This window comes from Rattus rattus, chromosome 1 (assembly GCF_011064425.1).
Source record: "Rattus rattus isolate New Zealand chromosome 1, Rrattus_CSIRO_v1, whole genome shotgun sequence".
In the NCBI taxonomy this organism is placed as follows: domain Eukaryota; kingdom Metazoa; phylum Chordata; class Mammalia; order Rodentia; family Muridae; genus Rattus; species Rattus rattus.
Genome location: NC_046154.1, coordinates 79617635 through 79761813, shown reverse-complemented (window position 1 = coordinate 79761813; position 144179 = coordinate 79617635). Strand labels below are relative to the sequence as shown.

The following is a 144179-nucleotide window of genomic DNA, read 5'->3' as shown; positions in this document are numbered from 1 at the left end:
GCACACCATGTAAAGAATGATTTCACCAAGATTGTCAGTGCTAATATTGTAAATATATAAGTAAATAAACAAATGAATGAATAAAGAAAACAAGTAAAGAAATAAAATTTTGAAGACATAATAGGTGTTTCCAAAATACCAAAAGATGGAGATAGAAAACCATCTTCCAAAAAACAAACAAAAATCTGTACCAGAAATACATAGTCAAAGCAAGGGGAGACAAGAAGTGGAAATTCACCAGAACAAAGAACTATAGTTTGGTAAGATAGAGCGGAAAAGCAAAGAGTTACTATTTCCCCATTTAATTAGGTGAAGAAAAATGCTTCTAAAATCCTAAAGGACTTGTCAGATCTCTATGTGTAATTAGAGGCTTTAGATTAATAAATCAGATTAAGCTCCATTCCCCAGAGACTACTCTGAACCTTGATGTGGATGCATATTTCCTCCTTCCTACTTTCTCATGCATCCCTTCCAGCCCATCCTTATTATTTGCTCTCAGCCCCAATACTTAGAAATACTTCTATTTTGAAATAGCCTCTTGCAACAGGAACTCAGTAGCTGATTCATACTATCCTTCCTGTGCTACATTAGGATCTCTCCATTCTCTCCATCAGCCAGGTAACAATCTATGTATACCCTTCACTTCCTGAACTGCTTCACTGGAGACTCCAAAACTTGGTATAGTACCATGATCCACCTAACCCATTTTTCCCTCCCTCTGCAGGTTATTCTTTACCTTACTACAACCAACTTTCAGGCTATCTTTTTCCCACACCTTCAACTCTGTGAGGAATCAGCCTTATTGTGTAGACATTATCACTTTATTTCTTTCCTGAAATCCTATTAGTCTTTTTTCCCAGGAAAATTGTACTTCTCTCTGCAATCCTCTGTCTTTCACAAGCACTCTTACCAGGCAACCCATTTCCTATGATCCAGAGGCAGCATAGAAACCAAAGAATGGGACATTGTCCTACTTAAAAAAATTTTTTGTTGCATAAATCACTTCTGTCATGCCAATTCCAGATTCCTAGACATCAGACAAAAAAAACTACAAATATTAACAGTCAAGATATTATGCTTCACCAGAACCCAGTAATCCTATTAGAGTAGACACTGAGAAAAGCAACACAGCTAAAGCACAAAACAAAGAATTTAAGTTTGTTAATATGAATATGCTCAAGGATCATACAGATATGAACAAATCCCTTAATGTAGCCTGTGAAAACACAAACATACAGTGGAATGAAATAATGAAAATAGTTCAAGACTAAAAAGTAGAAATATAATTAATAAAGAAAACCCAAACTGTGATAAAACTGGAAATGAAAATGTTAGGGATATAACACAGAAACCACAGAGAGAAGATGTATCATAAAGTACAAAATATGCAAGGAAAATTTTCAGCTCCTAAGACAAGGTATAAGAAATGAATACTTCATTAAAAAATATTAAATTTAAAAAATACAGATGCATAACAATAACACCCAGACATTATGAAAAGACAAAAATTTACAAATAAAGGAGTACAGGGAAGAAACCCAGGTCACTGGCAGCAAAAATATTTTCAACAAAATCATGGAAGAGAAATCTCCTAATCTGAAGAAGGAATTACCTATCAAAGTACAAACCATAGAGAAGAGAAATAAGACCAGAAAATAAATTTCTAATCATACGTAATAATCAAAGCACTAAATGTAAAGAACAAAAATAGAATATTAAAAGCTGAAAAGGAAAAAGGACATGCAACATATAAAAGCAGATGGGTTATATTATCACTAGACTATGCAATGAAGACTTTAAAAACCAGAAACATCTGGACAGATTTCTACAAACTCTAAGGAAACATAGAAGTCAGCCTAGATTACAGTATTTCACAAAACTATTAATCACAATAAATGAAGAAAGAAAACCATTCAATGGCAAAACCAAATTTAAGTACTAGAAAGAAACTCTTAGTTTGAAGAATTTAACCACACCTAAAATATACTCAGGCCAGTAAATGAAAGGAAGAATGAAAATTCAAGCCACAAGAAAAATAACACTAGTCAATAAATATTGTTCATTGATATTTATCAATATTAATGGTCCCAACTTCCCAACAAAAAGAGATAGACTAAGAGATTAGATAAGACAACCGATCTATCTTTCTACTGCAATTAATAAACATACTTTATTAACAAGGATAGACATCATCTCAGAGCAAAAGTTATGCTGATAAAATGTACCCAATATGCAAGCAGGTGTAGTCAATTTACTATCTGACAAAATGAACTTCAAGCCAAAACTAAACAGAAGAAATAGAAAAGGAAAATCTACCTAGAAGATATTGCAATTCTAACTATTTGTATCAAACACTAAGACATCTAAGTTTGCAACACGTAAAGAAAGAAACAAACCCTACTACCAACTGCACTTATTAACATTCACATAGCAGTAGTGGGTAACTTCAAAACCCCATTCCTGTCAAAAGGTAGTTCATCGAAAATGAAACAAAAATTAAACACAGAAGTTCTAGATTTAAACAATGCCTTTCATTTATTTATTTTTTGTTATCTTATATATAAGATCCTACCAAGTTTTCTCTCCCTCTTCCAAGTCCTTAATTTCTCCTCTCCAGATCCAGATCTCCATTTCCTCAGAACAAGTCAACTAAATTCTCCAGTTGCCTAGCCATCTCACCCTCATACTAAAGCAATTTCCCAAAAGCAGGCAAAAGGGTCCAGGCCAAACCTCCCCAGATCCTGTAACATGTCTGATCCTCCATTTTTTCAGTTTCTTCTCAAACAAATTAGGATGGCAGGTGTTCTCGAACCTTCTGGGTCCCACAATCTTCCTGCCCTTTTGATTTTCCCCATCAACTGTGCCTCTCAATTCATTCTCATGGCATACCAGGTTGCAGTAAGACTAGGCATTAGTATCATCACTTCAAAGGATTCCTCTACTATTAAATATTTTAGAATAACAACTGATTCTCCCAGGCAGTGTCAGGGTGAAAGATGTCCCAAAAGCACATCTCATAGCAGGCCAAAGAATTATGTGTCAAAGAGGAAATACAGTTCAGCTCCCATTAGCTCACCTTCATAATTCTTAAATCAAACAGACCAGTTATTTATAGAATATTTCACCTGAACACAAAAGAATTTATCTTCTTCACATCTCATGGAACTTTCCGTACATTTATCCATATACTTGAACATAAAGCAAGTCCCGTCAGATTAAAAAAAAATTAAATAGCATCCTGCTTTCTGACCACCACATGTTAAAACTGGGTATCAACAAAAGCAGAAAGTGTACTTTGGAACTGAATCTAAAAAGAGAGAAAGTGAAAACTCTTTCATTGGCAAGGAAAAGCATTATGAACAAGGCATGGATACTACAGACCAATAAATAAATGACTTTGTAAAACTGGGAAGGCTTTCACAGAGCAAAGGACCCCATCATTTAGGCATAGTGCCAAGCTACAGAATAAGAAAAGATCTTTACCAATTAGATATTCAAATAGAAAATAAATATCTAAAATTACAGAGACCTTAAGACGTGGAGACATGTATTAAAAGGGGTTGGGGTTCACTTGTCTTAAGCGCAAGGCCCTGGGTTTGGCCTTGAAAAAAAAAAGAAAAAAAGGTGTTAAAGAGTACAACTAAACAGAGAAGTTTTCAAATAGTGAAACAATGGTGGCAAAAACCAAATACCATTGTTCTGCCAAAAAGAACATAAAGTAAAATAATTCCAAAGATATTTACCCATAGATTAATGTTCTATCATCCGTTCAAAGCATCTGCTTGTAGTCTTCACAAGTGGACAATGCCACATAGAGTGAGCATTTGGCATTCTCAGTACTAAATGGGATGTCTTCATCAAAACCCTCCCTTCAGAGCTCAGGGACCTTTTCAGGAAATAGAAAGACTATTAGAGGCAGAGTGTATAGATGATACCAAGTAAGCAGTATCATTAAGAGACCATAGGACTGAATTATATATATAAGCACACAGAGACTGTTTCAGCATGCACTGGGCCTACATAGGTTCAAGCCAAATGGAGAGCAATTAATCAGAGGGGCAAGTGGGAAAGGGCTACCATCCTTAACCAAGAACCCATTTCTGATAGACAACTGCTTGCAAAAGAAGGATGAGCTTTCTCCAATAGAATATCACTGGTAGCTAAGCCAAACTTAAAGGTCTATTCCATATCCAGCAATAGACAGACAACAGGAAATAGACTAACTGGAATTTTTGTCTCAGATTGCTGTGTTTGGAAATATTTTTATATTACTAATTGCTTGCTTATATATTATGTTTTCCAATTTTGTGATTTTATGAAGTTTGTGTTTGATTGTGTGTGTCTACATAGTTCTTGTGTGTGTGTTTTTTTCATTCTGGTTTCTTGTTTTAATTGTTTTTTTTTCTGAAGATAGATGGGAAGAAAGCATGGGGTTAGAGGGGTAAAGAAATAGAAGGGTCTGGAGGTAATGCGGGAAGGAAACCATAGTGAGAATATCTTGTATAAAAATATTTTTGATAAAAAATAAAGTTTCTCTCAAGCACAAATTATAAAATAAATCACTGGATAGAAACTTAAAAACAGATGTAGGAACCACTTTTTTTAAATTAAAGATATAGTTCCTAGTTTCAGTCATCTTCCCCATAAGAGCAGCTATTTTCGCATAATAGAAAAATAAAATTATTGTGTATTGTGGAGCACAGAGCAGAGTACTACTTAGCAGGAGCATATACATAACTCAAGAGCTTTATTATCTGAATACAAGGTTAAATGCATCCTATACATTTGTATGGTTATTCCTGTTTGTCAACTTGACTATATCTGGAATGAACTACAATCCAGAATTAGAAGGCTCAAGTATGATCCACATCATGAGGCTGGGAGATACAAGTTTCTGACCTAAATCTTGGTAGGGAGATCTTGAGGCATAGTGGCTATGAATCCCAGGAGCCTAAGGCAAGGAGATCTCTGAGATCAAGGTCATTAAGGACAAACCAACTCACAGATCCAGGCATAGTCGTGCACACCTTTAATCTGGACCACACATTTTTCTTCAGACCTACATAAGGACATTGGAACAAGGAAGATTTGCTCTTCTTTGACCACTTGCCTTGTGGGACTGAGCAACTACTAGATCCTTGGACTTACATCCACAGCTGACCATTGTTTTGGAGCTGAACTACAGATTGTAAGTTATCATAACAAATTCCTTTACTGTACAGAGACAGACCATAAGTTATGTGACTCTAAAGAAGCCTGAATAATACAATATTTAAAATCTTTTATAGAATGCCGTACTAAACACCAACACAGGCAGAATAAAAGCAAGAGTATCTCTTTGATATATTTCCTCATAGTTTCAAAAACCAGGCTTCACTTCAGAAAGCAACTGACTAACCAGCAAGCTAAAAAAAAAATATTAGTAGTTGCTCTTTTTACCATGACTGAGGAGTGACCTTCAGATTTTAAACAATAAAGAGGTTTATAAATTTAAACAAAAATCTAAATATGTCTTCTGTCCTAATATCTATAAACAAACACCCTAAGCTGAACCAGTAACAGAGCTCTGAACCTACAAAACAACCTCACCAAACAAACTGTCCAAGATCTAAAGTTTTGTAAGAAAGTTTTGAGAAAACTTGAAAATGTAAAATTGTCAGTTCCCTGCACCCAAATCCCATGGGGAAGAGAGCTAATCACCCAGGAGTGCAGACATTCAGATATCAAAGGACAGACTGCCACTTCTGCACACCTCTGCCCACATCCCTGGTCCAAGAGGAAACTGCACAGTGCCTCTGGACACAGGGATATAGGAACAGACAGTCACAGGTACCCACAGTTCTGGTCTGCACCCAGGACCTAAATGAACTTGCCAAACAGCTCCCTGCACCCAAGTCCCATGGGGGAGACAGCTGAACCCACAGAAGTGTGGACATTCCTGAGAAGTCAGACGAGACTACACTCAGCCCACAGTCCAGACCCAAGAGGGAGTGCATAGTGCCAACTGTGTCCACTGGGTGAAAGGACCTAAGAGCAATCAGGGACAGGACCCTTGGATTCCTTCCCATGTCTAGAGCTGGAAGCAAGTCTCCTGGCTACACACCTGAAATCAGAGCACCTGTTCTCAGGAAAGGCTGAAAGAAAACCAGAAAACAGTCCAAATGAGTGCTGATACAGAGACCTACAGCAGGGCCAAGACACTCCCAGAAACAGCAAGGCAAGCAAACACCAGAGAAAATCAAATGGCTAGAGGCAAGCACAGGAACCTAAGCAACAGAAACCAAGACTACTTGGCATCATCAGAGCCTATTTCTCCCACCAAAGAAAATACTGGATATCCAAACATACCAGAAAAGTAAGATTTAGATTTGAAATCACATTTTTTGATGTAATGGAGGACTTCAAGAAAGACATAAAGACCTCCCTTAGAGAAATGCAGGAAAGCACAAGTAAACAAGTAGAAGCCATTAGAGAGGAAACACAAAAATCACTGAAAGAATTACAGGAAAACACAACCGAACAGGTAAAGGAATTGAAAATGGAAATAGAAACAATAAAGAAAGCACAAAGGGAGACAACCCTGGATATAGAAAACCAAAGGAAGAGAAAAGGGGTCATAAACACAAGCATTACCAACAGAATACAAGAGATAGAAGAGAGAATCTCAGGAGCAGACGATACCATAGAAAACATTGACACAACTGTCAGAGATAAAGTAAAATGCAAAAAGCTTCTAGCTCAAAGCATACAGGAAATCCAGGACACAATGAGAAGATCAAAGCTAAGGATAATAGGTATAGAAGAGAGTGAAGACTCCCTATTTAAAGGGCCAGTAAATATATTCAACAAAATTATAGAAGAAAACTTCCCTAACCTAAAGAAAGAGATGCCCATAAACATACAAGAAGCCTACAGAACTCCAAATAGTTTGGAGCAGAAGAGAATTTCCTCCCATCACATAAAAATTAAAACATCAAATGCACAAAACAAAGAAACAATATTAAAAGCAGTAAGGAAAAAAGGTCAAGCAACATATAAAGGCAGACCTATAAGAATTACACCAGACTTCTCACCAGAGACTATGAAAGCCAGAAGATCCTGGACAGATGTCATACAGACCCTAAGAGAACACAAATGCCAGCCCAAGTTACTGTATCCAGCAAAACTCTCAACATAGAATGAAAAACCAAGAGATTCCATGACAAAATATTTAGACAATTATCCTTCTACAAACCTAGCCTTACAATGGGTAATAGATGAAAAACCCCAACACAAGGAGAGAAACTACACCATACAGAAAGCAAGAATATAATTTCCTTGCAATGAAATCAAGAGAGAGACAAAGAGACATAATTCCACCTCGAACAATGAAAATAACAGGAAGCAACAATCACGATGCCTTAATATCTCTCAACATCAACGGACTCAGTTCCCCAATAAAAAAACGTAGACTAACACACTGGATATGTAAAGAGGATCCAGCATTTTTTTGAATACAAGAAACACAGCTAAGAGACAAAGGAAGTCACTACCTCAGAGAAAATAGCTGGAAAACAACTTTCGAAGCAAATGGCCTGAAGAAACAAGCTGGAGTTGCCATTCAAATATCAAATAAAATTGACTTTCAACCAAAAGTCATTTAAAAAGATAAGGAAGGACACTTATACATCAAAGGAAAAATCCACCAAGATAAACTCTCAACCCTAAATAGCTATGCTCCAAATGCAAGGGCAACTACATTCATAAAACAAACCTTACTATAGCTCAAAGCACACATTGCACCTCAGACGATAATAGAAGGAGATTTCAACACCCCAATGAACAAAGCCTGGAAACAGAAACTAAACAACCGTAGAGAAACTAACAGAAGTCATGAACCAAATGGATTTAACAGATATTGTACAGCATTCCACCCTAAAACAAAAGGATATACCTTCTTCTCAGCACCTCATGGTGCCTTTTCCAAAATTGACCATATAATCGGTCACAAAACAGGCCTCAACAGATACAGGAAGATAGAAATAATCCCATGTGTCCAATCAGATCACAACGCACTAAGACTGGTCTTCAATAACAACAATAATGGCAGAAAGCCACATTTACATGGAAGTTGAACAATGCTCTACTCAATGAAAACTTGGTCAAGGAAGAAATAAGGAAAGAAATTAAAGACTTCTTAGAATTTAATGAAAATGAAGATACAACATTCCGAAACTTATGAGACAAAATGAAAGAGGTACTAAGATGAAAACTCATAGCTCTGAGTGCCTACAAAATGAAACAGGAGAGAGCATATGTCAGCAACTTGACAGCACACTTAAAGTTCTAGAACAAAAAGAAATAAATAAACCCAAGAGGAGTAGAAGGCAGGAAATAATCAAACTCAGGGCAGAAATCAACCAAGTAGAAACGAAAAGAATTATACAAAGAGTCGACAAAATGGGGACCTGGTTCTTTGAGAAAATCAACAAGATAGATAAACCCTTAGCCAGACTAATCAGAGGTCACAGAGGGTGTATCCAAACTAACAAAATCAGAAAGGGAAAATGGGAAAGGGACATAACAACAGAATCTGAAGAAATTTTTAAAAAAATCATCAGATCCTACTAAAAAAGCCTACATTAAACAAAACTGGAAAATCTGAGGGAAATGGACAATTTTCTAGAAAGATACCAGGTACCAAAGCTAAGTCAGGAACAAATAAATCATCTGAACAACCCCGTAACTCCTAAAGAAATAGAAGCAGTTACTAAAAGTCTGCCAATAAAAAAGAGCCCAGGACCAGATAGGTTTAGTGCAGAATTCTATCAGAACTTCATAGAAGACGTCATACCAATACTGTCCAAACTATTCCACAAAATAGAAACAGATGGAGCACTACCAAATTCCTTCTAAGAAGCCACATTTACTCTTATACCAAAACCCACACAAAGACCCAACAAAGAAAGAGAACTTCAGACCAATTTCCTTTATGGATATTGATGCAAAAATATACAGTAAAATTCTTGCAAACTGAATCCAAAAACACATCAAAAGAATCATCCACCATGATCAAGTAGGCTTCGTCCCAGGCATGCAGGGACGGTTTAATGTATGGAAAACCATCAAAGTGATCCATTATATAAACAAACTGTATAAACAAAACTACATGATCATTTCATTAGATGGTGAGAAAGCATTTGACAAAATCCAAGACCTCCTCATGATAAAAGTCCTGGAAAGATCAGGAATTCAAGGCCCATATCTAAACATAGTAAACTCAATATACAGTAAACCAGTAACGAACATCAAACTAAATGGAGAGAAACTTGAAGCAATACCACTAAAATCAGGGACTAGACAAGGCTAGTACTCAAAGTCCTAGCCAGAACATAGAGACAGCAAAAGGAGGTCAAAGGGATACAAATTGGAAGGGAAGAAATCAAAATATCACTATTTGCAGATGATATGATAGTGTACTTAAGTGACCCTAAAAGATCAACCAGAGAACTACTTAACCTTTTAAACAACTTCAGCAAACTGTCGGGCTATAAAATTAACTCAAACAAATCAGAAGCTTTCCTCTACTCAAAGGATAAACAGGCTGAGAAAGAAATTAAGGAAATGACACCTTTCACAGTAGACCCAAATCATATAAATTATCTTGGTGTGACTTTAACCAAACAAATGAAAGATCTGTATGGCAAGAACTTCAAGTTTCTGAAGAAAGAAATTTAGGAAGGTTTCAGAAGATAGAAAGATCTTCCATGCTCATAGATTAGCAGGATTAATATAGCAAAGATGACCATTTTGCCAAAAGCAATCTACAGATTCAATGCAATCCCCATCAAAATTCCTACTCAATTCTTTATAGACATAGAAAGAGCAATTTTCAAATTCATTTGGAATATCCAAACCCCAGGATAGCAAAAACTGTACTCAACAATAAAAGGACTTCTGGGGGTATCACCATCCCTGACTTTAAGCAGTATTACAGAGCAATAGTCATAAAAACTGTATGATATTGGTACAGAGACAGGCAGATAGACCAGTGGAACAGAATTGAAGACCCAGAATTGAACCCACACACCTATGGTCATTTGATCTTTGACAAAGGAGCTAAAAACATCCAATGGAAGAAAGATAGTATTTTCAACAAATGGTGCTGATTAAACTGGAGGTCAGCATGTAGAAGAATGCAAATTGATCCATTCTTCTCACCATGTACAAAGCTTAAGTCCAAGTGGATCAAGGACCTACTCATCAAATCAGATACTAGATAATAGAAGAAAACCAGATAATAGAAGAAAAAGTGGGGAAGAGTCTTGAACACATGGGCACTGGGGAAAATTTCCTGAACAAAACACCAATGGCTTATACTCTAAAATTAAGAATCGACAAATGGGACCTCATAAAACTGCAAAGCTTATGTAAGGCAAAAGATGCTGTCATTAGGACAAAAGGGCAAACAACAGATTGGGGAAAATATCTTTACAAATCCTACATCTGATAGAGGGCTAATATCTAAAAATATAAAAAGAGGTCAAGAAGTTACTACAGAGAGACAAATAACCCTATTTAAAAATGGAGTACAGAGCTAAACAAAATATGCTCAGCTGAGGATTATCAAATGTCCAAAAAGTACCTAAAGAACTGTTCAACATCCTTAGTCATCAGGGAAATGCAAATCAAAACAACCCTGAGATTCCACCTCACAACAGTCAGAATGACTAAGATCAAAAACTCAGGTTACAGCAGATGCTGATGAGGATGTGGAGAAAGAGGAACACTCCTCCATTGCTGGTGGGATTGCAAACTGATACAACCACTCTGGAAATCAGTCTGGAGGTTCCTCAGAAAATTGGACTTTACACTACCTGAGGACCCAGCTATACCTCTCTTGGGCATATAACCAAAAGATGCTCCATATACAACAAAGAGACATGGTCCACTATCTTCATAGCAGCTGTATCTATAATAGCCAGAAGCTGGAAAGAACCCAGATGCCCTTCAACAGAGGAATGGATTAAAAAATGTGGTACATCTACACAATGGAGTACTACTCAGCTATCAAAAACAATGACTTCATTAAATTCATAGGCAAATAGAATGAACTAGAAAATATCATCCTGAGTGAGGTAACCCAATTACAGAAAAACACACTTGATATGTACTCGTTGATAAGTAGATATTAGCCCAAATGCTGGAACTACCCATGATGCAATCCACAGACCACAGGAAGCTCAAGAAGAAGGATGACCAAAATGCGGATTCTCCTACTCCTTATTAAAAGGGGGGAAAATATCCACTGGAGAGGATTTGGAAGCAAAGTTTAGAGTAGCGACTGAAGGAATGACCATTCATAGCCTGCCCCACATGAGGTATATAAACACATACATATATAGCCACCAAAACTAGGTAAGGTTGATGAAGCTAAAAAATGTATGCTGAAAGGGACCTTATATAGATCTCCCGAGAGACACACCCAGAGTATGTCCAATTCAGAGGTCAATGGTAGCAGCAAACCACTGAACTGAGAGCAGGACCCCCTTGTTGGGAATTACAAGAAGTATTGAAAGAGTTGAAGGAGCTTGCAATCCCATAACATCAACAATCTCAACAATCAGAGCTTCCAGGGAATAAACCACAACCCAAAAGCTATACATGGACTGACTCAGGGCTCAAAATGCATATGTAGCAGAGAGTAGCCTTGTTGGAGCACCAGTGGAAGGGGAAGCCCCTGGTCCTGCCAAGGTTGGACCCCCACTGCAGGGGAATATGAGGGTCAGTAAGGGGGATGGATCGGGGAATACCCGTATGGGGAAGGAGGAGGGGAAGGGTGCTTCTGGACAGGAAACCAGGAAAGGTAATAACATTTGAAATGTAAGTAAATAGATATATCTAATAAAAAAATTTTTTTAAATGTGAAATTGTTAGAGATATTCTAAGCACCATATACTAGGCTAACACTCACTTATGTATACACATTTAGTCCTTTGCCCTAAATAACTAAAGTCATTAAAATCGACTAATTACCTAGACACACGTATCTCTGCATTTATGTTGCAGTGGTCTGCACCTGACTACTCTAATTCTACAGCAGAAAGTTGCAGATCTTACAGAAATTTACTATAGGGTTACCGATTTATTTCTACCTTATACAAGTATGCACATTCTCTTATTTTCATTAAACCAGGAATCATTATATGAGATCACTTAGCACATACATTCTTCAAAGGGAGAAACTGATTGCCTGGAAAACTTTCAACACTATTATTATGAAATGAATACAGTAGGCAGAAAATCCCCAACTAAAAGTGTATAAACACACTTATGCTTACAATTCCTTAATTATAGCATCATGTTTAGTAGTGTTAAGGCTTCATGAGCCTTTACTAGAATCTGAAAACAAAATGAAATTTCACTATAGTGTTTTTATTTAAAATAACAAATTATCTTAAAGGAGAGAAATACAGAAGAGCAAGCTACCTCCATCATTACCCATCTCTAGAATCTGCACTTTTATCTCACCCCATAGAGCTCCTTGCCAATCACCACATTCAAATACAAAGCAGCTGGTTTGACAACACTGATAACTTCATAAAGTAATAACAATTCTCCCTTCTCTCCCCCACTGCCGCACAACATATAAAATTAAAGGATCAAGCTCAATGTTTCTAGACAGTGTCTAATGTTTTCTTAAGTCTCAGGTAAGTTGTATTAGATGATTTTGTCTAGTGTGAGCTAAACATGACAAACTTTTCTCTACATTTAAAAACAACCTACTTCTCAGAAACAGAAAGTCAATGTCATCTAGAATGTTTACAATATTACATTATTAAGCTGTCATCAATAGTTGTCTTTGTTAGGGCTTCTATTGCTGTAATAAAATACTATACCTACTACCAACTTGCAGAGTTCATCTAAGGAAGTAAGGACAGAAACTCAAGGCTGGAACCTGGAAGCTGGAACTTGAGGCAGGCGTTGAAGCAGAAGCCATGGAGAAGTGCATTTTACCAGCTTGCTCCTCGTGGTTTGCTTGGCCTTATATCTTATATCATCCAGGACCACTTGCCCAGGGCTAGGCCAGTCCCCAGAGTGAGTTGAGCCCTGCCCAATCAAACACCAATCAAGAAATTCCCTGTAGACTTGCTTATGGAGGCAGTTTTTCACTCGAGTTTCCCTCATCCCAAAATTTGTGTCAAGGTGACAAAAAACAAACAAAAGAAAAACGAGGCAGCCTAGTAATATTCGGTAAATGTGCAAACTATAACCAGCTTAATCCATAAGGCTAGTAGTAGTGAAAAGGGGAGAGACAAAAATTTATTCTAAGAATAAAGATGGAGAAATTATCCAAAATAGCTTTTCTTACTATTTTGTGACATCATTCAACTGATTTGTATTTCAAACATCTGTGTTTGGCAAAAGTGAAAAAAGAAAGGAACATTTCTAAGTGAAAGAATGACTAAAATATTATTATTAATGGATGCTATTTGACAGCAAATGGATAGCAGCCAGGTACTGTGGAGTCTAGGTTTTCCTCTGGCTTCTACTGAGACTTTGGAAATGAGAATTCTCTGAGTTTCCATTGTGTCATTGTTAAAACTGCTTTTATCTCAACTGCACAGGTAATAGTTCTAAAAGGGACTGTATACCATGCTATGCAAACAACCATATCCTATTAAGTGATGTTCACTAAAAGAAACTGCTTACTTCTCTATTTATAGCTATGTTTTGGTCATGCATTTACTAAGAATGTGGTAGATAATTCTAACCAAAGGACAAATGAACCACTCTGTTTTTCATTTGTGCTTATTAGACTGCTTTTATGGCGAGACACTAAAATTTGCAATGTGTCTATTTATTTTTATGGAGGCATTTCCACAAACTGCTCACCATGTTTCTAGTCAATGCATGTTTCAAGTCAAATACAATTTCTGTCTAGACCACTTCTCCATTACAACACTTGAAAGAAAGCATGATGAAAGACCTTTGCAGAATATAGCTGTTATACCCACCCACATTCCTGGATGCTCCCTAGTCTTTCTTTCCCTTCACTCTTCAAATCCATTCCTTTCCTGGAACAGCTTCACCCACCCTTTCTTTGGGACACACAAACTCAAATGCTACCTTCTCACCTTCCCACAGATGAGGAGAAATTCAGACCAGCTTCTTGCAGTTTCTCTGCAGGTGACTACTGGTGGTTCCAGGTACTGGGAAGGACTATCTGAAAGGACTATCACTGACTGGAAGGAACGTGAATTAATCTTTAGGGAAGGGGGAATTTAACTCTGCATCTCTGTCTCCAACAAGATAAGAGGAATGGTTTTTCCTAGGATATCTAGAGGGAACACAGCATTTTGGTTTTTATCTTTTGTATGCTTGTTTTTCTTTGTTTACAAATTACTTATTGAAAGCACCTGGTCTGTCCTAACCACAGCCTTCATCTTTACCCACACCAAGACGACACAGATGCTCACAGAAATCCCTCACATGCTAAATGCTATCTGAGTCCTGCAATGGCAACTTCCTTGGCTCAGTTTCTTCCAGCTACAAATGTGCACACAATCATTTAGAACTACTAAGATCCCGATGTACAGAGTGCACATCATCAGACTGCCACATCTCTAAACAGGAAGAGAAAGGCAACACTTCATGGCCCATTAGAAAAGCCTGCTTTCTGTATAAATATGTATGTTTCTCAGGGTGTGTATGTTTCAGGATACCTGGATAATGTGCTGCTCAAATTTTTGCCCAATTAATGACCAACATAATTTAGCTTTTGATACAATTCAAATGCTACATCTTACAAATACGGATGCTTTTAATGGAAAGGAGTCCTATAGAAAAGCTTTTACACATTTTTCCTATAGAATATGAGCTAGTGCTTTACACATAGCCTTTCAGCTCTATGTTCTCTGTAGATAACGCTTACTGATGTCATGTGGTAGGAGATGCTCCTACTCAAATTGTTTTCTACTCCTCAAAATTTTCTCTTTTCCATCTCTAAGAAGATTATGTAGAGTCACCAAACACCAAGATCAATAATGAGGATAATCTGGAGTGCTGGGACTTAATCTAAAGACAGAGTTAGGTTACTTATCTGTTCTACACTCCTCAGTGCTGACTGAATGTTAACAGCTCGTCCTGCTCTCACATGTGACCATATGCCTATTATGGGCCCCTTAGGTTCTTGTTTCTTTATTAACAATGAAGGTACATAGCAAAGAATTCTTGATTCACAGAGAGGATTAGGAAATCCTGATAGTTAATTTCTCACACTATACACTTGGCCTATGCTGCCCAGTACACGCACACTTGGATCTCATTGTAGTTACGGTAGGACTGCAGTGTATAGCCGAATATTCGTTCTCATTGTAACTCATTCTCAAAAACTCTTAAATCAAGAAAAACAAAAAAGTCATATTTCGTAAGTCTCTGAGATTTTTGAATACCATTTATTTATAGCATACCTGAACAAACAAGTGTTGTTTTTATCTAGCTATTTATAATCTATTTAACATAAGATGTATTTTTCTGTGATAATCTAGCATATCACATAACCATGTGTTTGACTGTGTGACTATTCACTTTATTTCTTAAATATCCTAAGAAGGATTGCAATATTAGTTTTAAAAGAACTTGAACTAAAAATTCACTGTCAAATGAATTGCAAAAATCTAATACCTTATACAAATATTAAAAACTTTTATACCTAGTACGTTTTGACAAAAATAACCTTAAATTTTCTATCAATATGCAAAGATTTGTAGTAATGCAAAACTTAAACTTGTATCAATATACAAAAGTCCAGGTAAATTTAAACAAAATAACCTTATTTGAGGATAACAGCTTTCAATTAAAGAATAGATTCAATAATCTATCCTTTTATTCCATCATTTCTATGATATTCCCTCATCCCTCTTCTTAACCCTTTTCCCCTTACCTAAGAAAGAAAAAAAAATAGAGAAAATGAAAGGAAAGAAAAATATCTTTGGGTCTGAGTTCCTAAACTTTGCTTTATGCCTAAGACCATAACTGTTTGTAGCCAGCCCCTTTATAACAACCAATATTCATAATCCATTGAAAGACCTAAGAACCATCTACCCCATCAATTGGGAATGGGGCAACATATTATTTTTAAATTGCTTCTTACCACTTTGTGGCAATGACATTTTTTGGGAACCCTAAGAAAATTAGGATATTGGCCAAATCATGGGAGTATCATTTGTTATCCAGATTCTGTATGCTGAGAAAATTAAGGCTTAAGTGAAGCCCTGACTGGATCAGTTTGTAAGGCTGGAAAAACTGAGGTCATCTGAGACCATCAGCCTTCCTAGTTGTTTTAATAGAGGGTTTAGAATTATACACTACCTGTCTGTTTGGTTCTGATTTTTCTCCTTTATGTAGCCACGATCTTCAGGGGGCCGTCTGCAGTCAAGTCTGATCCTTATTATTTTTGATAGACTTCATTTTTTTTTCTCTTTCCTGTTGACACAAACACAAAACCTCTCTTCCAACACAATATACCTTTTGTCCAGAATTTTGAAGTCATTGTAACTCTAGATTGATCTGATATAGAAGTCTCTTTTCTATCCAAGTCTGCTCCTTTTTGACGTCTTTTAAAGAGGATGTTCAATATCACCATTACAATTGATCCTATAACTCTTTACATATTGATAAATCAAAGCATGACTGTATGGAATCCAAATATCCTCCTCTACAGTGATACACACACACACACACACACACACACGCAAACGCACACGCACACGTACGCACACACATATATATGAATATATATATTTATTATCATTTATTGTGACAGTGTTTCTCTGTATAGTTCATGCTATCTTATATTTGTTTTGTAGACCAGGCTGTCCTTGAGCTCAAGAAGAAACTATCTGTCTCTGTCTTTGTCTCACAAGTACAGGGATCAAAGGCCTGAGTTTATTTAGCACCTATGTAACTTTTAAAAAATTTGTATTAAATTTTCTCTCCTTTTCCTTACTTTGCAGATTACTCTTTATGCATATATCTTTTTCCCTTTTCCTCTTTTAACATTATGCCCTACTTTCAACTTTATTTAAACCCTTTTCCATCTTAATGCCAAAGCATACTCCATTGTCTCCTGGCGAAAAGGTGTTCTTCCTTTTTCCAACAGTTCCTTTCTCCTTCCTAGGAAGCCCCACCTTCTATTTCCTGTCCAGATAATTGGACATCAGATTTTTTAAAAGCCAATCAGAAAATGCTTTGGATATGTGGGGAATGACAGAGACATAATTTCACACAATGTGTAAATATTCATCTGGTGAATTATGACATTGGCAAGGGTCATTTGAGACATAGTCTTGACACCCTAGATTTCAGTGGCACCTGACTTGTGTTTATCTCAGGCTAGTTCCCTGTCTGAGTTCCATGGCTAGGTGAGTTTGGTGACTCTCTTGGATTCTGTCCTCACCTTGGATTCTGTCTGAGTGGTACTATATGAGGGTTATCAGTCTTGGACTAACTTTCACCCAGGGCCACAGCCCCAGACAGATGGTGGTCATCTCAGGCGAACTCCCTTTCTAGCCCATGGTACAGACCAGTAGTCTTCTCAGGCCTCTTTTTTTCCCCATGGAGGGTTAAGCTACTAATCATTCAGATATTCACAGGTCAGAACCCTGAGCATTGACATAGTCTCTCTCCTCTCGACCACCTACTGACACACGTGACACAGCAGCTATACACGCAGGGACAGGAATATGGACAGGAATGCCTCTATGGGCAGGTATTGTCTTTAAGAAAAAAGTCTATTGCTTTGTAAAGTGCAGTCAATAGCCTTGGATGACACATGATTAGTTGTTACCCATTCCTGGAATTCAAAGTTTCATTTGGTGATGAAAAATGTCCAGTTGGGGTTCTGTTCCCCCTGTTAGTTAATGCTTTTATTTAGATTGCCTTCATATGTATATATTTTAGGAAGCTCCCATTGTATTAGGTTTCCTGTGCCAATACAACTCTAACCATTTTGAATTCAAGTCCACTAAGAAAAAGTTACTGTGTCTCTAATTTCCAGAAAAACATTTGGTTGTATTTTTCTAGATTTCAATTCCTAATGTTCCTTGAACCAATTGTTGTAGTAAGATAATTCAAGCATTGATACTTCCAACTTGCTTGTGGGATTTAAGGGTAGATGGAATTTCTAGAGAAATTCTTCAGGAATTGATGGATAATAGAGGAAAATATTGGGGCAAATGATGATATAGCACTATACATAGGTAACAAGATTATTTTATTTTTTATTTTGTTTATTTAAATTAAATACTTTAAGATGTTTAAAATATAAAATGAGATAATAGAAATTCTCAATAATCATGTAGATTCTAGCAATGTAAAATGTACTTGATGGATCATTCTCAAAATATTACCAGGAAAGTCACTGGACAGAACTATCTGGTACTGTTTGGACCAAATGAGTTAGCTGTATTTCAACAAGATGCCCAGTACACAATATAAAGTTTAAAAAAAGCAATGATCAGGCTCTACTTATAGATCTTAGATTTGAGGCTCATGTACATGATGAGTCTTATTCAAACTTGTACAATTTGTACGAATAGAATGCAAATTTCCTATCATCTATAGATATCTTCATTCCAAGTTGATAATATTTTATAGAGCAAATGTTTCTTTTTTCATATTTTACTTTTATGTGTAGAGGTATTTTGAATTTATGTCTGTATGTCACTTTGTGCAGTGCAAAATGAGGCCAGAGGAGGGCATCAGATCCCTAAAAACTAGGATTAAAGACACTCAGGAGCTGCCACGTGGGGTTTTGGAATCAACCCTGGGTCTTCTAGGGGAGCAGCCAGTGCTCTTAAACTCAGAAAATTCCAGCTCCATGCTTTAATTTTAAATTAAGTTTTTCTAATCAAAGTCTACAAATCAGAATATAGGACACTATAAGATATTGGTTCACTGTATTGGTGCAGAAGACAGGTTCCTGAAGACATTCATCAATGTCTCAGGCTCTAAGATCAACAATTAACAAATGGGACCTCATGAAACTCCAAAGCTTCTGTAAGGCAAACTATGGTGTCAATAGGAAAAATCAACAGCCTACAGGTTGGGAAAGGATCTTCACTAACCCTACGTCTGACTGAAGGCTAATATCTAAGATTTACAAAGAACTCAGAAAGGCCCCAAGGACCCAAATAACCTAATTTTAAAAATGTGCTACAGAACTAAACAGAATTATCAACAGAGGAATTTCAAATGTCAGAGATGCATTTAAGGAAATGTTCACAATCCTTATTCATCAGCAAAATGAAAATCAAAATTACTCTCAGGTTCCATCTTGTACCCATGTGGTGGTTTAAATATGGTTGCCACTATTACGACGTGACCTTGTTGAAGTAGGTCTGACTTTGATGGAGGAAGTGTGTTCCTGTGGGAGTGGGCGTTTGACACCCTCCTCCTAGGCGTGTGGGAGACATGTCTGCTCCTGGATTCCTTTGGGTGAAGATGTAGAACTATCAGCCCCTCCATGCCATGTCTACCTGGAAACTGCTATGCTTCCTGTGATGATGATAATGGACTGATCCTCTAAACCTGTAAGTCAGTCTCAATTAAATGTTGTCCTTTAGTTGCCTTGGTCATGGTATCTGTTTACAGCAGTAAAACTCAAACTAAGAGAACCTATCAGAAGGGCTAAAATCAAAAGCTCAAGTGATAGCACATGCCAGTGAAGATGTGGATCAAGGGGAACTTTTCTTTATTGCTTGTGGGAGTGCAAAATTGTGCCACCTCTTTAGAAACCATTTTGGCAGTTTCTCAGAAAACTGGAAATAGTTCTATGTCAAGATAGCACTATGAAAGATACTCTGTTATGTTTGCAGACAGGAGCATGTTGTCCTTTGAAAGGCTCCATACAGCAGCCAACTCAAAAAGACACAGACACCCTCAGCCAAGCAGTGGATGAAGCTTGGGGACTCTCAGAAAAGAACAGGAGACAGGATTTCAAGTTCTGAAGGGGATAAGAACTCCACAGGAAGACTAAAAGAGTCAGTTAACCTAGACCCTTGTGAATCTCAGAGTCTGAACCACCAACCAAAGAACATACAGGAGCTGGACTCTAGGAACATATGTACCACATGTGCAGGTTGATCTTCACGTGGGGCACGGACAACTGGAGTGGGGACTATCCAAAAAGCCTCCATGCAGGATATGTTCTTTTATCTGGGCTGCCTTATCTGACCTCAGTGGGAGAGAAGAGCTTAGCCTCCCAGAGACTTGAAGTACCAGGGCGGGGGAGATAGCTAGGGAGACTCCCACTAGTGCAGAGAAGGGAATAAGAGAAGGATTGTGGGAGTGGGTGACCTGGAGGGGGTCAGTGATGTAAAGTGAATAAGTAAAAAAAATCAATAAATTAATTAAATTTTTAAAAGATACTGGTTCATATGAATAACTTATCAAAGAACTGAATAGGAAGCTCAAGCATTTTAAAAGATAATGATCACAGTTCTGGTGATACTAATGAAAAAGAACCATGAGTTCATGTCCAGGATCAGCTAAATAGGGATACACTAACTTAAAAATAAATTAAAATAATGGCAAAAACAAAACAAGACAAACAAAAACCTAGTTATTTGATTCCTATTCAACACAGCCTTCATTTACCTACTTCACAGATTTCACAGGAATTGAAATTCCCAAGATGTCTGATTATCTTATATATGATAAAAAAAACTTTATTTTTATATCATTATTAGTTTGGAATGAGAATAGAATCAAGTTCTATCCTCAATAATACTTCTATCATTGTTAGAATTTATAGATTAATTTTTCTATCCATTTATTATTTTACTTTATATGTACTGACAGTGGCAGGAGGTTGAGAGACTCAGCTCCATGGTGTTAATACCAGCAGCCTAGATAGTTCTCTCTTTTTTCAGGTAGGTACACTCAGGCAAAACTTTGTTACCACAGAAAAGAATGTCATTATCAGTTGAGATGAAGCATAGTTCAAGTTTATTAAAAGACATTTTTAAGGGTTGGGGATTTAGCTCAGTGGTAGAGCGCTTGCCTAGCAAGCGCAAGGCCCTGGGTTCGGTCCCCAGCTCCAGAAAAAAAAGAAAAAAGAAAAAAAAAAGACATTTTTAACACATGTCTTAAGCACAGGGCTTAATACAAAAAGATGCTCAAGGAGAGAATAAAACACATCCAAGTGTGACTGTAGGCTTCTCAAGGGAGAGTTGTCCATAGTTGCCTTTACAATAGGCATATATAGGATTTTCTTAGGTCTCTAGTTGCATCTCTAATAGTAGCTAAGAGCCCCTTGTCCTTTTCAACAGTGCTCAAAGAGTGTGCTTTTTAAGGGTAAAGTGTTCTGAAGAGGTTGTCAAAATTGATATAAAGGTAGAGAAGTGTCAAAATGGATAGTTGCAAGTCATTCTGGGGATAGGTCAGTACAAATGGCTTTAGGAATCTGAGGAGAATGTTAGAACTCAATATTTCGGGTCATTCTGGCCTCAAGTGGGCACAAATGGCTTTAGGTGTGGTATAGTGTCCCTGTAGACACTTTTCCTATCAGTCATCTTTGAGATTTCCTGGCTATGTGACTGTCCACATGAAAATCAAGCCAAAGTCTCACGTTCCCTTGGTTTTCTGTTTTATCCTGCCTCATATACTATTTTAGACATCATCAAAAATATAAAAGTGGATAAAATAAGCTTGTTATCAGGAAGGTCATTCTGTACCAGAGGAGGTGAGGAAGCAACAAAGCTGTCTATGATCCACACAAAACCACCAGTGTGAGTACAGCTCACCTAAAGCAGAGATGAGGAGCAATTGATTTTACCCACAATAAAAGAGAAATGATTCATAGAAAAAAATGTGCAAGGTTCTGTTTTGATGAAAGATTGGAAGTTATGAATATACCCGATCAGTTCAGTTTCTGAGAAGCTAAAATGCATTTTATGTTGCCAGTGAGGACATTCAAAAAGGAGAAAAGAACTATAACCACCTCCAACCACAGAGTCTTATAATGCAGAGTTAAGATCACTTAGAGAGAGTTTCTCATGTCTGCCTGAAATTCTTCTACTTCTTTGCAGAGAGGTGGGAACTTGTAATTGTCTCTGAGCAATGGAGTTATAGTCAAGGTTGTTGGGTAGAGATAGTTGTAGGAGGTAGAGGAGGAAGCAAAATTAATAACTCGTAGCCTCTGGTTCAGATGGAACATATGACAAAAGGCCAGAGAACGCATACTACAGGTACAGTTTTACCTAGTAGGTTTTCAATTATATCATAGAGCACTGTCATTGTGGACCAGTTACAAGTATTATATGACATACAACTGGTAAGGTGAATCGGTTGTTTCACTCCAAACTCAGACTATCTGCCTTGATACCTGGATATTCATGTCCTCAGAGAATGACTTCTTACTGACTGGGGACACATCATGGATGATGTAGGGAGTCAGGATAACCTTGGCCTCTTAAAATAAATTGCACAATGTGCATTCTGTTTCTACTTTATAGAATAATATGAGGAGGATTCTTATAAAGTCCTTTGAAAGTCTGGTAGAATTCTGCATTAAAATCATTTAGCCCGGAGGGGTCTTTGTTCTGCTGGTTTGGTTTGGTTTGGTTTGTTTGTTTGTTTGTTGTTTGTTTGTTTTTTGCTTTGTTTTTTAGTTGTGAGACTTTTTATGTCTGCTTTTGTTTCACTAAGGGTTATAAGTCTATTTAAATTGTTTTCTCTGACCTTGACTTAACATTGGTGTTATCGATCAAAAGAAAATTACCCATTTCATTTAGGTTTTCTAATTTGGGAGAATATAGTATTTTCAAATATGTTCTTATGGGTCTCTGGATTGCTTTGGTGTCAATTGTTATGTTCGCAATATTCTTTTTGGTTTTGTTAATTTGAATATTCCCTCTTTGCCTTTTAGTTAGGTTAGATAAGGGCTTGTCTATGTGGTTGGTTTTCTCAAAGAAACAAATATTTGTTTCATTGATTATTTGTATCTTTTTGTTCTTATTTTATTGATTTGAGCTTTCAGTTTGATCATTTAGTTCCATCTTTTGGGGGAGGGTGCATGGGTGAAAATTCAATGCAGTGGAAACTTCCTAGAATCTATACAGGGTGATTGTAATGAAGATTCCTAGTAATTGGGGATTACTGAGTCTCAACTGACCATCTCTTATAGCCAGTCAAGGCTTCCAGTGGAGGGACTGGATTGTATTCAGATGAATTGTTGGCCGAAGAGGAGCCATGTAAATCTGAAACAATAAAGGCTAAGAAAAAGTCTTGCTCTCCACAAACTGACAGTGGGGTCCCATTGCTGAAGACAATGTCTACCAAACTGATTAAACATGGAGAAGTCAAACTGGTGCCTACATGGCATCTTTATCACTAACTTCTAGTCTTTTTGGCAGGCTGTGGAAAGAAAAATGTGGACACCAACGAAGCCACAAAATCTCAGACACACAGTCTTCCCTGACTGCAGAATACTCTGTGATAATGGTGACACAGAAGTTAGAGGAGTAGCCAACCAATGTCTGATTTGACTTAAGGCCCACTCCACATGAAGGAACATATACCTGACACTGCCTGGGAAACAAAGAACCAGAGATTAGATAGCCAAGAGGTCTAGATTTAAACCAAACATGACTGGTCTAAAATAACAAAAAAATCAATAAATAATTCCTAAAAATCTTCTACTATATTAGTAGTAGAATGGAGTAGTAGCTTTATCTACCCATCAGAGAGTATTTCTCTGGCAGGAGATACAAACACATGCAGAAACCCACAGCCAGATATTATCCAGAATTGGAGGTCTCCATCAAATCTCTCCCATCAAAGCTCAGAGAATCCCACAGAAGATGAGGCAGAAAGATTGCAAGAGTCATAGAGCATGAAGAACACCAGGATGAAATGGCCGTCTGAGTCAACTAAGCAAGGCACATACGAACTGTCAAAAACTGAAACAGCAAGCACAAGGCCTACATATGTCTACAATCAGGTCCTCTGCACATGTTATAACTATTAGCTTAGTATTTTTAAGGGACTCCTGACTAGCAGAAGGAATGGATCTCTGACTGTATTGCTTGTTCTTGTGAGTTTTCCTTCATTGATATGAACATTTTTGCTTCATCTCATCCTATTTTAATTTGTCATGTTTGGTTATTATCTCTTAGAAACCGGTTCTTTTCCAATGAGAGGCAGAAAGGGAATACATCCAGGGGAGAAGGGAGGTGGGATGAATTGCAAAAAGATGGAGGGAAGTAAACTATAATCAGGATATGTTGTAGGAGAAAAGAATCTATTTTTAGTTTTAAAAAGAAAAGGATGTAGGGGAGACACTGGCCTCAGGTAAAGTTGAGATGGAGGTTGGTGCTAAAAATAACTGGATTTTAATTTCTTTTTTTACTGTGCAGTAGTTTTAAATCATTCCTCTTACACATCCCCAATCATTTTTCAGAATTTCAATTTGAAGTCCTAATAAAGCCATACACTCTGGTATGGCCAATGGGGTTGCAGCATGTCATTGGGTCACAGTATATATACTTCAGTGTGGCAAAAACAATTATGAATCACCTGAAGCAAAACAAATCCATCCGTCTTTACATGCTTCCTCAAAGATATGCAATATCTAAAATCAAACTTAAGAGGAAAAAAAAAACATGCTTAAGGCTGGGTGCCAGCATCACCTCTAACGAATTTTTGTCATCTAACAGCAAACTCTGCCCAATCAACATTTCTAATGGGAAATTGATATACTTCTAACTAAAGCAGTTCCAGTGTACCACTATAATAACCTACTCCTTTTTATTGAATTTCTTTTTAATGATTATTTTCCCCATGCCAATCTAGTCCCTGCTGCCAACAGTGAGAGGGAAGGAAAACCCAGAGGCCCAGGAAACATCATGTTTATGCTGTACTGCCACCTAGCGATGCTAGTGAAGACCTCGTCTGTTGCTTTCATGGGAAATACAGCCCAGGATTCTTCCTTCTAGAATGGAAACTCTTCACTCCGTGTTAACTACACACAAAGGCAGAGGGTTTTAGTAAATACAGAAGATTTTAGTAAACACTAGGAACATGTATTTCATGATGGATTCTTCTTTTCAAAACGAACACTGGTCTGGGAAAGACTGTCAACTGTGACTGAAATAAGAAATGAAGAAAATTGTAAGACCAAGTTTTACTATGACTATTTACAGTACAGAAACTTTGTCACATTTTAAGCCAAATGATGATGGGCCCCTGTTTCAATTCAAGAACACATAAAATCTCAGTGTAGACAACCATGCATATTGAAATTCCTTTTTTTAATACCTTCTTTGAGATAAAAAGATGGAAATTTTGAAGGTGAGTTGGTGTTCCCGTACGTCCCCTGAGGGCCCTGTCTAACTACTAGAGATAGGCTCTTCGGGTTCCATCTTCCCATTATTGGGCACTTTCTCCTAAGATCACCCCATTAAGTCCTGGGAGCCTCTCACATTCCAGGTCTCCGGGACTTTCTAGAGGTTCTTCCCACCTCTAAATCCCCATCCCTGGCAGCTGCATATTTCCATCTATTCTCTTGGCCCTCTGGGCTTCTCTCCTGGCTCCCCCCAATACTTGCCTCTGCCCCATCCTGTCACCTCTCTCACCCAGGTCCCTCCCTCCCTCTGCCTCCATGATTACTTTGTTCCTCCTTCTAAGTGAGATTGAAGCATCCTCACTTGGGCCCTCCTTTTTGTTAAACTTCTTATGGTTTCATGGGTATTCTGTATATTTTGGATAATATCTACTTATCAGTGAGGAGTACATAATATTCCTGCCCTTTTTTTAGCTCCATCTGTTTGCCTGCAAAATTCATGATGTCCTCATTTTTCAAAGCTTGATAATCTACAATAAATGCAGAAATAAAAATGGAGCAGGACAAAAATGAAAGAATGACCTATCAGTGACGGGCCTAACTTGAGATCCATTCTATGGATGGGCACCAAACTCTGACACTATTCCTGATGTTATGTTATACCTTCAGACAGGAGCCCAATATGACTGTCCTCAGAGAGGCTCTACCAATGCTGCCTGAAACAGATGCAGACACTTACAGCCAAGCACTGGACTGATGTCAAGGGCCCCGATGGAAGAGTTAGAGGAAGGATTGATGGAGCTAAAGGGGATAACAATCCCATAGGAAGACCAAGAGTGTCAAATAGCATGGACCTATGGAAGCTCCCAGAGACAAAGCCACCAACCAAAGAGCATACATGGACTTGTCTGAGGCCCCTGGCACATATATAGCAAAGGACAATCCTGTCTGACCTCAGTGGGACAGGATAAGGCTAAATATGTAGAGATGTTTTGGCCCAAGGAAGGGGGAAGCCCAGGGATGTGGAGCACCCTCTCAGGGGGAAAGAAAGGGGTGTGGAGGGAAGACTTCTGGGAGGGGAGACAGGGAGGGGGACAAAAAATAAAGCATATAGTGATCAAAAAAATAAAAAGTATGTGGAAAAGTAAAGGCACAAAGCCACAAAGTTTTGAAGTATTCTGTAAAGTAAAATCTTACTGCCTATGCAAGTGCAGAACTCAAAATTAAGTAAGTTAACAGTCCTATTTCTGAAAAATGTGGACATTTGAGGATAAGCTAAGATAACTGCTTCCATTTGAAAATATTTACTATGGTTCTACCACTATTTTAGGACTTAGACTCAATTTCGACCTAGTTCATATGGAAGATACTGCTATGTCACCATTTTACAGATGGGATTGTGAAGCACAGAGGGAAACAACATGGGTCCAAACTTAGATTGTCTTTCTCTTATAAACTCCAAGTTTAATAGAGTTAAATAGAGACATTCCAAGTAACAAATACGTAGTTCTGTGTCCTGTTCAATATGGTATCACTGTTGCCTTTGGATGCCCTTTCTTTATTTCTTGGGAGACCATTCCAATGAGATTGTATAGCTTTTGACAATGGTCATAAACCTTTATTAGTGTTCTGGAATCCAGCATCTTTTTCTTCTGGATTGCTCTTGTTTGGAACTGAAACCACTCATTTGTCAGTTCTTACTATAAATTACACATAAGTAAGTTTTCTTAGGTCAATTAATATCTCATGTCTGATGTGTGTATTCAATACATATTTGAATAGGATAATTTGATTCATTTCTGAGATATCAAACCAAAATCTCTTTCATATTGATGAGATTCTGGACAAAATTTCTTACCTTTATCAAGACACCTGGTGGGTGTTACTGATGTGTGAGGCATTTTTTTCTCTATATATTTCAATAATGAGAATCTTACTAATGAAAAAGAAAAACACCTCAGCCAGCAGAAACAAAGCTCATCTGCAATGGTCACTGAACTAAGTATCTGTTTGTTGTACCTGGAAAAATGATCATTAAAGCTCAGACTACAATAATAAGCAGAACCATCCAGAAATGTGGAAAAAATGAAGGGACATAAAACTTCTAGGTCCATTTCTAATATTAAAGTCTATTGAAATATGGGTACTGCTTCTCTTGTTCAGAAGAACTGAATGAATAAATGAACAAAGAATCAACAAATCAATGAAGGTAGAAACACATGGATAAACAATATCAACCAACCAGACCTCCTAGGGACTAAACCACCAACTGAAGAGTACAAAGGGGGTACCCATGGCTCCAGTTGGATATGTAGCAGAGGATTGCCTTATCTGGCATCACTGGGAGGGGAGCCCCTTAGTTCTGTGGAGGCTTGATGACCCAGGATAGGGAAACACTAGGCTGCTGAGGCAGGAGTGGGTAGGTGGGTGGGGTAGCACCCTCATAGAGGTAGGTGGAAGGTGGAGGGGATAGGGGGCTTGTGGAGGGTAAACTGAGAGGAGGGATAACATTTGAAATGTAAATAAATAAAATAACCAATAAAAAGAGAAAACAGGTTCTCCAATAAAGATTTGAAAAGTTGCCATTGACATTCTTGTTTATGTATCTGTGCTACGACCAATCATATAGATCATTTCTCCTAGTATCCAGGTAGTTTCTGAGACTGTGAGGTACATGATTCTGTTAACAGGACAAACCTGGCCTCAAGATGGTAGGCTCTAGCCAGGTACATTTCAGAGAGACAGGGCACTTTGCATTATCTCAAGCAATGGATGCCAGAGAAGTAAATTTGAAGAGTTGTCAGAACAAAGGAGACTAGTGGAGATAAAGAGAGGGAGAACTTCCAGGACCAACAGGATTTCATATCAGCAAGAGAGAAGTCAAGTAAATTGGAGTAAACAGACAGGAGTTAAGTCAGGCAGTTTTAGGAACCACTATACTTTACTTGGCTGTGCTTTCTTTTGTTTTGGTCTTGTTTTTTTTGTTGTTGTTGTTTTTGTTTTTAGTTAATATCTAACTCTAAAGAAAATAAAGATTTGAGAGCATACCCCAAGCACCACAAAATCTGAAAATGGCAAAAATGCAGGTCACAGTAAGACTGAGCGAGCCAGTAATCTCTGTTATAACTCAAGGATTCCTGCGTTCACTTCTCATTTAGACTATGAATTATCAACAGGGTCCCCCAAGAGGCAGAAAGTTTTTGTGGCAGATGGAGGAGGACAGGAAGTCTTCTTTAGTGTATAAAGCATGTGTATATTCAGTATTCAGGAGACATGAAGTGTAGCTGTGGCATTAAATTATTATGGGGATGAAATGATTGAAAATTATGTCTAAAAATGATCCCTATTGGAATAGTATGTGTGTATGTTGGGTATGGAAATTTTCAAAAACACTGATGCAATATGTCCTTAATGGGGATGGCTTCTGCTTTGTTCCTTTTATTCCTCCCTCTTCTTTCTGACAAAGGAGCACCTTAAACACTAAGGTTTTATTAATATCAAATAGTCCATTAATGGGCTGATAACTTTAAAATTAAAATCCTAATAAATGTTTTGTGATGTTCAGGTTGGAAAGCATTCACATAACAGTTTGTTGAGGTACTACCCTAACTCCAGGTTACCCCAGGACTAAAGCAAGATAACTATCTCCATTTGATTGAGCCCAAGCCATCTCCCTATCCTCTCCCTGTTGCTCTTTACTGATTCCCCACCTTTTATTTCATCTTTCTATGAGGCTATAAAGGAAATGGATATGATTTGCCATAGAAATGAATTTTGCAAGAACTTTCATTTTATTTAATTGTATTTTGTATTTAATTTCTTCAGACCTAATCATCTTGGATAAAGATTCCAATAAAAGTCAAAACAGAAATCTAAGGAACACTATCATTCATTTGGTAATTCAAATGTTGACCTTCAGTTCTCTGAGACCAAATTCAATTACTATTTGAGTCTTAAGATTATTAATGTCTATGGGTATAGAAGACCGTCATTAAGAATCATTTTATTGTTATGTTCCTTTGGCATAATAATAGTAGGTTTTCCCCTAGGTTAATGTACTATCTAGTGTCAGGTTGTAGGACACTGTGGCAAGGTCAGACATGGATTCCATCTTATTTAGTGAGCTGTAAATCTAATCATACAGTGCTTACTTACAGATGACATTATTGCACCTGTATATATTGCAGACTAGTCACTATTGTAGCTGGAAGATGCTGATGATTTTCTCCTCCAGTAAGGTGCAGTACCTTTTAATATAACAAACAGCAGTCAGTAGGGATGAAGTTTCTAGGTAAGTACCAGCTTGACCTTTCCATGTTCCATGAAAATATATATATATTTCACAAAAAAATCAGTACCTTGCTCAGCCCTCCTCATCAGAGAGGTTTCTTGCAGTATATGGGAGCTAATGCACAGACATACAAGTGAAAAATATGCAGAAAGTGAAAGATTTTGAAACACTCAATCCTAAATAGAAAGTCTTTATCAAATACCTACCCTCAGAGCTCAGTCAATTGTACAGAAGAGGATACAGAAAGGCTGTAGAAACATCCAGATGTAATGGATGACTTTAAGGAAACAGTGCCTTGCAGAAACAATAGGATTGATGCTCAGATGAACTTACAGATACTCTCAAAGCATGTACAATACCTGAACAGGTACAAGTCAGATGAAATTGCAGTACTGAGATGGGGAAGAAGACATAGGCTCCTATCATTACCAGTAAGTTATCTGAAATTGATATCTGGTATCAAAGAAAGCTCAATATCCTCCAATGGATTCTCACTGGATATGTTAACTAAACTTCAGTGTAGGCTTTGTATCCAGTAGTTGTTTGTCAACACAAAACTAACTTGTTGGTGGTTTTGGAAACTTTTGTCTCTTCTTGCTTTGTTTAGACATTCTTTTTGTATAATTAGTCTTTTGCTTATTTATGTTAATTTCTGGTTTTGTGGATTTTTTGCACGCCTGTCTGTTTTTATTTTATTCTTTCTTCTAAAACAGAGACAGAAAAAAAAAAGAAGAACATAAAGTTGCCTGGGTAGGAAGGTGAGAAAAACCTGAGAGATATTGTTGGAGAGAAAAATATATTAAAAATATATTGTATCTCAATTGACAATTTTTAATAAAATAACCTTAAAAGGCAATTAATCAACAAACATGTCAAAAGAGTATTAACGTCTCCCTTCTTCATCATTTGTCCTTAAAGCAATCCCTGTTTTAAAAACGTAACACAGATATCATTGTAGATATCATCTGTTCTTACTTGCTGTCCTGAAAAGGATTATACCTATTCACAATTTGATGATTGAAAGAGAAATGTCCCCAGTGCTCACTTGAATATTTGTTTCCTCATCGGTAGCACTGTTTGGAAAAAATTATAAAATTTTGAGGAAGTGGACCCCTGCAGGACATAGTACATTATAGGAGGCTGACTTTAAGGATTTATACCCAATGAACCTGGTACCTGCATTTGTCTTAGGTAAAGTTTCCATTCTGTACAAAGTATAGTGACTAAATTCAACCTGTAAGAAAAGGGTTTATTTCATTTTATATCTTGGGAGTCCATCAGCCAAAGAGGACAAGGAGAAACTCAAGGCAGGAATGTGGAGGCAGGAACTGGAACAACATGGAGGAATGTTTACTGGTTTGATATGCATGGTTTTCTTGCCGTGCTTTGTCATAGCACCCAAAAATACCATGATATGTGTGGAACTCCAACAATGGACTGGGCCCTCCCATATTAGTTTTCTATTATGAAAGCAATGCTCCACAGGTTTGCACAAAGGCAAGTCTAGCAAGGGCATTTTCTAAGTTTAGGTCCCTACTTCTTCATAATGACTCTAGCGTGGGTTAAGATAGCATACAACAGCCAGCATGAGAGGTAGGTTATTTATCCCTTTATTTACTACGGTGTGTGTGCGCTGGACTGTTTAATGTCCACCAAAGTGCAGCTTCATTCTTTATTATCAAGGCAAAGTCAAAAGCTGCTTGTAAAATGGAATCTCTTGGAGCAACTACTGTTTTATACAATATAGACTAACTTAAGACTAGGTAATATGACATCAGTTTCTCTGGTCTTTTTCTTAAAGATACTGAAAAAATGTTTCCTGTTGTAATTGCTAGAAATATGCTGCATCGTATAAAATTATCATTGTTGTTCAAGGTCAAGACTCTTCCTGGATACGCAATGAGGACCCTGCATTCTGCTGCCTACAGGAAACACACCTCAGAGAAAAAGACAGGCACTACCTCAGAATGAAAGGCTGGAAAACAACTTTCCAAGCAAATGGTCAGAGAAACAAGCTGGAGTAGCCATTCTAATATCAAATAAAATCAATTTTCAACTAAAAAGTCATCAAAAAAGATAAGGAAGGACACTTCATATTCATCAAAGGAAAAATCCACCAAGATGAACTCTTAATCCTAAATATTTATGCCCCAAATACAAGGGGCATACGTAAAAGAAACCTTACTAAAGCTCAAAACTCACATTGCACCTCACACAATAATAGTAGGAGATTTCAATACCCCACTCTCATCAATGGACAGATCATGGAAACAGAAATTAAACAGAGATGTAGACAGACTAAGAGAAGTCATGAGCCAAATGGACTTAACAGATATTTATAGAACATTCTATCCTAAAGCAAAAGGATATACATTCTTCTCAGCTCCTCATGGTACTTTCTCCAAAATTGACCATATAATTGGTCAAAAAACGGGCCTCAATATGGAAAAAAAGATAGAAATAATACCATGCGTGCTATCAGACCACCAAGGCTTAAAGCTGGTCTTCAATAACAATAGGGGAAGAACACCCACATATATGTGGAAGTTGAACAATGCTCTACTCAATGATAACCTGGTCAAGGAAGAAATAAAGAAAGAAATTAAAGACTTTTTAGAATTTAATGAAAATAAAGATACAACATACCCAAACTTATGGGACACAATGAAAGCTGTACTAAGAGGAAAACTCATAGCTCTGAGTGCCTGCAGAAAGAAACATGAAAGAGCATATGTCACCAGCTTGACAGCACACCTAAAAGCCCTAGAACAAAAAGAAGCAAATACACCCAGGAGGAGTAGAAGGCAGGAAATAATCAAACTCAGAGCTGAAATCAACCAAGTAGAAACAAAAAGGACCATAGAAAGAATCAACAGAACCAAAAGTTGGTTCTTTGAGAAAATCAACAAGATAGATAAACCCTTAGCCAGACTAACGAGAGGACACAGAGAGTGTGTCCAAATTAACAAAATCAGAAATGAAAAGGGAGACATAACTACAGATTCAGAGGAAATTCAAAAAAATCATTAGATCTTACTACAAAAGCCTATATTCAACAAAACTTGAAAATCTGCAGGAAATGGACAATTTCCTAGACAGATTACATATACCGAAGTTAAATCAGGAACAGATAAACCATTTAAACAATCCCATAACTCCTAAGGAAGTAGAAGCAGTCATTAAAGGTCTCCCAACCAAAAAGAGCCTAGGTTCAGACAGGATTAGTGCAGAATTCTATCAGACCTTCACAGAAGACCTCATACCAATATTATCCAAACTATTCCACAAAATTGAAAGAGATGGAGCACTACCGAATTCCTTCTATGAAGCCACAATTACTCTTATACCCAAACCACACAAAGACCCAACAAAGAAAGAGAACTTCAGAACAATTTCCCTTATGAATACTGATGCAAAAATACTCAATAAAATTCTGGCAAACTGAATCCAAGAGCACATCAAAACAATCATCCACCTTGACCAAGTAGGCTTCATCCCAGGCACGCAGGGATGGTTTAATATACGGAAAACCATCAACGTGATCCATTATATAAACAAACTGAAAGAACAAAATCACATGATCATTTCATTAGATGCTGACAAAATTCAACACCCCTTCATGACAAAAGTCTTGGACAGAATAGGAATTCAAGGCCCATACCTAAACATAGTAAAAGCCATATACAGCAAACCAGTTGCTAACATTAAACTAAATGGAGAGAAACTTGAAGCAATCCCACAAAAATCAGGGAGAATAGACAAGGGTGCCCACTCTCTTCCTACTTATTCATTATAGTTCTTGAAGTTCTAGCCAGAGCAATCAGACAAAAAAAGGAGATCAAAGGGATACAGATTGGAAAACAAGAAGTCAAAATATCACTATTTGCAGATGATATGATAGTATATTTAAGTGATCCCAAAAGTTCCACCAGAGAACTACTAAACCTGATAAAAAAAGTTCAGCAAAGTGGCTGAGTATAAAATTAACTCAAATAAGTCACTAGCCTTCCTCTACACAAAAGAGAAGCAAGCCGAGAAAGAAATTAGGGAAACGACACCCTTCATAATAGTCCCAAACAATATAAAGTACTTCAGTGTGACTTTAACCAAGCAAGTAAAAGATCTGTACAATAAGAACTTCAAGACTCTGAAGAAAGAAGTTGAAGAAGACCTCAGAAGATGGAAAGATCTCCCATGCTTATGGATTGGCAGGATTAATATAGTAAAAATGTCCATTTTACCAAAAGCGATCTACAGATTCAATGCAATCCCCATCAAAATACCAATCCAATTCTTCAAAGAGTTAGACAGAACAATTTGCAAATTCATCTGGAATAACAAAAAACCCAGGATAGCTAAAACTATCCTCAACAATAAAAAGGACTCAGGGGAATCATATCCCTGAACTCAAGCAGTATTACAGTGTAATAGTAATAAAAACTGCATGATATTGGTACAGAGACAGACAGATAGACCAATGGAATAGAATTGAAGACCCAGAAATGAACCCACCCACCTATGGTCACTTGATTTTTGACAAAGGGCCAAAAACCATGCAATGGAAAAAAGATAGCATTTTCAACAAATGGTGCAGGTTCAACTGGAGGTCAACATGTAGAAGAATGCAGATCGATCTATGCTTATCACCCTGTACAAAGCTTAAGTCCAAGTGGATCAAGGACCTCCATATCAAACCAGATACACTCAAATTACTAGAAGAAAAAGTGGGGAAGCATCTCGAACACCTGAGCACTGGAAAAAATTTCCTGAACAAAACACCAATGGCTTATGCTCTAAGATCAAGAATTGACAAATGGGATCTCATAAAACTGCAAAGCTTCTGTAAGGGAAAGGACACTGCGGTTAGGACAAAACGACAACCAACAGATTGGGAAAAGATCTTTACCAATCCTACAACAGATAGAGGCCTTATATCCAAAATATACAAAGAACTCAAGAAGTTAAACTGCAAGGAGACAAATAACCCTATTAAAAAATAGGGTTCAGAGCTAAAGAAAAAATTCACAGCTGAGGAATGCCGAATGGCTGAGAAACACCTAAAGAAATGTTCAACATCTTTAGTAATAAGGGAAATGCAAATCAAAACAACCCTGAGATTTCACCTCACACCAGTGAGAATGGCTAAGATCAAAAACTCAGGTGACAACAAATGCTGGCGAGGATGTGGAGAAAGAGGAACACTCCTCCATTGTTGGTGGGATTGCAGACTGGTACAACCATTCTGGAAATCAGTCTGGAAGTTCCTCAGAAAATTGGACATTGAACTACCTGAGGACCCAGCAATACCTCTCTTGGGCATATACCCAAGTGATGCCCCAATATATAACAAAGACACGTGCTCCACTATGTTCATAGCAGCCTTATTTATAATAGCCAGAAGCTGGAAAGAACCCCGATGGCCTTCAACAGAGGAATGGATACAGAAAATATGGTGCATCTACACAATGGAATGTTACTCAGCTATCAAAAACAATGACTATGAAATTCATAGGCAAATGGATGGAACTGGAAAATATCATCCTGAGTGAGGTAACCCAATCGCAGAGAAATACACATGGTATGCACTCATTGATAAGTGGCTATTAGCCCAAATGCTTGAATTGCCCTAGATGCGTAGAACACATGAAACTCAAGAGGGATGACCAAAATGTGAATGCTTCACTCCTTCTTTAAAAGGGGAACAAGAATACCTTGGCAGGGAATAGGGAGGCAAAGTTTAAAACAGAGGCAGAAGGAACACCCATTCAGAGCTTGCCCCACATGTGGCCCATATTTATACAACCACCCAATTAGATAAGATGGACGAAGCACAGAAGTTCAGACCGACAGGAACGGGATGTAGATCTCTCCTGAGAGACACAACCAGAATACTGCAAATACATAGGCAAATGCCAGCAGCAAACCACTGAACTGAGAATGGGACCCCCCGTTGAAGGAATCAGAGAAAGGACTGGAAGACCTTAAAGGCACCCCATATGAACAACAATGCCAACCAACCAGAGCTTCCAGGGACTAAGCCTCTACCTAAAGACTATACATGGACTGTCCCTAGGCTCCAATCTCATAGGTAGCAATGAACAGCCTAGTAAGAGCACCAGTGGAAGGGGAAGCTCTTGGTCCTGCCAGGACTGAACCCCCAGTGATCTTTGGGGGAAGGGCGGAAATGGGGGAAGGGTGGGGAGGGGAACACCAATATAGAAGGGAGGTGGAGGGGTTAGGGGATGTTGGCCAGAAATGGGGAAAGGAATAACAATCGAAATGTAAATAAGAAATACTCAAGTTAATAAAGATAAAACTATCAGAACAGAAAAAAAGTATAAAAGATATAGTAATAAACATAATGAGGTATTTGCACTTGAACTGACATTTAGAACAATGAAATAAAATTTTGAATTCATAAAAAAAAAGAGTTATAAACTAAAGGAAGGTGAGCTCATGGTCTATCCCCTTAATTTTTGATAAATTTTACAATGATCAAAGGCATGCAAGGAATACAATTTGATATCTTTCCCAATTTATTTTAAATAAATTATAAAGATTTTTATTTTCTTCCCCAAACTTCTTCCTGATTTCTTTGAAATGTGAGGAAACTAATGTGGCAGCCATTTAGATCCAAATGATATTGCAACTGTTTATAAGATTACTCAGGAAACATTAGTGTTCAACAAATGTTCACTGATTCAATTATCAGTCAATGGTCAGGCAGAAACTAAGTCATAAACCATGCTATTTTCTGAATTTTACTGAGTTAAGTAACTGTTTCTTTAATAATTAGCAAGAGGTACCTATGGCAAATTTAATAATATTTTGTCACTAAATTCACATTGAAACCATCCATGAGATTCTCCCTAGAAGGTTCTTTATTCCTATCATGGTTGTTGCATAAAGATAGGAACTGTGCAGGTAAAAAAGTTGATGGGAAGGTATTAAGAAGTCCAACACTAAAAGTGATAAAGAACTCTATGAACTACAACAACAACAACAAAAAAAAAAGCAAAATTGGTCACAGGTTCCCTGGGGTCCAGCCCAAAACTTTTGCATCTGAGACTCAGAAAATATCATACAAGAGGGAGGAGAACTAGAGGAGCAGGAAGTCTTCTAAGATTGAGTGTCCTAGAAATGGCTGCCTGTATGCCTGGGCAATGACAATATCAATAGGTATAATAACACTGAAGGGGATAATTTTACAGAATCCCACCCTCAGACAAATAACTATACATAAATAATGACTGCCCAGAAAGGTAGAATTAGCCTCTCCCAGGGATAAGGTTGCTAGTTGGCTGACAAATACAAAATGGTCAGCCCTGAAATTATATACACAAAAATAAAAAGAATAAGCCCTTGTATTTACATATTTGTGTATTTATCTATCATATATATATCTATATATATGACACAGTAATAAAGAAAAAGAGGTTGTTGAGCTCAGACAAACATGGAGAGATGGAAAGAATTGGAGGGAGAAGAAAAGAGAGGCGTTGGATAAAAAAGAGGAAGAGGAGAAAGGATATCTACTATCTCCACTACTTTTCGAAATTGTGCTGTAGCAATAATACAAGAGAAGGAAATTAAAGAGATATAGATTTGAAAGGAATAAGTCAAACAATCCCAATTGGCAGATGACATGATACTATACACTAGAGATCTTTAAAAAACACTATCAAAAAATTCAAAAAATGATAATCAAATTTATCAATGTGTATATACAAGCAACTAGCACAAAATAATAGCTTGTCTATTCAGCAAGAATAAACTTAAAAAGAAGTAAATCATGAACACATGGCCTTTCAAAAGCTGAAAATAACCCAGATGTCCCCCAGCTGGAAGAATGGATACAGAAAATGTGTATCCATTTGTGTGGTACACAAAACCCAGACACTATTACTGAGGCCAAGAATGTGTACTGACAGGAGCCACATATGTGGTAGAGAATGACATTGTCAATCATCAATTGGAGGAAAATCCCTTGGTCTTATGAAGACTTGTTTCCCCAAGGGTAATGTCAGGGCATTGAAGTTGGAGTGGGGGGGTGGGAATGAGAGCATCCTCATAGAAAGAGGAGGAGGGGGAAGGGGGTATTGGAAAGGGGGAAAGGGGAGAACATTTGAAGTGTAAATATGTAAAATATCCAAGAGATAAAATTATTTTTAAAATGTGGTACATTTACACAGCTGAGAACACCACAAATTTTGCAGGCAAATGAATGCAACTAGAAAATATCATCATTAATGAGATAACCCAGACCCAAAAGAACATTCAGGGTATATACTCATTGATAAGCAGATATTAGCCCAAAAGTTCAAAATACCCATGGTACAACTCATATGAAGAGCATATGAAGACCATACAGACGATGTGAAGCTTAACAAGAAGGAAGCTAAATGTGATGCTTCAATCTCACTTAGAAGGGGGAACAAAATAATCATAGGAATCAGAGGAAGGAAGGGACCTGGATGGGAAAGGGTAGAGGTAGGGAAAAGTGGGGCAGGATCAAGTATGGGGAGAGATAGAAAAGAAGCTCTGAGGGCCAGGAGAATGAATAGAAGTATGCAGCAGTGTGCTGTGGGGGATGGATGGAACCACTAGAAGTTCCCAGACACCAGGGATGTGGGATGCTCCGAGGACCGAATGGGGATAAAATTAGCCGAAACGCTGAACAGTAGTGAGATAGAATCTGAAGAGATGCCCGCACTAGATAAACATGGCTCCAGTTGAGGGATGGGGTGACCCAACTTCACAATTTTGACCCAGAATAGTTCCTTTCTAAAGGAAATGGAGGGGAAAAAATGGAACAGAGACTGACAGAAAGACCCCCTCACCCAGAGATCCTCAGACACTAAATTTCTACACTATTGCTGATACCATGATGTATTTGCAGGCAGGAGCCTGGCATGGCTGTCCTCTAAGAGGCTCTGCCAACACCTGACTGAGGCTGATGCAAATACTTACAGTCAGCAATTGGGCTATACCTGGGGATCCCTATGGAAAAGTTAGGGGAAGACCATCAGTATCAAATAAGGAGACTCCTCAGAGTTCCCAGGAACAAAGTGATGACCCAAAGAGCATACATGGGCTGGTTCGTGGCCCCCACTACATATGTAACAAAGGACTGTCTTGTCTGGCCCCAATGGATGTAGAAGTGTTTGGTCCTACAGAGGCTTGATGTCCCAGAGAAGGGGGATGCTAGAAGGGTGAGGCAGGAGCAGGTTGGTGGGTGGGGGAGCACTCTCCTAGAGGCAAAGGGAAAGGGGGATGTAGAAACTTGTAAAGGGGAGGTGGGAAGGGAGACAGTATTTGAAATAAAAATAAAATATTTTATGAAATAATAATAATAAATAATAATAATATCCTAAAATTCATATGGAACCAGGAGAGGCTACATAATGTGATAACAATCAAGAGTGAAAGGAAGAGAAAAATGATGGAGAGATTACTATTCAAGGTGTTAAGATATATTACAGGGCTATAGTAATTAAAACAATATAATCTTGATACAAAACAAAATATGGACACCAATGGAACAAAATTGAATACCCAAGTATGATTAAATATAACTCATTCTATTTAATATTTGACGAAGATACCAAAAACATAAGATGAAGTAAATAAAAATAAAAAATAAAAAAAAAACTTCAGCAAACAAATGTTGCTGGGAAAGAAAACTGTATGTCCATATGCAGAGGAAACTTAGCCATTCAGCTTGCACAAAATATAACTCCAAATGGATCCAAGACCTAAACATGAACTCTGAAATAGTGAATTTGTTAATATAAATTATAAGAAGTACCATACATGTTAGAAGTGTCAAAAAGAGTTTTGAAATAGGACTCCATGTGCTGCACAATTAAGACCAACAATTGACAAGCAGAACTTCATAAAATACTTCTGCTGAGCTAAAGAAACAACTAGGTTAAGTTGAAATGGAATACAATCTTTGCTAGCCATACATCTGCTAGAAGATTAATATCTGGAATATATAAATAATTCAAAAACCAGAGCTAAAAAAATTACCATTCAATGAATATACCTTGGACCTAAACAGAGACTTCTCAAAAGAAGGAAAAAGAAATACTACAATATGATAAATCTCCAAATGTCTTCATTGTTTTTAGCAATTAACAAAATGCAAATCAAAACAACTTTGAGACTTCATCTTACCCAGTAAGAATAACAAAGATAGACAAAGCAACAGACAACAAATGCTGGAGTGGATATAGGAAAATGGGATCTTCATTCATTGTTGGAGGAATTGTAAACTGGTGCAGAGAGTATGAAAATCAGTGTGGAAATTTTTCAAATAGATCAAAATAAATTTTCAGTATGACCCAGCTATACTATTCCTTGACATATGCTCAAAGCACTTGATGTCCTACTCCACAAATACTTATTCAGCCATGTCCATCGCTGCTCTTTGCACAATTGCTAGTAAATGGTAACCATCAAAATGTTCTTCAACCTACAAATATATAATGAAAATGTGGTACATATATACTCTGGAACACTATTTGGCTATTTTAAAAAAACTCATGAGTTTTGCAGATAAATGGATAGAACTGGAAATGATCATATTGAGTGAGGTAAGCTAGTCCCCAAAAGACAAACGTTACATTTTCTCTCTCACTTGAAGCTCCTAGCTCCATATGCTCAGATGTGAATACATTAAACTGGATGAACTGAAGTATCCAGCAAGTAAACCAGGACCATGGGCAGGAAAGGAAGATTGAGGAGCAATAGTAAGAGGAAGAGTAATATACAAGTGACCTGATCAGGGAAATGGGGAGGGGTGCTCTTAAAAGAGGGGGAAGAGAGAAAATACAAAAAAGGGGGGAATGTAAAAGTGAAGAGATATGAAAAGAAACATGGGAGCTGGAGATCCTCAGACCTTCCAGTTTCCACCAATAATGGGAGCAGAGCCCCATATCCCAGTTGCAGCTGCACTCCCCAAGTATTCTGACACATCCAGGAGCACAGGATTGCAGGATCACAGGTTTTCAGGAAGGACAAGCTCCAGTCAGAGACAGGGAAGACAGATAACACCAGAGATAACCAGATGGTGAGAGGCAAGCATAAGAACATAGGCAACAGAAACCAATTTGACTCGGCAACATCAGAACCCAGTTCTCCCACCACAGCAAGTCCTGGATACCCCACCACATCTATAAAGCAAGATTCAGACCTAAACTCTCATTTCATGATTATAATAGAGAACTTTAGGAAGAACATAAATAACTCACTTAAAGAAATATAGGAGAATACATGTAAACAAGTAGAAGCCCTTGAGAAGGACATACATAAATGGCTTAAAGAAATACATGAAAACACAAAAAAAAAATGTGAAGGAAGTGAACAAAAGCATCCAGGAGATAAAAATGAAAATAGATTCATTAAAGAAATCTCATAGGGAGACAGCCTTGGAGATGAAAAACCTAGGAAAGAGAACAGGAGTCACAGATGCAAACATCATCTACAGAATACAAGAAATAGAAGAGAGAATCTCAGGTATAGATGATAGAAAAAAAGATACTGACACAATAGTCAAAGAAAATACAAAAGACAAAAAGCTCCTCTCTAAAAAACATTCAAGAAACCCAGGACACAATGGAAAGACTGAATCTGAGAATAATAGGTATAGAAGAGAGTGAAGATTCCCAACTCAAAGGGCCAGCAAACACCATTAACGAAACTATAGACAAACAAAACAAAACAAAACTTTCCTAACCTAAAAAATGCCCATAAATATATAAGAAGTCTACAAAACACATAACAGACGGGACCAGAATAGAAATTACTCTCATCACATAATAATTAAAACACCAAATGCACAGAAAAAATAAAGAATATTGAAAGCAGTAAGGGAAAAAAGTCAAGTAACATATAAAGGCAGACCTATCAGAATTACACAAGACTTCTCAACAGAGACTCTAAAAGCCAGAAGATCCTGGGCAGATGTCTTACAGACCCTAAGAGAACACAAATGCCAGCCCAGACTACTATACCCAGCAAAACTCATACTTACCATACATGGAGAAACCAAGGTATTCACAGACAAAACCAAATTTCTTGGGGAATCACCATCACTGACCTCAAGTTGTAATACAAAGCAATCATGATAAAAACTGTTTTTAGTACAGAGACAGGCAGGTAGGTCAATGGAAGAGAACTAAAGATCCAGAAATGAACCCACACATCTATGGTGGATTTTTTACAAAGGAGCTAAAACCATCCCAGGGATAAAAGATAGCCTTTTCAACAAATGGTGCTGGTTCAACTGGAGGTCAGTATGTAGAAGACTGCAAATCAACTCATGCTTATCACCCTGTACAAAGCACAAGTCCAAGTGAATCAAGGACCTCCACATCAAACCAGATACAAAAAAAAAAAGAAATAGAAGAAAAAGGGGGAAGAGCCTGAAAAACATGGGCACTGGGAAAATTTTCCTGAACAGAACACAGATCAGTGGCTTATGCTCTAAGATCAAGAATTATAAGGCAAAGGACATTGTCACTAGGATAAAACAGCAACCAACGTATTGGGAGAAGATCTTTACCAATCCTACTTCTGATAGAGGGCCAATATCCAATATATACAAATACTCAAGAAGTTAGACTCTAGAGGATCAAATAACCCTAGTTAAAAAATGGGGTACAGAGATAAAGAATTCTCAGCTGAGGAATATCGAATGGTTCAGAATTATCTAATGAAATGTTCAACATCTTTAATCATTAGGGAAATAAAAATCAAAACAACACTGAGATTCCATCTCGCACCAGTCAGAATGGCTAAAATCAAAAACTCAGGTGACAACAGATGCTGGCAAGGATGTGGAGAAAGAATAACACAATAACACTCATTCATTGTTGGTGGGATTGCAAGCTGATTCAACCACTCTGGAAATCAGTCTGGGGGTTCCTCAGAATCATAGACATAGTACTACCTGAGGACCCAGCTATACCATTCCTGGGCATATACCCAAAAGATACTCCAACATGTAACAAGGACATATGCTCTACTATGTTCATAGCAGTCTTATAATTGCCAGAAGCTGTAAGAAAAAAAACCCAGATGTCCCTCAACAGAGGAATTGATACAGAAAATGTAGTACATTTACACAACGGAGTACTACTCAGCTATTAAAAACAATGACTTCATGAAAATCACAGGCAAATGGATGGAACTAGAAAATATCATCCTGAGTAAGGTTACCCAATCTCAAAACACACACACACACACACACACACACACACACACACACACACACACACACACACACACACACACGGTATGCACTCATTGATAAGTGGATATTAGCACATGAGGAGATATGGAGACAAAGTTTGGAACAGAGTCCAAAGGAAAGGCCATTCAGAGACTGCCCCAACTGGGAATCCAGTCCATACACATACACCCACCAAACCCAGAAAATATTGCTGATGTCAAAAAGTGAATGCCGACAGGAGCCTGATATTGCTGTCTCTTGAGGGGCTCTACCAGAGCGTGGCAAATATACAGGTGGATGTTCACAGCCAACGAATGAACAGAGAGTGGAGTCCCCATTGGAGGAATTAGAGAAAGAATTGAAGGAACTAAAGACCCCATAAGAACAACAATACCAATCAGTCAGAGCTCGCAGGGACTAAACTACCACCCAACATGGACACATGGACAGACCCACAGCTCCACTTGCATTTGAAGCAGAGGATGACCTTGTTGGGCACCAATTGGAGAAACCCTTGGTCCTGCCAAGGCTTGATCCCCCAGTGTAAGGCAATATCAGGGCAGGTTGGTGGGAAGGGTGGGTGGATAGAAAGGAGAACACCCTCATAGAAGAAGGGGGAGAGGGAATAGGATAAGGGGTTTGTGGACAGAAACCAGAAAAGGGGATAACATTTGAAATGTAAATAAAAAGTACCCACGCCCCCAAAAAACACTCAGGAGATACCAGAACATTGCATTAATCACATATATTCTATCGGACCACCACAGACTAAATAGCAACAAAAACAACAGACAGCCTACACAAACATGGAAGCTGAAAAACTATCTACTCAATGATAACTTGGTCAGGGAAGAAATAAATAAATTAAAGACTTTTTAGAATTTAATGAAAATGAAAGAACAACATACCCAAACTCATAGGATACAATGAAAGCAGTGCTAAAAGGAAAACTCATATCTAAGTGCCTCCATAAAGAAACTGGAGTTATCATACACTAGCAGCTTAACAGCTCATCTGAAACATCTAGAGCAAAAAGAAGCAAATACACCTAAGAAGAGTAGACAGCAGGAAATAATCAAACTCAAGGCTGAAATCAACCAAGTAGAAACAAAAAGAACTATACAAAGAATTAACAAAACTAGGAGTTTGTTCTTTGAGAAAATAAACAAGATACATAAACCATTAGTCATACTCATCAAAGGGCACAGAAACAATATCTAAATAAGCAAAATAAGGAATGAAAAGAGAGATGCAACAACAGAAACTGAGGAAATTCAGAAAATGTCATATTCTACTACAAAAGTCTATATTCAACAAAACTGGAAAACTTGAATAAAATGGATGATTTCCTAGAGAGATACCAGGTATTAAGGTTAAATTAGGATCAGATAAACCATCCAAACAGACCCATGACTCCCAAGGATAAAGAAGCAGTCTTTAGAAATCTCTCAACCAAAAAAAAAAAATATATGATTTTAGTGCCGAATTCTGTGAGAACTGCAAAGAAGATCTAATACCAATACTCTGCAAATTATTCCATAAAGTAGAAACAGAAGGAACACTACCTAATTCTTTCCATCAATCCGCAGATGCACTGATACCTGGACCACAAAAAGATCCAACAAAAAAAAGAGAACTACAGAACAATTTCCCTTATAAATATCAATGCAAAAATACACAATAAAATTCTTGCAAACCAAATCCAAGAACACATCAAATGATCATCCACCTGACCAAATACATTTCATCCCAGGAGTGCAGGGATGTTTCAGTATATGGAAATGTATCTAGGTAATCCACTATAAAAACAAACTCCAAGAACAAAACCATATGATCATCTCATTAGATGCTGAAAAAGCCTTTGAGAAATACAGCCCATATTTGTGTTAAAAGTATTGGAGAGATCAGGAGTTCAAGGTGCATACCAAAATGTAATAAAAGCAATATAGAGCAAACCAATAGCCAACATCAAACTAAATGGAGAGAAACTCAAAGCAATCCCATTAAAATCAGGCACAAGACTGCCCACTCTCTTCCTACCTATTCAATATAATACTCGAAATTCTAGCCAGAGCAATTAGAAAACAAAAAGAGACCAAAGGGATACACATTGGGAAAGAAGAAGTCAAGGTATCACTATTTGCAGATGATATGACATATACATAAACAACCTCAAAAATTCTACCAGAGATCTCCTACAGCTGATGAACTTAAGCAAAGTGGCTGGGTATAAAATTAACTCAAACATATCAGTAGCCTTCCGCTCCTCAAATAATAAACAGTCTGAGAAAGAAATTAGGGAAAAGACATCCTTCACAATAATCACAAATATTAAAAAATACCTTGATGTGACTCTAACCAAGCAAGTGAAAAGTGTATGACAAGAATATCAAATCCCTGAAGAAAGAAATCAAAGAAGACCTCAGAAGATGGAAATATCTCCCATGCTTATGGACTGGCAGGGTTAATATTGTAAAAATGACCAATTTATCAAAAGCAATCTAGAGATTTAATACAATCCCCTTCAAAATTCCATCTCAGTTCTTCATAGAGTTAGAAAGAGCAATTTGCAAATTCATTTGGAACAAGAATAAAACAGGATAGCAAAAAATATCCTTAACAATAAAAGAACTGGGGGAAATCAGCATCCCTGACCTCAAGCTGTATTACAGAGCAATAGTGATAAAAACTGCATGGTATTGGTACAGAGGCAGGAAAGAAGATCGATAGAATAGAATTAAAGACCCAGAAATGAGCCCACACAGCTATGGTCACTTGATCTTTGAAACGGAAGCTAAAACCATCCAGTGAAAAGAAGACAGCATTTTCAACAAATGGCACTGATTCAACTGGAGGTCAGACTGTAGAAGAATGCAAATTGACCCATCCTTATGTATCTTCTTATACAAAGCTCAAGTTCTAGTGGATCAAGGACCTGCACCTAAAATCAGATATGCTGAATCTAATAGAACAGAACGTGTGGAAGAGCCTCACACACACAGGCATGTGGGAAAACTTCCTGAACTTGCTTTCTTTTGTAAAGCAAAGGACAGCAACCCACAGATTTGGAAGAGATATTTACCAACACTCCATCCAATAGAGGGCTAATATACAAAATACATAAAGAGCTCAAGAAGGTAGACTTCAGAAAACCAAACAACCCCATTAAAAATGAGGTACAAAGCTAAACAAAGAATTCTCAGCTGAGGAATATCGAATGGCTGAGAAGCACATAAAGAAATGTTCAACATCCTTAGTCATCAGGGAAATGCAAATCAATAGGATCCTGAGATTCTACGTCACACCAGTCAGAACGGCTAAGATCAAAAACTCAGGTCAGAGCAGATGCTGGGAGGACGTGGAGAAAGAGTAATACTCTTCCATTGCCAGTGGGAGAGCAAGGTGGTTAAACCACTTTGGAAATCAGTCTGGCAGTTCCTGAGAAGACTGGAAATAGTTCTGAGGACCCAGCTATACAACTCCTGGGCATACACCCAAAAGATGAACCAACATATATCAAGGACACATGCTTCACATGTTCATAGAAGCCTTATTTATAATAGTCAGGATCTAGAAACAAACTTGATATCCCTCAACAGAAAGATGAATACAGAAAATATGGTACATATACACAATGGAGTACTAAGCAGCGATTAAAAGCATTGACTATGAAATTTACAGGCAAATAGATGGAACTAGAAAATATCATCTTGCGTAAGATAACCTGGTGTGCACTTACCGATAAGTAGAAATTAGTCCAAACCCCACAATGCCCATGATACAATTCGCAGAGCATACGAAGCAAAGAAGGAAGGCAGACCAGGGTGTGGATGCTTCAGTCCTGAGTTGAGTAGGAAATAAGACCACTGTGGGAAGTGGAGTAAGGGGGTGACCACAGATGGAGAAATTAGGAGGAGGAAATAAGGGTGGCAGTTTCAGGAAGTGGAGGAGATACAAGAGGGGTACAGAGATCAGGAAATCAAACAAAAATATTTAGGAGGGAGTATGAGGAACTGGGGATAGCCACTGAAGTATCCCAACCACCAGGCAAATGTGAGGCTCCGAGGACCCAAAGGGATGACTTTAGCCTAAATGAGCACAGAATAGGGAGATAGAATTTCTTGAGACCACCTGAAGTAGATAGGCATCTGGTCCGTCGAGGAATGGGGCCACTCACCAATCTCAAAGTTTTTAACCTAGAAATGTTCCATTTCAAAGGAAGAATTGAGACAAAAAAATGGAACAGAGACTGAAGGAAGGGCCAGCCATTGGCTATCTCAGGGGATCCATTATGTCAGCAGACACCAAATCCAGCACTGTTGCCATGGGCAAGAGACACTTTCTGACAGGAAACTACTGTGGCAGTTCCTGAGGAGGTTCTGCCGACAAGTGACAAATACTTGGAGCCAACCATTAGACTGAGCTCAGGGAACCTGGTGAAGGAGCTGGCAGAAGGACTGGAGGAGCAGAGAGGGATTGCAACCCCATTGGGAGAACAACATAGGCTGGCCTGACCACCCAGTTCTCCCAGAGTCTAGTGGGAACCCCCTTTGTATATTTATGTCTGTGTATCTCTCTATGGATGCAGTAAAAGCACAGAGAGAAATTTAGTCCTTAAATTTTGCTTTATTCAAAGAATGATCAATTTGAAAAGACAGAAAACTAACAACCTAAAGAAATGTCTTCCTTCTCACATTCAGAACATAGGGAAGAACAATGGCTGCTAAGTCTTGTGTTCTTCTTCACTTGTTAAATCGTAACTCAGAACAGGCTCATCATTAGCAACATGTAGATTCCCTTCTACAATATGAAGTTCAAATGTGGCATTATAAAACAGAAAGGTCTTCTGCCAATTTTGTCCCCTATCAATGTGGCTGAGGGACTGTCAGAGAAGTCACAGTTAAAAGACTTTTATTTACATTATCTCTTTAGAAAATTATGAAACAAATTCATAAATAAGCCTGACACATAAAAAATAGCAGAAAAAGAAAAATGGTGTTCCTAGAATTTTGCACAAGAAAGATTTTTACCCTACAATCACAAATATTTTTTACTCCCTTTTAAGTTTCAAATAGGAAAACATAGCTCAGATTAAAAATCTGAATAGAAAATTATTATTTCAAGGCTTGCGAATGATATACTTCTCTGGGGATTTACTCCTTTGTGAACTTTTGACTATCTCATGTAGTATAATCATAAACGTTACTTCTGCTTAGTAAAGCCCATTATGTACCAACACTTTTATTGTCTTACAGATTTGAGGTCTCAGCCAAAGTCCTCATTTTCTTCATCCCTCCACTGCTTGTCACTGGTTAGTGAAGATCTGACCTCAGTCATGATTCCATTCACACCCCTCCATTCTGATATTCAAACCTTCCTTTTCCTCCTCTTCAGTTCCTCCCTATACCATATTCTAGAGTATACGATATCCTAATTTGAATCTTTTGAAACACCAAGAATGTATTCGCGAGAAGGTCAATTAATAGAGGAGATATTCTTTATATGCTTCATTTCCTATGCTACACAGAAAACTTACAAGTTTAAGTATGCATGGCTGCAGAACCTCTGATCCTAAACCAAAACAAGCAATGATGCTTAAGGTCTCAACCTGAGGGAGATCAATGTACCAGGAACAATTACAGACAATTATAAACATGAATTCACTTAGTTCTCAGGAAAACTCCATGAGAAGTGTCTGCTATCGTGCTTATTTCACTGATAAAAAAAACCCTGGCATTTAGATGCCCTGTTCATTGCTCAGTTACTCTTCTGTAAAATGAGGCCAAGCAGGCTGACTGCAGAGCCCATAACTGTGGCCATTAAGACATATTGTTGCTTACTGAATAAATACCCTGAAAGGTTATCCAATACCAAGTGTTCATTCCCCCATAATCCCTAAAATTTGTTTATGGAGAAGCAATACTGCACAGACTCAGCAGCACTGTGTGTGTATAAAAATAATTACAGCATAAGAGTTCATGAATGATGTCATGAAGCAGAAAAGACATGGGAGGAGAACAGAGGTGAATTAGAAATGTAAGTACAGTACAAACATATGAAATTCTTTTCAAAAATATCTAAGAACATATGTAGCATATCCAATAATATTACAAAATTCTACTATTGGCCTTCCAGTTTCCTCAATGAGCTCCCTGCTGCCCTGTGAGGAGGCACCAAATGCACACATTCATTCATTCTTTTCTCCCACTGCTGGAATGGCATGACCAGAAAAGACAAGTGCAATAGGAGTACTGTCTCCGGCAGAAACTGTGGGATCAGTGGCTTCCCAATACGCAAGCGAAGGTTCAAAAAACTACCCAAAGACTATACATGGACTGACCCTGGACTCTGACCTCGTAGGGTTGCAATGAATATCCTAGTAAGAGCACCAGTGGAAGGGGAAGCCCTAGGTCCTGCTAAGACTGAACCCCTAGTGAACTAGACTGTTGGGAGAGGGGGCAATGGGGGAGGGTTGGGAGGGAACACCCCCTAAGGAAGGGGAGGGGGGGGATGTTTGCCGAAACCGGAAAGGAATAACATTCAAAATGTATAAAATACTCAAGTTAATAATAATAAAAAAAAAACACAATTATCTTCTTAATATAAAAATTTGTTTCTATCTTTAATAAATGGTTAAATTATAAAAAAAAAAAAAAGAAAGAAACTGCCCAGGGGCCAAAAGAAGAACTTTATTGTATTTTTAAGGCACAAATTTTGTAGTTCCTTGGATATGTACACTGTAATGCAATTATATTTTATGACATCATTATCAATTGTTTGAAAAGATATAAACAGTATGATGAAATACAGCTCAAACTGAAAAATGCAAACCATATGAATCAAAATCATATACATAACAGTGACTCAGTTCTCACTTGCTTAACTGTCATACACATACTGAATTTCTTACACATATATACAGCAAAAACCTACAAAAACAATATTCTGAGGCTAATCACTACATAAATATGAAATTGGGTCTTTACTATTAACCTCAGTTTTATCTTTAGAGGAAGGAAAACAGTTTCTATTTATTCAAATTGTACCTAATATTAGTTAAATGTTGTATCACATTGTATAAAGCAACAAGAAGAAAAATAAATTATGAAAGTAAACAAACCTAGAAGTTAACAGTGAAGAAATGCCTACTTCTCCAATATTATTTTTGATAATTAATATATTATCCAATGTGTTAGAGTGTATTTAAAAGGAGGATATAGCATCATTGGGTTTTTAAAAGTTGTCTAAGGAAAAATGAACACAAAATATGTTATTTGCAAGAAATGTGTAAATATATCAAAGTAACTTTAAGCTGAAAACATTATTTTTATCTTTACTTAAAATATACTTTAAATTTGAGAACACTTTCAAGAAATCAAAATACAGTCTCCCAACAAATTAGATAAAAATATTTTTAATTATTTTCTCCTTAAACAAGTTTGTTAAGCTGAGATAGTAGTCTTTAATTTGAATATTTTATATTCGGATCACTGAATGTGTAGGCTTATTGGTCACATTACCTAGACAACTTTCTGATAAACACAGCTGCTCTGGTCCCTCAACTAGAGACAAAACCCCTGGCAGAACATCTGCATTAATAATACACAATTGGTTACAGAGCATAGAAGACAAAAGGACTTCAGGGGAAATAAATAAATAAAGAGAACATGGCGGGTTGGGGATTTAGCTCAGTGGTAGAGCGCTTGCCTAGGAAGCGCAAGGCCCTGGGTTCGGTCCCCAGCTCTGGAAAAAAAAAAAAAACCAAAAAAAAAAAAGAGAGAGAGAGAGACCATGGAATCGAGCATGCTAGCAGAGTCTGTTCAGTGAGTGCAATCTATCAATGTCTAGCCTTGTTTAGAAAACCCACTCCCGAAGGTAAAACTAATGGCAAATTTCTAAATGTGACACATACTACCAAAATGACCACCAGTCCAACCTGTGTGTCAATTTCTTTGTCCATTTGTCACAATGAATGTATTCTTTCTTTTTTTATCAGAAATGTAACTTTTCAACTGAAGCTGGAAACCATTAATCATAAAATAGCAATTCATAGGTAGTTACTGAAGATTCAGTTTTCTTGTTAAAACCCTAGAGTCTTTCCATAGGAATAAGGTATGGAACTTTTGTGTACAAATGTATCTAGTCAGCTCCCATTTAGAAAAAAAAAATGAAGCTCAATTTAAGTTTGAAGGGGTTGTTTAAAGGAAGTGTTATTTTTTAAAAATCTACTACCCTGTGTATGCATGTGCTTATATCATTGGTCACTAGAATACACACATGAAGGTCAGAGAACCATGTACACGAGTCAGTTCGGCCCTTCCACTGTGGTTCAGGCACCAATCTGGAGTTGGCAAGCTTGTGCAACAAGTACTTTTACTTCCTGAGACACCTCACTAGCCCAAACAACTGTTTTAATTCAACAAAAAGAATTTTTTTGAACATACACTACACAACTTACATAAGTAACAGCGAGTATTTATGTTTTGGGTAAGCTATTCAAAGTCTAGACCTTTATGAACCAAGATATGTAAGTCTCTTACTAAGAATATTCTAATTGGTTCATGCCACTGGAAACTTGTTTTTGTTGGCCCATCGTGAGTCAGGTAGTGGAGCCTCTGGCTCTTGGAAGACATTTTGTTCAGGAGGAATGGAAGACCCTGCTGGTTCCAGGAGAAAAACCAAACTAGTGATGAGCAGTCACAAGTTACATTATCTAAAGGGCAGACTCAACTTTTTAAAGGCTGGTTCTCTTTTAAATACAGCACTTCCCAAAGCTATGCCTAGTAACGAGCTTGCATTGCTCCTCAAGGAGGAAGTTAATGCTGGAAGTTAGGGGCTGAAGGACTGGCATAATGCTACAGATAATACATTTAAACCACAGGACAGTGTGAAATAGCAAAATATATTCATCTGGCAAAGTATCGTTATTTTAGTTACCATTATATTTTCCATGAAACATAATTCACATTCATAACACTTATCCTTTTCAAATACTAAGTTTGGTGGCTTTTACTAAACTTAAAATTATACCACAACTACTGTCACAATGACTCCATGAGACTGTGGACATCCTCCTAAGAAGGCACAAACCCCCTAGCCATTAGTGCAAACTTCCTACTTCTCCCAGCCTCTGGCAGGCTCTATGTGAGATACATTTTGGTGGCATTGTTCTTTAAACAGTATGTGTTATACATTTCCTTACTAAAATTTTCACATATGGTTTAAGCCACAGACTTCACAAGTCCTCTTGAAATTGTATTTTTTGTTATATATATTTTTCAAACATACTGGGGTTTTTTTTTTCATGAAAAAGTAGTTTTTGTTATCACTGAATTCAAAAAATATTTTCATTTTCTCAAATAAATTATATTCATCATTCAGAAATTTGAAAAACCAATTCTTCCATAGCAAAAGGTAGGATTCACAGGCTCCTTCATAACTGTGGACCACTGAGCCCTTCCTGCTTCTTAAAACGCTACAGAATCTGAAAGGCCCTGGAGATCAACCTCATTGTTTTACAGAGGGGAATGCTCTAATGTGACCTGGACATGCCCAACATTGTCAGGCTAGGTAAGAGCAAAGCTGATATGCCAAATGATAATATTCTTGCTACCTTATACTAGCCATAGTTTAAAACTGTAATATATAATATACTGCCAGTCTTTAAAGCACTGACTTCCATAATACAGATAAAGTATTAAACTCTTTTGTCCAAAATTTTAAGTAAACACTGTCACATGATAACTACAAACTACAGGTTTTCTTATGAAGTAATTTTATAAGTGGTTTCTCAATAGCTTTGATCTGAGAATGTTATTTTATTTTACTATATCACATTAAAAACATTAACACATTTTCTCTCAGTGAACTGTAAGGCCAGACGTCCCAAATAGCTCGTTGAGATTGAACAAAGCAAGCCTGCGGTTGCTGTGAAGAGGGAAGAACAGTACATTTTGCCAGGCTATGATTCTTCAGAGGCCAATGTCATTATGATGCACTGCTTCTTTGAGAGTCAGTGTCCCACAATCAGTAACCTGGAAGCAAAGATTTACGAACAATGGACAGCTGGGCTTTAGCCATTGCAACAGTTCTTCATCTGCAGTGACTTTCTGGAAGTAGAAGTGGCCAGACTGGTGATGGATTTGCAGTCATCATTCTCTGCCCTTTTCTTTACTTCCCTGGGAAATGGGAGGAAAAGATTACAACCAAAGGAAACTACTTATTTACTTGCCTGCGAAAATTAATTACAGTGCCAATAGAAAATTAACACAGTTTCTAATGTAAAGCCTTGGTCATTCTATTATAAAATATGTCCCGTCTGTGCTGAAATGTAGGCTGTCTTCTACAAAGCTCTGAGGAAGAGATAGATATCTACATCTAACTGCATGGTCACAAGTATGTTTCTAATACATGTGTACAATGTCTTGTAGGAAACAAAGGTGCTTCTAGAGGAAGCTGACAGTTGAAGCACTTCTGTAGTTGTTTGAGTTAAATGTTTCCCATATTGCCAAGCATTTGAAGACTTTGTCCCTAGTTGCTAGACTGGGGTTTGAGCAGAGCTTTGACCTTGCTGGAGTCTAGTATTCAGAGCAGATTTTGAGGTTTCAAAACCTGGGTACCATTCCATATTTACTCTCTGCTTCCTGTTTAAGATATATCTTTTTAGATATATCTAAAGAGGCGTATCTATCTAATTCAAGGGGAGAAGAGAGCTGAGGAAGCCCTCAGTTATGTTTCCAATCTCCAGTCACCAATGCTGATTGCTGCTATGCATTGCTGCTATGATGATGATAATGGACCAAAACTTTTCTTTCTAAGAAATTCCCTTCTTATGGTGTTTTATCAGAGCAATAGAAAATTAACTAAAACAGCCTCTTAAAAGTAAGTATCAAGGTTTCCTCTTTCTTAGAAGTCATGGATTACTGAGAGCGCTTCATCTCGAGGTAGTGTAAACTCTATTAGGGCCTTTTCAACCCAAAGTGGACAATTCTAAATATATCTACAAATAGGAAACACTAAAATGGCTCAGTAGAGGTGTGTGCATCTGTGTGAGAGGGTGTACATGTGTGTGTGTATCTTGTATCTGTGTGTGTCTATGTGTGTGTTTCTGTATATGTGCATGCGTAACAAAAACTAAGGAAATCATAGATTTGAAAGGGAGTCAGGAGAACATAGAAGTAGTAGAAACAAGGATAGAGATAAGGTAAATACAGTATTTAAGTATGTAATTCTCTAAAAATATTAAATAAATTAAAAAAAAAGAAAATGACGTTCACCTGCTGTCATTTCAGCAGGGAAATCCCAGATTCAGAAACAGCATGCACAAAGGCTAAGTAAGGCCTAAAAGAACTTGGATTTTACTAGACACAAAGTTTTCTGTGTCTACAAATTATTATGCAATTTTCAAAAAAAAATGGTTCAAGTAGAGAGGTAGGTGAAGCAAGGCCATGAGGATTGTTAGCCACATGGGAACAGTCTGGACTTTATACTTTACATAAAGTACAAGGTGGGGCCTATGAGCAAAACCAGAAATTGCAGTCCTAGTTATAAAGATTATTCTAGGGCTAGGTATATCTCAGTGGTGGAAAACATGTGCAGTTCACAAAAGGTCCAGTTCAGCACTGGTAGAAAAAAAAAATGGAAAAGCAAAATCAGGCAACCAAACGAACACACATACAGTGATTAAAGAATGTAGAGTGAATGGATGATGAAGGAAATCTGAGCACAAACATTTGCTTCCACATAGGAAAGTATAACACCCAGCCCAATTCAAGGGGTGGAGAGAGGAAAGGATAATTTCAGGAGACATACAAACACCAATCAATCAACAGTTCTCTGACAGCAAAGTCAAGTCAAGGTCAACCTGTGTGACTAGGCTTTAACTACAGCTGTGTATTATGGCTCTAAGTTATATACATAATGTTCTTACATATAATGTTAAACTAAAAGCTGAAGATAACATGGCCCTCAGTTTCTAAAATCTACCAAAAAGGCAGGCATATACTATGTTGAGGACACAGTGATAATAAAACTAGAAGTCCAAATTAGGTCATAATGCAATAAAACTTACAACAATGAAAAACCCCAGTAAGTGACTCATAAGAAGTCATCTGATCTTATAACCTAAAAGCCTACAGAAGCAGCTATGGCATGACTGTAACATGACTGAGGTGACCTTTCCATCAAAATGTCTTGCCCACCAGTTGTTTTTAAAGACATTCTGTATATGTGTCTTGCATGTATATATTTCTGCACCTATACACCTGGTGCCAGAGGAGACCAAAAAGGGCATCAGATTCCCTAGAACTAGAGTTACAGATAGTTGGAAAACACAATATGGATACCAACAATTACAGCAGATGTTCCTAATCAATGAACCATTTTTCCACCCTTGCATACAAGTTGCTCTAAATAAATAAATCTGGTATCTAAACTACACTGCAGCCCACATAGGAACTGACAAACAGCAATGGCCTTTCCATCTTTATACAATAAAAAAGAATTTAGCCTATAGTTTGGATATGACTAAGATACTCTATCCATGTGATTTACTGTGATCCCATAAGGCAACTGGCAACTGTACTATTGAATAGAATGCAGGCTATTACACAGAAACATATAGACCCTGAATGGGATTTTGAGACCATCATATCCAGTTCTCATTTTTCATTTTAAAGAATAGAGATGTCTACAGTAAAGCAAAGATATGTGGAAAGCACCAGAGCTCCAGGACTACAAAATGTTATATATAAGAAAAGATGTTGAAAGCCAGTGAGAGATTCTGAAGTATATCACCTTTCACACAAGCCTGAGATCTTAAGTTTGATTACCAGAATCCAAGTAAAGGTGAAAGGAGAGCACTAACTCCACACATGTACACCATGGCATGTGCATGCTAACACTCACAAGCATATCACACGCACGCATGTACACACACACACAAATATAAGCATGCATGTGCGACATATAACAAATGATGATGATAAAATCATTTTTAAAAACTGAGCTTTTGTGTCTCACTTTACTATTTCCTTCCAGTATGTGGGCAGCAGCTTGTTGCTATATACAGGTTGTGAGTATTTCTTCTCTGAATGCTTGTGCCCAGAAGTGTTTCAGATTTTGGAGTTTTGCATGTTTGGGAATGTTACATACATTTTTACCAGATGAGAATCTCTAATTAAAAAAAAAAACCAAGACAGTCTAATCTGAAATTTTCCAAAATTAAAATGTTTTGATCATCGTAACAACACCCACAAGTGTTTAAACTAATTACAAGGACAATGCCAACTCTTATAAGCCTTGGTCAACCAATTCTTTAAGATCTGTGGGTTCTTTCCTACCTATATGTGCTCTAGAAGCTTCATCTTCTCTACCCAGGCATTAACATAAAGACTATCCTTTTAAAAAGTTAAAACCTACTACCTGCAATGAGTTATATACAAACTCTGTATTTTGTTGAAACTCTCCCCTTCACTATATGTAACTTGTTTAGACAAAAGTGTTGATGCTCCCCCATGGTCTCAAAGCACATAGTCTTCATTTGGGTCAATAGATAAAATTGTGAAAATGGCTACTTTCCGGTACATGTAACATTAGATCTGGACAAAACAAAACAAAAAGTCACATGTTTGGAAGACTGAGTTTAAATATCCCAGTTTCTGCATATTCTAGGTTATATATAACGCAAAGCTGCTTTGCTTTAAACAGATGTTATTGGCTGAGGTGGGAGTCCTTGGACTGTTGCTAATGCTAAAACTATTCAATGACACCAAGTCTGAGCCTAGGACACCTTCTGTTCCTTGCCACAACAGATGTTCCTTGGACCTCTGGAAGACCTGAGGCCTGTTTCTTAATTTCTTCAAGTCAGGGTAGTTATCTTTGCCAAGACCACACTGGAAGCATTCTGTTGATAGGAGTATGACTTAATACATGCTATAAACTAAAGTCACTAGTTAAAATATAGCAAGAAAAACAGGTCACTTTCACACCAATGACTCTTAACACAGATTAAAAAAATCAGAAAAAGAATTGCAAACAGAAAACTATGTTGTTGTTGTCTGTAATTAGATATTACTGTCCCTACTGAGATTCTCTCAGGTTTTTGGTTTTAGTAGATATATAATTCCTTTATTGTTGCAAGCAATCATGTTTCCATTCGTGGCAGACTGTATTAGTTAAGAGTTTCTATTGCTGTTTTAAAACATCATGACCAAGAGTAACTTGAAAAGGAAAGAGTTTATTTTAGCTTACAATTCCACACCATCCAAGGAAGCCAGGGGAGGAAAGTGGAGGCAGGAACTGAAGCAGGAACCATAGAGAAATGCTGCTTACTGGCTTACTTCCCATGGTTTTCTCCACCTGCTTTCTTTTCTACCCCAGGACCACTTGCCTAGGATTGGCACCACACACAGTAGGCTGTGCCCTCCCACTTCAGTCACTAATCGAGACAATGTGCCACAGGTTTGCTTACCAGCTATGCTATGGAGGCCTTTGCCTGATTGTGCTGTTCTCTTTCCAGAGTTTTTTGTCAAGTTTACAAAAGAAAGAAAGAAAGAAGAAAGAAAGAAAGAAAGAAAGAAAGAAAGAAAGAAAGAAAGAAAGAAAGAAAGAAAGAAAGAAAGGAAGGAAGGAAGGAAGGAAGGAAGGAAGAAGAGAAAAAAGGAAATAAAGAAAAAAATAAAATAAAGAAAAGGAAAAGAAAAAAGAAAAAACAAAAGAAAACATCCTAGGGAGGATAACTGCCTCCTTATCAACTTAAAATACAAACACACTACTGTTAAATCATAACCTTTCCTTTCTTTTTCATCCCCAAAATCTCAATATTAGTGTAAGAATATAAACAATTCCAACTTTTAAAATTCTTAAGTTTTTAAATTCAAACTTGTTTAAAATTGTCTCTTTAGCACACATTTCAAAATTCTAAGTTTCTCTAAAATATCCACTCTCTCTAAAATTCCAAAGCCTTTAACAGTAGAATCATATTCAAAGGAGGGTAGACACACAGCATGGCTCACAGACTAAGGGCAGGTACATGCTGAAGCTGCTTCTGCCTTTGATTGTCACCCCTATGGTACTGGCATCTCCAAAATGCTGGGTTCCTGCAGCAACTGGGCTGCATTTTCACCAACAGACTCTCCATGGCTTTCATCGGGGACTCTGACACTGCCACATGGTACTGAGCTTCAACTTCTCTCCAGGACCCCATTAATCTCGGGGTTTCTACTGCAACTGAGGCTGCACCTTCACCAATAGCCTCACTTGGCTTCTCATAATACCAAGCCCCAACTGCTCTCCATGACCCTTTCATGGCATAAAAACAAGTACTACCTGGGAAACATATTCAATTTGGTTGTCAGCATAAGGTATAGCCTCCCCTGGTTACAGACCAGAGATTCTATGTGCAGACCCAGATTTCACCTTAATATAATCTTTCATTAGTCACCACTAACTTGTCAGCTCAAGCTGACCAGTGCTGATTCTCTGCCAAAAGGCAAAGGTTTCATTTTAGTGTTTCTGGTGTCTTCTTAGCCACAGTCCCAGCTGAAAAGAATTATATATTCTCCATTCAAAATATCACATGAACAGTCATGATAGTCTTGGAAGAACTCTGAAACTTCACAACTCAAGATCCTATCATCTGAATTACCCTCAATTTTCTCTTCCAAGCTCTCAAAGAAAAGTCCATTAAGATTTGATGATTAAAGGTTTTTCCATTCTTTCACAGTCCTCCACAAAAGAATATGGTCATGTCTATCCCAGCAACAGTTCACTCTTTGGTACAAATTTTCCTTAGTTGGGTTTTCAGTTACTGTGACATAATTTCCAAATGGAATGTGGGAAGAGAAGAATTTATTTTAGCTTATAGTTCCACACCACACTTCATCATGGGATTCAGAACACAACCTGGGCAGAAACTAAAGATGCAGTGGAGGACTGTAGCCTATTGTCTTTCTTTTCACAGCTTGCTCAGGCTGCTTTCTTATATAACCCAGGACCAAATGCCCAGAGGTGGTAACACACATACTGGTACCAAACCAATTATTAATAAAGAAAATGCCCTGGAAGTTTGCCCACAATGAGTTTGGTGGGAGTCTTGTCTCAGTTAAGGTTCCCTCTTCTCAAATAGCAACAGCTTTTTGACAAAAACCTAACCAGGACACACACCAAACAAAAAACAAAAAAACAATGAACATATACAATGCACATATACAAGTTTTCTAATGATTTCTAATCCACATGCCAAAATGCTACATGTTCTCCACCTTTGCCTTCTTCTAGTAATTACATAGTGAGCAAATCAGACAGTGATGCAAACTGGTATGATAGGCAATCTGACATTTTGGTTTTCTGTACCCAATTTGATCAGCAAAATGCCCCAATATATAGTTAGATTAATAACTGTTGTTATTACTGTTATGTTTATGTTTTGGTTTCAGGGGGTGATTCAATTAGTCAATTATTATATTTCTTAGTGATATTTTGGGAAAAGTTTAAAAATACTACAACTACATCTCATTTGTTTGGTAGGAAAATATTTAGACAATGTTCACCATGAACAAGCAAAATTATTAGATTTTATAATAGACACATGTAGTGTTTTCCTTACCATGACAGATAAAAGTATGCTTTGCAGCAGCTATTTTAACTGAATGCTATAACGAAGGAATCTGACATATCCATTAAGTAAGGGAACATTTGCTGTCTGAGATTTCTGAACACCAGCAAACCTTACCGAGCAAGATGGAGGACAGCTTCCACCACATTGGAGCCGTCTTTCGCGCTTGTTTCACAGAATAATGCCCCATAGGTCTGTAGACAAAAAGCACACACAATCCAATGAAGGCTTTGACAAAAATTTCTGAACTTTGTTATTACATTAAAAACCTTGTTAAAGACAAGCACAGTGGCACACACCTTTACTTCCAATACACGGGAGGCAAAGGCAAGCTGATCTCTGAATTCAAGGCCAGCCTGGTCTGTAGATTGAGTTTCAAGACTATCAGTGCCACACACACACACACACACACACACACACACCTATCTTGAAAAATGAATGTGTATTGAATGTGTGTGTGTGTGTATTTTTATAAAGAATGCTAAAAGTAACATCTACAAAAAGTAAACTCCAGAGATTGAAGACTTATGAACAACAAACAACAAAAAACTACTCTGACTGTCCACATGTAGTAGAATATGCCTAAAATACCAGTATTAAAAAGGGATAAGCAAATATTCAAATCCAACCTGATACATCGACCCTGGCACAAACAAGCAAAAAGACAAATGCTAGGAATAGTTCCTAATCAGAAGATTTCTATTTTACATTTAAAAAGTCTAAAGTTTCATTATTATTTATAATAATCAAGCACATATATTCTCTTCAAATAATTTGAGACAGATGAAAACGACAGTTTAAGGTAGCCATTCAGAAATTATATAATATCAAAAGAGTGTTTGCAGTGTTAGATCAGTTGTAACTACTAGGATTGCCTTGACTACATAGCAATATCTGGTCTCACTGAGGGGGAAAGGATGTGATTTCTTAGTCTAGTGGCTAGGCTTCCTCCTTCATACTCTTCCACCAAAGCTCTTGTGTTGCTGAAGTGAAATGTTCCCATCCATAGACAAATCCCAATGGTTGCTCATGTATAGTTGCTTATGCTGCTCCCCTGCTTCTAACCTTTAAAAGACTCTCTTTTTTATTAAATTATTTTTATTTATTTACATTCCAAATGTCACCCCCCCCTTCCATGTCCCCTCTCCCTGAGTTCTTCACCCTATTCCTCCTCCCCTTTGCTTCTGAGAGGGTGCTAAAATAATCTTCAAGTGATTTTCCACAGCCAACAAGACAACGCTTAATGTTGAGTCGAATTAATCTTCCAGCTTTACCTTAGATCATATTCTTTAGCTCATAAATCTCTTCCCTAGTGGCCCAAATTTCCACTGATCTCAGAACACTCACACCTATCCCTTCTAATAGTTAAATTGCCCTTATTAGACTTCAACTCCTATTTTTTATTTGATTCTTTGGTGATCATTAAGTTGTTCCTAATTCTGAATAGTATGTCTCAAATCTTCCTGTCATAAAACCGCACAGGGTTTTGTAGTTGCAGCAATTCCAACATTCCAACAGTTATTTTTATATGCTATTGTAAATCAAGATGAAGACAGATTCTTTTAGTAAAGAATTTGTATCCAATTAGAGGTACAACCACATTAGATGAATATCACATAATTCAAGGCAAAGATTTGAAGGCCACTCTGTAGCACCTAGAGAGAAAAGTTGTCAATAAAAAAATATTCCACCAGGTTTATATAAGCAAACTGACAGGAAAAGCTATACAATTCACAAACGCACATGTAATAGAAACAGCACTGTTGGTGGTTATGTATGACAGGGATGACAGGAAGAAGTAAAATAAATCTGGAAAATGACAGGATTAAGTCATAGGATGTATGAGGAAGCAAGCTGAAAACTCAGACTGGAGCTAGCAAATGCCAAGCATAGATCCTAGGTGTGAAAGAGGCTAAGTAGAAAACCTCTGGTGTATGAACCAAAGAGGTAAGATCACATTAAAGAACAAAACAAATAAACTTTGCATAAAAAAGACTGTTCCTGCGACCAAAAAGTACCGGCAGAGGATTGTCTCATAGGTGAGGACTGTTTCCAGCAAGTGCAATGTACTGGATGAGAAACATCTCCAGTATAGTGAAGTACATGAGAATACGATCTGTGTCCAAAACTGCAAATGACACAAAATAAAGAACTTCTCCAACACAATGAACTACACAGAGGAAAAGTACTTTCTCAAATACAAGGAACTGGAGAAGAGAGGATGACTGTTTCAACTCAGTAGACACGTATGAACTGTTCCTACAACAGCCACCTACACATGAGAGGACTATGTATAACACAGTGAATGACTCAAGTTGAAAACTATCTCCAACAAAGTATAGGACTTAGGGTTAAAGATTGTGTCCAAAACAGTGAAGTATACAGGGGTAAAATAAAAATATCTAAAGGGTATATCCAAAATAATGAACTACACACACAATAGGACTGTTTCCAAAATGATGTACAACATAGGGAGAGGAATGTTGCAGCAAAGTGAGCTACACACACACACACACACACACAAAATCACATACGCACACTCAGTGGAAGACTCCAATATAATACAATTCAGAGTAGTGGAGTAGTGTGGGCTTTGATTTGTTCAGCTGTGATTGTGTGTGTGTGTGTGTGTGTGTGTGTGTGTGTGTGTGTCTATGTGTCTGTGTCTGTGTGTGTATAATGAAGTATTCTACCACAACATTGATCTTCTGTGTCTAGTTTTTGTCACATTTAGCTTCATTTCCTATTAACTAATACACAGTTCTTTACCTTCTCATAATTATTTACCCCTATGAGCTCTTTGTTTTGATAACGGAAGTGAATATCATCATCAAATCCCATTTTCATCAGGCAACCTTGTTTGGCTCTGTTGCATGGTTTCCTATATGAGCCAGAAGAGTCAAGAACACAAATCCTCTTTCAACAGTGATAGCAACAACAGGATAACAATGCACACATTAGCATTCAGAGGAGGAGTGCACCTCATTCCCTATACAAACCCAGAGCTGCAAACAACTTCAGATAATTCCTACTAAGAGTAATTCTTAAAGAAAAGAAGCAAGTCTTCAAATTCCTTTCCATCAGCCAAGATATTGCTACACTTCTAATCACTGGCAAGACAACTCTTGGGAGCCAATCACTTCCTTTAAAAATAACTTTGTTTTCTTTAGGATTCCTGTACTACAGAAAGATCCCGACAGCCAGCAGTATCTATCTAGAAAAGTGGGAAACATTTTGCCTTATCTTCAGAAATTCCAAACACTAGGAAAACAGTGATGGGGTCATCTGTCCTTCACTTGAGTTCCTAATTATAGTTAAGTAGAATTAGAGAAATCTACTGGTATGAAGGGCAAATGCCCTATCAGACAGAGTACAGTTTTGTCAACGGCTTAAGTGTTTGTTCTCTGATTCTGAGAACAATGAGCTAGCATAATATTGCCTCATTTTGGACAACCCCCAACTCTTACCATGGCCAGTTTTTCTCCAAGATATGATGAGATACAATTTTGATTCTCTGCAGTAGCAGCATCACGAAGATCAGCCTTGTTTCCTACTAACATGATAGGAACGGATCTGTGGGTTCCATCCTTCAGGAAGGAAAATAAGTAGAAATACATCAATCACTAAACCAACTATGATGCTGTGACAATGATAACAGTAGCTATAATTTCCAGTTGTCTCAAGATGCCCAATTTAATATTCACAATCATTTAGTTGTAGAACAAAATTCATAGCTATTTTCATTGTACATGTCTTAGTGCTAATTAAAAATATTAAATTCCTCAAATTTAAGATAGTATTTTTAAAACTCAATATGCTTTGAAGTAAAGTCACCCTTCTTTCTCCTTTACAACTGAGAGTTATGAAATTCAGAGAAGTGAAATAAGAATATGTAAAGCAGAAGAGTTGTGCCCAAAGTGACTATATTGACCCACTTAGGAAAGATCCAATTCCTGGATAATAGTAAAGGCAAAACAATGGTAAGTCTACATCAATGGCTTTATCCCATATGCAGAGCATAGGTAATTCTTCATCTATCCTAGAATAAAATTGGGTTCAAGGTTCCAGACTCATTACTCTAATTTACAACAAAGCAAAATAGTCCTAATAATCAATCTTAAGTCATAGATTCCAAAACCACTCAACCCATAGAGGAGCCAGAGGCCCACATCTGGACGTGGAGACCTCATAGAGCATATTTCATCTTATCATGCTACAATGTAATTAAAAGTTGACTACACATGACAAAAGAGAAAGACAAGTTCAAGGTCCATAGCTAGGATAAGCATCAGTCCTACCACAAACACATAGGAATTAAACTAAAGAACTTAAATGGCATGCTCACTCAGTTTCTACGTTCCTCATACAGGATCAAGACATTAGGCCAAACATCAGACTGTATTTGACTTTGTATCTTTGACTTAAGTCATATAAGTGTATCTAATGCAAAATACAGCAAAAAGCACATGGCCCTCCTCCATACTTGTTCCACAAGTTCGGATGCTCATGAACTATGTTCTTTGGTGATCTCCTCAGAATTCAGTGAATACCAGCAAATAATTAGTCACACTAGCCAAGGAGCTGAGTGTCTAAATAAGCTTCTAATGTCTTATAAACAGAATGCAGCACACCTTCAAGTCCTGACAAACACTGCTCTCTCGATGAAGATCTCTTGGTCTCACTGCCTCTTAGCATGCTTGGATTCTACCTTCTTACCTCTTCTACAACACTTGTCCCTTCTTGTCATGCCATTTCTTTAGTATACTTTTACTTTAGCCAACTGTCTTCACCATGTCTGACACTAGGAATGGCTGCACTCTTTTTAATTAGTTAATAGGGACTCATATAATTTCAATGCCTCACCTTAGAACAAGCCTTAGGGAAGGCTCTTTCTTGCAATTCTCTTTCTACAGTGATACTTACCTTCTATCTCATAAAAACTCTAAGAGCTCATGTTCCTATCTTCCTTTTCAGACCCCATAAAAAAGATATGGAGGGCTGAAAAAAATCTCACTTATATTATGTATAAGTAGTACCTCATTTAGTGTAATGACATTTTCCTTACTGGCCGCACTTGCCTTTTGTGCCCTTGTGATTTTCTGAGCATGCTCTTCAGCATATACAAAGCCTGAAAACAGAGACTATGTCCCAAATATTAATGATAAGATGTTTGTCAGAGAACTCTTTGCTCACTGAGTTCTATTCAGTAGTAAGAGGCTCTCTTGCTCACTCCTTAGGCTTCCTTTAATTTCATCAAGACAACTGCTATTCATTTGTAACTCATTCTTGTTCTTTACCAAAGTAATAGACGATGTTGAATCAAAAGGTTCTGAGCTCCATTCCATCTCTTCATATATGAACACAAACAAGTGTCATTTATTCCCTATGCCCCAGGGTACTGATAATATGTAGATTTTATTTATTTTTGTCTTATTTTTCAGAAGTTGTAGAAATAATGTAATATATGAATAATTTTATCAAGTAAACTATTACAGAAATGAGGTTAATTGAATTTATAGTGTCTTTTAAAATAGGGTGGTCTGGTAGAACAAGGACATATTTATGTTTCACATTTTAAAAATTCCAATCACACAATATATCTTTGATTAATGCTGTAGTCAGAAAGAGAATATTAATCCACAGGTACACTTGAGATCAGACAGCACTTGTCTTCAGCCATGACTGTAACTTACTGTTTAAAATAAAAGTGTTATACTTGCTTGGGAAGTTGTATTCACCACTCGTTTATATTTTAAAGAAAGCACCCTATTGGTTTATGATTGTCAGTAACACTTATTAATATACCTCCTGTTTTAAAAAATTCTGACTGTGAAACTAAATGATATGAAAGGTCCTTAAGTGGAGACATAATAATCTTGACACTGAAGTCATTCATATCTGTGATGTCTAAAAATCCCACATCGCAACTAAAATAAGGTCAGCTTTCAATCTTAACCCTTACTAACACCCTGGTGGTAACTCAGCTGTTTATAAAATTCCTGTGATACTGTGCATCCAATTCTACTACTTTCATTTTTGTAAAAGTTGCTTTTTTAGCTACTTGAGTCCCCACTTCATTACACAAGGTTTCTTTATTTTATTTAGCAAAGAACCCAGAAGTTGATTTCAGAAACTACTTCAAGAAGTATCTTCAACTTCAGAAAAGTCCCTTGGTCCTAATCATCTTCACTCCAGCACAAAACAGTGACATTTCTTTACAAACTATGACTCCCTTGTGTAGTTGTCTATTTCTTCCTTACCTCAACCATAGCTACCCATTCTCGTACATTAAGAAAGCTTTTCTCACAAGTAACATCGTACAGCAGTAAGACACCATCTGCTTTTCGGAAGTAAGACTTGGCGATACTTCTAAATCTGGAAAAGACAAAACAAAATCTCATTGCCATCCCACCATATCATTATTGCTGTGCACCCGATCTCTCCTGTGCCTTCCAGTCTTTACTTTCTATAACCAATTCTAACAAATAAAGCCTTAGTAATAGGCATTACTGATTAGTATCATTAAGAACATTGAAGAAGTCCATCCTTTTTCCATCAGACAATCCCAAGAATGTCTCTCAAACCCAAACTTTAGCCACAACGAAGACGAAAGCATAATGACAAAATTCAACACCAGACACCAGCTACCAGACAGGTGGAAATCTAAATCTTCTTCAAACTGAGGCAGAGAGTAACTGAAAAAGAAATCTGTTATTGAGCAATATGAACTTCACATGCACATGTGTGCATATGTTTATACATATACCCCAAATTTCTAGACGCTGGGTAATAGTGTTCTGAAAGGGCTGTATTGGGTTTTGTGCTTGTTTTGTTTGTTTGTTTGCTTGTTTGCTTGTTTTACATGAAAGGAGATCATTTATTAAGGGACTGACAGAGAGGAACCTGGACATAAGTTGAATCATGCTTGTAGCCTATCTTTAAAGGCTAAAAAACAGGAAACACAGTGTAGTGAAATCTGTAGTGACCAAGAACAGGAATCAGTTCCCTATGTTCATCATTAAATCTTAGTACAATGAATAGAGCATGGTATAGACACAGGAATCTCAAACACTCATTGCCTACTTCAATAGATTTTGACCTACAGAGAACTAGATAAAAATCAAAACTTGTGTTTCATACTTCTGGTCCTGGGCAAGAATTTTAAGCTATGGAATCACTAGAGTATGCCTTATCTGGTGTCACTGCCCTTCAATCAAGAATAATTAACAGAGTTTCTTCAATCATCATTTACTGCTCCAAAAATAAGTACCCCTCGAAGTGATGGTGCATTCAGAAATGCTGGCTCCTCTCCATAGCAAAGTATAATGTACCAACCAAACATCATTTCAGTGGAAGTTCAAAGGCCCTCTTCTCGTACAAATGATATATACAAATAGGAGCAGATATTGGAAAGATGAGCTTCATTATTACATATATACCTTACAGTTATAAATTCAATATTTCAACACACCATAATATATTGCAAATAATAGTATAGCTAAACTATGAGGCTTGTCATTGTATACCTTAATCCAAAACACTATGAACAGCACTTGCCTTTCTTGTCCAGCTGTATCCCAGAGCTGAAGGACTGTTGGCTCACCATCTACCATCAGAGTTTTCATTTGGAAATCAACTCCTGAAACAGAAATATAGGTGATTCTGTAAGTTTGTGACTTAAATGATAGGAAAGCTAAAGCCAAAGTAGAAAGAAATAACTTGGCTTTCAAAGACTGAGGTTCAAATAAGTTAGATCACACGTATATAGATAGATGAGGTAGCTGAAGCCAGGCTGATTCAAGGAAGGACTGGCTCTATGGAATAGTGAAAACTCAGTTCTTTTTTCCAAGATGATTATACACAAACCCATATGTGTGCATGCAAAGCTGTATGTATCTGTATCCACACGCATATATACATATATATGTTATATGTGTTCTGTTTATATATTTTAAGTATATACATGCATACAACATTGTATGTACAGGTACACGGATGCTCACATGTGACCACTACATACACAAAAACATGTATATATATATGTATATATATACATATATATGTATGCATATGTGTGTATGCATATGGTTGTGTTTCTTCTTTGTTTTAATTTTTCTTTTCTTTTTCTTTCCTTCTTGGGTTTTTTTTATATATAATGTGGACTTTGCTTTTGAGAGAGAGAACATGAAATTGGGTGGGTAGGGATATGGGAGTATCTGGTAGGAGATGAATGAGGGAGCCAACATGATCAAAACATGGTGTACAAAATTTAATTAAAAATAGTGTTTAGAACAGATTCAATAAAAAGAACAAGAAGAGTGAAAAAGAAAAGAAACAAAGAATACTACTGCTTCAACTCACTTTCTTGTCAACATGTGGAAATCAGCACAAATACAGATTCAATTTTAACCTTTAACTCCCATTTGCCATGTTCATTACAAAGTTCTTAGCATTAAATCAAAGTGTCTGAAAGTTCTCCCTAGCTACCTATAGAAATATGCACTTCTTTCTGAATCTCATTTTTGAAATCCATTTTGGTCAACTTATTTCCACTGGTGTGAAAGTTCCTTAAAGATTCAGATTTATTCAGCTTTCTTCATCATGTACCTTCACCATTCCAGTAATACCAGGCAGGCTATCTACAAAGGGCTTGGGAAACACATGCTGCACGGAAGACGCTACTACACCTAAGCAGGCTTTGTGTGATTGAACTGTCCACAGAGAGTTCCATCATCTGTTGGGTTTTTTTTTCCACAATAAGCTTTAATTAAAATAATAGATTATTCTATGCACACATACACACAGTCTCTGTATAGATGAATTCACACACAGGTATTTTAATCTGTGAATTTGTGTACATAATTCTGAAAAAAAAAGAAAGAAATCACGCCGGAGATTGCAATTCTACTGTGGTCAGTGAAGTAAGAGCCATACCGAGGGTTGCACTTGTGTTTCCCTGAAACTCATTCTTGCAGAGTCGCATGAGGAAGCTGGACTTTCCCACTGCAGCATCACCGGCCAGCACAATCTTGTAAGCCTTCTGAGATGTGGACTTCAAGGTGTTATTCACCATGTCTGTCTAGAAGGAAATTACCACACAGGTGATGACAGAGTAATTTGTCCTCTTAAATAGCATGCCATAAAGAAAAGGTTGTTGAAAGCTACGTACTTCAGGTGAAAGAGCTGAGATGGTCTTTCTGGAGGAACTAACAGTGCTGCCCTCACCAGCAGACCCCTGGGGATGCCCGTGTAAGACAGAGGCCACGCTTTCAGAATCGAATGTTTCTTCATCCTTCATATCAGGAACCTGTCAAAAAACACCAACCATTAAATAAACAAATCTTTCACATGTATACATCACATACCAAAAAATAGTAAAACTATGCCACTGAGTCCACCGCCAGTGTGGTCGCTGAACAACCTCCTCTTCAAGGCAAATCTTTTCTCTCTAGTATGCTAAGGAGAAAAATCCATTCTAATGAACAAGCTTCCTATTTGTGACCTTAACAACATAAGCTATATGCTGTTAAGACAGAGTTCCATAAAACATGGTGGGAGATTTCAGTCAAAGGAAAGCATCAGAGCATCATGGCTTCTGGCTTACATCTGTGTCTGACGTATCTCCCTCAAGGGTCTCCTCTGTTCTGTGCAAACTCTGAAATCCTTCCTGGGGCTTGTAGTCCACCTCAGAATCACACTCATTAGAATCTCTCAGGGTAGACAGGCCACTGTCAAAACAGCTTTCGGGGAGGCTGTCAACTTCATAATTCATCTTCTGCAGAGGGTCACAGAGAGCCAAACAGTCACAATCCTCATCTGCATATGAAGAATGGGATGACCTTGTGATAAAAGAGGAAACAATTTACCAAGGAGTTCACAATACACAAGAACATAACGGGGCAGGCTGATGACACTGTCATTTGCCAGGAGATATAGGACAGAACGTTCCATTAGCATTGGCAAAGGAAGTGTACAAAGCGCAATCAGTTCATGTTGCTCAGCTTTCTATGATGACCAAAGACCTCAAATGAGAAATCTTATATATGTTACTCATTTAAATTGGCTGATCTCTATCTTGATACACAGAATGAGCATCTTAGATACAAATACAACACTACTATTTTTATTACAATACAGTCACACCACATTCTGAATACTTTGTCTACTTCTAGATTGTAATTCTTTTCTATTTTGTGTTATTTATTTGTTTATTTTTTTAAGACAGGCTGTTGGGAATTTTTTTCTTAGGCATAGGAGGGGCAATTAGGCAAAGCGTAATTCAATGTCCTGATCATATTGTGCTTACTTACAGAGCATGGGTGAGGGGCTACTGACAGGATCATGAGTGAGCAGAAGAAGCTGCACTGGAAGGTATGGATAGCTTCCCCACAGCCACACAACTGGAGCACCTCTATTAGCCTTTCCTAATCATTAGGTACTCTGGTCCCTCCCCAAGACTTCAAGGCCATGTGCAATCAGTACAAAACAACATTCAACTGGTTTGGGGGCAATGACTGAATAGTTAGGTCTCTATCCTCTTCTTCTATGACAGAAAATAAACAGTCAATATCCTAAGACTAAAGACTTTCTGGAAGTAAGAAGAGCTGTATATTAGCATTAAAAAAAAAAAGCACCCTGAGAACTTCATGTATCGAACTAACTAACTCCAAGGAGGGAAGATTCTCACAGGCAACAGTACTTTGTGGTTGGGTTCAGAATTAAGAACTGAAGATGTGCTTGCCTTGGAGATCCTGGTGATACAATGAAGATCCTATCCCTTAGAATATACTGGAGACAAACTCTCATTCCAGTACTAGACTTCATTTGTGGCATCATTCTTTCAAGAATAAATCCTAATGAGACTTCTGAAGTAATTTTGTTTTGTATGCTTCTTTCTACATCTTGCTGATGATAACTGTTCTTAACTATTAGTACAGAAAAAGTAGCAGCAAATCTTCATTCTAAAAATGTATATTTTTAGTAACTTTATAATCACCTGCTTATAAATAAACCATTCATTTAATAAAATTAACGAATCAGTAAAAAAAAAAAAAAGACCATGATTTTACACAATCTGTAGTGACAGACATATCCAGTGGCAGCAAAACCATAAGCTAACACCAGGAGTGATGGAATACTACTGATCATCAACAACTTGAAATCTGAGCAGCGATTACATATTTGTCACAAGACTGGACCTGATGGCAACCCCCGCAGGACTGAGGAAAGAATGGAAAGCATCATTAAAAGGGGGATCAAATCATCACATATGCTTGAATGAGATTCTCCAGTGACATATATAGGTTCCCTCCTGGTCCTATACGTATGCCTTATAAACTCATTGGTTTATCAAGTTGGACTATAATGGAACTGTATCTTTAGCCTTTCTTTGATGCCCAAGAAAAAGTCATGCAATATCAGGATAGTTAAGAACATGCTTATCCATATTAAAAGTACTGCCCCAACAAAAAAAAGAGGACAAAACTGAATTTAACAGCTTCAAACACATGGAAAGCTTTAATATATAGTATTGAGGCTTGGTGTTTTACAAATCTATTGTAATGTTAAGTATGCACTCCCACCCCCAGCCCCAGACCTGGAGTCTGCCAGCCTCTGTAAACCTGCACCCAAGTTAACTCTGATCAGCCAATAGCTGGGCAGAAGAGACATGGGTGTAGGTGAGGTTTCATGGGCTTGCAAAAAAAGAAGCCAACATGGGCTAGAAGAACGTACAAGAGAGGAGAAAGGAGAGCTACCATAGGTTAGCTGAGCCATAAAAACGTGGCCACGTGGGTTGGCCAATTGTAGCTAAGAGCAGCCCAGATGAAACATAGTAATAACTTGGTTATGGATAGGAAGGTATATTCTAACAGCATGGCAGGTAGGCAGTTGCCCAACTATTGTGATGTTAAGGTATATTAAAATATAAAGGTAGTGTGTGTGTTTTTCATCGAAGAACATAAATGCTCGAAGACAGAGAAGAAACTGAGCTATGATTTTAAATATATTTACTACAGTATACTTTTTACCTTCTTTGTTTTTTACACTTTGATGTACCACAAACTTAACTTTTAGCTAGCAGCACTAGAAATGTGTACCCATGCACACATACACATACACACAGACATGCAGACACACCGACACACACACACACACACACACACACACACACACACACACACACACAAATAATCACTGTTTATTTGATCTCTTAAAAGGCAAGTTAAATTCTAACTTTTGGCATGTTTCAATGTTTCCTTTAGTATTTAGTAACTCATAAACATAGCCATATTATTTATATGTTTTGAATATTAAATACTGACAGATCATGACAAAAGTCTCAGCACAATACACCATTCATAATGCAAGAGCACAGGGCACAGTTCAAGGTGAGGTATAAATGGGTGTGCACGCAAAATCATTCAAAGCACATCGAGAATATTACTGTCCTGTATAAAATTGTTTACTTACTGTTTTCTCACTTTTCACATTTCTGGACATTATTATAAGATCATAATAAATATTAATTATTACTTAAATATATTCCTTTATTTTAATTCAGCTCTAAGATAATTTGTCTTGTTTTTTACTTTGATCTAGAACTCAGATAATAAAAAGCAGGTGCTACATACCTATCGTAGGCCAGTGGTTGAGAATGATGATGATTAAACTTGGGACTGCTGCTAGAAATTGTATTCCCTGGTGATATGTTATTCATACGCTGTAATACACAAGCAGTTGTTAATATGTGGACATTTTATATATCACAGACAGACATGCTTATGCGTACCCACACAATTTAACTCCCGATACACATAAAAATAATCTATGACCCCACATGAACAAATATGAACATGAAAAAATCATTTTGAAAGTTTCAATAAGCATAACAGACAAGGTTTCTCTTTCTCATCAGATCTCACTGTTATATAGCTCCTCTGCACTCTATAAAAGTCTGCTTGCTCTTTGGGCATGCCAGGACGGGACAGCACTACATCAGGTTCGTCAAATTCATCTCCTCTAGAAGCAAAATTGTGTGAGTGATATTCCACATCCTAATATGACACTAAAGCCTCTTTCCTAAAGCTGTGCCACAGAAATGCAGTAAGAGGCTTCATTGTAAATGTAATCTGGGCAAACTTGTTTCTGCCAAGAGGGTTCAAAAACGCACACCCAAGCCCAAAGTCAAGTGTGTGCTGTAGAAATTATCACTAGCCAGAATCATAGCTAGCTCATCCTCACTGGCAACATTTTTTTAATGACCACAGAATTTCTCTCATTTTCTTTTATTTGCTATCCTTCTTTGCAAACTAATCAACTCATATATCATTAAACGCTCTAGAAAAAAAAAATCACACATTTAGCATCTTTCCCTTAGAACATTTAATTTAAGAATTTGGATAGCATCATTTATTTATTCAAATGGCCAGATCATATTATTAATTTAAAAATATTATTCTTTTATTTTCTGTTAAGATTGTCTCACTATAAGACCAACATGAAGGTATCCTAAAATATCAGATGAGTTTTCAAGCCCCAAAACACTTTATCAAGACAAAGAACAGAAAAAGAGGACATTGAATACCAAGGATTTGGTGAGCTTGCTGTAAGTGTTTTCAAGGGCACTTCTAAGGCCGTCATTACTATCATGAAGCTTCCGGTTAGCTGTTCTGTATGGGAAGAATTAGACAAACATATATAAGAAGCACTGGGGGATCAATGCTCCCACTTTTTTCAGGCAGTGGCATTCAGAATGTACAGATATGTCACAGTTCTTGCAATTTTCTGATTCCCTTCAAAACCCAGAAACAAAGTTAGAAGCAGATATAAATGGCAATGAGCGGATTAATTAGTTTACTTTCCTGCAGATCTGGGCGCATTCTAAGAACAAATGGTGGGCTGAGGCACTCACTCTTCCCTCTGATAACTCCTGTGTCAACAGGCTTCATGCAGTTCTTTATCATCCAGCTCTCACAGCTCAGTCCCAGGCAGGGATCATGCAGTGTGCTATGTACCACACTGGCTATTCCTACATCCTATCCTCTTCATGTCCTGATGGGATTTTATATCAAGCAAACACTTGGCTAGTGATCTCAGACTAATTAAGAGCTTAAATATGAACTTAAGAATCTCACAGGATATAATGAAAGTCATTTAAAAACCACTTCCCTTGGCTAAAAAATGAGGATCTCAGAGTCCTTTCCCCACAGAGTATCTAATTTTCCTGTTGGTAGCCACTTCATCCTTCATCTCTCAGTTCTGTTATCAGTTCTACCAGGACGGAGAACTCATTGAGCTTCCATAGCTCTCCATGGGGAAATATATACTTTTCTTTTGTTGTATTTCCTCTAAATTTGGTGATATACATTCATTTCCTTGTGTATTCTATATTAATATACATATAGCGATATATATATACATATATATATATGTATTTACTTCTATGAGCAACTAGTTTCTATCTTCCTCCCCTACTAAACTCATGAAGAAAGATTTTTTTTCTATTCACTATTCCATCCCCAATTCCAGGGGTGCCTCATACATGACAGCTGTTAACTGAGAAAGCTATTGACTAGGTTAATGAGTAAATGAACTCATAAGTCTATAGAACACATGACCTCTGCAGTTTCCACAGCTGAGACTTATTGAATATTAAAAACTAGAGAAGAAAAATTTGCTAAGCCAACATTATTTCATTTAGAAGATTGAAAACCAAAGAAAATACTGTATATGTGAACAAATTGAGGAACACCAAGGTTTCTTGAAAAAGAACCTCAGAGAATCAAAGTACTACTACTTATTTTGAAGTTGACAGTTTAGGATAATATTTCTAAAGCAATAGTGTTTTAAACAAAAAACCAAAGTGTGTGTGTGTGTGTGTGTGTGTGTGTGTGTGTGTGTATATATATATATATATATATATATATGTATATATATATATATGCAGCTGTAGTCAGCATAACAAACTAAGAAAAAATAACTAAACATTATCCTATGACCTCATTCATGTGTGGACCTGAGGAGCTCTCCAGATACACAATAGAGAGCCTTGAGGCTGAGGGCTATATTCCTCACAGATATAACAAACACATGACATATGCTTTTCTAACTTGCAGAGATTTTGAGAACAGACTTCACTGAAAGAAATAATTCAGTTAGGGGTGAGTCAGCAAAGGAAGTGGCCATGCCAAATGTATGGCAATGAGAAGACAATTACCTAAACACTGGACATGGCAGGTTGTGCTACAGGTTTCATTAACACAAATGGGCTAAAATGCAGTGAGCATTTCATAGAACTTACTGGAGGATTTCAATTTGCCTCTCAAGATTACTTCGATCTTCATTGAACTCTCGGATTAGTTCCAGATCCCTGCAAAATTATATGTTATCTTTCAGTAAGGAGAAAAGAGATAGCAGGTGTGAGCATGGGGCATGGGCAAACTCATCAGTGTCTCCCAATCCCCAAGAGCTATCAGGCTTCATTTATAGAAACCTGGTCATTTGCTACTGAGTTAAAAGCCAGTTGCATAGGGAAATTTTAGTTTCTTAGCCAAAAAGATGATCCCTATCAGAATGTCTGTAAGCTAGCTTATCAACTTCTTGTGTTTTAAAAAGTTCTTTATTATTCAAACCAGTGATCTAACCATCTCTCTTTCTCCAAGCTAGTCTTTCTTCTCTGTGACCCTGCTTCTCTGATTTTCCTTGAACTTACATATTTAAGACTTTTTGTTCCTCCCAGCTGTAAAGTGGAGACAATAAAGGTCCCTACGAGAGAGGATATATGTGGATGAAGCCATAGACACTAATAATGTGCCAAGGACGGTCCCGGTAGGTGGCACTGCTACTTGCTTCAGCTGATATTGCTGTCACTGGATCCTCTCATTGCTTGGCCAACACAGCAGATCTTTTCTCTTGTATTCACCTCCTGTGGCTCCTTAACAAAGGCTGAAACTGGCCCTGGTGTTGCTGGCCCTCCTCAGTGTACACTGCTTAACTTTTTGTTTTGACTTTCTCAGCTGAACTTAAAACTTTTAAAGAGCAGTGGCATATGTTTCTTTTATTTTATATATGTTGAAACCACACCTCATTATATGTAAGGATTCAGACAGAATATATGCAGTAAAAGTTGTACCACTTAATAATACTATAATGCCTTAATTCTGAAAGTTTGAAAATAAAAATAAATAAAACCTCTTTCCCCTAAATGTCCAAATTTACTCACTCTGTATATGCATATAACTGTATCTCTCATGTAAAAGTGTCTATCTCTGATTACGTGAACTTACGTTGTTAATATCAATACCTCAAAACTAAAGCACTGAATAGTTAATGGCTCTCATTCTTGTTTTAGGCCAGAATTCCTATCTGACAAGCACTTTTAATGGAGGTTTGTTTTTATACATTATTTTCCTCCCATGGCCACTTGAAACAAATAATTTTTAAGCCCTACACTGGCCTAAGATACCTGTAATTCAAAAGGTTACTCTTTACACACACACACACACACACACACACACACACACACACACACACACACACACACGCAGAAATCTGTCACTCAAGGTAGCATTCTTACAAAGCAATATATATTCCCCAAAGGTAAAGAATGACCCTCTATTATGAATAGTTTCATACCGTTCAGAATTCATAGTCTGGTCAGCATAATCACTTTTCAAAGCATCTAGTTCACTCTGAAGAAAGGCTAAATTTGTCTGTGTCTCCAAAAGATCTTTTTTGAGTTTTTGATTTTCCTAAAGTGAACAAATCATGAGGGGCATTAGACTCAGGCTTTTTTGCATCTAAAATATATAGGCATAATATTATTGTGCACTGTGTAAGGTTTATCCTTGTAATATTCAAATATTCAATCTGGACACGACATTTCAATGCTTTTGTCAAAAATCTCCTTTCTCAAGTTTGTGTAAACAATGCTTACCATTTACTCTCTGCCTTGTCAATAAAAGCTGATCACACAATGGCTGCACATAAGAAAGAATAGGGTGAGACTTCCGTCAGCTAGGGGAGGGAGAGAGATAGAAGAGTAAGATAGATTGAGCCTTGAGGAGAGGGAGAAGAGAAGTCACGGAAAAATACATCTGAAATTCAGAAAGCCAGAAATATACTAAAACTCAAGTATCTCAGGATTTTGTCTGGGAGGTAGCCAGTTAACCTAGAGGATTAACATAGATCAATGACTTCCCAGATATTTTGGCAATGCTTGACTGAATGAATATATATTGGTGCCTCTTTGTCATTACTGGAGAACTAGCTAGGATAAAGAAAAACAGCTGCTGTATTACAGCTTACATTTACATTAAAATTACTGTTACACACTATATAGGGCAATACCATAAAAATAACACCTACCTTTCCTTAGTTCTTAATATTTTCCTGCTCAAAAAACCGATTATATATTCAAATGTTGTACATTATTAAACTTTAAGGTTGTTCTTCATTTTGTACTCAACATCTGTCTGTTCCAAACTATAACTGGTAGTAATGCACTGACGTTAATGGAAAAATTAAGCAAGACCTTAAGTATCCGGACATCTTCCCAAAGTTGGTTATGTTAGTTGCTTTTAAGAATAAATACCATCATCTAACTTTTTTCTTAAAAATATAATTAATAATAAACAGTTATAATTATGAAAATTTACCTTTTTCTTTAAAAGAAAAATTACTGGACACTTGCAGTTCAAATATTTGACCATGCAAATAGATGGTCTATTTTCCCCTCCCAGAAAACCTCATGAATATGAAATTACAATAGAAATGAAACCATTAACGATTAAAGAATTGGCCAAGGAAACTATGAATACTCAGGTGACTTAAACACATTTCTAGAAAATATAAACCAGATAATGTATGCCACCCCAAAGAAGAGACTCAGGAAAAAAAGGCAGCAGGATATATTTTAGGAGTGCACCCCCCTACCACAAATTTTTGGCACAGTTTCCAGGTGTAGGAGGGGCATGGAAACTTTAAGAGGTAAAGTGAAAAAACCTGTTCATTAGGTCAGTTGGAATGCTGTCCTTGGAAATGATTTCTGGAGGTCACTTGTTATTTCTTGTTTACCTTTGTGGCTCCTTTTCCAACTGTCTATCCCCAGCTCTGCAACAAAGTTAACACCACCACACCACCTCACCATCTTGAATCCTTCCCATTGTGAGCTAAATAAAACCCTTTCCTTATAAAATTAGCCTGCCTCCAGTATTTAATTATACTAATAAAAGGCACCATGGCAGCATTCAAATGCTTATGAGGTCCTGCTGTTAAACAGAGAAAAGGTCAAGTAGCCAAAGAGAGAATGTGAAGTAGAGCTAGGGACCTAGATAGGTGGATCCACAGTTGAGGACACTTGCTGTTACAGAAGACCTGTGGTCTACTCCCAGAACCCACATAGTGACTCACAACCATCTGTAACTCCACTTCCAGAAGATCCAAAGGCCTCTTTTAGCCTTCATGAATACCAGATTTATTCATTTTTATGATAAAGATATGTATCAGCACAAAACAACCATAAAAATGAAATAAAAGTAAATATTTTTTAAAAGGTGAGGGGACAGGAAAAATAAATTAGAACCAGTTGGGCATGGTAGAATCTGTGTTTAATCCCAACACTGATGCAGAGACTGGTAGATGTCTTTGAGTTTGAGGCCAAGTTCTTCTACATAGAGTTTCTTATCTAATCATTTAGACAAACTTTCAAGGAAGTGTGTGTGTGTGTGTGTGTGTGTGTGTGTGTGTGTGTGTGTGTGTGTGTGTGTGCGCGTGCGCGTGCGCGCTCCTGTCCGTTTGTCTAGAGTAATATATTAGATCATAGTGACTGGCTCTTGTCTATCATATTTTGGTAACAAATGCCACATTCAAGAATAATGAACAATGTTAATTATTTGAATATTCATGTAATAATGTGCAATAGTTGAATCAATAATTGTTCTTTGAACAAAAAGATTTCAAGAAGGAGGAAAGATAAGATTATCACAGTTATGCTGTGTACTGCTTCACTTTTCCCAGAAGCAAGAAACACTGAGTGTAATGACCCTCATGGTTCATTAAGTCAAGAAAATATGTTATAATGAACGTCTCAAAGTAAAGAAATTTTAGGTTGATATGAAAGTACAACAAAATTAAGACAATCCAATAAAGACTGTCATTTCATGACCTTTGCAATTAATATTTTCAGGGGAAAATAAAGAAGTTTTACAGAAAAGATGACATAGCAAAAATGATTGAGTGTCATTGTGTTGCCTAGTTTTAAATCAACTTGACCCGAGCTAGAGTTTTTGGATCTGGCAAGCCTGCAGAGCATTTTCTTAATTAGATTAATATGGGAGGACTCAGCTCATTGTAGGTGGTTCTTTTCCTGACCTGAAGTCCTAGGCTCTATAAAAAAAAGTAGGCTGAGGACCCAGAGACAGCAAATTACTAAACATCAGGGTTCCATGACTTCACCATCAGCTCCTGCTTCCAGGTTCCTGCTCTATTTGAGTTCCTGCTCTCACTGCTACTGATGAATTGTTAAATGGATCTGTGACTGAAATAAAACCTCTCCAAATTGCTTTGGCTCGCAGTGTTTCAGCAACAGCAACCCTATTTAAACAATCTTTCAAGAAGAGAAACTAAAAGCACAATCAGAAAAGCCAAGAAAGCACCAACTCTTCATGAAAGTCATGATCCAAGTGTAAAGCCAACTACAATGAAATAACATCAGGCTAAGACTGGGAGGCTAGGCCAGATCTCTCTGAAATTGAATAATGTTTATTCGATAGAAAGCTAGGCAATCCCTACTCAAGAGACAAAGTACGCAGAACACTTTTAATCTTTGAGATTAATCTAAAATCAAAACAAATAACTTAGCAAAGGTAAATGTCATTGATGTTTGCAACAGAGAAAGGAAATATAAACGTAGGAACAGATAATTTTAAAAGACCAGAGAGAAAAGCTGAAGGCAGAGGAAGGCACACGTACAAATTCACTGTTAACCAGATAAGCTAGTTTTCAACATCATGTGTGCATTATTTTAAGTAAATAAACATAAAAAAATAATAAAACCATGCAAGTGGTACATAATTGAAGGGAAACATCTTTTATAATACACTTACTCAAATATATTTCAAAGACTTTTTATAATTATAGTATCAGTTTCTCTTTAAGCCTTTATTCCAGAAACACAAAAACTAAATACCACAAGCATGCTGTCTGTTGTAGTTAGGTTTCTGTCAACTTGATTCAAGTTAGAGTCAATTGGGAAAAGGAAATCTCAAATGAGAAAACATCTCCCTAAGACTGACTTATAGACAAGTCTGTTGGATATTTTCTTGATTAATAATTGATATGGAAGCCTCCGAGATGAATGGTGTCATCTCTGGACAAGTGGTCCTAGGCTGTATAAGAATAAGAGCCATGGGAGCAAGCCAGGAAGCAGTGCTCCTCATAGGCTTCTGCTTCTCTTCCTGCCCTGACTGATCCTGATGATTAGTAACTCAGAGCTCTAAGATGGGATAAACTTTTGTCCCCAAGTTGTTTTGAGTCATATTGGTTTATCTTACCTATTGAAGGTAACTAAAACAGGAAAGAAATTTTTTCCAGTGAAGCATGATTCTTACCGTTGTTAAATCATAAATTTGTTTCTTTAATGAACTCACATCTTGCTTTTCACTTATTTTTCTTGACTGCTCTTCAAGCTGAAAAAGGAAACAAAACTCATTTAGAAGTGCTTTGGTGAGAATCAGAGATATTCTTGAACATGAATGCGGGAATTCTAGCAGTTTTCTATTTTTAAAACTTTGTGATTTACAAATCATTAAATGGCATAAAATCTATAACATTAAAGCATTTGTTTTAAATAATACAAACATTTGAAGGGGGACTTTTATTACTGAATGTATTTTCTTTAAAACACTGGAAAAGCCCTTTGCAAAACCACTCCACTATAAAGCAATTCTTGCTTTCCTTGTTTACTAAAGGAATATAGGCATTCCTTTTTATCCTGTGTGTTGTTTCCGAAAACAAAATTGCAAATCTTGACTTGCCAAATGAAGACTTAAGGGTGTTTGCTGGGGCTGACCACAACAACCTGTTTACAATAAACAGAAAGCTCTTGGATAAAAGGTGGGTGATAGGGCTGAGCCTCACACCACAAGGTTTGTCCAGTACACAGTCTTGGGGTTCACAGTGTGATCAAATTTCCTACAACACATCTGTGCTTAACACTCTCTATTTCACTTTGTAATCTTTGCAATACTCTTCTTTCCGTACTAGCCAAAATGCTTACAATATTTTGTCATGCTCATGTACTTTAACTATGAGCTGTCCTCCTCTTGACAGAAAGTATCAAGTGACATGACTAGCATGTGCCTAACCATTACTACCAGATTAATATTAATCAGGTTTTAATGTCTGGTAAAGACTGGTTCATTTTCCAGGCATTGTTTTCTACTGTATCCTTCCACAGACAGAGAAAACTTTCTTTTCATATACATTTTTGAGTTGACTCTCCTATAGAGCAAGAGGCAAGCAGATCTGGTTATAGTCTTCTATATATGAATATCAACTTATTGGTTCTCCAGTATTAGCACCTTTGCGAGAATCAGACGGTTGTGGCTTTGTGGACCTACTTATAGACATGTTAGTCCATTAACCTGTGTGTCCTTCTACATGTCACTTCTGTGTTGTTTCTGTTACTATGCATGTGTAGTATAACCTTAATTCAAAACTGGTTATTGTGATGTATTTTTTTAAAAAAAGAGAGATCTATGATGACTTCACAAGAGAAAAATTATAAAGAAATAACTCAAGAATCTCAGAATTTGTTGTAAAAATTAGTGACAGCCACAATAATCTGTAAATAATACTTATAATTTTTGAGAGTCCTTAAAATTCTCTCCTATAAATATTTTTACTGTTTTATGTTGCAAACATAAGAGGTGGGCAAGGTATGTAGTACAGGCAAGAAAGTAAACACTTCTTTGGTTACCAGCTCTTTAAGTTGGAGCATATCATTTGCCCACTCTGGAAATTAGACTCATTTGTAAAACATAGCTATTTAATAAGATCATAAGAAAATGGTTCATATTTAAAGTTTTTAAATTATTAGAATGATCTTAATAAACTATAATTGGTGAAATATCAATTACTATGGTTAGGCAGGATAATTCATTGTTAAAAGTGTTTTACTTTCACTGTATCTTTGTTTAGTTTCTGTTTCAATGACCTGTCCATTGGTGAGATTGTGGTGCTGAAGTCTCCCACTATTATTGTGTAGGGTACAATATATGTTTTGAGCTTTAGAAAAGTCTCTTTTATGAATGTCAGTGGCCTTGCATTTGGGGCATAGATGTTCAAAATTGAGACATTCTCTTGGAGTCATATACATTTCTTTTGATATATATGAAATATACATTAGCTATTCACAGTACTTACAGAAACAACCACATGTAAGATGTAACCTTAACCCTGAGACAGACCAGCTTGTAGTATCAGTAAGAGGGATTTTTCTTGTTGTTTTTCTGTTGTTTCTGTATATGGAGATGTCAATTTGATAACACAATATCAATTACACTATAAACATCTGAAACAAGGCAGGTGCAGGCCTCCAAATCTCCCTTATCCTGCTGCCTCACTCCACAGTCACTTCTAAACACGTGTCAGCAAATCACAGAGCACAAAGATACTGTTCATTAGTACTTAACATGCTCTTGCTCATATTTCTACAATTTTTTTCTTAACTCTCAATGATCAGAAGATTGATAGACAGTGAACTTTCTACTTAAAAGAACATTTTTTATCTCACTTAATATTTACTTACATGGAACTTTCTACTTAAAGGAACATTTTTTATCTCACTTAATATTTACTAATTATCTGCTATGCAGCTTGAAGTCAAGTAAGAAAAAGTAATACAGGAAGGAATACATGTCTTACCCAGATAATGTTTCAGTAAAGTACAAACTTTCTACTGGAAACAGGATTCACTCAAAGCACTTAGTGAATGAAAACTAAAGCAACCAATATAATAACTGCTCAAGGATAAGACCTTTTATTAATCACATGTTAAAAGTCAGATGGGCCTTTAAAAATAACTCTTCCAAGGAGATAGACCAACTAAGAAATGTCATTCTTTCTTCTACTTTAATGTAATTCTAATTGTTTTCCAACTACAATGGCTTAGATACAGTAAGATACTAAGGATGTTTCTAGAATATCTAGATGCCATATACACACCTTTTTTAACCTTTTAATGGTCACCTGTAAATCTCCTACTTCTGTTTCATACTGACGTCTGAGGTCAGTGAGAGCTTCCTCAGCTTTGCGTTTTTCCTAGAAGGAAAATAAAAAAATATTATGTCAAGAATTTCTGTTCTTAAATATCCTTCAAAAAAGCATGAACAACAACAACAACATGAAGCAATTTTATATCAACCTAAACTGACCAAAATGCTCCTAAAGAAGAACAGTAAGACTAGATAGTAGAAGAACGCCAGAAAGTTTTAGATGTGTAGCAGTACTGGACTTGAAACCTAAAAAAACAGAGGAAATGTAGAACATCAAGATTCATACATCATCCTGAAATACAGACTCTAAGACTCTAATACTCTCAATACCACAACACACCAATGAATCTGTAAATTACTACTGTCAAAAAACATAACATCTATGGGCTCCACTGAATGCCTACATACTGTGTTGTCTCAAGACTCAGGAAGGAACAAACTTTTTTTTGTTTTTTTACCTAAATTGAAATCACATCATTAAAAATTTCTATGCAGTCAAACTGCAACCAGGAGCAAAGTCAGGTGTTTCAGCCTCCTCCTCCTCTTGCCCTCATCCATAGACAGCTTGATTCCGAGGATATCCATCATAACCTAGCTCCTAGGTGAGACACACACCTTCAGCCCAATACTTGGCATAACTGGGACCCCCATAGGGTCCAGCAGATGCAGGACTTATCTACCCTGCCAGAGACACATCATTCCTTAGGAACAAAAATGTACCTGTGCAGAGATCAAGATGCTCTGGCAACCCCACGCCCACATCCAGGAATAGCTTGACTCCCAGGATATCCAAAATAACCAGGCTCAGAGGACGGACAGGATCCAGTCAGAGACAGCAAGGCCAGTTAATACCAAAAAATAACCACATGACAAGAGGCAAGCACAATAACATACGCAACAGAAACCAAGACTTCTTGGTACCATCAGAACCTAGTGCTCCCACCACAGCAAGTCCTGAATATCCTAACACACTTGAAAAGCAAGATTCTGACCAAAAATAAGGAAGACGTAAATAACTCCCTTAAAGCTATACAGGAGGAAACAAGTAAACAGGTATAAGCACTTAAAGAGAAAACACATCAATCCTTAAAAAAAATACAAGAAAACACAAAAAGGTGAAGGAATTAAACAGAACCATCAGTATCTAAAATTGAAAATAGAAACAATAAAGAAATCATAAAGGGAGGCACTGTGAAATGAAAAACTTAGGAAAGAGATCAGGAATTTCAGATGTAAGCATCACTAATGGAATTCAAGAGATAAAAGAGAGACTCTCAGGCATAAAGGATACCATAGAAGATATTGACACAACAGTCAAAGAAAACAAAGAAAAATGAAAACACAGCATACCAAAACTTATGGGACAAAATGAAAGCAGTGCTAATAAGAAAATTCACAACTGTGAGTGCTTCCATAAAGAAATTAGAGAAATCCTTACACCAGCACTTTAACAGAACATCTGAAAGTTCTAGAACAAAATGAAGCAAACACACCCAAGAGGAGTAGACAGCAGGAAATAATCAAATTCAGGGCTGGAATCAACCAGTTAGAAACAAAGAGAATGGTATATAGAATCAATAAAACTAACAGCTGGTTCTAGAGAAAATAAACAAAATAGATAAACTCTTAGCCAAATTAACTAAAGGGCCCAGAGACAATATCCAAATTAACCAAATCAGAAAGGAAAAAGAAGATATAACAACAAAAACTGAAGAAATTTTTAAAAATCATCAGGTCTTACTACAAACACCTATACTCAACAGAACTTGAAAATCTAGAATAGATGATTTTCTAGACAGATACCAGGTACCAAAGTTAATCCACGATCAGGTAAACTATCTAAACAGTGCCATAATCCCTAAGGAAATAGAAGTAGTCATTAAAATCTCCCAACCAAAAAAAAAAGCCCAGACGGTTTTAGTGCAAAATTCTATCCTTCAAATGAGACCTAATACCAATACGCTTCAAACTATTCCACAAACAATACCTAATTCCTTCTATGAAGGTACAGTTATGCTGATACCTAAACCACATCAAGACCAAACAAAGAAAAAGAACTTCAGACCAATCTGACTTATGAATATCGATGCAAAAATATTTAATAAATTTATCACAAATCAAATCCAAGATTACATCAGAACTACCATTCACCAAGATCAAGTAGGCTTCATCCCAGGGATGCAGGAATGGATCTATATACAGAAATCCATCAACATAATCCACTACATAAACAAACTCAAAGAAAAAAAACCACCTGGATATCTCAATTAGAAAGATCAGGAATTCAGGGCACATATCTAAACATAATAAAATCAATATACAGCAAACCAACTTAAAGCAATCCCACTAAAATCGGGAACAAGACAAGGCTGTCCACTCTCTCCCTATTTGTTCAATATGGCACTTGAAAGTTCTAGTGAGAGCTATTAGGCAACAAAAGGAAGTCAAAGGGATACCAATCAGAAAGGAAGAATTCAAGGTGTCACTATTTACAGATAATATGATACTATACATAAAGACCCGAAAAATTATATCGGAGAAATCTTACAGCTGATAAACAACCTCAACAAAGGGACTTGATATAAAATCAACTCAACAAATCAAATAACCTTCTTTACACAAAGGATATATGGGCTGAGAAAGAAAATAGGGAAACAATACCCTTACAATAGTCACAAATAATATAAACTATTCTTGATATAACTCTAACCAAGCAAGTCAAATATCTGTCTGAAAAGTACTTCAAGTCTCTGGAAAAAGAAATCAAAAATCTCAGAAAATGGAAAGATCTTCCATGCTCATACTCAGAATGCATCAGAATGGCTAAGATCAAAAACTCAGGTGACAGCAAATGCTGGCAAGATGTGGAGAAAGAGGAACACTCCTCCATTGCTGGTAGGATTAGAGGCTGATTTCCACTTAAGAAATCAATCTGGCAGTTACTCAAAAACTGGATATAGTTGTACCTGCAGACCCAACTATACTACCACTGGTATTCAACCCAAAAGATGTTCCAGCATATAACCAAGACACTATGTTTGTTCATAACAACCTTATTTATAATATCCAGAGGCTGAAAACAACCCAGGTGTCCCTCAGTGGAAGAATGGATACAGAAAATGTGGCATATTTACACAACGAAATATTACTCAGCTATTAAAATTGACAACTTCACGAATTTTGTAGGATAGAACTAGAAAATATCATCCTGAGTGGTGTAACCAAGACCAAAAAGGACGTACCAGGTATATACTCACTGATAAGTGGATATTAACCCAAAAGTTCAGAATACCCATGATACAACTTATAGACCATATAAAGTTTAAAAAGAAGCAAGGCCAAAGTGTGGATGCTTCAATCCCACTTAGAAGAGGGAACAAAATAATCATGAGAGGCAGAGAGAGGGTGAGAGAGAGGAGAGGAAGGGAGAAAGAGGGCAGGACTGTGTATGGGAAGAGACAGGAGAGGAATACAGAAGGCTAGCAGAAGAAATAGAAATAAGTTGCAGTGGAGGTGGGAGACTGGGGAACCACTAGAAATTCACAGACACCAGAGAGGATCCCAGGACCCAGTGGGGATGACACTCACTGAAATACACAAGAACAGCAAGATAGAACCTGAAGAAACCACCTTCTATAAATAGACAAGGCCCCCAGTGGAAGGATGGCGCCACCCACCTATCTCAAAATTTTTCACCAAGAATTATTCTTGTCTAAAGGAAATGCAAGGACAAAAAACGGAACAGAGACTGAAGAAAAGGCCATCCAGACACTGCCCCACCTTGGAATCCATTAGCATCCAGCAACCAAACCCCAAAACTACTGCTGATGCCAAGAAGAGCTTGGAGACAGGAACCTGGCATGGCTTTCCTCTGAGAGATTCTGCCAGCTCCTGACTAAGACAGATGCAGAAATTCACAGCCAACCACTGGACTAAGCCTGGAGACTGCAAAAGAAGAGTTAGGGGAAGGACTGAAGGAGATGAAGGGGATTACAACCCCATAGGAAGAATAATAGTAGCAGTTAACTGGACCCCACAGAGCTCCCAGAGACTAAACTAACAACCAAAGTGTATATACATGGGTGAGGTGCCTTATCTAGCATCAGTGGGGGGGAGGTGCTTGGTCCTGTGGAGGGCCTGTTGCCCCAGCGAAAGGGAATGCTGTAGAGGTGAGCCGGAAGTGGGTGAGTTGCTGGGGAAGCACCATCTTAGAGGCAAAGGGAAGGGGAGGGTGATGGAGTTTGCAAAGAGGAGACTAGGAAAAGGGACAGCACTTGAAATGTAAACAAAATAATTAATAAAAGAAAAAAATTTCTAAGCAAAATTGTGATAGGCTAGAAGAGTTCCTTAACATGGTTCAGTCTGAGAAATGTTGTTAAGTGATTTTTGTTCTCAGGTAAACATGGTGAAATGCACTTATACCTCCTTACACCAAATAAAGTGGCTACGACATCAGCTGGCATTAATAATAGAATCATTCATTGTACTACAAGCAGCTGAGACACCATTCCACAGTATGTGAATGTATGTTGCACATTCTGATGTATCATGTTAAGTTTCCGTGTAAAAGACAGTGACAGAATGGCATACCAGGAGGCCTAAATCTTCTATTCAGAAATCCTCACTAAGGTAGAAGGTATGGCCTTGGGAAGAGAGGAATTAATTTATGAAAGAAAACTACAGTGGAAGACTGAAAACTTCCCAGACTGCTGGCTACATATAGGAAAACAGAGTCATCCAGAAAATTAAATAATATATAAAGGATCCATAAAAGGTAATAATGATCCTATCTCTCTCCATACAGGAATTTTATATTACAGATCCATTAGCTGCCTTTCTCTGTCCCAAAAGGGAGTCTGAGTCTCCTTGCAGTCTGTCCTGAAAAAGAACTGACAGAAAGGTACCTGCAGCAACAAGGAAAAAGCAAATCAAGACACTCTTTCATCTCCACCCCAACACACACACACACACACACACACACACACACACACACACACACACACACACACACACACACACACACACACACACACACACACACACACACAGTGTTTGCAGGACAAAGTTGATTAACTGTGCTGTGACCTTGCAGCCAGTCTTCCTTGAAGCTTTGAAATAAATTTATGGTAAGGTCAGGCCAGGTCAGGCTAGATCACAATTTGTTGGAAATAAGATAATAACAATTCAAGACACTAGTGAAAACAAAGCAGGGTTTTAATAATATACAGTTCCACTGAAATACCCAATAACAGAGAAAAAGCAAAAATGGCTGTTGTGATGATCACCCTGAAGACAGTGATATTTATTTATGTATTTATGTATTTATTTATGTATATTTATTTATTTATTTATTTATTTATTTATTTATTTCAAGTAACACATTTTGAGAAATTCCTGTCCTTTTCATCCATAGGCCATGACTTGCCTCCTTACCAAATGCACTGTCATAGTTGGTTTAAGGCACAAAGTCTTTTCTAGTGAATAATTTAAAGCTGGAGATTCCCCCCTTTTCTGACTTTGATTCAGTCACCTAGCAAACTAGGTGTAACTTCTCAACTCTGAATTTTGAGATGAACAGATGCCTCTGGACAGCTGGAAGTGAGCACCCATCCCCCTGCTTATCAATAACCCTGTGGAACTTTTAAGTTTGACATAAAATGGACCATAGCACTTCATTTCTTACAATTCCCTCTTTCTTTTCTCTTTTACTTTTATAATGTTCTTTTCTGAGACTCTTTTAATTTTTTTGTTTCTCTTGTTAATTCATTGGGATGGATAATATTCTATCAATGGCACTGGTGATTGTCTTATCAGGAGCTATATTCTCACAAATCAAAACTTTATACATTCTACAAAGTATGACCCAAACATAACCCTTCTCTGTTGGTGTCATATTAAGTATTATACTATTTTCCCAAGCCCCTCATCTGAAGACATTCCTTTAAGGTCAGCCCTTAAAGGAATTTAATCTTTGTTAACTATAACAAATAGTCAACCTAGTACACATTCTTGCTTACTATTGGCCAGTAGACTATTTCCTATTCTAATCTTATAGCTATTTGACTTTTATCATTAGTTTGGAAATCCCCTGGTGATTTCCATAGAGTCAGCATAAACATCAAAGTCCCAGGTATCCAGGCTGGAGAGATGGTGCAGAAGATAAGACCACCAGCTGCTCTTACAAAGGACTGGACTTTGGTTCCCATCATCCACATGGCAGCTCACAACAAAATGAAACCCCAGTTTCAGGGAATCTGATGCTCTCTTCTGGTCTCCATGGACACCAAACGTGCACACAATACACAGATACACATGCAAGCACAATATACAAAATAAAAGTTTCTTTTTAAAAAACAAAATGTCTTTGTGCTGTATATAGCTTCACCAAGCAAATTGAATTCCAAAGTTAAGGTTAAAGGCCTACTGAACCAACTTGCAGGTCCCAAAGGAGTCAAGTAGTGGCTTAAATAAAGGTTCCCCTATCTACAATACCATCAACAGTCAGCCCAGGAAACAGTTAGAACCCCTTTCTTGCTTCAGACATCTAATACATTGGTAAAGACTGAAAAAAAAAAACAACCCAGAGTCAACAATAAGACACATTCAAAAACTGGGTTATATATCTGAACAGATTTTTTATAAAGATATTAACTAAGAAATCATTTTAAAATGTTCACCATCTTAGAAATTAGGAAAATGCAACTCAGAACAACTTTGAGATTTCATCAAACCCCAGAAATAATGATTAAAAACAACCAAATAACAACAAATGTTAGAGAGGATATATGGAAAACAGAGCCCTATTTCATTGTTGTAGGGTTTGCAAACTGGTGTAGCCCTATGGAAATCAGTACAGAGAATTCACAAACAGATAAAATAATTCTGCCACATAACACATGTATCACTATACCAATATCTTGGCATATGCCTAAAGGAATCAACCAACCCCACAGAGAGCTGTTCAGTCATGTGCATTGATGATCTATTCCTAATATGTAGGAAAAGTAAATAACCTAAATGTCCCTCACTTGAAAAATGGATAAGAAAATGTGGTTCATATACATGATTCAAGATGATTTAGTTCTAACGAAAAAAAATGAAATCATGAAATCTGCAGGTAAGTGGATCAACATCGAAAAGGTTAAACTGACTAAGGTAACCCAGACTCAGAAAGAAAAATGTGTATATTCTCTCTCATCTATAGTTCCAAGATTCAAATCTTCAGATGTGAGTATATAGCCTGAAGTAAAAACAGGAAATAGGAAAGTAAAAATGTACCAAATAAACTTGGTCCTAGAGAGGGAAATATAGCAGTGTACAAGTGACATAAGAATGAAAATAAAAGAAGAAAAGACAAAAATAGCGGTCTTTTAAATAGGAGAAAAGAAAGGAAGTCAATACAGAAGGGAAGCAAGGGGACAACATAATACTAAGAGTTATTGAGCCACAAAATGAATCATTATTTACCCCCAAAGTACATATAATGAATATATATTCATAATACATATAAAATTTGAAACTTCACTATGTCACTTGGACTGGCAAAGCTCCCCACTACAACCATTGATGATCCAAATCTCCAACACTAGGAATAAAAAACCGTCTTTCAAGCCAAGGCAGTCATAGAGACTCCAAAACCAATATAAGCTATTGTGTTGCATTTACTTACCTCCTAGAGTGTTATTTAAGTACCTACTGCTGAAGAAAGATACTGTGCACTTTGTGCATATGACTTTAATCCAAAAATCTCTTTGCTAGAGGATAGCTTTTCTATTACTAGAAAGTGCTATAGAAGCTGCCAAGAAAGAGAAGCAACCAAAAACCCTATTCTACTGTACCTTTATACAACAATGACCAGCATGACATGGCCCTAAAAGTACAATTGTGACACACGCATTTTAGTGGTAACCAGCTCCTGTGTAATTGTACTGAAGGGCCACTCAACAAAGAGGAAATCGTGTTTTATATGGAGACTTATGCAACTACCCAAAGCTAATGAGGTCACGGTCCTTAGGGGAGAACCTCCTACTACCACTTTACTAACCCAGCGTGACTGCTAACTGCATTCTAAATATTCATTCTACTACAATACAAAAGAGTAGCTACTGCCTCCCCCTAACATGCCCCCCATCAAAGAAAGGCCAAGGAACAATATAGTACAGAGAACCACAACTGGTCAAAATACAAAGAAAGTTGATTGTAGGGTACCCAGTCACAAGGGATACAGGCAAAACACAACTCCTGTGTCTATAAGGCACAGGAAACATCATGCAGAAGAGAGATGAAATATTGAAAATGCCAGAAAACTATTAAGTCACCTGAAAGTGTGTCTTCTAGAAAGACGAGAAGCTAACACCAATAAGCATGTTAAAGTAGGAGGGGGAAATTTCATGAGTCCCAACCTCTAAATAAAAACTACAATGGAATAATGAGAGGAGACAGTTAGTATTCCGCAGGAATTAGCTATTTTACTGTTTAGTACTAAGTGGACAGGCCAGAAATCATATATGCACAAACAACACTAAACAGACTCAACATGTAGTATTTATGTACATACAATAAGCACAAGTATGTACCAGTAACAATTAAAGAAGAAGAGGACATGAATTTAAGAAAAAAAATGAGGGTTGATAACATGGTAGGTGTTTGACTGACAAAAGATAAGGGGTAAATGATGTCATTTCATTTTAAACTTTGTCTAAAAAGTAATAAAAAGATTGATGTTTAGTAAAGAAAATCTTAGAAAACACAAATACATTAAGAAAAAACCAATCTAGTATTCGATAATAAATATTATAATATAATATTTTATATTTTTAATATCAATATTAATATAATACAAATATAAATAAATAATTGCCTTTCTACTGTCTCTATTATTTTCTTAGTAAAAATGACATCATTGACCAAAAGCAAAGACCAAAATATAAAAATCTTCCACCTGCCAATAACCAGGCCCTAATTGCTAGTCATCTGACCCAATGACTTTTGATATCTTTTATAAAAGAATAATAATCCCTAACTCCTAATGACCCCTGGCCCTTGAATTAAATAATTAGTCCCAGCAGAGATAAATGGTGCTATAAAATACTACTTAACTGGCTAGTGAGTGCTTGCCTCCTGTGTACATAAATATGACACCAGAAAAGCAGTCAATTCTGGTCTCACAAATTCCTTTACACTTGTTCCATGGCAGGCTATCTCAGCACAACAAAAATTACATAATTATCTTTCCAATGAGCTATAATGATATACACAAATATAATTCAGCAAACTGAATTCAACATTACAAATGTAATATATAATAGTAAGATGAGAAAACATTATCCACAAGAGAAGTAAAATTTCTCTGTTCATAGATTGTTATCATCAACCAAAAGAACTTGCTGGAATCCATCAGATGTTACTCAGTGTGTGTGTATGTGTGTGTGTGTGTGTGTGTGTGTGTGTGTGTGTGTGTGTGTGTGTACACATACTATATATACTAATATTTTATATTTTTCCACAGATTTACTAGTAACAATCAGAAATAAAAATTTAAAACCTTTTCAATATATCAGAATAAAACAATTTAGAAAAATCATGAAGAACCTGCATGCTGAAGACTATCAAACACTTCTGAGAAGGAAGGTAAAGATAATAGTTCATTAGGAGAGAGTACTCCGTAGTGTTACAATGTTACAGTTCTATGTAACCTACAGATAACTGGGAATTCAAACCCTCAGTGGGATTTTGTTTTAGAATTTGCTTTTATAAATCAATAAAAGTTGATTCTATGAAAATTAAGTAAGTAAAATTGGCAAAGCAAGTAAAGTAAATTGGTAAAAGAAGGAAAGTAAGGACTGAAATAAGGAAAGTGTAGACTTCAAGATTCACTATGAAAAAAAAAAAAGATTCACTATGGAGCAACAGATATAAACACAGGGAAAGGGTGACCCAGGCACAGAGCAGAGCTAGGGCAGAACAAACTTACACAAACACAGCTTAGGCAAAACACAAGTGTTGTGCACCACAGCAAACAAATGCTGCTTTTAGCAAGCAGTACTAGAATAGTTATATAAACACACAGAAAAAAAATGATCAAATAATATAGCATGTACATGCATCATGTACATAAAGAGACTGTATATAGTACAATGTGAATTGAGAGTATAAAACATAAAATATATCAAAGGAAATACAAGGTCAGGAAAAAAGCCCAAAATAGTGGAAATAACTCTTAACAATAAAAGAACTGGGGGAAATCACCATCCCTGACCTCAAGCTACACTACAGAGAAATTATGATAAAAAAAACATGGTATTGTTACAGAAACAGGCATGTTGACCAGTGAATAGATTTGAAGACCCAGGAATAAAGCCACACACTTACAGACACTTAATCTTTGACAAAGAAGTCAAAATTATAAAATGGGGGGGAAAAGGAGGCATCTTCAATAAATGGTACTGTTCTAACTGGCAGTCTGTGTATAGAAAAAGGGAAACAGATCCATATTTGTCACCTTGCACAAAGCTCAAGTCCAAGTGGATAAAGGACTTCAATATAAAACCAGATACACTGACTCTAATAGAAGAGAAAGTAGGGAAGAGCCTCGAATTCATTTGCACAGAGGGAAATTTACTAAACAGAATTCTAATGGCTCATGCTTTAGATCAAGAATCAATAAATGGGACATCATGAAACTGAAAAGCTTCTATGAGGCAAAGGACACTGTCAATAGACATACCGGCAACCTACAGATTGGGAAAAATTTTTCACTAACCCCACATCCAATAGAGAGCTAATACCAAAATATATAAAGAACTAAAGAAGCTAACCACCAAAACACCAAACAATCCAATAAAAAAAAATGGGGTATAAAACTAAACAGAGAAGCCACAATATAGGAATCTAGAAGGGCTGAGAAGCACTTGAAGAAATAAGATTCCTACCAGAGGGAAATACAGACTGGAGTAGCCATCCCCTGCTACCAGACAGTGCTTCCAGAGGATAGAGGAACACATCAACTCACCCACAAAACCTTCCACCCAAAATGAATATTTTCATCTGTAAGTGCTTTGGTCATCACAGTAACTGATACACTGTGTATTTTATATCTATGTAAGTATGTAGGGGTACCATGTATTTCTCAAAGATACATTAAAGAAATTATTTCATTCGGGTAAAAAGAAATGTTCAAAGTCCTTAATGATCAGGGAAATGCAAATCAAAATGATCCTGAGATTCCACCTTACACCAATGAGAATGGCTAAGATCAAAACCTCAGGTGATAGCACATGTTGGTGAGGATGTGGAAAAAGAGGAACACTCCTGAATTGTTGGTGTGATTGGAAAGTGATACAACCTCTCTGGAAATCAATGTGGAGGTTCCTCAAAGATTGGAAAGAGAACTACCTCAAGATCCAGCTATACTACTCTTGGGAATATACCTAAAAAGATGCCCCATCATGCCAAAGGGGTACATGTTCCATGATGTTCATAGTGGCCTTATTTGTGACAGCCAAAAGCTGGGAAAACCCAGATGTCCCACAATGAAAGAACGGATACAGAAAATGCTGTTCATTTACACGATGGAATATTACTCAGCTATTAAGAATGAGGACATCCTGAGATTTGCAGACAAATGAATGGAACTAGAAAATAGCCTAAGTGAGGTAACTCAGACTCAAAGGGACATGCATGATATGTACTCACTAATAAGTGGATATTAGTCAAAAAATACAGAACACCCAGGATACATCCCACAGGATCCATGAAGGTTAATAAGCCAAAGGACCCAAGGGAGGATGCCGCACTCCCACTTGAGAGGGAGAAGAAAGCAGTCAGGGGTCAGAGGGAGGGAGGGAGGGACTTGGGCAGGAGAGGGGACAGGAAGGAGAAAAGGGAAACATGATCAGGTAGTATGGCGAGGGGTTGGGGGAGGGAGGGCAGGACTAAAGCTCTGTGGGATATGAGAAAGAATTGAAACCTGGGGAGATAAGAGATGTGTGGGCCCTCTAGAGTGTACCAGAGACCTGGGAGGTGAGAGATGCTCAGGACTCAAAGGAAAGGGACCTTAAATGAAGTGCTCTATAGTGAGGAGGAGGAACTTGTAGAGTCCACCTCCAGTGGAGGGACAGGACATCAAGTGGAGGGATAGGGCTGCCATCCCAAGTCAAAAGCTCAGACCCAGAAATGTTCCTGTCTGAAGGAACTGCAGAGACAGAAACAAAGAAGAGCATGAGAGAAAGGAGGTCCAGTGACAGGCCCAAAATGAGATACTGCTCAAGGGCAGACCTGGGACCCTGACACTATTACTGATGCTGTGGTGTGCTTGCAGACAGGAGTCTAACATGTCTGCCCCCTGAGAGGCCCAATCTGAAAGAGTCTGATGCAGATACTAGCACCCAACCAATGGACAGAAGCAGAGGATCCCTGTGGTGGAATTGGGGAAAAGCTGGAAGAAGCTGAGGAATAAGGCAACTCCATGGGAAGAGCAGCAGTCTCAACTGACCTGGACCCCTGAGTTCCCTCAGACACTGAGCCACCAGCCAGGTAGCATACACTAGCTGATATGAGACCCCTGACACATATACATCAGAGAATTGCTTGGTCTGACCTCAGTTAGAGGAGATGTACCTAACCCTCAAGAAACCTGAGACCCAAGGGAGTGGGAAGGTCTGGTGGGGTGGGGTTGGCAGTGGTGGGTGGGAACATCCTCTTGAAGAGTTGGGGGGAGAAGAGATAGGATGGGATGGGAGGGGATGGGAGGGGATGGGATGGGGGCAGACAGGCAGATGGCAGATGGGGCACAGGGGGATGAAGTCTGAACTGTAAAAAATACTAAAGAATATATATATAAATATATATATATGTATATATATATATGGTGAGAGAGAGAGAGAGAGAATATCAGATAAGAGACGTTCAGAGAATTTAGACAAACTCAAGCTCAAGGATAAAAATTTATTTTTTGATTAGCAACATATTGCATCAAAGCATATATACACAAATGTATGTACATGTCAGTAGGTTAGTCATTAGGGAAATGTATCCAGATTCTTCCACAGATCTACCATGTAAGTAAAGGACTCTCATCTTTGGCTGTACAATTTCCACCAGTGTCATACAAAGGAAAATATCAGCAAAGAACAAACTATTCTACATTAAGAATTCTAAAAAGAAATAAAAGGTATTTGCCTACATAAATCTTCATACACGAGTACTTACACCATCTTGTACTATTCTAAAACTGAAGGGAACTGAACTATTAAGAGATGCATGAACACACACCATGCTTCATATTACACAATGTAAAGTTACTACTTTACTATAATACAAATGAGTACTGACACATGGCTAAGTCTTACAATAATTATGCTGAATAAAAGCAGGCAGGGAATAGATAGCAATCCTGTAGGACTCCTGTGACATACAGTTTTAAAGGTTCAAGTGAATCTAGAGTGACATAAAAAAATTCGCAGAGTGGTTGTCAGACAAAGACAAAGGTGGCAAAATGAGCAACATAACAAAGGAATATGAGAAAATGGTCAGTATCTCAGTTATGACAGTTTTATTACATTCACAGAGACGTACACATACACATGCACATACACACACATACACAAATACACACACATACAACACAAACACATACACACATACACACACACACCACAAACACATACACACATGTATGTGCATGCCCACAGTTGCCATATTCTTATAACTTATATAAGTAGAGTTTACTGAAAACAAATTATAAGTCACTGAAGCTGTTACAATGAAAAAATTGTTCATTTCATGCACAAAAAAAAAGTCATGGGGAAGAGAGAGTTCCTTGGCTAGAGAATGAGGTGAGGAAACTGGTACAAGATGGAGACTCAATTTTGCAGAATGTAGTTAAGTAGAAGAGTCTGGAAAAAATCACCTAGGCAGCTAGACAGTAGTGACTTGAACCTTTAATGCCAGAACTCAGAAGGTAGAGACAGGTGGATCAAGGCTGCCTGGACTACAGAGTGATTTCCAGAACATCCAGAGATAGATAGATAGATAGATAGATAGATAGATAGATAGATAGATAGATAGATAGATAGATAGATAGATAGATAGATAGATAGAATCACCAAGTTAAAGAAACAGATGAAATAAAATCAGACTCACAAGCAGTGAAGTGATGCCACTAGGAGGTAGGTATACAGGATGAAGAGTCCAGGAGGCAGAGGATGCTATGGTGACTGGAGGAAACTAGGGAAAGTTTCCAATGAGCCAGCATGTGTGAATCCAGAGAAAACATGATTAACAGTGTGAGGTTGGTACTGTCAAGGGCTGGCAAACACAGCTTTTCCCAGTGCCAAAATGTTCTCCTGGCAGGAAAGTCCTTGAATGGCATGATAGTCTCAGGGTTTGTGTGCATTGAAACTCACTGGGCACACGTAGAATACAGAAAAGAAACTATAAGTGATATGTTTCCTTTTTATTTCTAGAGCAAAGCCAGGAAATTAAGATAATATAATCAGTAAAGCATGAAATAATAAGAGGGAGAGGCCATGTTATTATCCACATTACTAACAATTGATATGGCAGGCACTGGAAGGAAGGAGAGGTGGTCAGTATAATATGTGACTATGACAACTGTTTGACTCATTAATGGATGTAAAAATTCAACAGTGGTAGAGACTTTTAAAGAAAGACTAAAAATGAATTTACTGTTTCCAAGCACAATTGGACTGTGTTGTAAATGTTAATTTTGAAGATGATCAAAATGCATTGTCTGAAATTCTCAAAAAACTAATAAATATATTTTATAAAAAGAGATAGGACAATAAGGATACCTAAAGGGATCTAAGTATGTCATAAAGAAAAGTAAGGTAAATTATCTGAAAGGAAACCATGAAGGCACAGAAAAAAATCATAACCACCATGGTTGTGCCTATCACAGGCAACAGTTCTCAGTACTTTGCATACATCATGATGATTAATCCTCCTTGAGGCTGATAGGTGGCATAATTGTTCTGTAAATTTGACTGACAAGAGATAATTTTACCATCACCTCCTGGCCTTGGTAAGGGTAAACTCAGGACGTAGACTTAAGTGTGTTAGATGCCAGCACTTAGGTTTACACTCTTATTGCCTTCTCAGCATCAAAACAAAATTTCAGTCCTAATATTTCTTACTCAGAGAAATGTATAATTTTCTACCTTCAGCAAACATCAACTGCCCAAATATATTTTATACTGAAAAACACACCTTTCTAGGGAAATCACTAAAGATAGCAAGACACTTTCAACTGAAGAGTTCCTCCAATAATAAACAAGACAGGAGGCCAGACTTTAAATTAATTGCAATTCAGATTTAAAGTTGGGTAGTGAAACCAATATAAGAAGAGATGTTCAGCCATCTTCTCACCAAAGCCAACTCATAGTCCAACAGTCTTCCACTCCATGACATTCTTTTCAAAAAGGCCTCTTGCTTCCCATGAAAGCTGACTCCTTTCCAACTCACTTGAACATCATGCCATGCCTCATGTGGTATGCCCTTCACTTACTTGGTTATCGTCTCTGTACCTCTCTAACTCATGAGCACAAAACACTTCTGGTGATAAAAATCTAGTACATTGATATTTTTACATAGAGTATTAAATAGTGAGGCCTGCTGTATCCACTCCTTAGTACCCAGAGGAATGCCCGTAGCTCCACAGAAAAGGTATTGCTAAATGAATGAATGTTTCATCCACAAACTCACATCTTTTCGGGTCTCATTTTCCACAGCTTGAATCCTCTGATCCATTTCCTCTTCCAGCTCACTTAGCTGAATGGCCGCCTTGTCCTGGGCTCTGAAATTAAAAAAAAAAAATGCATTGTACACTTGGACTAAAACTGTGAAGAGAAATTCAAAACTCATCAACATCAGGCTTTGAATTAGAAATGATGTATCTGATATTTCCCAATCTATCTACATAATAAACTAACCTTGTCAATGTGACTACTTGAGTGTAAAATGACATTAAACAACGGAAAGAGATTAAATATTAGGCTGAAACAAACAGTAACTAAAGCCAGAAAGTTTCTGGGAGACTGTCATTAAATCTGAAAATATTGTTGCCACAACTAAGAGACAAACCAAGACGAAGGGAAGAACTTCACGGCATCAAACAATTAGATCTAATTTTAAATTTCTATTATAGAATTTTCACACTAATAGGCTAAAGTTAAAGTTAAAGGTGGAAGGAACACTCTCAGGAATGGTTTCTAATCACTGCTTTCAACTATCAATATCCTTCTGTATCTTATCTATGAGTTAATTTTAGAACTTTTATCTAGAAGGTATAAATGGCCAGAGAGAAGAAATAAAGTGTGACTTTGGGGCTTCTGCCCCATTCACCAAATGTATATATGTATATGTCTGTTTATCTGTTTATATATATATGTACATACATACATGTATAGGTATATGTGTATGTATGTAAGCATGCATGAACATTTGTGGAATTGATGAAACAAGTGATCACACCCAGTGTGTATGTGTGTGTGTGTGTATGTCTGTGTGTCTGTGTCCATGTGTCTGTATGTCTGTGTGTGTCTATAACTTCTCCCTTGCTTCCTTTTCTTTTCTCCCTGGCTCACAAAGAGTTAAGGAACTCCCAGCCTCTCCTCTCTCTGGAGAGGGACCCTTGAGCCAGAGAGAAGAGAGTTCAAGTAATAAAGCCTCTTTTTCTTAATCCCCTGCTGCTATCAGCAGGAACCAAATCACCCAAACCCGGCAGCTTTTGACCACAGAATAGCAAAGAGTTAAAGATGAAAAAAATTGCCAGAAGTCTTGGCTATGTAATCACCAATAGAAGAATTGTTGCCAAAGGTAAAGCAGCATTGGTCGTCATCACCAGCTCCATACCCCTTTCACTGCCTTCCTCTGTGACCTAGGTGTCAGGGTAAGCCCATAGCATCTGTCAAGTCGCTAGATAGAAAAAAGCATTCTGAAATTTTTAGGATAGATTATCAGTTCTGAGGAGTTGACATTATAAGATGGCAATGATCTACAAATAGATTGTTTAACCCTGCAATTACTACCTGACAAAACTTACCCTGTTTGAAATATTCTAGAATGTTCTAGATTCCTAAAGTTCAGGAAGTCCACTTACATCATAATATGATTGTGCCATTCAATCCTTTTGCCACTCAAGTCACAAAACAAGTTAAAGGACCCTGTGTGTCCTCAGGAAAGAAGTGGTTTGATACCTCTTCACTGCAATGGCCAAGTTTTCCATTTCTGTGCTCTGGAGTCTGATCTCACGGAGAAAGTTCCTTATCACATGTTCATATGGCTGGATTAGTCTTGGTTCCACAAGGTTGATGTTCTGATACAGGGTACTAACTTGTTCTTTTCTGCAAAAATATGAAAATTAAATGGTATCAGTTTAAAAATATAACAGAAAATGTATAGGGAAGAGAAAGACAACCAAAAAACAAGAAACAGGAAGGGTATAAAAATCCATAGACTGACTCAGAATGAAGAGAACAGCCAAGGCAGGGAGCCTGTGTTTTCTGTGTTGGAAGATGGCTAACTGGAACTCCATTGGAAGAGCAGTGGAAGCAACTTAGAATGAAGAGTCTTCATTTTACTTGTTAAATATTGAATTGTAAAGAACTTGAGAGAAAGGTAAACTAGTTATCAAAATCTGTGTTTCTCAAATCCCTAACAAAATATGTATTAACTTTGAACTTTGAAGAATTTATATACCTATTTTGTGATCAGTGAAAATTACTCAAACACATTCACTTTTGTGGATACATTCACATATCTTTTTCTCTCTTGTGCTTCAAACACTAAATGTTTGGAGTTTTCTCACACCAATTTATTTTCCATTTTCCAGGCACCAATTAAATGTTCAAGATTTTCATTATGTTAAAAACTACTGAAAGTTGGCACAAGCTCCCAGGCTCTGATCCACATGGCTGCCTCACTTCGGATGCCAGGCACCAGTTCAAGTGAAGTCTTTTCTAACTAAACAGCTGTACATCAGCAGTTCCCATGAAATACCCGTGGGTTTGATAATTTCATAAAATGGCTCATGGAACTCAAGAAAACAATTTACTTTTAACCACTTACCATAAAGACTGGCAAAATGGGAAGGGCATACAGGGATGACACTAAGGGCCAAACAGTGTTCATGCCCTGTCTATATCACTTATTCTGTTTACACTTTGATGTGTTCACCAGCCCAGAAGTTCCCCAAGCACACTCTTAAAACCACAAGTCAAACTCAAGTCCAGCCCTTTTTTCTTCTCCAGAGTCAGGGATGAAAGTCCAAGTTCTAGCCCTCTGATACTGCTTTACATTTGTTTTTTGTTTGGTTGGCTTGCTATTCTTTGCTTGTCTGTAGTCATCCTTCATTCTGAAGCAACTTACAGCCTAATGGTGTCATCGATTCCCTTACATGATAGAAGATAAGACATGATTAGACAGGCTAGTGGCTTTCCAGCCACAGAAATCAGCAGCTAATGACCAGCATGGAATTGGGAGTGTTTTTTGAGTAACAAATTCTTTAGTCTTTATAGAAACACATACTGTGCTCGCTAGTTGTATATCAATTTGACACAAGCTAGAGTCACTGGAGAGGAGACGGAACCACAGTTGAGAAAATGTCTCAATAGACTGAGGCTGTAGATGGAACTGCAGAGCAATTTCTAGATTGATGTGGGCAAGGGGTCCTGGGTTCTACAAGAAAGCTGGCTAAACAAGCCCTGGAGAATAAACAAGTAAGAAAGACCCCTCCAATGCCCCTGCATCAACTCCTGCCTATAGATTCCAGTCCACTTTGAGGTCTTGTCCTTACTGCTTTGGATGATGAAATGTTATATGGAACTATGAGTGAAATAAACCCTACCTTCCCCATGTTGTTTTTGGCCATGATGTTTTATCACGGCAATAGTAACCCCAGCTTAAAACACACACTCTGTGTGAATTTAATAACCACTGGACTGTCTACAAGCACCAACATTTTCCCGAACAGATGGGCTGGATACTGATCTCCTTTGACAGGCTACATCAGAGACAATGCAGTCTATCCTTCCTTCTTACTCTACTAGAGGACTAGGAGTATTGTAATTTGACACAAACTGTGACTGTGACAGCACATGATAGTATCAGGGATTTCTTTTACAAAAGCAAATAACATATATACTGACTAAAAGACACAGCAGGTTTTTGAAAAAAATTTATTCCTTAGATCTGAAATAACTTATCATAACACCAGCACAAAAGAAACGTTACGAGTTTTCAGTAGAGTTAAATATGTAAAGATAGCTAGTTCTCACAGAACACCAAGTCCTCTCATTTCAACACTGCACTGTTGAAAAGGCAGCAGTAGCACTTGGTTATTTCTTCTACTTGCTGCTCTCTGACACTGATTTCATAGCTATTCCCTGAATAATGCGAAATATCTCTTGTCTCCTGACCCTGATATGGAAAGATTACTCTTGATGTGCATGTATTACACTGGAAATGGTCCTGAGCAGGACAAGAAACCAAGAAGCTCACAAACCTTGCACAGTCATGGACAGTACCTATGAACCACAATTTGATGACCACACATCACTCAAATACCCTGAACAGGAAACTCGCATCATCTTCTCCATCCACTTTGACCAGAATCTGTTGAGGGCAGTATGTTTTCATGTTTGTTTTAGATGTGTCATTTTATGTGTATGAGTGTTTTACTCCAATGTCTATCTGTGTATCCCAGGCATGTCTGAAGTCCACAGAGATCAGAAGAAAAACCTGGGTAGCTAAGACAGGAAGATTATAAGTTTAATCAAGGCCATTCTAGCTAAATTGTAGCAAATTGTTGTTGTTGTTGTTGTTGTTGTTGTTGTTGGTGGTGGTGGTGGTGGTGGTGGTGGTGGTGGTGGTGGTGGTGATGGTAGTGTTTAATTAAAAGGAAGAAAAAGAAATGCAAAAACTGAAGGTTGAAGTGGGTGAAGGGCAGGAGGGAAGGACAGGAAGCGTGGGTCAGGTTACAGACTCCCTGGACAATGCTGAGAAAGGTGTTCAGTGACCTTGCAGTTCTGAGAGTCCACTCCCTCCCTCTGGCAGGTGCAGACCATCTGCTCCTAAACCCAAGACAAACTTGAATTATTACTTTACTTTATCAGTGTCTTGTGACGTTACATGCACACTAGGCTACAGGTATGGATCTTAAACGTCTCCCCAACTTGCCCTTGAAATCCTTTGAGAATAAGAAATCTTTTGTTCCTAAGATCCAAAGGTCTACCTTTCCTTTCAGGATCCCATTGTGCTGTTATTCTCCTTGTCCTCCTGACCTGAGGAAAATTGAAGACTCTGTCCCTTCTTGACCCCATCAACAGTATCCCTGAGTGCTGTGTCTTACAGTAAAATTCTTATCTAGACCTGACCACTTGTCCTCAAACTATAAGCTGTGATGCTGTAATCCTTCTAATAAAGCTTATCTACCGGGTAATTCTTTCTACAAAGAATTAGGTAACTTCCTTTCTACAAAGCCGCTATTATCTGAAATAGACAAGAAAACAGCAAGTAGAAAGGCAAGCAGGAAGAATTAGAATAAATGTTCTTTGTTCAAAAAAAGTACTCTGCTACTGTTCCCACACTCTGCTACTGTCCCCACCCAGCCACAGATTGTGGTAATAGCAGCAAGCCTAGCTCTCCACTGGTGTCAGTAGGAAGCCAGACTGCATGGTCTCTGATGAATGTCCCAGGGAGCAAGACTTCAATAAGAAGAGGCTTTGGCTGTGGTAGGGAAGATCATACTCACCAGATCCCAGATTAATTGCTGTACAACTTGAGTATATCATCTATTGCAATGTTTATAACCACAGAATGTATTTCTATTAACATTTTGCAAATCAGGTGGAACTAAAATTCTGTTATAAGATAAATCTTAACCCTAATGACCCCAAATTTATGAGTTGAAACCCTCCCAATAGGATCTCAAACTCTAGCTTAGTGGGTCTCAACCTTCTAAATGCTGCAACTCTTTAATACAGTTCATCATGTAACTTCCAACCATAAAATTATTTTTATTGCTATTTTATACTTTTGCTGCTGTCATGAATTGTAACGGAAATATTTGTGTTTTGTGATGATCTTAGGAGACCTTATGAAAGAGTTATTCAATCTTCAAGGATGTTGAAAACCACAAGTTGGGAACCACTACTCTAGCTACTAATATTCGAGAGTCTTTAATAAAGGAATTAAGTTAAAATGAGATCATGTGGTAAATTCTAACCCAGGCTTACTAGTGGACTTATAAAAGGAGGTGATTTGGACATAGATATATATATATAGAGAGAGAGAGGACCGTGTGTAAACAAAAGGGAAGATAGCAGATATAAACCCAGAAAAAAGGCACCATGACAAACAACCCCTTCTGGTAATTTCGTGCTAGAGTTTTAGATTCTAAAGTTGTGAGAATTTTCTGTTGTTTAAACTAACTGTGGTACTTGATGCTAAAAATGCCTGGGCAGCCCATAGGATCCAAGAACACAGAAACTGAATGGCAAAATTATAATTCTTTTTTGTACTAGAGACATCATAATTAGCCACTAATATACTATCACTTCTCAACTATGTTAAATACCTGCACTTTGGCAGAATAAATGGGATTCAAAGTTAATCCCAGAATTTTGAAACACAGTATGACATGAGTTGCATATTAACTCTGCTGCCTAATCAAGAATAGCTTAAAAATATCTCCATGTTGCTTTAAATTCTTTGTAACTTTTTCTTCTAAATTGCTCAATTTATTCAGAGGCTAATCATATTTTTTAAAAATATCTGTTCAAATTACATATTATTAATAAAGTCATAATGGTAAGCCACATTATATGATATGATATTACAATCTGTCATTACCCCTCCCATTAAAGCTCAGGACAAATACTAGTTTCAGGAATGATCCACATGATTAGACAATAGTAAAGCATCGACAAAAATGTCTTCTCTGAGATTGTCCCAAGCAATTTCTACACAGCTGGACCCTTCATGACTTTACCTGGAACATTTAGACTAACAGGATACAAAACCTAAAGGTATACTATGTGGTACAAATCCGTCAAAGAAATCATTCTGTAGAGTCCTTCTTTACCAGCTAAAGTCTCAACAGGTCCTTCACTTTCTGTAAATGTTTAAAGTAAGAGCAAATTATAATGACATGAAATCCCTTCGATCATTTTTTGATTTGTGCTTAGTGCAAAATTCTAGGGACAGTTTATAGTGAAATATATACATAGACTACTTATGAAAAATCTACTGTTGATAGAAACTGTGTATGCTGCACAATCAACCATTATATCAGAGTGACCTGTATCCTCATTTGTCCTACTTCATACACCAGGAACTTGTCTAAGGTGCAAAGTCTTGGGTTCACTTCTCGGCATTACACAAACAGGAAGTGGTAGCACACACCAATGTACCCGGAACTCAAGAGGTGAATGTAGGAGGATCGGGAAGTCAAGGCCATCCTAGGCTATAAAATGAATTGGGCCCTAGACTGGATTCTCCAAAGGATCTGCGCAGAAGAGAAGAGAGGGGGTCCAACTCAGTTCACCTGGCTCAGTGTTTCTCTCTGGGAAGCAAGGTTTTCCCATCACAGCCAGGAAAAAGATGAGCGGAATGTTTCCTGCACAAGCAAGGTATCTGTGGAGTCATTAAAATTTCTTATGTCATGACTTAATGCCATGATAGTCTTGTGTTGCAGGGGTGTGTCAGTAATCTGCCTCCCCAAGTACACTCATTCTTGATGTCAAAGGGTAAACTAGCAGAGAATATCCAACTGCTGCACAGAGTTCTCAGTGTCAGGCACAGGGGTGCCAAGAAAGGTGTCGGGTAGCTGCTAACATTAGAAGCATGCTACCTTCATAGACAACAAGGGCTAGTCTCAGCCAGTTCCACATGGATGCACAAATGGAGAGTTGTTTATAGATTAGGTAAAGATTAAGAGCCAGGTGATGTGTTAGTGAAGATCAGTACATAAATAAGTAAGTAAATAAAGTTTACTTCTGTGTTAATAGAGCCATTAACAAGGACAGCAATCTAAAGCATGCTGAGGTATCAGATGAGAGCCTGGGGGAAAGGCACAATGAACTATGGATGAGTCTTAAATACTTAATATCTAAGCCTGTACTTCTTTTTAAGTTCAAAAAATCAAAACATGATTTGTATGAAAGTACTAATGATTTATTACCAATGAAAAATTACAACTTAAAATGTTAAAATGATACTGTTAGATTAGCATTTTAAGTTGCAAGTATTACTATTGAGGTTGGGGTAAAGCTACAGATCCTTGAAAAAATGTCAAATAGAGCATGCAAAAGGTTTCAAAGGTCACACATTTTTTTATAAAACAAGCATTTCACTTAGATGACATATGTTTGTGTTTGCGTTTGTAGTGTACTGGTACTCCTGAAAATGTCTGCATGTCCAGTTTCAGGACATTCCTACAGAACAATCAAATGCAGACACCACAGCTCCAGAGGAACAGAGTGACCCAGAATAATGAGAAATGCTGCTTGAAAAACTGGTCCTTGTGGTACAATTCCTGCAAATATAGCCTCACACTAGAAGGCTGAACTATTTATTGAAATGACACATTATAGAGATCCCGGTTCTGTGTAGAAAATCAAACTGTACTAAGTGTCTATCTTATTCAATTTAAGGAATATCACAAAAGAAAAAAAAAAAACTTGCAGTCTGATCCTAACATCCAAGCACAGGAATTCAATATATCCATGCAACTCAAGGAGGAAAAAAATCAGACTAAGTTCTATCCTATATAAGCTCATAAAAGTTGAAAAGTTCTGTGATGATAAGTCAGTACAGAACAGGTAAGTGTGATTGGGCACAGTCAGTACTTGGAGCATATGAAGATACTAACAGGCAGACCTGGGCTTCCCCGGCTCTGTTCTGCTGCTGAAAGATCTAAGGAAGAGCTCATGAAATGATTAAAACAAGATGTAAGTCAACAGAAATCCAAACGTATCACAGCAACACATTTTAAATACCTAAGTACGTATCTGTGCCTCATTCTCCCAAAAGTTTTAATAAGGAGAGTTCTTGAAAGATGAGAAAATTAACTAGATTCACTCAAACAAAAGGGAGAATTCAAAATGCAAATGGCTTCCTATTCAAAACCACTGACATTTAATATTTGGGAGTTAGCCAATGAAAACAGCAAAACAGAAAGAACAGAAGGCAGTGTGCTGCAAGAGTCACTGGTGTCTTCTGACATCATAGATTAACAGAGAGCAGCTTGTGCATTAGAGTTCAGGCTGACTTCAATGCTATCAACACCATCAAAGCATTGTGAGCAAGAGCCAACCTCTAACCTCCCTTGCTTCCGTTCTGGCATCCACACTGGGACAGTGAGTTTAACAAAGGAACTGGCACTTACGCATACTGTAAGGTCAATCCTTTATGTAAATGTAAATATTCTGTTTTCCTGCTCCTCTTTCATAAAATAATTAGACACAGGCAAAAGCAGGAGACAAACAGCTCCTCCAGAGCTCAAATGGTGTCCAGAAAAATTGGGATATTATAGGTAACAAGCACAGAGGGCAGGAAAAGGCTAGCCTGACCCTGAGCAATTGAGCAGTCAGAGCTCTGTCTCCGTGATTCAGACAGTTGTCATAAATTTTCAAGTCATGTTTTAATTAAATGATAATATGTTTACATTTTGCAATAAATCCTTCTGACACCAACAGACTAAGAAAAACAAAAACATTTATCTCTTAATAAAATAACAAGCATCAAACTTCAATGGGAATGTTCTCTTAGTCCAAAGCAATCTCATCTTCAGAGAACAGTCAACTGCTAATGTCTGCAAATTTTAACTTAATAATCATAGTAGTAAGAATAATCATAACCACGCACCTATCAACACTGAAAGTCATACTATGAACACAGTAGAACAGGATCACACTGGAGAAAGCAGTCCTCCAAACAGAATGAGGCACAAACATGTGTGGACAGAGTCCGCATGACTGAGATGCCTCAATCCTGAGGAGCTGGGACTACACACAGCTGTACTATCCTAGATATCTTTACATATGTCAGAAACAATATTCTTTTAGAAAACATTTGGATTCAACCATTTTATAAAACAACCTATAATAAAAATAATTTGTCAGATTATAAATTATATTCCAATAAAATTATATAATTTGAAATATATTAATTATCCCTACTTTCAGTATTTTGACACAGTAGCAGCAAGTGAACATTATTGCAGTACCATTTGATCAAGAGGTTTTGAATAAACCAAATTCTGCCCCAATGGTAGACATGTAGGCCTCAACTAACTAGCCAAGGCCTTTAACACAATGTACTGCCTTCCAGGTAAAACAGAAGCACACTGCTGACCTTCAACTCCTCCCAAAGTCTCTGTTCCAGTCTCCTGCCTTCCACCCAGCTTCAAGCAGTTTGGAACAGCCTCCATAGCAAGTTAATTCTTGGAAATCAGCCAGATTCCTTACGAAGCCAGAATAAGTCAGGTAATACATACAAGTGTGTATTTACTCATACATAGGTTCTGCTTCTCCCTAAAGGACTCCAATAGTAAAGTAGTGTAAGTCACTGTATGCTGTCTGGAGCTAAACTACACAAATTCAACTTCTCAGGACATGGTTACATTTTCTACAGAAACTGGACTGAAACCTCAATTTCTGTTGATCATTAATTCAATACCCTCTTGCTTTCTAAGATTCTTATTTTAATTTTAGCCAATATGCCAACTTGGATAACATTTGCAACCTTTAACCTAAAGTCACCTCACTGTATCTTGCAGGAGACATGTGATGCCCTGTCCTTTTACATCAACACAAAACCCTCAAATTTTAACTCAGAATCCATCAAATGCTCTGTAAGCCTTACTTCAAGCCTCATTTGAGTCTGTATCCAAACAGGCCACAATAGCTGTATATAGCAGTCTATGAATGAAAGCCACACTGGATGACGCCTCTTGAACCATGCTTTTCAAGTGGACAGAGGCTAACTCTTGCCTTCACTGAATTCTCTCAGGTGCTTGTGTACTCACTCTGGTCTTGAAAACACGACTAAGCAGTCACAACCCAATACCTCCTTCCTTCAATCTATCTTCACCTTAAGGAAACCAAATAGCAAAATCCTTTATTTTCATTTTTATTCTCAAACATCTACTGGTTCTTAGAAAACTGAAATTTGATTGTTAAGCAATGACTTCCTTAACATGACTTCCTTATTACGTGGTTTTTTACTTAGACTGTCACCATTTGTTTGAGTATTCTAGTTACAGAAGTGTACTGACATGTCCTGAGACAGAAGCAGGTTAGAAAAACAGGGAAAGTAAAAAGGAGGCTCTCATTTTGGCATCTAGTCAAAACCTCTCATTTGCTGAAAATGGGAAAGTCCAGCACTCCAAGGCTAAGGTTTTTCGCCTATTCCCAGCCAAGCTGTGACCACTTTTGATACTCCATTCCCACATCAATAGACAGTGACCCCAAGACTAAACAGCAAGCACCATTTTGTTGGACCATATTGGAGATTGGTTCTAATGCTTTGATTCAATTTGGAATTTGCATGTCCAAACACTAAAGGTCATTGTCCCCAATTGGTTTTTTGATCAATCAATAAAGATGGCAGTGGCCAATGGCTGAGCAAAGGGAGATGGGGTGAGACCCTTAGAGAAGCATGGGCTATGAGGCAGTGGAGAGAAGAGAGAAAGAGATCCCCAGATGCAGGAGCTACAGGAGAGGAAGCCAACCAGCCATGTGAGAATTCCAGTGAGTGCCCACTGGCCACTTATCCAACTGGGCTTAGGGTAGCAGCAGAAGGTTTAGGAGTGCCTAGTCATTGAGTTAGCCAAGGCATTTCAAAAGTAAGCTAATGTGTGTGTGCCTTTCAATCAAAAATCCAAAAAGTTCCACAGGTGGAAGCATGAAACAGGCTGGGAGCACAAAGCAATGTAGCCAAACTCACTGCTGACTGACAAGGTGAGTAACAACAACAACAAAATCCAAAAGAAGCACTTAACAAGTGTGAAACTAGATATTCAGAGCAGAAAACATTACCAGTGTCCATATTCTAGATACCTAAGTCCCATCACAAAAAAGTCAAACAACGTGAATAACCAAGACAACACGTCTCCTCCAAAAATTAGCCGCTTGGTTGTATATTCCCTCAGCTTCTAGATAATGCAAAAAACAGCGATTACAAGACAGTGAATGTAAAGATGTTCAAAAAACAGAATCAACTTCTAGTGCCTAACTAGAAATATCACGCTACTAACTAGCATTCACGGGAGTGGAGTATACTGTGCATTGCTGAAGGAGAAAAAGAATTACCAGTATCACCCAGCTATAAGCCCTGTGACCTGCTACAGTGACCTGTCTTCAAGACACACTACTGTAATAATAGCACAACCACTTCTTTTATTAGACCTAAGGCCCACTCTGTAACATGAAACCCATAATTGACATTGCTAATGTGGCCAAGAGCCTGAGACTAGATAGATTAACTGGGGCCTAGTGGAAAACTTACTACTATAATTACTCTGTTAAGGCACACAGCAATAAAATAACTCCTAATGGCATACTGCTATATTCATAAATCAGTGTAACAATCAACACACATCAGAGAAGCCTCTTCTTACAGTGCCTGAGAATTAACACAGAGACCCACAAGTAGGCAATGTACAGAGTGACTGGCATTACATCACTCTATTCTAAATGAGATATTTTCATCAAATCCTTCAAGGCCCAGGAAACTATGCAGAAGAGGAGGCAGAAAGATAGTAAGAGCCAGAAATAGGAGCCATGCGAACAGTGTCTTTGGACACCACAGGAGTGATGCATGTATGAGCTAAAAGACTGTGAGACCATGCACAAGGCCTACAACGGTTCAATTTAGACAAGATTCCAGCACTAAAAGGGGTAAGTGGGCACAGGATCCAACCCTACTCAAGTAGCTATCTACAACTGATACCCATTGACAAAGAGAAAATTAGCTTTTTATAATGCAGACTCACTAGGTATATAACTACACTTCAGGGAAAGGCCCGGTTCCCAAGAGTAGTTGGCTAAGGTGAAATGAACTTACTAGTATTGTTGTAGCCTTTCTATTTTGCTTTGTTTTCAATTCTTTTCATCTCATGGGTGTTTTATTTTGATTTTCATTGTATGGGTTTCTTTGTGTTTCTTATTCTTTTTTTTTCCTTGCTTTTTTGTTTCTTTCCTCCTTGTTTTTAAAGACAGAAAGAACATAAGGTCAGATAGATGGGGAGGAGGAGAAGATCTTTCAGCAATTAGGAAAGGGGAAATAATCAAAATACATTGCATAAAAATTTTTCAACAAAAACAAAAATGAAAATGGCAAAAAGTTTAAGAATATGAAGGAGAATAAGAACAAATGACTTAAAGACTGTGAAAACAAATGAAGGAAATAATACTAACAATTCAAGAATAGATATACTCCAAACTGTCTAAAGGTGACCTTACAATTCATTACAGTAGTAAAATGTCCACTCCTCCAAAGAGATGGAATAACAGGGATCCCTCACATTACATAGGTTATGGCTATTACTTCTGATTGCTAACCACAACTGGGTAATCCTACTGCTGAAGACAGCACACATTTTGGTCACAGATGCTAGAACTAACCTGGAAGTTTCCTAATGACATATGCAGTATACTTAATATAATAGGAAGTCACTCTTCTGGCAGCTGAGAAAGAAAAGTCTTCCCCAGCTTTATCCCCTGTGTTCTACAATACAAACTTGCTAACAAGAGATGTTTACCGGTGAAACAATAGCACAACTACTTCAGGGAAATCACCTAATTTGTGATCAGACCTGATACCACCACTAAAAAGAGAATCCATTCCCTAAACCTATTCAAATAGTACTACCAACTAGGGACCAAGTGTTCAAAGAGTTATGCACATGATCAAAGAGCTATGTCTGAGAAGGTTATAAACAGTAGGAGTGAACTTACTTCTGTTGATCTGTATAGTAGTTTGGATAAAAAGTTCCCCATAGAATCAGCTATTTGAATACTTGGTCCCCAGTTGGTGGCACTATTTGAGTAGGTTTAATAGCTGTGGTCTTGCTGCAGAAAATATGTCACTGGGGAACAACTTGGCTGTTTCAAATCTACCCACCCTTCCCAGATGTTCAAGCATTAGACCTCAGCTTCTTCTCTAGCTGCCATGTCTGCTGCTTGCTGCTATGCTTTGGAGCCATGGTAGATCTTACTCTCTGGAACCAAATAAACCTTTCTGTTTGGAGCCAGGCTAACCCAAGACTTTCTCAGGGCATGAGGAAGTACAAAGAGCATGCTATATCAATGCCCTTACACAGAGGGAGACTTGACAGGGTAGTGGATGTGACTGAAGTCAGAGCCTAAAAGTTAAGGTTTCAGTTCCTGGAACCTGAATTTTCCTTTTGATGAGAATGGCGTTATCAGTTCCAAAGCCACTGTGTTCTTGATTTGGTGATGCACTTTAGAACCCTTTGTGCAGCATTGCTTGATTAGCTTCCTGTGAGTCTGTCCGATTTTTTTTCTCATGAAAACTGTATAAAAGATAGTGTGTTTCTTAATAAACATGCTTGGTATAAGCCATCAACTTGTGCAAGAGCTGGTCACAACTTTCTTGTCTTTTTTTATTATTTCTTCCCCAATCCTTCCCCTCAGGAACTTGTCACTGAAAAATGACCTGCTGGTCTACATCACACTTCCTTCTATGAAGTCAGAGTGTCTTATCACTGTAACAGAAAGGTAACTAATATAAATATCTTCCTCCCTTTTTTCCTCAGTATTGCTCTCCTCCTTCCCCAGATAAAGTCCTGACTCATTCCTGTTGCCTTTCTATATGGAAGGGTTTATTTGAACTTGTGGTTTCAGAGGGTTAGAGTACATAAGGTCAGAACAGAGGAGGTAAGCAAGGCAACTGAAAAACCAACTGAAAGCTCACATCTTGAACCCTAAGCTGTAAGCCTCAAGAGCAAACTCAAAATGCAAAGGTCTTCAAATTCTCAAAGCTTGTCTCCAGTGACATTCCTTCCTCAACAAGGTCTCAATTCCTAAGCCTTCTCAGAAGCATGACCAACTGAGGACCAAGTATTCAGATGGCAAGATTACAGGGGATATCTCAATCAAATTACTGTTGTGGTTTTTAAAAAAAAGGCAGAATGTTCCCGAGAATACCCTGGTGGTCACTCTCTAGCTAGTTCCAGCTCCAGCGGGTCACTGGAACTAACACTAATTTATCTCACTGGCTCCATGCTGCTCCCAAGTACTCTCTGTCTCAGGCTGTCCTTAGGCTGTTCCAGCATGGCACCCTGCCCTCATTCACAGCTGCCTTGTCATGTTGTTGCCACGCCAGGCATACACATCCCAATTTCGTGGAGGGCCCGGTGCCCTTCCACCATACACTCTCTTGAACTCAATTAAGTTGCCACATGAATGAACACACCACACAATAACCTCTGATCCAATTTATAAGACATTTTGCCCATCTAAACAGCACAAAATCCTGTGTACACCCATCCCCTAAAACTAATCATAACGTCCTGTATTTATGCTCAGAGAAGAATCTTAACATCTGCTGCCATTTACTCCCAGCTCCTTCTCCTGGCTCTGGCTCCCTCTCTCCTTTCTCAAACTTTTCTCCTGCCCATCCTTCCTTCTTGTCCAATGACAGGCTTCGTCCTATCCTATACTTCCCTTCCTGCAAAATGACATCAATCTACAAATCACCATAGTTACAAATACATTTTTGCTGAATGCACGTATTGTCAAACTTCCTCTGCCATATTTATCTTTATATCCATAGATTAGTGCTGTCACCAGCCTTGATTTAGAAATCTTTACCCAGTGAATAGTTGTTTCAGTAGATTCATGTTTGGTCAAGGTACTGAGAAAAACAGTGTTGAGTGCTCATCAGTAACTGAGATACTAACATTACCCCTTCTAACACTCAGTACACAGCACTTAAAAGAAGATACATTAATGTGAAGAGTTCAACTATAAGAAGGAAGACTGAGCGATCTGTCAGACACTGAGCCACCAACCAGGCAGCATACACCAGCTGGTCCAAGGCCCCCTGACATATATACAGCAAAGGGCTACCTGCTCTGGCCTCAGTGAGAGAAGATGAGCCATACCTCGAGAAATTTGAGGCTGCAGGAAGTAGGGAGGCCTGGAAGGTTGGTGTGCAGTCGGGTGGGGACATCCTTTTGGAGATGGGGGAGAAAGAATGGGGATAAGGAATTGTCAGAGGGCAGACTGGGAGGATAATAACTGGACTGTAAAGAAAAAGATTAAAGATAATTTTTAATAAAGGCTATAATATATTCCAGCATACAACCTATCTACTCTGCGACATATGGAAAACTTTTCTTGGGGAAAGACCCTGACCAGTTAAGCTTCCAACCTTTAAAAGGGAGCCCAAGAGTTTTTCTGCACCTACAAAGCAATTTCAAACAATAATTGATACTAATATGGTTCAACAGACTAACTGTCCACCTCATGACAGCACCCAAAGTTGACAATATTGTCCCTGTGTGCTATAATGTAAAATATGATGCAAAAGGAAAAGAATAATAATAATTGATTACTATTACTAGTATTGAATACTATTACTAATATTTTTCCAACATTGATCTGTATAATTGAATGCAAGGTTTTGGAACATAGTGTGATACTGGCCTCAAACAATAATTTACTGATATTTTAATTATTTTAGATTTAGAGGAACTAAATGTGTACCAAATGAAAGGACCAGAATTATCTATATTTAGTATGTTTTATATTTTACTTTTTATAATCTATTTTCACCATGAATTTGATTTACTCTTAAATCATATATTTTAATGATATTCCATTATTATGGCTCATCTTTTGTATATACTAGAACTCTGAAATTAAAATAGTTATTTTGTGAAACATGAACTGTTTTTGAAAAAAATGTTATCTAAAATTGAGGAAAAAAAGAAGGTAGCCTGCTTTGTGGGCATTTTATGGTTGTGATGTTCACGTTCACAGCATCTGTGGCTGCCTGCATAGTTCTTACACAGTACTGAGGCAGCTGACATATAATCATAGATGTATAGGGCCTTATAGGACCTCACACTACCCAGGAGAGCAGTTGGGGGTTATGGTAGGCGTGGGGGTAGTAAGGGGAGATAAGAAATCATTGTCCTCAGTAATATAACCACCGGTTAATTAATCATGCTCCAGTGAAAGCTGTACTGGTAGTAGTTTTTGTTTCTTTGGTTGGTTTGGTTTGGTTTGGTGGTGGTGGTGGTGGTTGTTGTTGTTTTGTTGTTTTGTCAACTTAACACAATATAGAGCTAAAGAGAAGAGGTAACCATATTTTAAAAATGCTTCCCTAGACCATCCCACAGGCAAGCCTACAGGTCATTTTCTTTACTGGTGATTTACGTGAGAGGGCCCTGCCCACTATAGAGGGTGCCACCCCTGAGGCACTGAGGTACATAAAACGTTGGCTAGCAAACTAATAAAATGCACCCATAACCAGCACTTCTCCATGGCTTCTGCGTCAGTTCCTATCTCCAGGCTACTGCTTGGAGCTCCTTCCTCAACTTCCCTCAGCGACGGACAGTGACCTGAAATGTGTAACATGAAATAAACTCTTTCCTCTCCAAGGTACTTTAGAATTTTATCACAGCAATAGGAACTCCAACTAAGGAAACAGTTTCACATCTGTGCTCACATGAGTGGACCTGTTTAAACTGAATAGATCACAAAGAAAAAAGAAAAAAGACGTCCAAGTGGGATAGACACTTGGTAGAATGAGGAGTTGGTAGAATTGGGAGAATAAGGCAACTAGACTGAATTATATACAGGTATGAAATTGCCAAAGAATCAATCAACTTAGAGAAAAAGACATGAAAGGGAGCATGGACAAGAAAGCGTAACCTGTGTGAATAACCCCCTAAATCCAGAATATCTAAGAGAAAAGCTGTAATTCTTTATAGAAGTTGTCCCTCAATTTCCTAAAAGAAAACAAATGTAAGCATGCATTGGCATACACCCCAAAGATTTACATTCTTTTACAGTATGGTATAGATTGGTCTGATGCTGCTGATATTCAAATGATAAATTCTGTATCACAAGACCTGGCCGTGTATGAATCTGATTCGAGCAGATTCTCACATATTCTAGCTTTTGTTGTATAAACTTTGCCCCAAAAGTTACCCATGATTGGTTAATAAAGATGCCTAGAGTCTGTTGCTAGGGAGAAGAGACAGGTGGGTCTTCAGTTCCCAGCTTGGGGTCTAAGGCAGAAACCAGAAGTGAGAACAGAGAAGTTGCCTAGGGGTAGCATGGACCATGAGTACATGGTCATGAGGTCTGGCCTGTTGGAGTAAAAGCAGCCTAGACATGATAAATGCAGCCTAGAACATGATAAATGATATCAGGGCTATGGACAGGGAAGCAGGCAAAGTAGCACAGAGTGCTTTTAGGTTTATTATGCATAAAAAGGTTTGGGTCTTTTCTTTGAGATCTCAGATGGGGTAGAAACTCCCAATAATATTTACCTCAACAACAGTGCAATTTAATGTCTTCTCTAATCTCAAAATTATTGTGGACCATGGAGTTTAAACGTAAAATCACTTCATATTTTGCTTGGATGATCTAAAATGCAGAAGCTGTCAGTACTAACTTGCTTTACCTCTGTGGGAAGGAAACATTCTTTTCTTTTCTTTTTCTTTTTTTTTTTGTCTTGGATATTTTTAATTTACATTTCAAATGTAATCCCCTTTTCCTGCCCCCTCCCATAAACTCCCTATCCCATCCCCTCTCTCCCTTCTTCTATGAGGGTCTTCCCCCACCCAACCACCCACCCCTTTCCGCCTCATCACCCTAATATTCCCTACACTGGGGGATCTAATCTTGGCAGGACCAAGGGCTTCTCCTCCCATTGGTGCCCAGCAAGGCCATCCTCTGCTACATATGCAGCTGGTGCCCTGGGTCAGACCAGGTATAGGCTTTGGGTAGTGGTTTAATCCCTGGGAGTTCCCGTTGGATGGTACTGTTGTTCTTATGGGGTTGCAAATTCCTTCAGCTTGGAAGGAAACATTCTTTTATCTAGTATATTTCTGTTTTCAACTGGATACATCCAAAGACAGGGATGGTGCACCCCCAAATAAGACAGAAGACCAGTCTAGGAACAAGCTAGAATGCTAAACCTTTCTGGAGGTTTCATTATTACTGTAGAAGAACACATAATACTTTATATCAGAACAACCCCAATATATCACAGTAAAATTAAAAAGTACCATTTTCCTTGAAGATTAAAATTCAAAACTGTGGGACTAGTGTAATGGCTCAGCTGTTAAGAGCACTGGCTGCTCTTCAAGAAGAACTGAGTTTGGTCCCCAGCACCCACATCAGGCAGCTTACAACTACTTATACCTCCATCTCTATGCAGATCCAATGCCACCAGTCTCACGCTCATGTGTGAATACCCAAAGACAGATAGAAACCATTTAAAATAAAATAAATCTCTTTTAAAAAATTCTCAAACCATTAAAAAAAATCTTATTTGCAATTCATAATTTATTCACAACTGGTCTGCAAATACTATTTAAAGAAATATCTGAGAAGCGTTATGGGCACACTATAAGCTTATTAAAGACATGAACTTCATCGTTCCTTGACATTTCCTCCAGAAGCCTGAAAAAAAAAAAATGCTGAAAATAGTGTTTGGCATCTGTGGTGCATTCAAAGGAGTCCACAGAATGAATTTGCCTAAAATAATGCAGCAGAGCATCGATAACAAAAGTTGTGGGCTTTTCATCTTGTTGTGACTTTTTTTTAAAAAAAAAATCAAGTTTAGATGGAAGAATGAAAAAGTGAACAACCCTTTGAGGAAGTAGAGTGCCAGTAACCCAACTTACCAAAACAGTTTATTGCTGCCATGGCAACAATCAGGCGGCTCAACTCAGCTTGGTTCTTTTTCTCTAGACCAACACAAGAAGGCAAACATTGTATCTGTTAACCTCCCATCGGAAGGGCTTGGGACAGGTCTATCAGGTGACACCGACAGTTTAGTAACCTCTGACAGCATTTGGAAAGATAATCATCCACTAGGTATGCTAAGTCCTGGTTTGTCAACTGATTCTAGAAAAGTCAATATACTCTTGAGAGGTTAAGTGTCAAACATCTGCCGCTGAAATCTGATAAGGAAAAAAAAGGGAATGGTCATACTCAAACTCATACATGGAATCTCTCCCTACTTCGTTTTCTAAATGGTTAATTAAAGAAACAATAGTGACTAGATGTGCCGGAAAGATGTCTGGAAGAAAAAGCACAGCCTACAGCAACAGTGTTTAAATGTTTCTACTTCTCTGGCTGAGGTACTGTGGGGTTTGTTTGTTTTTCCCCCACGTGTATGCAAGGGATTAGTCCTCACACCCAGTTTTTCAATATAATGAGTCATGCAACCTCCTTGCACAAAATTCCCTTACCTGAGGGAGAAACTAGGATGATGAAGCCTGTGCTGTAAAGCTATCTAAGGGAGCCTTACGCCTCCCAGGATCCTTTCCTTTCTTTGAGAACCTAAGTCTCAGACATACAAACTCCCACTTAAAACGACACCTTTCAGGTCTTAATAACAACAGACAGAGCTCAATAAAATCACAGCCAAATTCCAAACACAAAGCAGAAAAACTTCCAGTGAAAAGCAGAAATGGAGTGAAAATGAGAGTGAAATTCTCACCCTAAAATCGCCCTTTGTACTCCATCCCTTGTTGGGAATAAAGTTAGTAATTTGGTAATAAGTTATTTTTCTCTTATCTGTAAGGTCATGTTGTGATTGTGTCATTTCATCTACTGAATACAAATTATTTTTCAGATTAGAAGACCTGGGATCAAATTTCTGTTTTTAATTAACAAAGAAAATCAATTGCAACTTGTGATTTTAAATTTCTAGTGTTCTTTCTCATTCAGTCGTAAACAGACAAATCCACTTCCCAAAGTATCTTTAAAAGGAGCGACGTAGTGCACATCAATGAGTATGTGAATCCAGTAATGCTGCAGCTTCCTTTTCGGCCTTAACAAACAACAAATGTACAACTATTATTATATAGAACGCCAAACTGGCAACCTACTTAGGCTATCTTCTTAGTGCGGCAGTGAGAGAGCAGAAAAGGTGACCGGTGAGGTCATTGTGAGCCACCCAGAGTGTGCCAGCTTCTGCTGCGCCAAAGGCTACAGGTGTCAACTACCACAGCCCTGCAGCAAACTCCTAAAGTATCAGCAACTCCAGATCTCTCCTTTCCCTTTTCGGAGAAGTCACCGCCAGTTGTTGAACAGAAAAAGCAACTCACAGATTGGGTGTCACGGTTGCGAAGCGCACGCCTCCCGCGCTCGCCCGACCACGCACCTGGGAATGAGCTGGGCCTCGTCTCCGAGGCGCGTGTGGAAGTCCCGCCAGGCGGGGCCGGGGCTCTCCGGCTCTACCGCGTCCCAGACGCCTTGGGCCTCTGCGCTGTCCTGGCCGAGCGCTCCGCGGAAGCCCCGCGCGAACTCCGGGAAGGTGATGGCGCCATCGCGGTCGGTGTCGAGCCCCAGGAACACTGCCTCTGCTTCGGCCTCGGCCTCGGCCACGTGCAGCTCCGCGCACAGCGTGCGGAACTCCGCACGTTCTAGGCGCCCGGAGCAGTTCGTGTCATAGGTTGTGAAGACGGAGCGCAGCCGCGCAAGTTCCTCGGGGTCCGCGTCCGCCTCCATGGCGCCGCTGGCCACCGCCGGGCTCCGAGCTCCGAGGCTCGGCCCGTGGAGCAGGTCCGGCCGGTTCCGCCACCTGCCACGGGATGTCCGGGTGAGGCGGGGCGCAGGAGAGCGAGGCTCTTGCCTCCAACTGCTGCTGCCGCCAACTGCTGCCTCGAGCCACCTAGTGCAACGGGCCACCTCCCTGCGAGTAGGCTCCACCCTACCCAGGAGCAAAGACACACAGCCTGGCTCTCACCCAGGCTTTCTTCTGCAACAGCTGGACCATCTCTTTGCTAAGCTTTGGGGCACTTACCGGAGGCACCCTGCACAGATCATAGAGGTGTCTTACTCGAGTTCTCCTCTGCACCCTAGATACTAATCCTGCCTGCCTGAGCATGGAGTGCAAACACACCCACCAAAGAGGGAAATTGGGTAGGGATAAGAGTTCAAATTGGCTAAAGTTTTTGGTCATGTATTCTCTCTTAATTCCAGACACGTGGAAAGCCTGTCGATGTATGATTCTTTTTAAAATAAATCAAAGAAAAATGTACCTGAAGACCTTATTCTCTAATTTCATGTTTATTATCATGTTGATCTCTGATATCCCTAAATAGAAAAACACTTTGTCACTCCATGATTTCTTGGCCTTTGGAAAAAAATAATACCAAAATCACTTAGAGAAAGCATTCTTTTTCATTTTTGTATTGAAAAAAAAACAATTTTAATCGTTTTCGCCTGTCCTAACCTCTCCCCTAGTCATCCCCCTTCCTTCCCCAACTTTGTTCTCTCTCTCTCTCTCTCTCTCTCTCTCTCTCTCTCTCTCTCTCTCTCTCTCTCTCTCTGTCTCTCTCTCCCTCCCTCCTCCCTCCCTCCCTCCTTCCCTCCCTCCTCTCCTCTTCTCTCTTTCCTCTCTCCCCTCTTCCCTCTCTCCGCTCTCTCTCTCTCTTTCTCCCTCTTTGTCTCAACAAAATAAAACAAAATATCCAAACAAAAGGGAGAGGGAGGCTTTCTGAAATATGAAAGGCCTGCGGCTTAGACTGGAGTGTAGTTGATAGGTGCAGGAATATTCCTTTGGAGAAAACTGATTTTGCATCTGCCATCACCTAACAATTGCATATAGTTTCTTAGTGGTAGGAATTGGCATCCACTTCCCCTTTTCACACTGGGATTTTTATTTTTCTGGCTTGAACGTGTGCAGATATTTTGTGTTGCCACAGTCCTATTACTTCATAGAGGATACCACTCCTGTTGTGTGTGAAGACACTATTGCCTTGCAGTCAATCTCTGGCTACACACAGATCTCTGAACCTCAAGGAGAGGGGTGTGATAAGGGTGTCTAATGTAGGGCAGAATGCTCCACAGAATGTACTGACTGTGCATTGTTCAGTTGTGGGTCTTTGTGTTATTACCATCTACGGCAGGAAGCATCTCTGATGAGGGCTGAGCAAGGCACTGATCTATGGGTGAGTAATTTTATTGCTATCTTCTTTAGCAGAATAATAGTAGTGGAATTTCCCCTAGGTCCATGACCTGTCTACTTGTAGGTTCTTGACCACTTTAGCAGTTTCAGGTATGAGTTCTGTCTCATGGAGTGGTCCTTAAATCCAATCAGAAGGTCACTCCTTAACATTTCGGCCATGACTGAGTCAGAATATCTTGCAGGCAGATTGCTGTTATAGGTCACAGGATTAAGACCACATTCTCTAAACAAGATTTAGGATATTACATACATATTCCTCTGGTCTTAAACATTTATTTTGACAATGCTAATTGTTTCCTTGACAATAACTCCTTTATGCATAGTGTCTTTAAAAATGGTTCTACTTAAATTCTTGCCCAGATAAGCAGAGTTGCTCAAACACCAGGAATGTTGAGGCAAGAGGATTGCCATGAGTTCAAAGACAGTTTTGGCTATAGAGCAAGACCTAATCACATAAAATAATGACAATAATAATAGTTACAACAAAATAAAACTCCCCTTGTGTTTCCATTTCCAGGAAATCCTCAGTTTGTCTGAGGCTCATTTAAAGACTTCTTTGTGTCAAGTTCCTGGACTCTGAAATACATTTGGATTGCTTTTATGGTAGCCTTGTTATTCAGTTCCTCTACCTTTAGGGCTTTATTTTATGTATTGCCATTTCTTTTCATTGTAACACTGTACATTGGTTATTCGTTACTGTGACAAAATGCCTTACCAAAGCTATTTAAGAAAAGGAGGGTTTATTGGCTTAGGGTTTCCAGGTATGCATTCCTTGGTGACAAAGAAGCCATGGCAGTGGAAACGGGCAATAAAACCTGTCTTATGGCATCCACAGGTAAGAAGCAGACTACGATGAATGTTTCTGCCTTAGCTTATTCTCTTTTCATTCAGTCCCGAACTCTGCCTATAAAATGGTGTAGCCTACATTTTAGGTGCATCTTACCTCCTCAATTAATCTAATCTAGAAAACTCCTTCACTGACATCCCCAGAAGCTTATTCTGGGAATAATTGTATATAATGTCACTAATTCTATATAATGTCAACTTGGCAACCATTAAGCATCACCGATCTACCCCTGGTCACCTTGACATCCAAGCACAGCAATTTAAGCCATAACCTTTCACAATTTGTCCCCATAGGCTTATGGCCATCTCACAATGCAAGATAAATTCAGTCCAACTTCAAAAGTCCCCCTAGTCTTTTACAATTCTAAAGAATAATACTTAAAAGTCCAACATCAGAGTATCTTCTGAAACTCAAAACAATCTCCTTACTATGAGCTGATAGTTAAGAAAAAGTTGCACAATCCTCATATACAATGGCACAGAGGGAACAGTCACATTCTAAAAGGGAAGACGGGGTGTTAAGAGACTCCTCACATCTACACTCACCCCATTCAGCAGGAGCTCCCCTTCAGACCCTAGATTAGGCACAAACCTTACCCAAATACCTCTTTCCCCAGACAGATCCTTTCTTAAGGGGAAAAGAAAATTAAAAATGTCTTACTTTCTGACTTGGGCAGAAAAACAGCAGCAACTGTCCTTACTGCGTAATTTTTAAGAAGAGAGTAAAGGGAAGGCTGTGTTAGAATGGGCTGGGATGCAATGGGATATTTTGATTGGCTATGTTAATTAGGTGAACTAAATGGAGTTTCTGATTGCTGGACTTCAAACTTTGGTTAGCTGGACCTTGGTAATTAGCCTCAGGAGGAAGAAGTAGCCAAAGAAGAAGAATAGACCTTGGTATCGAGCTTTAGGAACATATTCTGGTAAGTTTTGAAAGGCAGAGGGAATGGGGGAGAAGGGCAAGGCTTGAAAGAGCCACCCTGGCCAGAGTCCCTTCACAGGGGTCATCTCAAAAAGTGATTGACCAAAGCAAAATTAAAACTCAGTAAGGTTTCTTACTTTCTTAGCTTTCTAAGAAAGCTTTTGTTTTGTTTTGTTTTGTTTTGTTTTGTTTTCTACTCCTGTAGCTCTAGGTTTATAGTGGAATCATCTATGCTCCAAAGAGGAGCAAGTAATTTCTAGAGATTTCTTCAGTGAAAATTCCATGAACTTTGGCATCTCCTACATCTACAAAATTCACTGCAATTTAGGCTTCACCTTTGAAGCTTCATACATGGTCTTCAAGAGCCTCCTTACAGTCATGCTAACCCTACCATACAGTGCCTTGTCTCAGACTCCAGACCCCTTCAATTCTACATCATTCATGCCAGTAGAATCAGCATAATGTGGATGACACTACTAAGTTATAGGACTAGCTCTGGATAAAGCCTGGCTCTCTAGGCCATGGTTATATTGACTTCTGTGTGCCAACGAAAAATACTTCCTTAGTGGCTGTTCTGAACAGGGAGTCTTTTAGATTTTAGTTTCAGTTTAGACTTCTTTTCAAATGGTCCATTCTTAGGTGAGGCCTTTCCCTCATGCTGAATTCACTAGAATCTCCATGGATCTCTATGCAGAGTATTCAAGGACTTTTTAGTCCAGTTCCAAATTCTTCCACATTCAACTCAAAAGCTATTTCCATTGGTCAGTTTTATCATAGTAACAGTACCAATTTTCTGTATTAGTTACTTGGCATTTCCCCCTGTTATGGACACAAGACTTTTCCTGGAGAGATGCAATATACTTGTTTACTCACCCCAGATAGGGAGCCTATGACAGACCAAAGTATGGATACCACCAAAGTTCAATTTAGTGAGCCACAGAGTTTTATTGTAGTTATTTATAGGAATATGGGTGAATGGTTATGCAGAGAAAATCCTTATCCTGTATGGAAGTGTCCTTTGTCAATAAAAAAAAAATGCTGTTGGCCTATTAACTCAGGCAGGAAATAGAAAGGTGGAAGATCCCATACAGAGAGATGAATTCTGGGAAAATACTCAAGTCTGGGAGATTTGCCCCAGACACAGAAGAAGACCATCATATGAAACTGAGGACCAAGTAACCACCCACATGGCAGAACTTAGATAATGGATAATAAATGGATAATTTAAACATAAGCTAGTTGGAAAGCAGACTGAAACACTTATTCATATGTAATTAAGTCTCAAAAGTTATATTTTGGGGAGTTTATACAAACTGTGGGAAATCTGTAAATTGCAGCATTACTTACAAGAGCATAAATACCTCAAAGACACTTGTTTCAATAAGCACACTCCTGCACTAGTGGCAGCTCACTAAAATTGGAAACCTGAAACACATTGCAAAGCCTATGAGCAATCATCAGGTTTGAGGGTTTCCCTCCCAGGTGGCTTAGTTGCCTATACCTCTTCCTAGAGACCTGACTTTACAGCTTCAGCTCTCTGAAAATGACTCAGTAATCTTTCATATTTACTCTTGGGAGGGAAGTTGCTAGGGAATCTGGATCGTTTCCGGTATTTCCTGAAGTCAGTTTGAGTTATTCACTCTGTCACAAGGAGATTCCCTTCCCTGAACATTACAATATTTCTATTTTAGAGGAAACTGCCACACAGCATTATGACAATGGAATGCAAAATCACTTTAAGGAAGGAAAGATTTATTATGGTTTACAAGTCCAAAAGATACAAACCATTATGTTAAAGAAAGCATCTCAGTAAGAAAGCAGCAGAAAGCAGTGAAGCAACTGTTCAGACAGCCTTTGCAGTCATACAACAAGGACAAGTGTTTGTGCTTTGGTTTTTTCCCCCGTTTTCATTCAGGCTAGAAGTGGTATTTCAACCTGTGGAGAGGTAGCACTGCCTGTTTAAAATGAATCCTCCCACCACAATTAATTTAATCTAGATAATATCTCACAGACATGGCCAGAGTCTTGTCCCTTCTGGAATCTAAATCTTGTCAATACAGTAATATTAACATCATACTCAGCATTTCAGATTTTTATTGTTAATCACTGGGTTTTTTTTAAACACCGGAATTATAGAGGGGTCTGCCTGGCACATTCCTTCTGAGAAAATGCCACTAAACTTAAATCTCAAAGCTGAATTTCTGAAAGAGTCTTGCTCCTTGAGTGGTGCACGGAGTGTGGTCGTACTGAAACTTCCTGAATGGTAGAATGGGCATGGTCACACTCACAGAACTCTCTGGGATCTAAGACCTACACAGCCCCATCCAAAAATGTACCTAGTAAATTAGGATACTCATTCTACCAGAAGTTCTCACCTCAGCAACCTGATCCCTAACTGAATGTAGTAATGTGTAGTCTGAAACCTAATATACCAGTGGGCTTTATCATTATTGCAATGAACTTTAATCATAAGCAGTAATTCCATGTACTATCTCGTTGATTCTAAAAATTGATTTTTCCATGCAATGTAAAAAACGACAAGCTTGGAAATACCTTTACAGACTTACATGGAAACTGATTAAGCTGTATCTTTGTAAGCTCAGTCTCATGCAGTTAGATAGCAGTGAGTGTTTGTGTTTTGAAGACAGATGAGTTAATGTTTCTGTACTGCTTAGGTTGAAGTGTACTCTTAAAGATTGTTCAAGCAACTTCATTCATGATTGTCACCCAGTATTTCTTACATCTTTTTTGACCCGGCCTTTTCTCTAGACATCAAAAAACACAGATAGTAAAAATGTCATATATAAACATTTTATTTCCACTACATTAACATACACCAGACAAGCTAGATGAGTTTGTTTTTTTTGTTTGTTTGTTTATTTCCTAGTAACATAGCCAATACACAGTTATTTTAAACAGTAGCCATTTATTTGTGCCATAAGTACTTTGTCACCCATTTGGGCAGGGTTTGGCTGGTTGGTTTTAGGAGTTGCTTTCTCTAGTCACTTATCAAGCTCCTATAACATGAAGAGAGGTGCTGAGTCATTTCAGGTGCTGTGCTTTCAGAAGACTGGCACTGGCTATTTCACATTCTGACAGCATTCCAAGATGGTAGGTCCCATACACTGGTGTACTTTAAAGGTCAGCCTATGTTTTAAAGATCATTGTTGGTGCTGTCCCACAAACCAGAACAAGTCATGTAAGAACACCTAAGTCAATGTGAAAGGGCACCACATAAAGTCATAGATGCTGAGGTATTTGCTTCTCTGTATAGCATTACCAAACAACAGATCACATCAAGGACACTGTGACAAGCACTAATATATCTTGTCAGGCTGACTTTCAGATCATTTCACTGCCATAGCTGAGTAGTCATTTTCAAGCACTTGTTATTCTGTTATTCAGCAGCTAATGGTCCCTAGTCATGTGGCAGTGTTGATCCTCCTGTCAATTTTGCACTACCTGGAAACCGTTTTTGACATTTGTCTTAATTCAAGAAAAGGAAAATGATATCAGAATCTAATAGATAGACTAGATATGCTGTGGACACTCTGTAATGCTCAGATTAACCATCATAGAAGTACCTGGTGAAGATAGAAATAGAACAAAGATTTAAAAGGCACCTTAACTCAAAACATATTCCATTGTGTTTTAATTAATGAGCAGGGGAATTCTCTGGATGGGCAGTCCCAGTCCTCAGCAACCTAGTGCTATTGTATAAATGCAAATCTTTCTCCTTTTAACCATATTTATCATATAAGTAAATTAATAGCTCTTTGTTAAGAGAATGAATATTGGCATAAATCTGGCTTTTTCTCTCTTTCATCTAATGACAATATTTATCAGTGTCAGTGAAATAGAATCTGGTTCCCACAGTTTCATTGCAATCTGTCACTTACAAATTCAAGGCTTAACAACCTCTTCTCATATCATGTAACAGGCTGCAGGAACCTTTGGGACATCACCAGCCTTGCTCTATGGGGAAAGCCAAGAAAGACACAGAAGTTCTTCTTTTACTATAATACAAAAGAAAGGAGTGAGCCAGGAATTGGAGATAACACAGGAGCCTTTGACAGCCAGAGTCACCACTGTGGTTTCTAGGAACAGCCTGCTCCCTGGCTGTTTGAGAAGTATGGAAATCAGATATAAACATAGAACAAGATTCTTAAAGATTTCCTTGGGGAGGAAGAGTTTTGTGATCTGAAATGCTGCAAACACAAATTTGGGAAACAGTTCTACTGAATCCTTCCAGGAATGATATAACACTATTAATATCTCCTAGTTAGGATATGGTCTTAATTTAAATAAATTCCCACAGGAAAAAAATGTTCTTAAAATATGTTTTGTAAAGCTACAGGTTAATAAAAAGTAGGGACTTAAAATAAATGACTCATTGTTGTAGATTAGCCTGCTTTCCCATAACAGTAACAAACGCCAGTCTGGCAACCTGCTCTTTACCTGAGAAGTGGGAAAAGGGTTTAATGGAAATGGATTGTAATCCACAGTGTAGAGTTTCCATCAGGCATTAGAGCTTTCCTCACACAATGACTTAATTTTGCACTTACTCAGCTTTAAAAAGCTCCAATAGGCCAATTAAGGTGGAACTGAATATCCCACAAATGCCACGCCACTGAGGGACTATCCAGTAAGTCTAGGTATGCTCAGAAATAGATCTATCACTGCATGAACCTTACTTCTCAAGAATATAGGCTCATGAATTTCCATTTCCAGGAAATGAAATGAAAAACGTTGAAGGTATACAAAAAAGAATGCATTATAAAATACATATGCATACATATATATATGGAGTCTGTATATTTATATATATATTTCAAATAAATTTTTTATTTTATATGTATTAAATATATGTATATAATAACATGTAAATGTATAATATATTAAATATATAATATGAAATTATATATTTAAAATATATAATATAGTCCTGCTCCCAGAGCTGATGCCGTGCCACAGCTTTCTGTACTCAGATCCCTCCAGGAGAAAGCCAGTCTCCAGGAGTTCTGCCACATCTGGGAGCACAGGTAAGACCACTACTTCTGCACCCAGAGACCTGGTCAGAGCCCTCGGAATACAGGACCCAAGGAGCAGTTTGGGATAGGATCCTTCCTGTTTCTGCCTGCATCTGGAGCTGACCCTGAAACATAGCTCTCTGTACCCAGATCCTGTAAAGAAAGAGCTAGATTCTCAGACGTGCACACATTCCTGAGAGGACAAGTGAGACCAGCACTTCTGTTCACATTCCTGGACCAACAGGAACCTGTCTGGAGCCTTCTGGACACAGGAAAAAAGGAGCACTCTGGAACAGGAAACCTCTAGCTTCCCTCTGTGCTCTGAACTGATCCTGTGACACAGGTCACTGTGCCCAGAACCCACTGGGAGAAAGCAAGTCTCCAGGAGTGCTGACACAAAGACTTGTTGAAGGCTAAAGCCATTGTCAGAGACAGCAAGACCAGCTAACACCAGAGACAACCAGATAAATGGAAGGCCACTTGGCATCATCAGAACCCAGTTCTCCCACCACAGCAAAACCTGGATACCCCAAAACAGGGAAAAAGCAATATTTTGGTTTAAAAATCACAACTCATGATGATGTTACAGGACTTTAAGAAGGACAAAAAAACTCTCATAAAGAAATAAAGGACAAGATAGGTAAACAGGTAGAAGCCCTTAAAGAGGAAAAACAAAAATCCCTTAAAGAATGAGAGGAAAACATAACCAAAGATATGAAGAAATTGAAAAAAAATCCAGGATCTAAAAATGGAAACAGAAGCAATAAAGAAATCACAAAGAGAAACAATCCTGGAGATAGAAAACCTGGGAAAGAGATGAAAAGTCATAGACACAAGTATTATCAACAGAATATAAGAAATAGAAGAGAAAATCTCAGGGGCAAAAGATAGCATAGAAAACATTGACACAACATCAAAGAAAATACAAAATGCAAAGATTGAAGTAATCAAATAGTAATCACATAATCATGGACTAAGGCTAGTCTTCAATAACAACAAAAACAACAGAAAGCTCACATACACATAAAAGTTGAACCACACTCTACTCAATGACAACTTTGTAAAGGAAGAAATAAAGGATAAAGACTATAATTTAATGAAAACGAAGATAACATACCTAAAATTATGGGGCACAAAGAAAGTAGTCCTAAGAGGAAAACTCACATCTCTGAGTGCCTCCAAAATGCTTCTGGAGAGGGCATACACTAGCAGCTTGACAGCACACCTAAAAGCTCTAGAACGAAAAGAAGCAAATACACCCAAGAGGAGTAGATAGCAGGAAATAATCAAACTCAAGACTGAAATCAACCAAGTAGAAACAGAACTATACAAAGAAGCAACAAAACCAGGAGCTAGTTCTTTGAGAAAAGCAACAACATAGAGAAACCCTTAGCCAGACTAACCAGTGGGCACAGAAAGAATATCCAAATTAACAAAATCAGAAATGAAAAGGGAGACATAACAACAGAATCTGAGGAAATTAAAAAAAATCATCAGATACTACTACAAAAACCTATACACAACAAAACTGGAAAATCGGGAGGAAATGGACAATTTTCTAGACAGATACCAGGTACCAAAGTTTAATCAAATTCAGATGAAAAATCTAAACAGTCCCATACTAAAGAAAGAGAAGCATTAATTAAAAGTGTCCCAACCAAAAAAGTTCAAGGTCCAGATGGGTTTAGTGCAGAATTCTATCAGAACTTCACAGAAGAGCTAACACCAATACTCTTCAAATTATTCCACAAAGTAGAAACAGAAAGAACATTACCCAATTCCTTCTATGAAGCCATAATTACAATTATATCTAAGCCACACAAAGACCCAACAAGGAAATAGAACTTCAGAACAATTTCCTGTGTGCATATCAACACAAAAATAATCAAAAAATTCTTGCAAACAGAATCCAAGAACACATCAAAATGATCATCCATCATGATCAAGTAGGCATCATCCCAGGGATGCAGAGATCACTCAATAAATGGAAATCCATCAACATAATCTACTATGAAAAAACTCAAAAAAAATCACATGATCATCTCATTATATGCTGAGAAAACATTTGACAAAATTCAACAGCCCTTAATTTTAAAAGTCTTGGCAAAATCAGCAATTCGAGGCCCATACTTAAACATAGTAAAAGCAATATACAGCAAACCAGTAGCCAACATCAAACTAAATGGAGAGAAACTGGAAGCAATCCCACTAAAATCAGGAAGTAGACAAGGCTGCCCACTCTCTCCCTAACTATTCAATACTGTACTCGAAATCCTAGTCAGAGCAATCAGACAACAAAAGAAGGCTAAAGGGATACGAATTGGAAAGGAGGAAGTAAAAATATCACTATTTGTATATATAATAGTATGCTTAGATGACCCCAAAAGTTCCACCAGAGAACTACTAAACCTGAGAAACAACTTCAGCAAAGTGACTGGGTATAAAATTAACTCAAACAAATCAGTAGTCTTCCTCTACTCAAAGGATAAACAGGCTGAGAAAGAAATTAGGGAAATGACACCCTTTATAATAGTCACAAATGGGGTTGGGGATTTGGCTCAGTGGTGGAGCGCTTACCTAGGAAGCGCAAGGTCCTGGGTTCGGTCCCCAGCCCCGAAAAAAAAAATAATAGTCACAAATAACATAAAATACGTCAGTATGACTCTAACCAAGCAAGTTAAGATCTTTCTGAAAAGAACTTCAAGTCTCTGAAGAAAGAAATTAAACAAGATCTCAGAAAATAGAAAGACCTCCTATGCTCATGGATTGGCAGAATTAATACTGTAAAAATGGCCACTTTGCTGAAAGCAATCTACTGATTCAATGCAATCCCCATCAAAATTCCAACTTAATTTTTATAGAGCTAGTAAGAGCAGTTTGCAAATTCATTTGGAATAACAAAGAACAGAGGAAAATGAAAATTATTCTCTACAATAAAAGAACTTCTAGAGGAATCACCGTCCCTAACCTCAAGCTGTATTATGAAGCAATAGTGATAAAAACTGTACGGTGTTGGTATAGAGATAGGCAGGCAGATCTGTGGTATCGAATTAAAGAACCAGAAATGAACCCAGATACTTATGGTCACTTGATCTTTGACAAAGGAGCTAAAACCATTCAGTGAGGGAAAAAATAGCATGTTCAATAAATGATGCTGGTTTAACTGGAAGTCAGCATGTAGAAGAATGTAAATCAATCCATTCTTATTGCCCTGTACAAAGCTTATGTCCAAGTGGATCAAGGGCCTCCACATCAAACCAGATACACTCAAACTAATAGAAGAAAAAGTGGGGAAGAGCCTCGAACACATGGGCACTGGGGAAAATTTCCTGAACAAAACACCTGTGACTTACAGTCTAAGATCAAGAATCGACAAATGGACTTTATAAAACTACAAAGCTTCTGTAAAGCAAAAGACACTGTCATTAGGACAAAACAGCAACCAACAGACTGGGAAAGGATCTTTACCAATCCTATATCTGATAGAGGGCTAATATCCAAAATATGCAGGGAACTCAAGAAGTTAGACTCTAGAGAGCCAAATAACCCTATTTTAAAATGGGCTACAGAACTAAACAAAGAATTCTGAGCTGAGGAATACCGAATGGCTGAGAAGCAACTAAAGAAATGTTCAACATCCTTAGTCATCAGGGAAATGCAAATCAAAACAACTCTGAGATTCCATCTCACAACAGTCAGAATGGCTAAGATCAAAAACTCAGGTGACAACAGATGCTGGCAAGGATGTGGAGAAACAGGAACACTCCTCCATTGTTGGTGGGATTGCAAGCTGGTACAACCACTCTGGAAATCAGTCTGAAGGTTCTTCAAAATATTGGACATAATACTACCTGACAACCCAGTTATATCTCTCCTGACATGTACCCAAAAAAATGCTCCAACATATAACAAGGACACGTGCTTCACTATGTTCATAGCAGCCTTATTTATAATAGCTAGAATCTGGAAAGAACCCAGATGTCCCTCAACAGAGGAATGGATATAGAAAAAATATATTTACACAATGGAATATTACTCAGCTATTAAAAATAATGACAACATGAAATTCATAGGCAAATGAATGGAACTAGAAAATATCATCCTGAATGTGGTATCTCAACTGCAAAAAATGTACATGGTATGCATTCATTGATTAGTTGATATTAGTTCAAAACTCGAATTACCCAAGATGTAATCCATAGACCACATGAAGCTCAAGAAGAAGGACAACCAAAGTGAAAATGCTTCAGTCTTTCTTAAAAGGGGAAACAAAAATATGCATAGGAGGAAATACAGAAAGTTTGTAGCAGAGACTGAAGGAAAGACTGCCCCACTAGTGGATCCAACCTATATACATACAGCCACCAAACCCAGACAATATTGCTGATACCAATAAGTGCACATTGACAGGAGCCTAATATAGCTGTCACCTGAGAGGCTCTGCAAGAACATGACAAATACAGAGGCGGATGCTCACAGCCAACCATTGAACTGAGTTGCGGTCCCCAATGGAGGAGTTATAGAAAGGATTGAAGGAGCTAAAGGGGTTTGCAACCACATAACAACCACAGTACCCACAAACCAGAGTTCCCAGGTACTAAACTGCCATCCAAATAGTACACACGGACAGACCCATGGCTCCAGCTGCACATTTAGCATAGAATGGCCTGGTTGGGCACCAATAGGAGGATAAGCCCTTGGTCTGCAAAGGTTTGAAGCCCCAGTGTAGGGGCTTCAGGGAGGGTAGGTAGAAAGGGGTGGGTGGGTGGGTGGGTGGATGGAGGAATATCCCCAGAGAAGAAGGGGGAGCTGGGATAGGATAGGGGGTTTATGGATTGGAAACGAGGAAAGGGGATAATATTTGAAATATTTGCAATAAAAATTTAAAACATATAATATTTAAATAAACATATGTTAAATATATTTAAAATATACATAAGTAAAAAGCATATACTTAAATGCATGAGGAAATAATTTGACACTAAGACTCCCCTTATTGAAAATTATCAAATGTATACATTGTACAACATTTGCTTCTAGTCTAGTTTTCAAATAAAATAGTAGAGACTTTCCCCTTTGAAGATTTTTGTTTGTGTAATTAATATATAACATTTTGAGTGTGTTAGCAATACCAAACTCCAGTAAAACCCTTAGCATTATAAAATCATGACTATGGAGTTGTTTGTTATCAGTAGGTAAATGCTCTTGTGCTGCAAACCTGTCATCAGATCCTGATATCCCACAGTGAAAGAAAAAAAAACTGAATTAGGACCTGAAAGTTGTTCTCTATCCCACCCTGCCCACACACACATGTGTCCTATGGCTAAAGGCTTGTCTACTTCTGCCAACACAAATACACAATAATAATACATTAATATAAGAAAGTTAATGATGTATATTTTTACAATGTTCCAAACAGTTTAAATAATACTTTACATCTCAGCCACAGCACTCAATGGTGCTCATAATTAGAACTGAAGGAGGAGTGTTATGTTCAAACTTTTGATGCCATTTTGTGATGGAATAGCAGAGTTCATTTATCGTGTTTCCATGTTAGCCAGGGTGTGGTTTGGGTATATTGGTCTTCTCACTTGAGTCAGAACTTTGTATTTCATAATGAATCATAAAGCAGAAAAAAAGAGAGAAACTGAATACAGTGTTCATAGACCTCATTTCACCTCTGTGATTTCAGTAAATTATGGAAAACTCAGTTGCCCTGTTGCCTTAGAAGAATGGAGGTATTATATTAGAAGAATACATAAAACTCAGAGCTAAGTGGCATGTGGTAACAGTGGACCCAGACTGACATTTAAAAGTGTAACTTCACTCCTACAACTGCAGCAGACCAGCAAACTAAATGGATCTGTGACCAAGCTAGCTCAGTCAGTCAACAGAGTCTCAAGTGAGGGAGTGAGGATTGCAAAAGAAAAATAGCTAGACAAAATTATAACATGACTCCAGCCCGTACTGAGGCTGAAGCAGCTTTATTTCTCACCGGCCTTCTTATATATCATTCTAGGCACATCCAAAACATATGGTTACTTCTTTAATCAAAGACAAAATAATCAAACAAGATATTAAACAAGGAGATCACACAAGATAATAATGAAGTAAAGTAGAAAGCAAAGAGATCACATAAGTTAGTAATTCAGCAAAGTAGTAAACAAAGCTCCATGGTCACTCTTTCTGATATTCTTATCTGAACCTACTTCCTTGTCTGAGCCCAGTGACAAATGCCAAATTCCTAGAAGCAACACCATAGTTCTCAATAGATTCAGAAGAGGATATGAATACAGGAAGATTATGAAGCACACATTGAGAACAATATGGCTTTGAATATTTCTGGCCCTGGTTATTTCAATTTAATTTTTGTAATTAAATTTTTGCTGATTGATCTGAAACACATCTTGGTATTGCTAATTTTTCTTGATATTGCTTGTGGAGATGTTCTTACACTTAACTTTGCTAATCAGTGATCATGATTCTCCATTTTGTTCATTAAGCAGATATACTGTGTGTATAATTTTAATGTAGCCACCTTTTTATCTGGATGTATATTTATGGTGTCTCTTAACAGTAGCTAAGACATGACACATGGCAAAGATTAATCAATTGTCCTTTGCTGTTCAGAAGTTTTTTACTTTCATCAGGTCTCATTTGTCAGTTGTTGGTCCTTAATTCTATATCTAACTCCGTTCCTCTCCCACCTCTCCCAGCTTCATGTTATCTTCATCTTCCTCTTCTCCCTCCTCCTCCTCCTCCTCCTCCTCCTCCTCCTCCTCCTCCTCCTCCTCCTCCTCCTCCTTCTACTCATAAATCAGTGCAGGCTTCTTCCCAAAGCAGATGGGAAAAATACAGAGACCCATAAACTAGACATTAAGCAGAGAGAGAGAGAGAGAGAGAGAGAGAGAGAGAGAGAGAGAGAGAGAGAGAGAGAGAGAGCTTGGAACAATTAATCATAAACTGTACTTCTCCATCATATCCCTCACAGCTTCCCTACACACCTCCTCTCTCCCCCAACATCCACTCTCCAGTCATCTCTCTTCAGAAATCAGCAGGCCTCCTAGAGAGAAAAATAAAACAACATTCAATAAGGCAATGCCCTAACACCAAGGCTAGCCAAAGCAATACAACAGGAGGAAAGGAACCCCAAGAGGAGACAAAAGATACACTGGCTCCCACAGTTAGGAGTCTCTCCTCAACACCAAACTAACAGCTACAACATATTCACACCATTCACTTCATAAACAGTACCTAGAGGCCCTGAGATCGAAGTGACCCAAATATGCATTCCCTGAAAACTAGCCTTCATGCTTAGAGAAGGAACCATACAAGATTCCAAAGGAGGGAGGTATCCAGTCCTACACAGGTATGTTGCCTATGAACCACATCAATGACATGGCATGATAATCCAATGGGTGCAGTTGTGGCACACATATTTGGATGGTAACCAACTGCTGTATAATTGGACAGAAAACCTGCTCAACAAGAAAGATACTGTGGCTGGTACTGTAACCCTAGCAATCTAATCAGTGCTAATGAGATCTTGGTTACTGACGGAGAATATACAATGATTAATTTACTAAAGCAGCATAGTCCCTAACAACCATCTATTTGTCCTTATACTCACAATATAGTCTTCTTTCCTCACTAAGGAAATTTCCCTTTGCAACGGATGGGTATCACTACCAAAAACCACAATCAAAATGCAGAATTGTAGAGCCCAGTCCCAGTGAATATATCTAAAAATTACTGCTACTCCTAAAGCTCAGGAAACATTGAAGAAGAGCAGAAAAACTATAAAAGCCAAATGATCAGGGTGGTTGCTATGAGATTGTTTCTCCTAGCAACATCAGAAGCTATACCTTTAAAGTCTCACCAACATTACTATCCAAAGATATGAACAAAGAGGATACCATAAGACATGCCAAACTTCATGGAGAAAAGCCCATGAATCCTCAGCCCTAGTCAAACAGCTATAAGTAACTGAATATGCTAGGAATGAGAGCGGTATTCCACTCCTAGGAAGAGCACACCAATTTGTTTTCCAGCACCAAACAACCCTGAAAATATACATACAACTAATATAATATGGACTTAACAGCTTATACTTAGGAAGAGAAATATAGACATATTCACACACACAAATGTGTATGCAATAACAATTAAGGGAAAACGAGGCCATGAATTTGGAGGAGATTGTGAAAGGTTATAGGGGAGAGTTTGGAGGGAAGAAAGAGAAGGAAAAGATTGTAACTAAGACACTCTCAAAAATAGACAAAATATCCTAAAAATAATAAAAAGAACTTGCCTAAATTTTATGAATCACAATGAAAACTGGATTGCAGCATACTATGTCCAGAGGAAAAACTTCCCAAGAATAGAACACTTCTAGAGACAAGACAATGATACTTTTAATTTTTTATTTTGGTTTAGTTCTGAAGTCCAAGCTCACAGTACAAAGGTGATAATGATCTAGCCTTAATAGTTAATTTGCCACATATTCATTATCTTTCTGGTATTAAAATCCAAGCTGTTTCCTGCTGTCCATAGAAACACCATCTTACTCAGCACACTTTCTTAGAGGGTTACCAAGTTCATCTCTCCTTAGTGTCTCTCATTTATGCTTTATTTCCATATCTTAAACATTTCATGCTTTCAAGTGTGAACACAAAGTAAGTTGTATTGTAGTTCTTTTTGCACCCAAGGTAATGTTTAACAATTAAAATGTGTAGAGAAAAGATTATGTTAGTAAATGTATGACAAACACCATACTCTCATGTCTCATTATTTTAATGCAACTCTTGGACCATGGTCTGACTTGGGCAAAGCTAGATGATTTATTTCAATCAGAGAATAATTTTCTAATCTAGAAATGATAAAATCTTGCTGTGATGCCTGAAAGCCTTGAGAGATCTATACAATCTCTCTGCATGTGGTCTTCACATAACTGACTTTGCTTTATTAAAGGAAAGCTTAGAACACCATTCACTTTGTCCTGAAAACACTTCACAAAATGCATGTCTGTGTCTGTAGTATAATCATATGAGTTTTGTATTGTTATTAACATATGGGTTAGAAATGAACAGGTATAGATAAATTAGGGTCATATCCACTAATTTTTCAATACACTTTGAAGAATGAGAACAGAAAGTCTTTTCTGTGTGAAACAGTAAGACTTCAGAGTAAAAGTTTCCAGAAAAACTTAAGCAAATAGTCTTAAACATTTGCTTTACTTACTTTGAAAAGCATTGTTTATGTAGGGTGTACTTAGGGCTTAGGTATCACCTCAGCCTTCTGCCATACTTTTCTCATCAACATCAAGAGGATGGTGCTAACAACACCTACCCTGGGATTGCTATGCATATTTAGTTCCCTAATACAGCAAAATAATTAGGGACTAGTAAATTCAAAGCACTGTACGCTAGAAAACTGTACTCAGTGGTAGCTCTACTGATGATTTTATCACCCAAATATGGAATAATCATAAATATAATCATGTTTATTTAAGATTCTAAGAAAAAGTGGTTATTATTTCCTTTAAATAAAAATTGAAGCAAAACAGTATCTAGTACAGTTTAGTTTACACCCACTATGAAGAATTTTAATTTTTATAATTTGTTTAAATGGGGCATTTTTCTGAGACAAATGACTTGCTGGAATTCAGTGAAATACCATAATTCCTGGAAAATACTAAAGAAATCATGGCAATTCTTTGTATTCTACATTGATGATGTCAAAGGGTTACTAGTTCTGATCTTTGGTATCCTTGGGGTAATCCAATTAAAACTTGAAAAATTCCATTTAAAAGGATAGACAGTCCAGTTGTGTTTGTTGGAAGAAGGAGTTCTGATAACAAATCCAGAAATCTGTCAGGTATTTCTGCATGTGCCAGTTAGTGTTGGCCAGATCAGGTAGACAATGGTAAGTTGCATGTTTCTATAATGAGAATTTCCTATAAATTCTATAAAGAAGAAAATTCTATAAAGAGATTTTAACTCCGTGACATCTGAAGACTGGACTTATCTGTGGGTACAAATATTTAGAATGCAGTTTGGAACTGTACTGATTTAGTAATAGGTTGTAGGTTCCTTTCAAAAATCCATGAGTTCACTAAGCCTGAAAACTTCACAAGGTATGGTGATTTAAAAAATGGTCCCTCATAAAACTGCAAAGCTTCTGTAAGTCAAAGGACACTGTCATTAGGACAAAATGGCAACCAACAGAATGAGAAAAGATTTTTACCAATCTGATAGAGGGCTAATATCCAAAATATACAAAGAACTCAAGAAGGTAGATTCCAGAGAGCCAAATAACTCTATAAAAATGGGGTACAGAGCTAAAGAAAACATTCTCAGGTGAGGAATATCAAATGGCCAAAAAGCACCTAAAGAAATGTTCAACATCTTTAGTCATCAGGGAAATGCAAATCAAAGCAACCCTGAGATTCCACTTCACATCAGTCAGAATGGCTAGGCTTTCACTCAGGTGACAACAGATGCTGGCGAGGGTGTGGAAAAAGAGGAACATTCCTCCATTGTTGGTAGGACTGCAAACTGGTACAAGCACTCTGGAAATCAGTCTGGAGGTTTCTCAGAAAATTGGACAGTCCACTACCTGAGGACCCAGCTATACCTCTCCTGGCAATATGCCCAAAAGATGCTCCAATATACAACAAAGACATAAGCTCCACTATGTTCATAGCAGCCTTATTTATAATAGCCAGAAGCTGGAAAGAACCCAGATGCCCTTCAACAGGAATGGATACAGAAAATGTGGTACATCTACACAATGGAATGTTACTCAGCTATCAAAAACAATGACTTTATGAAATTGATAGGCAAATGGATAGATCTGGAAAATATCATCGTGAGTGATGTAACCCAATCACAGAAAAACACACATGGTATGAACTCATTGATAAGTGGCTATTAGCCCAAATGCTTGAATTGCCCTAGATGCACAGAACACATGAAACTCAAGACGGATGATCAAAATGTGAATGTTTCACTCCTTCTTTAAAAGGGGAACAAGAATACCCTTGGCAGGGAATAGGGAGGCATAGATTAAAACAGAGGCAGAAGGAACACCCATTCAGAGCCTACCCCACATGTGGCCCATACATATACAGCCACCCAATTAGACAAGATGGATGAAGCAAAGAAGTGCAGGCCAACAGGAACCGGATGTAGATCTCTCCTGAGAGACACAGCCAGAATACAGCAAATACATAGGCGAATGCCAGCAGCAAACCACTGAACTGAGAATGGGACCCCCGTTGAAGGAATCAGAGAAAGGACTGAAAGAGCTTGAAGGGGTTCGAGACCCCATATGAACAACAATGCCAACCAACCAGAGCTTCCAGGGACTAAGCCACTACCCAAAGACTATACATGGACTGACCCTGGGCTCCAACCTCATAGGTAGCAATGAATGGCCTAGTAAGAGCACCAGTGGAAGGGGAAGCCCTTGGTCCTGCCAAGACTGAACCCCGAGTGAACATAATTGTTGGGGGGAGGGCGGTAATGGGGGGAGGATGGGGAGGGGAACACCCATAAGGAAGGGGAGGGGTTAGGGGGATGTTTGCCCGGAAACCAGGAAAGGGAATAACATTCGAAATGTAAATAAGAAATAATCAAGTTAATAAAAAAAAAGAATTCACATGATCATAGTGTCTCTTTACAGCAATAGGAAGCCTAATTAAGATAGTAGGTTTCGTGAAATAGATTTCCCTCTTATTGACCATGTCTTAAGCCCACTTGGAGAGCTCTTGGTTAATGCTAAGGTGCACCCTCAGGAATATGATACTGATCATAACTGAGTATAGCTGTCTGTTGTCTCCCTCCTTTGTAAGCTTTGATGGAAATCAAAGCTAATGACTTTCATATCAGATACAGTTTGCAAGCCTCTAGGCGCTTCACTCCTTCTTTAAAAGGGGAACAAGAATACCCTTGGCAGGGAAGAGAGAGGCAAAGATTAAAACAGAGACTGAAGGAACATCCATTCAGAGCCTGCCCCACATGTGGCCCATATATATACAGCCACCCAATTAGACAAGATGGATGAAGCAAAGAAGTGCAGAAGTGTAGATCGCTCCTGAGAGACACAGCCAGAATACAGCAAATACAGAGGCGAATGTCAGCAGCAAACCTCTGAATTGAGAATAGGACCCCCGTTGAAGGAATCAGAGAAAGAACTGGAAGAGCTTGAAGGGGCTCGAGACCCTATATGTACAACAATGCCAAGCCACCAGAGCTTCCAGGGACTAAGCCACTACCTAAAGACTATACATGGACTGACCCTGGACTCTGACCTCATAGGTAGCAATGAATATCCTAGTAAGAGCACCAGTGGAAGGGGAAGCCCTGGGTCCTGCTAATACTGAACCCCCAGTGAACTAGACTGTTGCGGGAGGGCGGCAATGGGGGGGAGGGTCGGGAGGGGAACACCCATAAGGAAGGGGAGGGGAGGGGATGTTTGCCCGAAACCGGAAAGGGAATAACATTCAAATGTATATAAGAAATATTCAAGTTAATAAAAAAAAAATAGAAAAAAAAAACTGCAAGGTGTCTTCAGAAATAGAAACTTTCTATCCAGCTCTGGTTTGCTTCCTCTTTTGATTGACTTTCTAATATATTCTCTTCATGCTGTCTTATTTGTTATTAACATTTTCACCCTGAAGTTTATCTTATAGTGCCTCTTGTAGAGCTGTGTTGATGGCTAGAAATTGATTAAATTGACTTTTATTTTGCAATGTTTTCTTTCTCAATTAATTGTGATTGATAACTGTTGTGGATAGTGTCTGAGCTGGCATCTATGGTCTCTCAGAGCTTGTAGAACATTCATTGAGATCCTTCTACCTTTGTGAGTCTCCACTGGACTCAGATGTTATTGTAACAGGTCTGCTTTTAAGATCCTTTCTTTCTTTGTTCTGTACATTTAGTTTTCTGATTATTAGACATCATGAGATTTTCTTTTTTTTTTCCTTCTTATTTGGTATTCTCTTTGCCTCTTTACCTTGACAGGAAATTAACTTTTATTTTCCTGATGTATTTGTCATCTCAGAGGATTGCTCCTGAATAAGCTTACCCTTTCTATGTCTGACTCTGGCTGGCAGGTTCAACTCAGCTGTTCTGGCTCAAACTCCTCTCTCAGCTGACTGATTCAATCTGGCTTCTACCAGCTTCTGACTGAATTGTTCTGCTTAGCCTCAAACCAACTCTAGAAATCTGTTCTAATCTTCTAGCTTCTTCTCATTCTTTGACTCATTCTGTCATCGCCTAAGTCTAGCTTATTCTCTCTGCTACCTGTGGTGGAAAACTATCTCAGTAAAACTGACTTCTATGCATGAACTGAATTGAAATCATGAAGAAACTCAGCTCCACTGACTTCCAATTCACCTAACTCTGAACTACATCAGATTCCACTGAACTCTACTGATTCACTGCATTTCCTGGACTCAACTGACCTGAACCAAACTTACTGAACTGATTTTAACTCAATTCCCTCTCCCTGTGTTCTCTTAAGTTACCCATCATTCCTGTGCTGTTCTCATGACAGTTGGGCATATCCTATTGTGTATCAAATCTTTCATTTGTCACTTTCTCTGTTTCCCAATTAGATGTCATTATTTGGGGCTAAAGATGTGTAATAAGTGCATGTCTATATTATAGTCAGGGTAGCCATGTTGCTGGATTAAAATTTCTCTATAACATTCTCTAGATTGGGGAAATTTTCTTCCATGATTGTGTGAAATTTATTTTCTATGCCTTTAACCTGAGTTTATTTCCCATTCTCTATACCAATATTTTTGTATATTTAGTCTTTACATAGTGTTCCAGATTTCCTGGATTTTTTGTATCTGAATTTTTTTAATTTAACATTTTCTTGATTGAGATATTAATTTCTTCTATTTTCTCTTTCAGATTCTCTCCTCCATGTCTTTTAATCTGTTATTAGGATTTACTTCTTAGTCTTTTTTAGTTCATAAGTTTGTCATTTCTAGCTTCAATTTGGTTTAACTTTCTTTAGTGATTCTATTTTCTTAAATTCTAATTTCGCTGGGTGTGTTGGTACATGCCTTTGATACTAGCACACAGGAAACAAAAGTAGGCAGACTTCTTAAACTTTCAGGCCAAATTGGTCTACATAGCAAGTATTAGGATAGCAACGTAGTTTCTGTTTCAAAACAAACCGAAACACCCACTCGCCTTGTTTTCATTATTGCATTCAACTGTTTGTGTTTTCATGGCCTTCATTAAGGTTCTTGTGCTTCAGCTATAGTGTTTCTCTCAGTGCTTATCATAATAGGATTGCTGACATATTATCTTGGTTGTTCAGTTTTGAGTTCCCTGCCCCCCCCTCCCGGCATCTAGGTATCTACAGTTAATGTTTGAAATTGGTGTAGACATCTGGTTTCAACTTTGCTCAGGGGTGTTGAGTTTTCTGTTTGCTCTTGTGTATAGCACTGGCTAGTTTTATGTCAACTTGGCACAAGCTTGAGTCATCGGAGAGGAGGGCACTCAACTGAGAAAATACCTTCATAAGATGAGGTCATAGAAAACCAGGTAGGGCACGTTCCATAATTAATGATTGATGTGGGAGGGTCCGGCTCTGTATGCATGATACCACCTCTGGTATTGTGGTCCTGGGTGCTACAAAAATTCAGGTTGAGGAAGCCTTGAGGAGCAAGCACTTTTCGCGACTTCTGCATCAGTTCCAATCTCCAGCTTCCTGTCCTTTTTGACTTCCTGCCCTGGTTTCCTTGGATGATGAGCAGTGATGTGAGAGCCTAAGACAAAAACCTTTCCTCGCCAACTTGTTTTTATCTATTAATTCACTATAGCAATAGTAAGCCTAACAACAAATATGCCCACTCTGGGTCCTTGCCAGGTGTGGCAGCTGTGGTGTTCTTTAGTCTCAACATAGTATGATGACTGGTCCCTGGTCCTAGCTAAGGGTGGTGTTTGTGGGATTCATGGTATAGAGCAGTTCTTCTGGTCAATTGGTAGTCATAGGAGAATGAAGATGGAATAGAAGAAATAGCTGGGTCCCACCCAATGTAGTAGCAATGCTAGTAGAGGGCTAGTAGAGGGCTGTCCTTGATATTTTTCCATGTTAATAGCATCAATCCCTTTCACCCTTTTGTTTTTCTGGGATAATTTAAAAAAAGTCCAGATACATTATTTTCCCATAGATACTTCATTCAATCTATTCTTATGTAACTTAACTATTTACTAACAATCTATTTACTCCTCAAACATATAGAAAAATATCCAGTGGAAATCAAATAGTACTTACTATTTATTGCTTGATCGTTATAAAGACTTATATAAAAGACCTTTTTATAGCTTTCCAATGCTTTCAAACTACATGTTGGCCCATAGACTAGTATGTTAGCTTGGATAAAGAAAGGAGAGTCTTATTAAAAATGTTTTCCTTCAGTTAAGAATCCATATTCTTCTTTCTTAGAAAGAGAAAAGTGGTATCTTTTGTTTGGTGTTGCACTTAGATGACAGACAGAAAATAAGTTTTAACATCTCACACTCCTTTTAACCTTATTTTTTCTGCTTTTTCTGGTACTTGTTTAGCATATCTATCACTTCCTCTTATTTCAAAACGAGTCTCCAGTGTTGAAAAGAATACTACATGCTCCCATGCTGAAGCTTCCCTGAACTGAAAAGGTAAAAGAAAAATAGGAGAACTCTGGATCTGACTTTGGACATGGGTATGGATTTGTCTGTGAATATGGATTTGGCTCAGAAAGACCAGAGAACATCACATGCCTCCTACTCAGACTCCACCAAGACTAGAGATGACCATATCTCAAGCTACAATGTCCCCAGAGGTCACTATAAGGTATGGACTTCACTCCAATGGGTCCAGAGTCACCTGAAGAACTGGGAACTTTGGCTCCAGCAGTCTATCATTTGTTTGATTATGAGCCTAGCTTTTAACAGCTAAGTCATCCTCCAGCCCAACCCCAATAGTCTTATATGTAGTCCTAGGGTTTCCCTTCCTGGGGTTATATCTATTAGAGTTCCAGATAATTGGATATTTATTTATTTCTACTTTAAAATTTTTCAGTTGTTTTTTTATTTAGAAAGAAAATAATCTGAGAAGGCAGTGAGTAAGTGAATGCCCTGTTTTGTTTAGTTTTGTTTATATGGCAGGATTGTATATAATTTTGTTATGAATCCACAAATCCTTGTTTACACTGAACTCACCAACCTAATGAGATTTTTATATTTGGATAATTATATTTTAAAAGGGAAAAAGGTGACTCAAGTTATTGTTGTTGGTTGTTAGCAGTTACCATCATTAGAGCCTCATAAGTGCATCAGATTATACCAAGTGGACATCTAATGGAAAAGGAGCTTGACTATCAGAGAAACCATATTTCAGGGCTAAAATACAATCAAAAGATT

The 144179-nt window shown here is 37.9% G+C and overlaps 1 protein-coding gene and 1 pseudogene across 1 annotated transcript; both read right to left on the bottom strand.

Moving 5' to 3' along the window:
- Positions 1-17602: 17602 nt before the first annotated feature.
- LOC116890570 lies at positions 17603-17753 on the bottom strand (annotated as a pseudogene).
- A 34913-nt stretch (positions 17754-52666) lies between these two features.
- Rasef (RAS and EF-hand domain containing) lies at positions 52667-119849 on the bottom strand. The gene is made up of 17 exons (XM_032902702.1): positions 119146-119849; positions 99963-100109; positions 98470-98560; positions 82697-82792; positions 80080-80157; positions 76106-76221; positions 74772-74840; positions 73056-73140; positions 72103-72191; positions 69075-69309; positions 68640-68777; positions 68405-68549; positions 67028-67109; positions 65731-65845; positions 62938-63057; positions 59588-59664; positions 52667-53033 (listed from the first exon to the last, which is right to left on the bottom strand). Exons 1-17 carry the CDS (start codon positions 119490-119492, stop codon positions 52928-52930), a joined length of 2136 nt encoding a protein of 711 aa, XP_032758593.1. The 5' UTR covers positions 119493-119849; the 3' UTR covers positions 52667-52927.
- Positions 119850-144179: the final 24330 nt, after the last annotated feature.

What these genes read in the sequence shown, in the direction of transcription:
- Rasef (XM_032902702.1), bottom strand. Translation starts at nt 119,492, where the DNA reads ATGGAGGCGGACGCGGACCCCGAGGAACTTGCGCGGCTGCGCTCCGTC. An exon ending in CAACCACTGGCCTACGATAG is followed by an intron (nt 69,310 to 72,102) that starts GTATGTAGCACC and finishes TTTTATCACAAG; the next exon opens with GTCATCCCATTCTTCATATG. An exon ending in GAGATACGTCAGACACAGAT is followed by an intron (nt 68,778 to 69,074) that starts GTAAGCCAGAAG and finishes GTTTTTTGACAG; the next exon opens with GTTCCTGATATGAAGGATGA.